General features: G+C 41.8%; 1 protein-coding gene across 1 annotated transcript; it reads right to left on the bottom strand.

Moving 5' to 3' along the window:
- Positions 1 to 59,564: 59,564 nt before the first annotated feature.
- On the bottom strand, positions 59,565 to 112,945 carry LOC135704131 (ankyrin repeat domain-containing protein 12). Its single transcript, XM_065225570.1, has 9 exons — positions 112,743 to 112,945; positions 111,904 to 112,244; positions 111,282 to 111,716; positions 110,325 to 110,637; positions 107,291 to 110,263; positions 92,116 to 92,395; positions 60,668 to 60,788; positions 60,412 to 60,587; positions 59,565 to 60,179 (listed from the first exon to the last, which is right to left on the bottom strand). The coding sequence occupies exons 1-9, from the start codon at positions 112,943 to 112,945 to the stop codon at positions 60,018 to 60,020; spliced, it is 5,004 nt and encodes a 1,667-aa protein (XP_065081642.1). The 3' UTR covers positions 59,565 to 60,017.
- Between the last annotated feature and the right edge of the window lie 31,234 nt (positions 112,946 to 144,179).

Below are 144,179 nucleotides of genomic sequence, written 5' to 3'. Positions count from 1 at the left end.
GTGAGAAAATTTTGAACAACTGTCCACGTGCAAAAATTTTGTGATATCCTGAACAACTTTGCCGACGACAGTTATTTTCTATCTGGTTAAGAACTTGAAATATTTTGTATGCGAGAATTTCACATGTATACTAGCACCATGAAGTGAGAAAATTTTGAACTACTGTCCACCAGCCAAAAGACTTTGACCTCCTGAACAACTTTGTCGTAGACAGTAACTTTTTATCTGATCAGCATCTCGAGATATAGCATATGCGAGAAGTGTACATGTATACTAACGCCACGAGGTGAGAAAATTCTGAACTACTGTTTACCAGCCAAAAATTCTTGACCCCCTAAACAAATTTGCCGAAGACAGCAACTTTCTAGCTGATCAAGATCTTGAGCTATTGAATAAACTAGAAAGGCACATATATACTAGCGCTGCAAAGTGAGAAAATTCTGAACTATTGTTACTCAATAAAAAGATCTTGACTTCCTGAAAAACTTTGCCAAATACATTTACTTTCTATCTGGTAAGGATCTAGAGATATTTTATATGCAAGAGTTTCACCTGTATAGTAGCGCCGCAAAGTGAGAAAACTCTGAACTACTGTCCATCTGCGAAAAAACCTTGACCTTCTGAACAACTATGCTCAAGACAGTACCTTTCTATCTGGTTGGGAACTGGAGATATTTTATATGAGAATTTCACGTGTATAGTATCGTCGCATAGTGAGCAAATTATGAACTATTGAGCACCAAGCAATAGGCTTTGACCTCCTGAAAAACTTTGTGAAAGACAGTAACTTTCTATCTGGTCAGGATCTCGAGATATATCACATACAAGAATTTCACATGTATACTAGCGCTACGTAGTGAGAAAATTCTGAACTACTGTCCACCAGCGAAAAGGCTTTGAGCTCCTGAACAACTTTGACGGGTACAGTAACTTTCTATCTCGTCAGGATCTCGATATATTCCATGTTGTAATCAATGAAGTAAAATCCCACGTAGTATTGTCACAGTTTACGCGGTTTCTATTTACATTTTCCCTATAATCCGCATTTTTTTAGGTGTTTACTGTAATCAAAGTTTAGCTTGTTTAGACCAAAACAAGTTTTTTGAGGAATGCTCGTTGGTTTCAGATCGATTGGTAACTCAGCAACTAAATGGCAATGGAAAACTCATGTGTGTTGTACAAAGTATAACAGCGCGAGTAACGGAGGGTTAAGAATGTCAATGAATATAGCTGTATAAAATGGGCTAGGTGTTATAGAAAGAGTTCTATTTTTATCTCACCTCGTCTCACCTCAGTCTCACGTGGTTTTCAGCGCTAATGTCCCACAAGTGGACATAACGGTCTCTCGATCCGTTCTTCTCGTTTCCCCCGTACTAGTACAAGTATTGATCTCATCAATAGCTTGAGGTTCAATATGCAGAAGAAGTAGACTGTGGTACTACCGGACGAATGGATTCAGATTCATCAACGGTATAATGCACTGCGAGTATACTGTTGATCCAACGTGACGGCGGAGATCTGAATAATTCCATTAACATTTTTTTCTAAAATGATTTGATTACTTTTTTTCACACACTAAGCGACCAGAAACCGATAATTACTTATGTAACTACCGATTATAATAACTTCAGGCAAGATGTCGATCTCCTATGGAACGAGAGAAATAATTTATAAATTTTTCAAACATGTCATAGAAAAATCAGCCATTATCCGGACTTAACATAAATTTGAAATAAATTTTAATCAAGTGAATATATATATATATAAAGATTGCTTAAACATTAAATGCTTAAATTTGAATAATTCTTTGATTAGTAATATTTTTGAGAGAATAACTTCAATGAAAGTAGTGCTCTTATTTTATTTATTGAACAATCCAATGCCTACGAGATTGTGCCGAAGGTGTGCCGATGAATGTGCCCAAGCTTTGCAGAATCTACTTTCGTCACACTGTGCTGAGTGACTTACTCCTTGGTCCCCTAACCTTATTCTTGATAACGCATTCGCAAATACTTTCTGTTTGACTGGCTTATAGATGAGTGTTTTTTAAACTCTTTATTTGTTACAAATTCAAATGATGTTACATTTTATTTTAGCAACCTAATCAAGCAAAAACGTGAATTAGTGGACATATTGGTAACTTCTCAACCAAGTAACAATTTTGGTTTTATGAGGGTTCCATAGACCATGATTTAGGATGCTTGTAGAATGCTATAAAACCTCTGTAATGCTTGCAACATAACTTGGGAAACCCGCTCTGTTCTAATCATTAAAGTGATACATTGATTTTCCACATCTCATAATTCACTATCCTTTCGTCTTAAACCGATATGTTTGCTTTTCCACTGTTCTTCCATCAATGCAAAGTACCATTCACCATTCGCTTTGTTTGCCCTCACTTCAACTTCTCAAACACCTTTTCTGCAGGCCATCAGCATCTGTTGCCTGTGTGTCATCATCGCCAAGTCCCCTAGCTCATCCCGGTCGCAACTTATCAGCCAGTTTGCAGCTTCAGAGCTTCTTCTAGCAGCAAAAAAAAAAAATCTCCTCCACTCCAAGTGTCATAAAATTTAAGCAGGCAACAGGAGAGTTGAAAGTACGCTCTGCGCAATATAAATACTCCCACCAAGGACATACTGTAAAAATTAAACAAAGGCACACAATTTAAAGGAAAAACAAATGCCAGGCCGGAGGCTCACGTTGGGCACCCAACGGGGTTCATTTTCATAATTGCACCTTAGAAACTGTGATGACGACGACACTACGGCCGAACTAAACGAGCGAACTCAGTCAGGTGGAAACAAATTAAAGTTTCATGAGCCGGGAAAAATTGTTGCCACTCCCTTCTTTGCCCCCCCCCCCCCCCCCGCGGTGTCTTTTTTGTTTGTCTTGTGTCCTTTAAGTTTGCATTATACTCGGTAGACTGTGCTCGCTTTTCAGGAAAAGATGGGCAGGTAACGAGGACGATTTGAGTCACTCAGAGCTATAAAGGTGCACTGTCTGCAGGGTGAGTCGTTTTTTTTTCGGAAATTGTTTACTTACTTAGTGCTTCTCACGACTGCTTTCTGAATTTAGCTTCCTATGATTCCTGTTTCTTGAGTTTAGTTTCAGACCATCCGATAACGTTTCTTTCTGATTGCGGACTTTTTTGTTCTCGTTCGCATCGACTAGAAAAGGACAAATCCCAGCCAACCGACGAAACATCCGCAGCTTCCCCCCAAACGTCAATTATTGCCATCCCCGGCTCGTTTAGACGACGGGCGACGAAGCTTTCATCTTTTCCGTGCCGACAGTTTTCTGTCCTTGGCTATTGTGTTCGCTTCCCTTCAGACCAATTCAAAGCGCTCTGAGACTGTAGGAGTGTGATGAGGGGGAGGGGGTTTGGAAAAAGTCTATCACATGCTCAAAAACAATTCATTTCATCCTACCAGTCTGACGCTGAAACGACATTAAAGACGGTACCGTGAAGTGGGGGGAAGTTTCATGAAGTTTCACTGATAATGGTGACTATTTTTCAAGTCCGAAAATTGAAAGTGACAGATTGATCTCAACATGATCTTTCAAGTAATCTTTTTAGCAATCTTTAACACTCTGGGAATGTTAATTTTTTGACATAGGACTACGTCTTTCGGGAAGGGTAATGCAATGAAAATTGGTTAGACTTTAAATGCTAATAACTTGGTCAATAATCAATGGATTTTGATGATTTGTGTGTCGATCGATTCACCAGTGTTATAAAATGTGTGTGGTTTGTCACACATTATAATTGTTATATATTTAAATAGTTGATAATGAACTCTAATTTCCCATACATTTTCCTCGACCGCAAGGTGCTTACTCCTAACACAGCCATCAAAAAGTTGATCCCTAACGACACAAGCCGAAGCCGCACAATCATTCAACGATGCAGTCGATCTGATCGGAGCTCGGTCAAAACTGAGTACGTTAGAATAGTGGAAGAGCAGCCGAAATTTTCTTCTGCCAAATCGCTTCCACTATTACTTACTGCCGATATGCTTCCAGACTGTTGAGCAGTACAGTCGACGTTTTTCTCTCGCTCGCTTCGTTCGTTCGATTGCGTTATTGCGTTTAGTTTCGCGTTGAGTAGTGACGCTCTCGCTAATGGGTAAGAAATCGCGCGGTGGTGCGAGTGCTGGCAATCTCAGCGTTGAACCATTACAAGGTGGTTCAGACCATGCTGGACCAAGCACAGGTGGAGTACTTCTCTTACGACCTCGAGGCTGTTAAGCCACTCAAGGTGGTCCTACGAGGACTATACGACATGGACACAATCGTCCTCTTGGAAGAGCTAGTGGCTAATGGACTGAAGCCGGTCCAAATTTACAAGATGGCCGTCAACTACCGTGACCAGCTATACCTGGCCCACCTTGAGAACTCAACAAGTTTGAAAGACACACAGGGCATCCGCGTCCTGTCCATCATCATGGTGAAGTGGGAGCGGTACAAGCCAGTTAGCCGCCGAGTCACCCAATGCTCGAACTGCCTGCTATTCAGGCATGGAACGAAGAATTTCTATATGGTCATCCGCTGCACCAAGTGTGGGAAGCAACACCAAACCGACGCTTGCGACAGACTCGATGAAACCAATTCCATTTGCGCCAACTGCGGTGCTGCTCACAAAGATACAAGCAAGGCTTGCCCGAAGCGCTGCGAGTACATCGAGATCTTGGTGAATTACTTATCGATCCACCAAAACCGTTTTTGGCCCTTTATACAGTGACATCTTGAGGACAATCAGAGGTTATTGGCGTTGACGGCACCGCCGCAAAATCGTCTCTATTAGCAAAGATTGACAGTTTCTTATGGGAATTTTCAGTGGAGTGAAAGGATAGTACGAAGTCCGCCATGTTTCACGCACAGTCTGACGTTTGTTTATGGATTTTACCATTGGAGTAAAGAGCTACAGAGTCGCCGTCAACGCCAATTAAGCTTGATCCAATCAAACAGTGAGGAGCGCCCACTGCTATCGGACTTAGTTTCCGTGCTACAATGAGTGGTAGACAATTATCATACACACATAACATACAGCTTTCCCACGAAGAATCCACCGAGAAAAAGCAGTGGGTAACGCGCTCTTCGGGGGATAGTTTTATTAATTTTATTATGACTCTTGTGCATTCAAATAACCAATTAACGCGTTCTTGAATTCCGCCGTGTAATTGATGAACCTTTCTAGCAAATCTGTTGTCTTCTCCTCCAACTGTAATATCTTATCATCTGTTGCGTTGATACGCTCTTCTTGTTGATTCATCTCAAATCGCTTCAAAATCTCAATTTGAAAATTGTTCTAAAATCTCTTTCCAGCTCCCGGCGTGCCACAACCATACGTATACGGTTCTGATAGTCACCATGAGCACGTTCATCATGTCCCTCGTCTTCCGGAATGAGATGAGGCAGTGCGAATTCGTCGAGGATTTCCATGCCTTCTTCGTAATGAATAGGGCCAGCATTCGGATCAGCTTCGACTTCTGGAATTGAATAATATTTTTTAAATAATGGCAATTTTTACTATAATATTATGTTATTACCTTCGATACATTCTTCGACCAATGAGGATCCATGCCCTTCTGCAAAATAATTAATACATATATATATAGGTATCCAGAAATATAAACGAATTCTTCTACAAGACAGTGCCGCATTATTTCAACAATATCAGTTCTAGGGGAAGCTCAACTTGATTTGAAGTAATATTTGTTGTAAAAATTGCTCAAATTAGTAGTTATTGTAATTTTTAGTATCAATATTAATGAAATTAGCTGTCAAGCGGAAAGCTTCAAAGTAAAAAAACAAAAAACAGTGTAACTTTAACGCATACACTCAATGACATTTCACCGTTGTTGTTTATGTTTTCTGCAGCTTTTTGTTTGTCAATATTTTTGCCAAGATTTTCGTTTTCAATAGGTCTGATCGATTTCGACTTCGGCTTTTCATGATAAAAACGGTACTGGACGTTCCCCCAGCAGCAAAACTCTCCAAGTTGCAGGCTCATGGCGAATCGAGCGTAATACGACCACGGAACCATCACTCTGGGACTCTGCTTACAGGGGTGGCATAGTCAGTCGATTCCCGTTCCATCGGTTCGCAGACGATGAAGAATTCGTGGAAATGAATGACTATTTCCTGGGAACGGAAGTGCGGCCGATTATGTGTACTGAGATCAGCTACCAAACAATGCCGAATTTATAAGAAAAGGAGCGGATTTTGGTGGCGGTGGCGAGCAAGATTATCAAGATTATTATTGCCTCTCGTGTGAAATCCATTTTTGATTAAACTAATGTCAAATGTACACTTAAGGCTCACGCACATTAGATCCGCATCGGACGCGTTGCGGCAAAGTGACAGCTAAATCTATTGTCTAACTGTCAAATTTACGTCAACGCAACGCAAACGGATCTAATGTGGGTGGCCCTTTAAAACCAAAAATAGCCAAAAACAAAAACAAAAAACAACTGTCAGACTAAGTATAAGATTCGCAAATATCACACATATTGGAATATTTAATATTTCCACCATCGGTATTGATGCTGATACTTGGAGCTGTCCTTCCCCTAGTATCAGGTGGTAACTCACGTGCTACATGTCTCGATTCTCACTGACAAAGCCCTTATTGAAATGCAGACTGACAAAATATGATGCGAGCAGACGTGCGTTGCTTTGCTTCGTCAATACACTTTGACAGACAAAGTAGTCGGGCAAATTGTTTGTTACAGGTTGAAATTGTCGCAGACTGATGTATTTCTTCGTTGAGCAACATGTTTTTCCTAATCGCTTCTGTTGTCGTTTTTTTTTTGTGCTGAGTGGAATAAATACCATATCTAACGACGAAAACAGTGGTTGATGTCGATGATCTCTATGAATATGATTGTGCTCTTGATCCCGCCAGCGATTGTGCATATTAACAGATTCGTGAAAAAAGAAACAACTGATCGCTAAGGATTGTAACAGTGGAATGAATACATTTTTATTAATCGTTCTTTACAGGCTGCTTTGATAGGTTTAGGTTTCAACTGGTTGCTGTGATTATTCGTTATCTCAACACTTTCTCAATCCAAACCCTGCCAAAAAGTTTGGTCTTTTATGGAGGAGCCTGTATGAAGTTATATTTATTTTAGTAAAGCGCCCAATTTTAAACTTTTTACCTAGTGGTCGAATTTTCGTAAAATAAGAGGCAGATGAATGATCTATATTATGACCTAAAAATGAGCAAGAAGTAATGTTAATTTTATTTCAAGAAAATAAGGTTTTTCAAGAAAAAGGCATTTTCTATAAATTGCTGTAACTTTTTGTTAACACAACCAAAAATGCTCAATACTGAGCCAATAATTGATAAATGTATGCTGAGTCAGCTGCCAAAAATTCAGAGACGAATCTTTTTAAGTTGTGCTTTTAGAGCCGTTTTTCTAAAATTTAAGTAAGGTAAGGTAAGGTAAATTATGCATTTGGTACGATACTTTAGTTCAAATGCTACCGAACGAAGTCAATAAGAACCTTTAGAGTGACAACCAGTGATGCAAAATATCATGACACTCACTCGACACTCGTCAGCGCATCAACCGACTATCGCTGACAGAACGTTTTGTCACGCAGTGAGAGGTAGAGCCATGGCAAGCAACAATCACCAGTAATGGACGCTGCTCTCAGGCAAAACGTAACACTCGCTGCTGCACAAACACAGTTAGAAAAAAGTACTCAAAATTAAGTTATTTTCACTCATCTCGGCACTATAGTGCAGGAGCCCAAAAGCAGGTAAAGCGGGTCTAAGTAATTTTCATTTACTTGTGTGCAGTTCGTATGGAATTTTCCACTGGCTTTTTAACCAAAAGTATGTAAGTTGTACCCAATAGTAGGTAAATATGATTAAATATACTCAACGTTGGGTTCCCACACTTTACTACCCCTGTTGGGTGGTTTTGCTCCTCCGTTTTTGACAACATTAGTAGGAGAAAAGAAGACAAACTAGTCAAAAGAGGGTAAAAGTGAACTGGCCGATGGGTACTTTTTTTCTTACCGTGGAGACAAAAGTGAAGACTTCTGCAGTACGATGATGAGAAAAAGCGAATCGACAGTAGAAAATGAAAACAATGCCTGCGTATTCCAAGTTCGTCTCGAAACGCGCGACTGTGTTTTTTTCCTTTATTACCGTGATTTTTAGCCGTAGGCTAGTTCATCACGTTATAAATCAGATGGTCAGGCTAGATCCTGCCTCAAAAAAATAGGTTTCAATTTGACATTAACGTGACATATAGCTGGCTCTGATTACCGTACGAATGAGACAGACAACATTTCAAAAACTTAATGTAAATAAGTGAGGATTACATCGGGGCTGTGGTGAGGACGGAGTGCGCGAACAAGGTAGAGCTCCATCGTAGGAGACAGTGCCTCGTCCGGCGGAGAAACCCCGAAGGCAGAAAAAATAGAAAGGTGAGGAAAACACGATCAGTGCTGCCACCGACGGGGGGCTAGATTTGATTATGCAAGAGGGCGTCCTTCAGAAAGGCGATCAGCGCAGCCGTGAGCAGCGTCGAGGGGTCGTAACCAAGCAGATTCCTGACGATCTCCGGGAGTCCGTGTTGTTTGCGTAGCTTCTGGAGCTCCGGGCAGACACACAGCACGTGTTCCACCTAAGCGGGTATGCTGCAAATTGAACAAACCTTGCGGAAAGATGTCCCACCGAAATTACAGGAAATCCTCGCATGGCCGGTCCGGAGTCTTGAGATGATCCGCTGGTCCTTGTACTTTTGGCTGTCCATCAGCTAGGATGACACTTGAATGACGCTGTGTTAACACGAGGATCGGTTGATCTGCCGAAGTGATGGCTGCGGCTTCAGCGGAAAAGACGAAAAACTCCTCCGGTAGACTTTGACTCGTTGCAGTGTTCGGTTCTACCACTCCGAGTCCAACTCCAGCCCACGACCGCGATCCGTCCGCAAAGCGATGAACGTGCCCCGGATAAACCGACTAGAGAAGCTCTGCAACAGAACGTGTCAAAGCTACAGAGTTATCTCTTATCTATTTTGACGACGTTTGATCGCCAACTCTTCTCTCCATGCCAGTGGAGGTCACGGTTTGCTGCAGTACGGAGGGCTCTGTTCCACTCGTTGAGGAGAAAGACCCTTTCTTTCCCGGATGCCGCAGCGAGGGCAGCGGCTTTCGTAGCAATGGCTCCAGCAGATCGATAGCGGAAAGAAAGGATTCCGATTTCCACACATGCGGCGTCAGCAGGCGTGGAAGGGAGAAGGCCGGATACGATGCGTACGTACACAGCTAAAAAAAAAGTAGTGTAAATTTCCGTTACTATGATGCACATAAATGGAGCGTCATATATCATACAAGTTTAGATTATCGATCGTGTAAATTTATGAGACATGTCATGCAAAATTCTATATATTGTATGCAACTGTCCACTTTTGTTTGCAACATTTCTTGCAAGCTGCTAGTTTACGTGAAAAGGAAGTTTACATGTATGAATGTTTGCATGCATGGATTTTTACATGGCCAGTAAAATTCAGAATTTTTTGGTGTGTAGGTATTGTATACCGGAGCGAGGATGTGGTTGAGCTTCTCGGTGTCTAAGCATTTTATCTCGAGGCTGTAGAAAAGTCGACTGTCGATAACAGCCCGAGCGACACGAAGGTGTTCGTGAATTTTCCTATGTTTCGAGGGGTGCATCCATTAACTTGGGACCGAAGACAGTACCAGAGCTGAGCCAAAAAGTTGTGCACGTTTCTTCGGGACCTTGTGATTATTTTTTTTTTCCTCTGTTCGGGACCTAACACTACTGCGACCAGTAAATTGATCTATTGTAGTATATCCCGTGTCCTTAGTTTAGTGCATGCCGTATTACTCCATCACTATTGAGAAATGATGAAGTATTCGATTTTTTTACAGTTGCCACTCTTGCATTTATCGTAAGGATCCGACTCTAATTGAAAGGTCCCGATATTTATACCCTTCGGAGTGTTGAAACACCCTCCAAAGGCGCGCCCCTTTGTCAGTCAAAATTGGATTCCTTAGCAACAAAATTAAACAATGACACCGATAATGACCATGCATCAGAACCCTAGTCTTAACCACTTCAAACTAGGGAACAACAATTAGAAGATTAGGAATCACATAGATGAAAACAACTAACTCATTTTTTTCCTTGTTTCAAGATCATCCTCGGTAGACAAAGCCGACTCTTGTCACTATCAACAAGGCATAAAAAGTAACAAGGACTAAGATGTGTTCCTTGGATTACTGAAAAATCCTGTTCCCTTAGTTTGAAGTAGTCAGGACTAGGAATCGGTGGTAGATCTTACATCCTGTATCGTACCACGAAAAGGTAATCTACCCACGTTACGGGGCTACCTTCTGATCTTAGAGTTACCTCTATGGTACTACCCCCAGAACACGCACTGTTTTCTTGAGCGGAATCGGATGATCTTGGATGGTGACCGGTGGTCCTCGAATCAGATGGCCCGAGTGACAGATATGACACCGTACACTCTTCGGCGCGGAGAGATGGAAACCAACCGAAAGCGCCCACCTTCTGACGGCGGAGACTGCTGCTTGTGCTATGCTCCTGGTCCGCTTAGTCATTCGTCCCCTTACGACGATGAGTATGTCGTCGGCATTAACGATTACGTGCACGTTCTTGGGCAGTCAGCTGAATACCCCGTTGCCACCAAGAATAGCGTTACCGCTATGATGGATCCCAGTGTTGTTTTTCGGAATGGGCACTACCAAGCTTTGTTGCCAGAGGTCCGGATATGAGTCAGTGAGCCATAGATCGTTGCCTCGTCTTTCCGTCAAGGGAGAGCTTTTTTTAACCCGGTATCCAGGGTCGTCCGGCCCGGCAGATTTAACACTACTGCTGCCGAGGACAAACTGAAGCTCCCGGAAGGTAAGAGCTTCGTTGATCTGGGGATCAGGAACATCGGGTGAAATTCGCAAGTCACGAATGCTGCTTGTGGAAGGTTTGACGCGCTGGACGAAATCGCTGTCGTAGCCACTGAAAGCAGACAGGCTGCAAAATATTTTCCTAATTCGTCGCCGATGTCCTTCGGTTCTGAGATCGTGGTGCCATGAGCTTGGATAGTAGGTGGAGTAGACCGCCGCTTGCCACTCAGAGCGTTGATTCGTCGATTCGTCGGATTCGTCGATTGAATCCAGCAAATCCATCCAGCTAAATCGTTTTGCGTCACGGATCACCTGTCTGCACGAGAGATGGCGTTCTCGGTAAAACTTCAGCGCTTCCTCCCTACCAGGGTCGTCTAAGGCGAGACGCTTAAGCCGGCGTAAAGTTTTGCGTCGCGCTTTCACCGCACATTTGGTACTGTTGCAGTTTCGTAGAGTAAATCTAGTAAATCGTAGAGTAAATCTGATGGCAGGGGTCAAGCGTAAGGCCCGACAATTCGGATTTGGAAAAGCGGAAGCCTAACTGAATATTTTTCCTGAATTTTATACTAATTGAACTTGAAAAAGAAATTTAATTTGTTTTTTAAATAAACGATTTCACCGATTTACACGCGTTTTCCCTTGACCAAATTTTGACCGTATCACCCTTTACTTCCGTGAAGCTGGAGATGTCGTTCGGATCGCGTTGCTGAAAGAGAGCGTTGGATTTCTCCCTGAAGGCGTCCCAGTTGGCTTCCTCGTAGCGCCATCTGGGTCTTCGAGTCGTTGGAAGGGCCGCACCTACGGAAAGCTGTATGCGGATCGAGTAATGGTCACTACCGTGCAGGTCGTTACTAACACTCCACTGTGTTCTGGTTGCGATAGTTCGACGGGCAGTGGTAATGTCGATCGCGGTGGTGTGCCGTCCATTAAAAAAGGTGGGAGCGCCGTCGTTCAGCACCACCAGGTCCTCACTCTCGAAGATGTTCGCCAGGGTAGAAACTCTGGGGTCTGGGCGAGGGCTGCCCCAGTCCGTATGGTGCCCATTGAAGTCGCCGACGATGAGCCGCGGTTCTGGAAGTTTGGAAATAGCTGCACTTAAGTCTCCATCTAAGTTGGCTTTCCGTCCGCAGAGTAGGTACGCACAGCCAATAGCTAAGTTAGCGGTGTTCTTGAGGTGAACGTCAACGATTGGTAGGTCGGTTTGGAGGTCAAGAACTTGGTGTGGAATGCTCCTCCGTGCGACTGTGTGAGTTACAAACAAAGCTGACAAAATCAAACGGAACCTGTTGGGCTCATTCTCCAACACACTCACATAAGCAAGCAAAGCAGCAACTGCTTCAAAACGAGCGTCGTGATTGTCGGGAATGACCAGATCGGCGATGGATCACCACTGAAAGCTACATTTTCCAACTACTTTTTACTACTTTGACTATATGTTTTTAGTATTACTTCTACGTGAAGTCAACGATTTACATAGTTGAAGATGCTAATTTCAAATAACAGACTGTAGTAGTAATTTGCAACTATTGTTTACCCCTACCACGATATGTGCTCCTGTCATCGTCGACTTGACGATCTCGAGGGGACACGGGGGGGGGGAGACACCCCTCACCATCCCTCTCCAAAGGGGGAGTTTGGTAAAGAGAGATAAAAAAACCGATTTGTACCTTCCTTAAAAGTTGTCCTAGCTCGCTTGTCTAATATCTATATACAATCTTCACACTGCCGTACTCTAACGGAACTATCAACTCTATGCTTTCATCTACTCCATCTATCGTATAAAAATTACCACTACAGTCTGTTATTTGAAATTAGCATCTTCATACTTTTTACTTCTTTCGTCAACTTGATGGATGGTCATGGAGAGAGCTTCCACGAGCACATTGATAGGAATGTACCAAGCGTTACTACCATCAGCTGTTTAACGATCGTGATTGTGAAAGGCCGCAACTCTAGTGACCACCAGAATGCTATCAATCATCGATATACGGTCTCAACTCGTCGTTTCAGTTCCGAAATTACGGATATTCTGGTGTTCTGGGCAGTTTTTGGAATCATGAAGCCACCATCTTAAATATAATGGTGTCAAAAATCGATCTCCGGCCTATGCACGTCACTTTCATTCCACAGCTACCCATGTTGTAGGGTATTCGATAGTTTATTTAGTCGCCATCTTGGATTTTATAAAATCGAAAACAGTGATGAAACATAAGTGTCGATTCTATTACAATGAACCTACTTCACTCCCTTTTACGGTAGGTACATTTCTTGCAGTTCCGACTGTCTGTTGTCGAGAAGAATAAATAAGTTGAATCGGCTAGGAATTGCCCACCAGGAATTGCTGGAGGGGAGGGTGAAGGGGGGGAAACGGAAAAACTTTCCGCTTCCGCATCGTTTCGTTTTGTTTTGTCGTCGAGGACGAAGAAAAGCGGCCAGTGGGAGAAGAATCGACGGACGCGTCTCGTGATGATTATTGTGACGATGATGATCATGCTAATGACATACTGATACACTTTGGGATTGTCGCAGCAAAGACGACGACGATGAGGACTGTTCTCTTTCCGTCGCTAGAGTGCCATTGCTTGTTGTTTCCTCCTCAGCAGCAGTTTGTCTCTGGGGCTGGGCCTGGTGCTGGGGCTAGATGCCGATGGAATGGATGTGGTTGTTCTTTGAAATGAAGCTACGATTATAAGAGTGATTGTGCAGCGAGAAAATGATGTAGAATACAAGATGAAAATTGAGAAAATTGCCCGCTCATTGGCTTGTGGCTGGTTGGGATTTGGATGAATTTCAATACGATTTGCATTTGTTAGATATCTTGTAGTTTTTCGAAGCAATCATAACCTCCCTTCTTCTCTATTGAAGTTTAATATATTTACAGGACCAACAAATTTCACAAATCTACATTTCTTAGAATATTTTCGAACACTCTTTACCTTTTGGACACTGACTGTAACAAACATCTGTTTTTCAAAAATATACAGTTAAGCTTTCCTGAACATTGCTTTCTCGATTCGATTCTCATAAGAGTTCCTTTCCTGAAATCGGCTTCAAAAATTTTGCTAGGATTTTTTCTACAACTAATTACGACAAAGATTATGTTTCGAAATTTCTTCTTCTATTTAGATACTAACAAACTACTTTGTGCGATTTCTCCGGAAGGCCAGCCTCTGGCATCACAATCTCCAATCACCTCGCGCCCCCTTGCTGCTTTAAGCTGAAAGTAGAAACACAATTTATCAAATGAAAACAAATCTCCCGTTAATTGAACCGAACAACATCAGTGATCCCCCGGTGGCTTGCAGATCGGCAACCAACAGCAGTATAGCAATAACAACAACATCCATCGCTCGCAGGTGCAAACCCCACAGGTGGCAGCTGTTGGATTGTCGGCCGCCCGTGGAACTTTTTGCCGCCTGCTTCAGAAGGGGGGGGGGGGTACGAAGGAGTGGCAGTGCACGGATTCAACTCAAGTGGTCCAATAAGAGCCGCCAACGTTCGCTCACTGTGCATCAACTCGGGATCCCGAGCACGAATCCTTCCTTCATCCCTTCGTCGTATTTCCTGGTTGGTGAGTACATACAATTTGTGACGGATTCGCGCTAATTGGACAGACAGCACGTTTCTAAATGCCGTGTCTGCGTGCCCAGGATGCCGTTTATAGAAAGACGAATGAAGTGATTTCGATAGTGAGCATGCATAAGGGCGTAAGCGCGATGATCGATTCTCTTGGTCGATTTTCTCTTTTGTTAATAACTCGCTAGAATTAACGTTTCTCGGTACGTTTGCTGTTGCTTTTGGTAGCCAATACAACGCTGTTACAACGCTGTATTGAACAAATTCTAGAAAATTGTTTCGCTTAGCTGTAGCAATGCAAAAAGAGAAAATCGATGAAGAGAATCGATCATCACGTATGCGCCCTTATGCATGCTCACTGTCGAGTTTTTCCTGACACCGTTTTTTTTTCTGGATGAGATGTACAAGTAAATTCGATGAAAAAACTAAAGGCATGCATGCCCCTTTGGAAATACAGTACTTGTTCGGTAACTGTTCGTTAACTGCAGTCAAAAATAGACGTCACATTTAGTTTAACATTTTTTTGTCAAAATTGGTGAGAGGCATTCGAATGAAATATTAGTACCCCGTACAGACTATGGCTATCCAGTCTTGAAAACTGTCACTGTAGAAGTCACGAAATGACTGATCATAGCCACCCTTTTTATTTGATCACTCTCGAATCGGATGCTCACTAAAGCACCGTGTCAGTTGCTTTTGACAGTTGACAATGAATGTTGGTCACTCACCGCTCCACTCAATTAGTCGTGCTGTTTCACACTCTTCTTCATAGTTAGTGTCATCTCAGCAGCGATTTTCCTATCAATCAGTATTGTTGACATTGGTTTACTTATCATTGATGATAATCGTGACATTCATTTTCCCTATAGACGAGTGCACGGATGGATTTGAGTTCATTCCCTCGACAAAAAGTGACACAACAGCGGGGCCCTGTTTACTAAAAATTAACATATATGTGTTCATTTTTAGTAAACAGGGCCCCGCTGTTGTGTCACTTTTTGTCGAGTGAGTGAACTCAAATCCATCCGTGCACTCGTCTATAGTAGCCTCCGGTTCTAGCGCACAGTTTTTGTGCCCTTCGGTCAGTGTTGGTGCAACATAAGTGTGTAGAGTGACCACCCCTTGGGCCAAATTTAAAATTTCCGAAGGACAAAGTAAAGCTTGCAACAATTTCAAAAACCTTAGTTACAGCATCGCAACTAGAATGAATGTAAAACAAACCGACTCTATTATTAAGCATAGTTCTAGATAGAGCTGGAATTAGGGCGTAACAGCTTTTGTAAACAATGACTTCTCTCGATGATTTCTAGAAACTCAAGGCTCTTCCAAGCAAATCAATATCACCATCAGGTAGGGGAATTCTACCCCTACCCGATGGTTATGTTGGTTTGCGTGGGCGCGCCTTAAATTTCTATAAATAATCGAGAGAAGTCATTGTTTACAATAGCTGTTAGGCCCTAATTCCAGATCTATCTAGAGTTATGCATCAAAAGTTCACACCATTATGAAGAGCGAAGACATAGAGAAGTCTTGTTTGCAATTTTCAATAATCCTTTTTGATTTTCTTCCGACCATCACTATCATCAACCATTTAAAGTCTGGAACGCGCAAAAATTGGTCAACTTCAAATTGGTGTATTTCTGTTAAAAATGTATTAAAAATCCTAATATGCTGCATTTCGAAGTTGAGTGTATAAACAATGGTTGCTATGATGAGTTTTCACCGTTTGCTCGCCAGTTTTCAAAATGACGTCCAAGCAAGAGGAGCAGCGTGTCAAAATTTTGCTCGCGCAGCAAGAGAATCCGACGTTCTCACACGCCAAGTTGGCAAAATTGCTGAATGTGGCCAAATCGACCGTGACAAACGTCCTAAAAGTGTTCGGGGAGCGTCTGTCGACCGCCAGGAAGCCTGGGACCGGTGGCAATCGTAATCCGGACGTGGCAGCAACGACGAAGAAGGTGGCGGTGAAATATAAGCGGAATCATAACCTCTCTATCCGGGACGTCGCTGGCAAGCTCAATGTCTCCCAAACTACTGTGCAGCGGGCCAAGAAACGAGCCGGGTTGTCGACGTTTAAGAAGGTGAAGGTGGCGAACCGCGATTACAAACAAAACACGTCGGCAAAGCAGCGGTCCCGAAAGCTGTATACGAATCTGCTCCCAAAGTTCGACTGTATCGTCATGGACGACGAAACTTATGTGAAGGCGGATTTCAAGCAGCTTCCGGGACAGGAGTTTTATACCGCATCAGGAAAAGGGAAGGTGGCTGAAATTTTCAAAACAATCAAACTATCGAAGTTCCCGAAAAAATATCCCGTCTGTCATGTCATATGCACGTGTGGTCTAAAAAGCGGTATTAGCATTACTACGGGAATCATCAATCAAGAGATCGGCTGCTACCATTCCTAAAGCAACATTATAGACCTGTGCTGTTCTGGCTGGACTTCACTGTACACAAACATCATCCTCTGATCGAATGAAACCTCAGACCATTCAAAACAAAAGACCGAAATCGCTTTTTCGAATGATAGCTGCAACCGGATGACGGTTGTTTTGAAATCAGATGATTTTCCTCTCGAATACTGGATGAAAGTTATAATGAGAAGGGATAGGGCCTTCAGTTGAAATGCGTAATGCTCTCTGCAGAATGACTGTCATACTAAATGGAAATGGATATGGTATTGGATCAGCCCCATAACGCAAATCATTCAAAACGATGATGTAAATAATTCTATCGAACGTCATTTGCTGATCTGAGCTGACAAACGAGGTGGAAGCATATGCATCGCTATCAGAGCTGTTACGAACAAAGGTAAAGGATGAAAAGCAATGTTTGGCTAATTCGTGGTGGAGGAGGTTTTCTCCACCACGAAATTTTTTTGTATCCATGATGGAATGACTTATTATGGTTATTCAGTATGGAATTATACATAATCAAATTATAAATCTAATTAAAAGCACTTGCATGTCACACTATTCTTAAATGTTTGTCCTCTGAGTGCCGTATGTTTTATAGCTAATTTTCAAACGAAAATCATCCTGTATTTGGATGACAGTCATATGGATGTTAATCATCTGACGACGAATTCAACCATAAAAAAATCATTTGAAATTCGAGTGCATATTGTTAAAGGGCACGAGCAATGCAATAATCATTCGAAGTATTGCGGATGTTTTGGTGCAGTGTTGGAGAGCTGCCACTGTGGGAAAAAGGCAATCAATACGGTATTATAGAAGCAATAGTAGGTCGTGGCGAAGAATTTGCATTTGTCATTCAAAGGCTAATCGTGTCCAAATTTAGTGACGACATTACCAATTCAGAGAAAAATTAGCATTTGGCGTCACATTATCAGCTTTAATAGCATGCTGTGGCTGTCAGTTGTGTCGAATTATTATCCCTGGAAGTAAAACGCAGTAATGAATTAGCCAGAGTTTCCAGCTTTGCTCGAAAAAATCCTAGCGGAAACGTGGAAAGTGGAAAGGATCAGGAGTAGATGAGCCTTGCTTATACATTAGTCTAAAATATTACGACGCTTAAAAAGTGAACATTTCATCAATTCAGTTCAAAGAAACATAGGACAGGATTGTTAAGTTATATACGAAATGCATGGGTGTTCATGAACTCGCAATAGTGTTAAACATATTTTTTGAACATTGAATCTGTCCCTAAGCCATTACCATTACCATGAATCTGTCCCTAAACCAACCACGCGAACTACTCACCGCAGCGCTGGCATCGGCTCACTTTGACGTTTCTAAAAGGGGTAACACATCGTGGCACACTGATCGGCGGGTCATGGCACACGATGACAAGTATGACACAAAATATAATATAAAATGGCATCATTGTTTTGTGTTGCTTGAATCGTTGCTAAGGTTACCTTTTTTGTCAGTGCCATTTTCCAGCGAAATTGTCCCTAATCATAATAAGAGATTGTATAATTGACGAGACGCTCTTTGTCCTTATGCCTTCTGGGGGATGAACCCCTACAGAAAGTCCACACGGCTTTTGAGAGATTTCCATAGTTTCAGGGAAGTCCAAACGAACTAGTCAGAATCACCAAGCCCCACATAATAGGCCAGAACTAGAATTAAGTACTAACTAGATGGCCATAGGATCCGGACCAAGAGTCAATTGTATAGGTAAGGAGCATTGCAGCGATAATGTACGGTGTCAACAACACCCCGGTGCCGAAAGATCCTACCATACCTACTGGTACGATTGATGGTTCACTAATCAGTCAGCCGTACAGCTCATTATATGGACTGAACTCGGATTTGATTGACTGTGGAGGTCTCTCTACGCCCTTTCACAACTATTCGTATCACCGACAGGTAACAGAGCCAGTCTGAACCGCGTTCTTAATGAACGCAATTGGAACGGGCAGCAGTTTCAGGGAGATTAATATGCGATTCTGGCATGACCAAGGATAAAAAATATGAAGGAACAACAAGGAGGAGGTAGTCATCTAACGACTGCAACCAGTATCGAGATTCTGGACCGACATTCGGATAGGGACGAATTTAGTACCTAATCACGACTGCTGACACTGGGAAGTTACTGCAGGTCTATTGCTGCTACTACTATCGCCGGTGGGCATTTTAGGTCGAGTCCTTCCTATTTTTCAGATTGTAGCATTGCCCGAGTAGCATGATGATATTGCAGACAAGATTCATCTTCCACTTGCCGGTTGGGTACTTGGTTTCGGCAAACGTCTACCAGAATGATGCACGGTAGAGAACTGTCTTCTTCTGGATGGACAGCTTCTGCCATGAGTCACCCTTCTTCTTCTCGCGAAGGGGCTAATCTTCGAGTGCCATTTTCTTGAAGCGGATGACCAGCAACCAGCTCCTTGAATATGAGATTGGAATTAAGTTTCACGGCTTTTTTTTCGTCTTAGACTTGAAAATGTAAATACACATTCTCAAAAGTCATCAGTGCAGGGTTGCCAAACTCATCGGCTACTGAGACTAATAGCTTGATTGCCACACTTCGGCACGTTCGGCACAACGCTTGACCTAGCTTTCGAAACAGATAAAGTTCTCGGCACAGATTGGGATGTGCAGAGTTGAACACCCCTTGCGTTTCTGTATATTATGTTTATCTTGCATGCAATATTATTTGCGATTTAGCGAGCAAGCTTGTTTTCCACGAGGAGCCCGAGAGATGTCGTAACTGAGGTCCTATGTTTAAAGATCCGGAGTGATTTGAGATTTGGGCGTAATTGTATTTGTAAACAAACAGGTCAATCGCCGATTCCTCGTGAATTAAAGCTCAATTTTATAAACAAGCTATACGAAATGAAAGAGGAATCATACCTCTACCTAATAGTGTTATTAGTTTTCAAAATTGAGCTTTTATTCGCGATAAATCAGCGACTGACGTGTTTGTTCACAAATACAATTACGCCCAAATCTTAAATCACTCCGGAGATAATATGTTTTCAAGAAGAAAAATATTCAAAGAGAAGATTCGTCTGCTTGTCTGTGATCCTGTGCTTTGGATTTGATTTGCTCGTAGTTCGAATCAAATTAATTGGTTGTAGGTAGATGTAATCCCTGCAGTAGGTTTAATATAATTATGATATTGAACCTTTCACAAATTAATTTGTTTTGAACGGTTGGAAGTTTAAGCTGGAGTGAGGGTTGCTCATTATGCTCCTCTTACCCCTACGTTGTTTGACGAGTGAACGGTGCTTTTTCAAGCAGAAAAAAAAAACTGCTGACGTTGCTTATGGACAGTTGGATGGGTCATCATAATATTTTTTTTACAGAAAAATGTTTTTTTGATGTAGGACTTGGTCGGTAATTTCTATATGGAGGTACACTTTGTGAAAACCGAAAATGGAACATGTAACAAAATTATGAAAGATTTTGAACGTTGATAACTCAGCTGCTCGTGGACCAATTTCAATAATTTTATCACCAATCGATCAGAAATATTTCTGCGCATCGATAGCAATGCTTTTGACTGTTGATTTTTTTTAAACAGGAAACTATTGAAATAGTGGTAAATGTCAAGCATTGTGTTGGAAAGTTTCTCGACTTCCCTGGGCATAGAAGTATGATTGGACTTGCCACACAATTATACCAATGCAAAAATGGTACAGGCATCGAAAGCTCTCAATTAATAACTGTGGAAGTGTATCTAGAACACTAAGTTGAGAGCACGCAATAAACTTATATGCGTTTGCAATAAGCTTGAAATGTGAATAAGAAGAAGAACCAATTACGTACATGCATATGCTGCTTCCCCAACACTGTCATCAGAGAGTCATTAGTAGACGAAACAAGTCAAAGTAGCATCCGCCTCCGATCTTCGGTCGAAAATTTTGCACACTCATCGCCATATTCAGAACCACACGCTCCCAACGACCACACAAAATGATCTCCAGAGTTGAAATCCTGTAATCAAATTTGGAAGCAGGGGTACAAGTGATTTTGACCAATTCTCTTCATCGACTTTCTGTTTCGTTAATAACTCTACGGTAAACAAATTCATTGATACGTTTGTTGCTCTGGATGATAGAAGAGCATAGCAGAAATAGTGCGAAATAGGTTAGTAAAGCGATGGTCATCAAAAGAGAAAATCGATTAACAGAATTGACTTTCACCCCTCTGCTTCTAAGCACCTTAATTCAGTCGTCGTCATAGCAATGAAAAATGGCATTGCACCGCTTTTGGTTTTTGGGTTACATTTGCAATTCTGCTGCTCGACATTTTCGAAAGAGTACCAAAAAATATGAAATTTCAATATTTTCTAGGGATGCCTTAAAGTCCAATATTAGACTAACGATTAATCGTAAATATTTTTCCAGCTATTCGATTAAATATTTATCAAATTTTCAACTTTTGAGCGCGTAATCGACATCCCTTCTACTCGTTTGATTTAGAGCAGTAGAGAAAATAAATACAAGTACTAATTTATCTGAACAGGCATAGAGAAGAGCCATGACGTGAAACAGGATCATACATTGGCCGAAAAAGATGTTAAGCGTCTTTCTGATAGAGACTAAGAATAAATAGCTTGCTGAGAAAAGGAGTTTAACGAGAAAAAACTAAAAAGGGGATGAGCTTTAGCTTGGTGGACACTGATACTCTGTGGCCTTCCTAGACTCCAGTTCAACCCCTGTCCAGCAGCAGACGGGCTGAGACTCTTGCGAACCGAATAATATGGTATTGTCCGTTCCGATTCGCTGATCCAGCTGCCTACACGTCATCATCATCTTTCAAAGGCTTTAAGCCTGTACTATCATCGGCCCTTTGCTGAGCCATTAAGATTTGCCAAAAGTGTTAAATTTCTCAACATTTCCCAACTAAAATTCATATCAAAAGGTTATTTTCAGGGCAATCATAGTCATACTAAAGAGTTTAAACAGAGAGAACCACGCTCAAATTGCTATTCCTACACAAAACACAAGCTTCTGCTGCAGTAAACAAATAAGTTGTGTTATATAAGACCACGTAGTCCTTCGTCACCATTGTAACCCTTGTAGTTTTTGGTTACGTTTAGGGTCTAGTATTTATTTATTTATTTATATGACTGAACATCAACAGGCGTTATTTGCCCCAATGATGTAACATAAACTAAACATGAAAAGTACTAAATCAAAACATCAATAAGTACATAGATAGTCATCTCGTAAAAAAAAGGAACATTGCTAAACAAACTATACTGATCTAGAAAAAAAACGAACTAAACCTCCGGCGAAGCAGCTGGCGAGTCAGGTCAAAATACACAGTGCGGAGACCCTATTGAAGAGTCTCTGTAAACCACCGATTGCACCGAACATGCTATAATTAGTTTGCTGTATGAGCAGGCGCAGCATTGAATTATTCTGTAGGGCTTGGTGTTGAACATTGATGTCAATTTGCTCAAGGAGGACAGGGCAATCGGTGCGTCCTTGCAAAATATCCGCAATTAGTAATGCCCTTGCTGTATCTCTTCGGACCGACAGGCGCTCCAGATGGATCAGTTGCAAACGACTTTCGTAGCTAGGCAATCGGAAGGCATCCGTCCACAGCAGTTTACGTAGCGCATATCTCAGGAACCGGCGCTGAACAGCTCTTTCGACACCATTGATGTAGTGAGGGGACTCCTCACTAGACAACCGAGCAGTATTCTAATATGAAGCGAGACAAGGAGCAGTACCACGATTTAAGGCAGTAGATATCCGTGAAGTCTTTGGCAATCCTGAAGATAAACCCTAGAATTCTGGAAGCTTTGTCGACGGCGTGCGAGATGTGCTGCTTGAAAGAGAGTTTTGTATCCAGAATCACGCCTAGGTCCTTAGTTTGGCTGACGCGCTCAATTTCAGTGCGTAACAAAACATACTTGAACATAATAGTCTCTTTCTTGCGTGAAAAAGAGATAACCGAGCATATGGACGGGTTAACCTCCATACGATTCAGAATACACCAATCAGCAAAAGCATTCAGCTGACGTTGAAGGAAGCAACAGTCTTCAATTGAGTGAATTCGGAGGTAGAGTTTAAGGTCATCTGAGTAAGATAATCGTGGTCCCTCAGTTACCAGATTCACGTCGTTGAAATAAATCAGGAAAATCAGCGGTCCCAGGTGACTACCCTGGGGTATGCTGGATGTGGCAGCGAACGTACGGGGTACCAATGACAACAGTAATCGGCGAGGTACTACTGAAACCATTGCAAAAGGCAGCTGTGGATACCAAGCCTGTCCAGTTTAGCGATTGATATGCGGTGATTCAATTTATCGAAGGCAGCAGATAAGTCAGTATAAATGACATCCGTCTGAGCACGATCCGACATACTGTTAGAGATGTAGGAAGTAAGGCACAGCAAGTTAGTGGCAGTGGAGTGACCAGCCATGAAACCATGCTGGTCGATACTAATATACGGCTTACAGTGAGCGAGTAACGGTTCCATAACAACGAGTTCGAACAATTTAGCAACAGCGCTAAGCGAAGTAATGCCACGGTAGTTGCCAACGTCCTGTTTGTTGCCCTTTTTATGTACTGGAAACATGTGCGCTAGCTTCCAACAGGATGGGAAAACTCCGACGTCCACAGACCGTTGAAAAACGTGCAGCAGTGGAGACAACAAACTGTCCAAGTGCGTTTTGAGGAACGCCGATGGAATTCCGTCAGGACCCGGATTGTACGACGACTTGAGTTTCGAGGAAGCCCTGAAAAACATCTCGGGATTGATGTCAATTCTGCTCATGGTTTGGCCAGAGAGTGGTATGTAACTGGCAGCAAGTCGGGCATGGTCGTCACTCAGTCTCTCGTCCGTGAAGACACTAGCAAATTTTTCAGAGAACAGCTGACAGATATCTTGCGTAGATGAGGCCACGTTACCATTATGTGTCATAGACGACGGCAGACCAGCTTCATGACGTTGTTCGTTGACAAACTTCCAAAACTGCTTGGAACGTGACTTAAGCTTTCTCTGCAATCCACGTCGATACTGAAGAAAGCACCGTTTCGCAACTCGTTTGTATGCGTGATTGATCCTGACATAGTCACGTTGAAGGGATAGTGTGCGGTGCTTGGTGAACTTCCTAAGAGCGGCTCTCTTTCTGGATTTCAGTCGACGAAATTCGCTCGTATGCCATGGTGGATGGGTCGTATGATGATGAATCTTTTTCGGAACGTGTCTGTCAATTATATATGCCAAGACATTGGAAATAGTTTGAGCGGCGGACTCAATGTCAACGGTGTCCAATAAGTCGTCCCAATCTAAATTGGAGAGTAACTCGGCGATACTACCATGGTCGGCGTTGCGAAAATCGTAGGAAACGGTGGCAGGTGAAATATTAAAATCATGCATCAGCTTAGTACTTAAAGTCACCAGTAGCGGCGGGTGGTGACGATCCAGTCTCACCAGAGGAGTGGGCGCCTCGCATAAGAAAGGGTCCCAAACAACTGTGCAAAATTTGGGGACGTTTGGTTGTAATCTGACGTTCCGCATTGCGTTTCAAAGTTGTATGGAAATAAGTATGAGAAAACCTACTTTTTGCATATTTATTCCTAGGGAACACACTTTTGCTTGAACCATTCATCTTATCATGTAAAAGTATAGCCCAGAAAGAGCCTAACAACTCTGCCCAGAGATAAACGGTGCTAGAACGACTCTAAAAAACGTTATAGTTGTTCAAAGATCAATGTTTCGAATTAAATTCCAAAAACACTTTTCCTGCCAACACTGCCGGTGTACCAATGAAAGTCTGAAATAATTTTGAAGTTGATTATTCTTTCGCTTTGGTATGTTCAGGTGAATATGATATTTCAAGCTGTGATACGATAGCTCTGATATTAGGCAAACAAAACTCACCACCTATAATTCTCACCAAACTGTGGTGAGTTTGGGCTTCACGTTTTTTGCTGAACACCCAAATACGAACCGAAACTTATAGCAAATTCGTTCATTATTCAGCTCCAACCTGGATCGGGTATCAAGATTGGGTCTGCTTGTTTTCTGACAAACGTCAGTTTGATCGTTTGTTTTTAAAACCCCAGCTCAGGTTGAGGTTCACACTGACAAAAAGTTCGGTTTCGCATTGGGTTGGAACTGGTTCCAACCCCGATAATAAACGAATTCGCTATTAGATCACTGCTGACAGCAGGTGTCTTCCAACTGTGAAGAGTAAAGAGAGATAGCAAATTATGCTTTCTCCTTCTTAGAAAACGGTGTGCAACGGAATAATGTTTGTGTTGAGTGAATTCGTATAGCTTCAGTTTTACATGTTGTGATGCCATTTGACTTGAAACTCCTGCTCTCGTAGCTTCCTCCACACTAATCGAGTCAGTACGGTTTTACCGAGTTTTTGAATTGCGGAACTGTTCGGTAAAAGTTTAAAAATCTGTGGAAAATTTATTAATGAGAAAATTTGTTCTGAACTTGTACATACTAAGTTCTGCTAACCCCATTTAATGATAGAAAATAAAATTGATCGATTTCATTGATTCCTTACGGATAACGGTCATTTGAATTTTTACCGACTTTTTCAGCAATTCAAAAACCCAGTAAAAAAATACTGACTCCTGTAAAAAAATCTTAGTGTGTCCGCTGGCGCTGTCTGGTTACTTTTGCTGATTTAGTATCTCCCTGTCTCCTTTTATCTTACTTTCTTTCATATGCATTCACAAATGCTTCACGATTATTGAAAAAAAAAACAGTGATGAGCACTGTGGAAGAACACTTAACAACTCATTATTTTTAATGAATTTAATACGCTGTACAAAATACAATATAACCATGCTAACATGATTTCAATACAGCCTATCAACGGGTGTTTGCTTTGAGCGAAACTCTCCAGCAGACGGTCATAGACGGACCAGTTTACCACCATTTGAAATCTCTCAGAGTTTTAGATGCATTTGACCTTGTCTGCACCTATCTGCATCAATGAAAGATACACAAGTCCAAAGTATGAAGAAAATTGAAGAGAATTTATCGATAACTCATCGTATTCAAATGTTGCAGGTATAGTATGTTCTATAAAGTTGTGTATTTTAGTTGGACAAACAACTTTGTAGAACATAGTGAAGACCTACACGCAGGCAAAAGAACGTAAGAATTCCATAAGAAACACTTATGAATTTTAACCATAAGAAATAGGTGTGCATTTCATTGGTTCGCCTTATGAAAAATAATGTTGACAAAAAATAATAAATCGGAGCAGACTGAAACCGGAAAATGGACGTTGAGGTTAGTGGGCCCGTGTGTTGACCACTCGTCTGTCAACGCTTGGGAAAAAGAAATGGTTAAAGGCGTATAAGAGCTACCTCATGTTACCCGAAAATCATTCATAGGTCACGCTTATGAAACTCATATATGTCGTTCATAAGTCGAGCCTTATGAAATTCTTAGGTCAATTTTCTTCAGTGTAAAATAAAAGAAAATATGTATTTTAGAAAAAAAATGTTTTTGAGGGTCAGTCCACAAGCAACACTCTCTATCTCTATTTAGGTAAAGTATACGACTTGTTGTTATTGAGATCGCAGTAGGCCGCGCTCGAAAACTGACGTGTTTTTCTTTTGCTGCGTATTTTTCGTAAGCGAATAAACACATTTTGGCTTTACATTTGTTAATTTGTGTACTGAAATATAGTTGCAAGTGTTCATAAAGTTATCATTTAGTGATATATCGTGCTTTGCCTGTGTTTGGTGTCGATTTTCATTGCCTCCCGGAAGCCCGGTTCTCCGAATTCGGATGCTACACTTTCGGCGTGTAGTTGTATTGAGATATAGGTCCGGTTGTTGAATAAGCCCGGGCACGTGTTGATAATGTATCCATCGCGAGTTTTGGTGGTGTGGCCGACGTTGCCGTGAATCAGCAAGTTTTCCGCTTGCACTGGTTAGTTGTATCATAGAGGTAACTTTAAGACCAGAATGTCCCGAAGAAACGAGCTCAACTTTTTGGCTCAGCTCTGGTACTATCTTCGGTCCCAAGCTAATCGATGCACCCCTCGAAACATAGGAAAATCCACGAACCCCTCATTTTATCTGTCAAATTTTCATAGTGAATCAAAACAAACATTGTGTAGTACTAGAATTTGGACTAGAATTGGGTACGTTAATCGATTTGCTTGGGACCAATAGGCTAGTCAAGTAGTGAGCCAATTTAAAATCGTTAGTTTCGTTCGGTTGGTACAACGGTACTGCTTGGTGCGTCTGTCGATGGTATTAGACCATTTTCGATACAGAAATCTGTATTGCAGATTTTTTAAATAATATACAGATTCATACAGTTTCCTGCAAAAATTTACAGATTTATACAGATTTTTAAAGCTGAAAAATCAGAAAATATGGGTGACCATCATGGACGCACACAGAAATCACCCTTCAAATCGAAATCCCACGAGGAAACGGCACGTTCCTACCTGGGCTCGCTAAGCATAAAAAAAAAATCGACCTCGGCTCGACAATGAACCAACCTCAACGGGCTGGGACGAACCTGAGCGGCAAAGTTTACCTCCGTCGAGTGACGCCTTCTTACCTCGAGAGTGTTAGTCGAAATAAATTACGCAAGGAAATGCCAACGGTTCCCTCTAGGGCGTCACTCCGTGCTTCAGAATCCGAAATCGCAATTGAATGTTCCCCAGCAAATCATCACAAGTAAATGTCGACCTGAATGAAACGTTAACGAATTGATCCCCACCTACCCCCCGCTGTCCCTCCTCGGCAACAGTTGTGGGCGATGTAAATTTCTTTCTTCGTCAAGAGAAAAATCTCATTTCGCTTTCACACAACAACGCCTCAAGGAATTCCCGCAACTTTTCGCCGTTTTGGGAAATAATTTAAAATCACTTGACCGAGGCGAGGCCCCCCCCCCCCACATTTTTTTTTCTCGGGATATAATCTGACAACGAATTGGTTGCTCCTTCCCAGACTAATGCGATCGTCATTAAAATTATTCTGCTCGAATTTATTCGCAAGAACCTCACGCCATCATCAATTATACCGCTGACTGACCGACCGACTGACTGACTGACTGACTGACTGAGGAGGGTTGCTCATTTCCACTAAACTTTTTCTCCCATTTTCCATCGCTTTTAATGATGATTTTACTTCTGTTTGACTACCAAGGTCACCGCGAGAGAGAAAAAAAATGATCACGATAAAAGCAGCAAGTTGTTTTATATTTCGAACGGGGAAATCGCCGCGAAACAAAAGCGCAGAGTGGGCAAAATTGTGGGAAGAAAATTTGCAATGATTTTTCGCTTTAATCCAATTAGGGGTGCTTCCTATTTTTGTCCCCCGCCGCCGAAGGAAACTGCGCATAAAAAAGGATGATAACGAGCGACGACTATAGGGCAATGAAGAAGAAGAAGAGTAGGAGGAGAGGATTGCTCCATGTTTTTAGTTCATTTCGGTTGGGGATGGTCTGCAGAAACCGCCATGGCGCGACGGTAAGGATGGGCGGCGGTTCCACTTCCTGTCGCCAATTTGGCTTTGCGTGAATGAGCATGTCGTTGCTGTTCGTTCCGGAACAGGGTTGAGAGAGGCAGAACAAAAAAAAAAAAAGAAAACAAAAATCGTCGGTGGAAAAGGAGGATGAAAAATTGCATAAATATGAACTCCGCGAGCCGGAATTGCCGGAGGCGACCACCATTCCAACGGTGAGGACGCGCACCGGATTGCAGAGAGTGGAATTTGCACGCGCTATGCACTAGACTGGAACGCCGTTTGCTTACTCAATGATGAATTTGAAAAATGAGTTTCTTTTTTTTTGTTGGAAGTTATTCAAAAAGAAGCATATTTTCAGTGGTGCTATAGATGGGTTACAATTTGAGTAAGATGGGGCAAAAGTTCGAGCCCAGCTGAAAAACTAAATATTTCAAAACTCCAACCATTAGGAATCAAATTAATACCATACACGGGATCGCTCAATCAAGGTTTGCAACTTTATATCAAAGACTATCACTTTCAATTTTATGAATTTTCAATAACTTTCTTCCAACGGTTTTTTGCAGCAATTTTTGGTCATCATATCAACTAACAGCTGATATAGAAGAAGGTGCATTTTGACGGCTACACTGTACCAAAACCACATCCTCTGTTCGAACGAAACATCAGACCATACAAATCGAAATCGCTTTTTCGAATGATAGCTGCAACCGGATGACGGTTGTTTTGTAATCATATGATGCTGGATGCAGGATGCAGGATGAACATTGATACATCAAGCAAATGGACCTCAGTTGAAATAAGTAAGAATGTAAGAATGATTGTCACCCCAAATTGAAATGCATATGGTATTGTTCAACCTCATAACGCAAATCACCCAAAACGAAAATGTAAATAATTCTATCCAACGTCATTTGCTGATCCGAGCTGTCAGACGAGGTGGACTGATTGAATGCTTTAAAACCTTGATAAAACTGGCAATGTTACTTGGGATGGAACGCACACTTTTCACACTAAATTGCATGACGTAATTTCTGATTAGCCTCGGTCCCTTTCAAATTGTATCATTATTTGCGTACGGCCGTTATATTTGAAATGACATTTCGCATTCATCTATATTGGTGGGGTGGTGGCCAATTTTCATTCGAATAATCGATTAATCGATTAACGAACCGAAAAGTAAAATATTTGTAATCGGTTCTATCATGCCGATATACGCATCAACTTCTCCAGCGAATCATCACCCACCGTTTCAATCATGTGCTGCACTCTAATTGTTAAAAAAAATGACAGCACAGCGAACAAAAAATTATCGATTAGTTGTTAATCGAGTAATTGTTTCGATAAAAAAGAGCGCACAATTTAATCTCTACCTAGGAGTCAGCAAAACCACAAAATAACCTTGCATACGGGGGGTATTCATTGGATAAAAGGGACCGTGAAAGAGGACACTAAAATAGAAAGTTTTTCTTCCGACTGTTTCATCTTAGTATTCTTCTTTGGTAATACCGTCCCTTTACTAACTAACACATTAGGCCCCACGAGTCAACCTACCAATGCTGATACAAATCATTTCTTCTACACTCAACTAAGCTGAAAATGACAACCTTAACAGATAGGGGTGTGTGAATTCATGCAGAACATGCAGGGGTGAGTGAAATAGCTTGGGACTGCTTGGGACCGTTGTTTTGGTACTGAGTGAGCCAAAAATAATAATGATTTTCTTCGGGACCCAGTGGTCTTAGAGTTACCTCTATGGATCAACTACCTACGTGAATTTGAATTTTGACATAACAACATTCCTTTGATCAACACGCTATTTATTATTATTATTATTTAGCTTTATTTAGGAGAACATGCTATTTCAAAACTACCCAACTTTGGGTAGAATCCACCCAGATCGGTCAAAACTGAACCTACCCAAAAATGGGTAAACTGTGTTGGGAGTTGCAAGTCAATGTCGTTTATTTGTCAACTTGTCACTCCCAACACAGTTTACCCATTTTTGGGTAGGTTCAGTTTTGACCGATCTGGGTGGATTGTACCCAAATTTGGGTAGTTTGGAAATATCGTAAAAGGTAACCTCTGTGTATCGACGTCCATTTGCTTTTCTCCATTCGTTGCTGGATCTTCATTATCGCCTGTGTTGTTGTCAATATTAATATTTGTCTTCATCTTGGTGGGCATGATTTTGAGGGTCAATTGCATAATGATTATATTCGATGGAAAATTATTACTCCATGCCAAAGGGCAATCAACTCTACACACTGTGCCGAAACACATTGTAGCACACTTATTGGCACGTTAGGGCACACGATGACAAGTATGACACAGAATATAAAACAGCAAAAAAGGTTATCTTCCATTTAATTCCACTTAATTAATTTTGGTATCCATGACAGATACGTATTTCGACTACAATGTGCAGTCTTCATCAGTGTCATTCCCACTAAAGAACTTATCAAAATCTAACCCCCTTAAGTACTCATCCCCTAGGTAATTGATTTTTTTACCTAGGGGATGAGTACTTAAGGGGGTTAGATTTTGATAAGTTCTTTAGTGGGAATGACACTGATGAAGACTGCACATTGTAGTCGAAATACGTATCTGTCATGGATACCAAAATTAATTAAGTGGAATTAAATGGAAGATAACCTTTTTTGCTGTTTTATTTAGCATTCCGCTAACAACCCAATTTCATTACTTCAACAGAATATAATATAAAACGGCATCACTGCTACGTGTTGACATTTTGCCAAGCGTTGCTAAGGTATGCAATTTTGTTTACTCCAATGTGGTAAGTGTTTTTGAAGTTTAATTTTTTTTGCCGATTTCCCAGCGAGATGGTCCCAATCATAATAAAAGATGGCACAATTGACTAGACTCTCCGTGCCCTTTTACCTTTTGGAGGATGAGCCTCTAAAGAAAGTGTACAGGGTATTTGAGGGATGTCCAAGGATTTATGTTTTGAAGGACACACAAACATATTAGTCAGAGTCACCATGCCGCGCAGAATAGGCCTGCTTACGTAATAGTCACAGATGGCCATAGGATCCGGAACGAAAGCAAATTGTATAGGTAAGGAGAATTGCATAATCCAGTTCCGATTGCAGCATTGAGGTATGGGGTCAACAAGAACCCGATTTAGAACGATGCTGTCATTCTGCAGATGCATCTGCTACCGATCCACCAATTGGATTCGAGCCACTGTTGAGTGAGCGTGTGTTTTTTGTTCGGAGACGATTTTCCCGAGAACTAGCTCATCTCCTATTGGGAAGATTTCCCAATCGCGTCCCGAGTGCAAGTACGCATCTTTCTAGTGCACCGCGAGTGAAAGCCGGCTCCGTGGCTGCGAAAATCACTGTGAAAATAGTGTATTGAAAAGGGTGCTGGATCGCCATTGTGGGGAGCAAGGATTCTTTCGCTTCCCGGCTAACCACCAAGGATCCCGAACACCCACCGTCCTCACTGCGGTGGCTCAGCCAGTAGAGCCAGTCTCGCCACCGCAGTTAAGAGCCACCCAAGTAACCAAAAGTTCCGCATTCAACGATTAAAATCACTTTCAAGTTCCGTAAAGTTCAAATAAAGTTCCGACCGAACCTTCAAGTTCCATAAAGTTCAAATAAAGTTCCGACAGAACTTTCAAGTTCCATAAAGTTCAAATAAAGTTCCAACCGAACCATCAAGTTCCATAAAGGTCAAATAAAGTTCCGACCGAACTTTCAAGTTCCATAAAGTTCACATATAGTTCCAACAGAACTTTCAAGTTCCATAAAGTTCAAATAAAGTTCCGACAGAAGTTCCATAAAGTTCAAATAAAGTTCCGACAGAACTTTCAAGTTTCATAAAGTTCAAATAAAGTTCCAACCAAACCTTCCAGTTCCATAAAGTTCAAATAAAGTTCCGACAGAACTTTCAAGTTCCATAAAGTTCAAATAAAGTTCCGACAGAACTTTCAAGTTCCATAAAGTTCAAATAAAGTTCCGACCGAACCTTCAAGTTCCATAAAGTTCAAACAAAGTTCCGACAGAACTTTCAAGTTCCATGAAGTTCAAATAAAGTTCCGACAGAACTTTCAAGCCACATGAAGCAATCCGCACAAGTCTTTATTAGTAACAAAATTTAATGTACGTAAATATTAAATGATCAGTGGCCCGAATAAATCATAATGCTTATATTTATGCAGTGCATCAACATTCTGTTAAAACATAAAAAAAAATAAAAAGTAATTTCCTGGATTCGAACCCGTGTATTCGGCATGCGATCTACTAACGCTAACCACTGCGCCACAAATGTGTTGGAATACCATGCGGGCAAATACCAATTTCAAATTCATCAAGGTATTGTGTTTCGTATGCAAGTCAGTCAGCTGGCACTGAAAACTCCAACAGTAGGCGGGACAACAGCTCGCTTTAATATATTTCAGATGACGCAGCGGTTCGTGCTGGGGCTCTCACGCAGAAGGACTGGGTTTAATTCTTCAAACAGCTCCAAAACTACTAATGCTGATAAATCAATACACATAAATACTTGCCTTTAGAAATAACTTTCATAAAAGTGCGAACTAAACATAGAATTGGTGTAGAGGGCAAAAACCTTTTTTAATTTATTTTCTAAAAGTTCCGTTCAAGTTCCGCCAGAAGCTGCTTAGAATTCTCTTCAATTATGATACCGGAACTTTCAAGTTCTTATAACTACTTAAAAATGAGGCTGCTTAGAATTCTAAAGACCATCACTAACTAAGCTGCTTAAGCCACAAATTGCCTTTTATCAGAACTTTTGGTTACTTGGGCAAGGAGGGACGAAGCAGGCCGAACCCACCTGGGTAGTGCACTGCGGTGACTACCGGGACCATCTACGACGAGTAGTTGGTCCGATGATTCGTCACCATCGTCGCCGGGGGGGGGGGGGGGGTTCCGATAAAAGAGCCTCACTCATCCCCCCGTTAAACGCGAACGCAGCTAAAAGTGAATTTCTTTCTCTTTTTCTATCGGTAACGCCCAAAATCCGATTGTCTTTGGGGGAAGTATTTTGCTCGTAGCCGCCCGCCGGGGTAAATCGGGCCAGCTAGGTAAACCACAACTTACAATTGGAACCACAACTTACAATTTTATGGACTGAACGATCTCGGAGATTTGATGGACTGTGGAGGCTGGTGGATTTATTAGCGTATTTGCAACGTTAAGAGGGATGCTGCTATCACAATTGTGAAGGTAATCAAACCGGAGGTAACGGAGCCAATAAGAATCGCGATATTGATAAACGCAATCGGAACAGCCAGCAGTTTCAAAGGGATCAATATGCAATTCCGGCAAGAGAGGTAGTAATCAAACGTTGGCAACCGGTATCATGATCCTGGACCAGTATTGGGATGCTTCTAGAAATTAATTGATTGAAGATGTGGATAAACGGATAAAAAGTAAGAAGATGAGGGCCACGAGAAAGAAGAAAGACAACACTAGTAATTGTTTTTTTTTTCGTTAATGAACAATCTCAGCGGTTTGGACCTTCTGTTTTTATTAGGGTGTTCGAAAGTTCAAACCCATGGATGCAGTCGTTTGACCCTCTCACCAATAAATGTATATCTCAGTTAGACGAATTCAAAACCTAACAGTGACTGCAGACATTGAGAAGCTACTGAAGGTCTATTGCTGCTTTTACAGCAGCGTTGCCAGATTGTTTTTAAGTTTGTGGGTATCAAAGGAATTAAAAATCGGTATTTATCGGTATTTTAATTATATATTGTTGCCGTTTTTGAAAGCGAAAATTTTAACGATGGTGAAGACTGGGACTTGAGGGGAATTTACTATTTACATTAAACGACAAACAATTTTTTCACTTGAAAAAGACCACAACCGATGGCCGAATTGTCCAGCAGATTACATCGTAGTTGTTGCAGTTTTTAAGACTGAGAAAGCCGTTAATCAAAGAAAAAAATTAGCTTTTGTAGAATGATCGGAAAATTCCGGAAGAAAACTCCAGGAATGTTTGAATTAGCTTCTGAACGGAGCCGAAAAAACATCCAAAGAAAGACGAAAGAAGCTCTCCTGGATGAAAGTTCTAAGAAGAGTTGGAAAAACATCCGGGAAACTGCCAAGGCATGAATCGAGAAACTTGTGGCAAAAAATTAAATAGACTATCAGAAGTAGTCATTTCCAGGGAAAGCCAGAAGAAGCTCGGAAAAATCTTCCAGTAGAAATCGAACAAACTTATGGTCAAACTTCCAGAAGAAGACGAAAGAAATTTCTGGGAGAATTAATTGCACTTACTGGAAAAAACGGAAGAAACTTCCTGGAGACGCTGGCAGAAACTTCCTAAGGTAGATTGGAAGAAAAATCTGAAGAAATTCGGAAGCCAGAGCGCTTACGGAACAGTCGAAAGGAACAAGGACATAATTTCGGAAGAAATAGATTTCTGGGAGATGTTCTAATGATCCAGAAAATTTTCCTGATATTCATAAAACATCCCCGAAGACTCCGCACTTTCCCCGAAGTTTTCCAAACGTACGCTTGAATATTCCATAATTAATCGAAAATCCTTAAAAGTTCTTTTAATTTTCCTGAAATTTAGGGCTGTTTTGGAGTTCTCTGGTCATCCTCGAAGCACTCGGAATTTCCCTGATTATAATAAGACTACCGGAATATATTTAATCATCTTTGAAGGTCTCTGGACTTTCTTGAAGATTACGAATTTTTTTAGTGCTCTAACAATTTTCTTGAATTTTTGTAACATCAGCATTGAAGTTCTCTGTTATTCACGATTTATTTTTTTATTTTTAAAAGTTATCGACACTGCCATAAAAAGCATAGAACTTCCCATAAAATGTTCTCACAATGTTCTAATTTTCATGTAACTTCCATTACGTTTACTAAATTTGCATGAGCCCCTCAGGACAATGCTGAAATTTTCGGAAATTGCCTGAGTTTCTCGGAACTCCTTTATAATTTCAGCAATTTAATTAATTAATTGATCCGTCCTGATGTTGTCTGAGCTTCACTAAAGTTCCTGAAAACTATTGATTTTCCCTGAAGTTCTTTGGACTTGTGAAATTTCCAAGTGGAGTTCGCTGGACTTTTCTGAAATTCCCGGGTTTTCGAATTTTAACAGAAGTGAAACTGTCTTTAATTTATCGAAACTTACACAAAAGTCTGGACTTTTCTGAAGTTTCAGAACTTCTTAAATGTGCCTACAGCTAGTGTGGATCCGCAATAAAAATCTGATAGCATCCTTGAAGTTCAAGAAAAGTTGGAAAAAACTAGCGGGAGAAGATGAAAGAATGATACGAGCGAAGGGTGAAGAAGCTTCCAGGGTAAGGTGGAAGAAAACTCTTGGGAAAGTTGGATGAAACTTCAGGAAGTTAATGTTTAACAAATATTTCTCGATTCCCTAGGAATTACCGGAAGGAGCCATCGACTATTTCTCGATTGATGGGTAGCCAAAAACAGTGAGGAAATGCAAACATTAGTCGAAAGAGATTCAAGCATAAGGCATCTTTAGAGATGATTGTTTAGAATTTTGAAGGCTCAAAAAATATGAGGTATTCAAAAAGATACAAGTCTCTCACAAAAAATTTCTCCGAGTGCGGACAGGCAATAATAATTTTGATCATTAAAAAAACGGTATAAATCTGTATAAAATCTTAAAAATCGGTATTCTGAGGAACCTTATCTGTATATCGGTATCTAGTTTGGAAATCGGTATAAATACCGATAAATCGGTATATCTGGCAACGCTGTTATACAGTACTGGACAAAATAAATCATACGCTCAACCCAAACCAAGGTGACATATAGGTGTTCTAATGTGTCAAATTCATGATTCAGCCATGATGGATTTTTGTATGGGACAGCGACCGAGTTTGTTTACAATTTTCTCTAAAACCGCACTTTTCCTCCCCTGGACCTCCTCGCCTATATAGTGACAAAGCTGTATCACCATTTATATACCCACCATGACCCAAACATTACATCATATTTTTGCTATTTTGCACGCAATTTCAGCAGTATATTCAGAAAAGTTCAAGTATTTCTCGTGGTGCATTCAATTAGCTGAATGAAACTTGTTATAATATTCTGCTATTTTTGTTACAAATTTAAATAAATATATGCTCACTTTTGTACTTGGACAAAATAAATCATACACTCCTAAGATTCTATTTTTTAGCCATCGAATAAACACAAAATCTGAAGATTTGGCATCACGGCGTAATATTTGACAGTTCTTGTTCCGGGAAGCGTGCGCTTCAGGGTGGCCAGACCTACCGATTTATCGGTAGTCCTACCGATTTTTGGGATGCCTACCGATTCACAGATGAAAGGTTCAAAACTACAGATTTTTCACTTTTCCTACAGAGAATCACAGATTTTCAGGTTGTTTTCCATGTGGTGAATTTTCACTTAAACTTTACACGTCGAAAATAAATTATAGTGTTTGAAAATCCCTTTGTTGTTGATCGTTCGATTTATGAGATGGTGTTTGTCAAGATTGATTCCTGATCGGTCAGAAATAGGTCTGCTGGAAAAACAGGTTTATTTGAAATTTTCACATCTGTCAAATTTAAGTGAAAATTCCCCATTGGAACACAGCCTTAGTAATCTTGAAAAATGTTCAAAACCTATGTTTTGTTTTCCGTGTAGTTAGCAGGGGGAGGTGGCTGTCAAATACGAACAATCGTCGCCCATCTCGCATAACTGGTTCCAAACGTAAACAAGTTATAAGAAACCAAGAGCAAATTTTCATTACGTCGAATGTAACAAAGGTAAACAAAGTCGAGCTATCAGTGTCAATCGATGCTCCTACACTTACACTATATTCTGTCCGAATATAGGATCACATCCCATTTTTAAATTTATTTACCAGTCGATTTGCTTTTTGACGTAATCACCTTCCGATCAAAATAGTTTTCGATGTTACTTAAGTCACCCAATTTCTATGGAGATGCCGTTTGCCTAAAGTAACAGCACTGAGAAACCCGTGAAAAGTGTACTTTCTTCGTTTCGCTTTCTCATTATTAAAGTGAATAAATCGAACTGTTTGTTGCTAAGATGATTTCGGTGGTCCTAAAATGATGAATGGGCTGCACGTAAGGAGACGTAATTGATAATTCTCCCGAATATCCTGGTAAATACACTTTGACTTAAGTAACAATAGGGGCCACCAAACGACGTATAATAACTTTTGACTCAAAAACCAGTATTCCTTAGCATGAAAGCTCGCGATTTGCCTTTGTATGATTAAAACCCGGCTAAATATGTTAAACATTGCTATCACTATGAGATTATATGTGTTTAATTGGAAATAGGAATAACTTTTCGGTCATCAAAACAAAACTTTATTTTTCTCGGATCGGTGCGAATGTTACTTACGACGTAATGAAAATTTGCTCTTGAAACCTACAGGGTTTGTTTACGTTTGGAACCAATTTCATACAAGAATGATCAGTACGCTGATTTGACACCACGTCCCCCCAGGTAGTCAGTCAGTTTGATCGTACGCGATGTGTTTTGCAACTCCAATCCAACGTATACGGTAAGAAAGAAGTACCCAAAAGTAAGTTCTTTTCCCTCATCTCGGCACTATGGTTCAAGAACCAAAAAGTAGGTAAAGCGGGTCAAACCTGTGGGGTGGTTTTTCTCCTCCGTTTTTGACAACATTAGAAGGTGGAAAGGAGACAAACTAGTCAAAAGTAGTTAAAAGTGAACTGGCCTTAGGTGTATTTTTTTTTCTTACCGTTTACGAATGAGTTTTTTTTTTTTACGTTTAATCGACTTTCTCTGTTTGATGATATTTTCCGTTTCTCTCTTTTTTGATGTCGTGTTCCGTTCGTCATACTCTCACTTACTTGTTAGTATTTGCATTCGAACCGATGGCTGTAGGACCTATCTTTTTATGGCCATAGGTTCGTATTTTGGGCACACATCAGAAAAGCGATTAAATTGCAATATTCGTGCATTTTGTGGTCGATGAATATGATTTGTACCAACAAACTGAACGCAACTGAACATCTCAAAATTATAAACAACGTGAAATATCCTCAAAAGGGTTTCAAGCTTCGGATAAGCCTTCTTAACGGCCTACAGATAACTACCGATAAAATTTTTGAGAACCTACCGATAATGAAAAAAATAATCTGGCCACCCTGGTGCGCTTCGCACCATTGTGTTTTGTTTGCGTCATTTGAAAAGTGAAAAATGTCAGGGACGCAGATTTCGCTCGATGTTAGAAATTTGGTGATTCGCGATCGTGAAAAAGGAATTTCTTTTCGGAAAATTGCCGAAAAGTCCTCGATCTCAGTTGGAGCTGTTCAGCACATATGGAAAAAGTACGAAACACGAGGAGTTGCGAGGAATTTATCCGGACAAGGACGTCATCGTGCGACAAGTAATCGTGATGACATCAGAATTGTTCGAATGGCCCAGCATAATCCGAAGTATTCGTCGAGGCATACTGTGGAATCAATGGATCTCAATGGAAATCGACGTACTGTTCACCGGCGACTTAATGAGAGCGGTTTGAAAAGCTGTTTGGCATCGAAGCGTCCTTTTATCAACAAGCGGAACCAACGGAAGCGACTGGAATTTGCTAAAAAGTACACTGGAATGACTGTGGACTTCTGGAAACGAGTTCTGTGGACGGATGAGAGTAAATTTGAGTTATTTGGATAGAAAAGGCGATCACGGGTTTGGCGAGGTTCCGGTGACGCTCTTAAGGAACCATACATTCAAAAGACGGTTAAACACGGAGGCGGAAATATCATGGTATGGGGAGCATTTGCGTGGTTCTGGTGTTGAAAGCTTGGCTCATATAAAGGGAATAATGACTGCAGATGTTACTTGTTAAGTGAAAATCTGGAAGTTTCGCTACTGAAAACTGGCATGGAATCCAATTACATTTTCCAATAAGAAAATGACCCAAAGCACACAGCGGAGAAAAAAACGGCATTTTTCAAATCAAATCAAATCAAAACGCTGGAATGGCCTCCCCAATCACCCGATCTCAATCCCATTGAGAATTTGTGGTCTTACTTGGACAACAAAGTGGATAAAGCATCGGTTTCCAACAAAAGCACTTGAAGCAGCGTGGGAGAATATCGATTCAGGATATCTACAAAACCTCGTCGAAAGTATGCCAAGACGGTTGGAAGCAGTGTTGAAAGCAAAGGATGATCATACCAAATACTGAGAGTGTTAAAATGTAAGTTGAAAGTTGAATTAAACAAGAATTTTTAAAAAGAAATCAGGCGTATGATTTATTTTGTCCAACTCGAAATTCTCCTTTTACAACTTATAAATCTTTTCCTTTATTTAACGTCGGTCTCTGTTCCGCAATGTAGTGCCAATCACCGACGGACATCGATTGCCATCCATTGACGGCAACCGAATGTGCAGGAAGGCAGCTTCCACACCTGCGTAGGATATCGCACCCATTCACAACCATACATGGGCCGGGACCAACGGCTTTACTTCCCTTCCGAAGGAAGACGTGACCAGAGATTTTTATGCCTCAGAAAAATCCCACCGACCTCGGCTGGGATTGAACCCAGACCCATTGGGGTGTTAGAAAGCAGTCACGCTTACCACTACACCACCAGCGCCGGCTACAACTTATAAATGATGATTGAGAAATCATACAATACATTGAATATTCTAAACCTGCACAGTTTTAGCGAGAAACAAACAGAAGTATTGCAGCACAAACCATTATTGTATGTTTGAATCTACCTGATATATCGAGCTCCAAAGAAAAATTATATGGGTGCATGATTTATTTTGTCCAGTACAGTACTATCGCCGGTGGGAATTTTAGGTCTTAGCATAGCTCGAGTAGCATGATTATAATGCAGGGGCGCATCTTCCACTTGTCGGTTGGGTCCTCATGATACAGGTTTAGGTGTACAGCTACCACGATATATAACTTTCTTCTCCTGGACGGACAGCTTCTGCCATCAGTCACGCTTCTCCTTCTCGTGGAGGGGCTGAATTTCGAGGTTGGCAATGGTCAGCGTAAACTGACTAACAGTTCCAGCAGTAGCCGACGATCTCGCGCTTGTCATTCTTCTCATTCGTTTGGCATCGCTGAACCAAGAGGATTTAATTTTTAAAAAAAAAAGACTCACATGCGTGCTACTTGATGCTTGTTTTACTTTTAAACAGGACCCTCGTATATACTATGCAATATGCACACAAATAGCTCGTTTAACCATGCGTGAGAACTTGACAATGTAAACAAACAATCTCAAAAGTCATAACTGCAGGGTTGCCATGGGATACTGCGACTGAGAGCTCGATTGTCACACTTCGGCACGTTCGTCACAACGCTGTGCAGAGTTGAGTGCCCCTTGCTTCATGCTGAATCGATGTTAATATATATAGGTGGCACGGCAACAGACCTTGGAGCACGCGCAGAAGACGACAGGCTACCGGCCCCCGATCTTCAAGAAGTTGAGGAGGAGATCGGTTGGCTGAAGAACAACAAAGCAACTGGTGTAGATCAACTACCAAGGGAGCAATTAAAATACGTTGTGTGAAGCCCTGGCTAGAGTGCTCCACTGGGTAATTGCCAAGATTTGGAGGAGGAGATATTACCGGAGGAGTGGATGGAAGGTGTCGTATGCCCAATCTACAAAAAGGGCGACAAGTTGGATTGCTGCAACTAACGCGCGATCACACTGCTGAGCGCCGCCTACAAGGTACTCTCCTAAATTCTATGCCGCCGTCTGTCACCATATGCAAGAGAGTTCGTGGGGGCAATACCAGGCGGGATGCATGGGTGCCCGCGCTACCACGGACCAAATTTTCGCGATTCGGCAGATTCTGCAGAAATGCCGCGAATACAACGTGCCCACACATCATTTGTTCACCGATTTCAAATCCGCATACGACACAATCGATCGAGATCAGCTATGGCAGATTATGCACGAGTACGGACTTCCGGATAAACTGACGCGATTGGTCAAGGCGACGATGGATCGAGTGATGTGCGTTGTTCGAGTATCGGGGACACTCGAGTCCCTTTGAATCTCGAAGGGGGTTACGGCAGGGTGATGGACTTTCGTGTCTGCTGTTCAACATCGCGTAAGAAGGTGTGATCAGAAGAGCTGGGATAGACACGAGTGGCACGATATTTAGGAAGTCCATCCAGCTCCTTGGCTTCGCCGATGACATTGACATTATGGCAAGGAACTTTGAGATGATGGCGTACATCAGACTTAAGGCTGAAGCTAGGTGGATTGGACTTACCATCAACGCATCAAAGACAAAATACAAGAAAAAGGAAGAGGTTCTAGGGAAGACAATGTTAGCCTCCCACCCCGAATTCAGATTGACGATGACGAAATCGAGGTGGTTGATGAGTTCGTGTACTTGGGCTCACTGGTGACCGCCGAAAATGATACCAGCAGAGAAATTCAAAGACGCATTATGGCAGGGAATCGTGCCTACTTTGGACTCCGGAGGACGCTCCGGTCGAATATAATTCACCGCCGCACGAAGTTGACTGTCTACAAGACGCTGATTAGACCGGTGGTCCTTTACGGCCACGAGACCTGGACTATGCTCGTGGAAGACCAACGCGCCCTTGGTGTTTTCGAACGGAAGGTGTTGCGTACCATCTACGGTGGAGTGCAGATGGATGACGGAACGTGGAGGAGGTGAATGAACCACGAATTGCACCAGCTGCTGGGAGAACCATCCATCGTCCATATTGCAAAAAATGGGCGACTATGGTGGGCTGGGCACGTCGTAAGAATGCCGCACGACGACCCAGTGAAAATGGTTCTAGAAAGCGACCCAACAGGAACAAGAAGAAGAGGCGCGCAGCGGCAAGGTGGATCGACCAAGTAGAAGGTGACCTGCGGACCCTTCGCAGACTACGAGGCTGGCGAACTGTGGCCATGGATCGAGTAGAGTGGAGACGACTTCTTCGGACAGCAGAGGACAACAAGGCCTTAGCCTGATTGGCAAGGTAAGTACTATGTTAATATCAAGGTTTTAGACTCTGTCGACAATATTCAAAACAATCATTTTGCCCAAAATGAAATTGCTTATTTTGCTTTTGAGGATCGCTTCTGATTGTGACAGTTTTGAGTTGGATAATCAAGCACTGGTGAATATCAATAAACACGTATTCACTGATGCATAATGAACTCATTACGTGACAGTGAAGATTTTCAGAACAAACGCAATTGGGTTCTTTAGGGGTATTGATGTAATTGCGTATTCGTAATCTGCATTACAAATGGAACTGAAATGCAAAATTTCGTCCATTTTAGAGCACTGGAACTATTTTAAATAAGTGTGACTACATTAGAAAAAATCACCATCTTAGCGCCCCTCGGTGGTACTTTGTATGGGTGTAAGCTGTCAATTTGTTAGTTTTGTGTCAAACAGTGAAGTAATTATTTTACTTTGAGTCTTGATTTAAAAATCGAGTTGGAAGCAAATGGGATCGAAAAAAATATCGTTGTGCTCAGAAAACGAAGCCCTTTCAGATGATGTATAGTAATCGATATATTTTTCAAAACTAAAGAAGCCAATTAATCTGCACTGGGTTCAAGCACTACTCCTTGTGCGCGATGGTAAATGATAAAAACAGACACTTCAACCTACCATTAATGGTTCACGACTCTAGCGACCCGTATCCGGTGGCAGAGTACTCCGGCGTGACAAGGTGAAACGAAAGAATTGAAATATCTTCCCCAGAAAGACACCGTGAAGCAGCATAAAAAAATATGCTCCATTAAAATGCATTGCACTTTTTTTTATGAAAGCAGCGAATCGCTGTTCGGGTGCATATTTGCAGCGAATTACGTGAGAATATCCCAACGGAGGCGCGCTCTATCTTTCATGAGTTTTTAATGCTCGCGAAATACAACTTTATAAATCACTTTCAATGCAAATTCCGCTCCTGGAGAATTTCTATTTTCGACATCTGACATTGAACTTCAATGTCACCGAAATACTGAAATTTACATGCCCACCCGCAAGTTCAACGCTCCGTTTGAATCCAACTGAACCGCGTCGTCGCAGTGGCCTTGAACCCACACGGCATCATCATACACCACAAGCGCCAGCGAGACCGAAAACCACCTTCCAGTTCCGAAGCGACCACCACGGTATCCAACACGTGCCTACCACTAATGTCTGTGTATTGTAAGAATGGGTAGCGATTTGCGTTCCATGTTACATCCCACCAGGCCATCACCGGTAAGCGGATTCTCTCGATTAGGATCAAAAAGCATCCTCATCGGCGCGTAGTTGGCGGTGGCTTCAGATTAATTATGCAAAAGGAACCAATTGTTGGCACCCCATCGCACATCCGTGGAAAGGCAGAAGGATGGGGGCGGTGGGTGGTGTGTGTGTGTGTTTATTATAGCGCTTTTGGATCGCGTTTCCGTCGAAGCCCTCGCATCCTTTCGAGGAGCAAATTTATGCGCATGGAACCTGGTGGGGCCTAGTTTAAAGCTCTGTTTGTTATATGTACTCAGTGGATATTGCAAGGGTGGATGAAATATGAAAAGAGCGAAAAGGGGTTTTTACCTTTTCATTCATGCGGCGAAAGGTAGCAATCAAAAAAGTCTGATGGGGCCTTCTGTACATGAAATAATGAACCGCGCCACCAATATGGGATGTTGTTGTTCACATATACACCTATGGCAGTCATGCAAGCATGCATGACTTTGGGATATTGAGTCAAGGATGGTTCGGGCTCGCCGGGGAAAAAATGGAATGGGATCGCAGAACTGGGTCAAGGCCGTACGGGTGTTGCCGGGAGGACTTAATGACCCCCCACCTTCGTGCGCAGGGGTCATTGGAATACGATTGGTTTCTCGTGGAGGAAGTGAGAATGAGAAGTGAAACCGAAAACAGTTTGGGCAAAGTTGAACTCTTGGCTGCGGGTTCATGGTCAAAGCAATTTGAAGAAGGCGTTTCGGACTGAATCTCAGAGACTACCAACTTGGGTAAATTTTGGTTTATTTAGCAAACAATCCATGATGGCGATTAGCTGATCGAGGTGAATTATTCGAAAGCGAAACGAAGTGAAGGCGGGGTAAAATGATTGATGAGCAGTTAAAGAACTGGTAAATATGATGGAAGTTTCATACTTAATAAGGATTTTAAGCTCGCGATCCATGTTTTCTGTAAGATTCTGTACAGTGAAAATCAAAAGCATGTTCCCATATTATCTTCTTATAGTTACTTACAGAAAGCTGCAGCAACCTACAGCAAAAGGAAGTACGGGAATAGACCTTTTATTTAATTGACGTTCAATAGCATTCAATATCAGTTTTCAAAAATGTGAATCATAGGGTTAGAATGATTGTTGCCCTTAACTTGAAAGTAAGTTTTTCATTGAACGAACCGTCAGACATTTTTTAATATGGTGTGTTGTTTCCAATGTTAGAAATTAATGATTGTTTGTAGAATTACCAGTTCCAACATTTTGGCGCAAATGCATTGAAAAAAAAAATCCATAAAATCTCCCGAAAATACATTTCGTTTAACAATTGAGGGAAGTCAAAATTCATAGAAATATCCCTTAGAAAGTCACTCGAAAGCCATTTAAGGGGTTTATCAATTTCACCAAATAGGGGAAATGGCACTAATGTTGGCCTATGGATCTAAGATTGGACCCATCGCTAAATATCTGCTATTTATCAATTTTATCTAGATGAACGCGTCATTGGGACGGTACTAAGGGATATTTTTGATCGCTATTGAAAATTTAGTCGATTTCAGAATTTATGTATGGGCCCAAATTAGGGACATTTAGGCCGGCATCACATCCATTTCCCCTGTCTGTTCAGCACACAAAAAGAACTCAGCCAATTACCGATATCCTCAATGACCTCAATTTGCAATTAATCAAAGCTAATTTGCTGAAAGATCTTTTACCTCAACCAGTCTTGTAAGTGGTCACCGTAGTCGACATGTTTTCTGTGATAATCGACCGCCTTTGCTTCCGACACTTGCAAAACAAGCAATCAAATTACAGTACCAAACTAAATTGTCATACGACACTGTTGCCGAAGACCGTCACGAATGTATGTATTTTAGTTTTTCTCATAATAAGAGCTGCTGATGTTGTGCTTGTGTGAATTCTGAAAATAGCAAACAACGATGTCCTAGTAATAACATTTCTGATCAGTTTAATTTACACCAAATTGAGGATTTAGAACGAAATCACACATGTCGATGTCATATGATAATTATTTGAAAATTTTCGTTTTGCTCGAATGTTGTTCTACCGTTTGTGTTGTGTAAGAGAGACGACGGTAGAGCATGAGAGTATATAGAGAAGCCCTTACAGCTTATATAGACTGTTCCAGAAAGTATAAGCACACCTTATTTTAACGGTCACTGTTTTGGCTGCGTCCTTTTGTTTGCTCATTTCTGAATGACATAGCATCAAAAAAGTGCTCAGTTTGTGTATCCTGTCAAAATGCGTGGTCTTACTCCGGAACAACGAAAAAGTATCGTGCACAAATGGTGCACTGTGAGCGGAAATTAGAAGATCAAAAAGAAATGATTGGAGGCATACATTGAAAATACTCCAATTGCTGCTAGATTTCAGAAAGTTCTTTCAAAAGATTATTCTAATGGTCTAGGCACTCTTAAGGGGGTAGTCCACTATGAAAATTTCAAAAAATCTTTTTTTTTTGGCTTAAAAATACTTTGGAATGTCTACTTTGACATAGACTCAACCGCAAGTCCGCAAGTGACATCGTTCCAAAGTTATAGGCCTATTAGTGGACTCGTGTCCAGACGCTCCAAGCGCGCCCAGGTGAGCGCTCGGAGTACCCGCCCGTTACCGGCGAAACGGCGTGTCTTAGTAGTTCCAACAACTGCGCGATTATCTCTTAACGATGTTTTCAAAATTGGCGGGCGCTGTATTTTAGAAACGACTCATTCGATTTAAACGGCGATTGAATTTTCGAGTTAAGTACCTTTTTTCTAGTCTTGTACGTAGCCGATTTTCAAAAGAATCAAAAATGGATTTTGGAGCAAGCTTTTATCTCCAATTTTAGGGTACAAAACGTTCCGCTCCGCGACGACTCAGACGGGAGGTCTCCTGGGGAACCTGGTGCAGCGGCTACAGGATACATCCAATCGCGCAAAAAAAATCTCAATTAAAGAGGACATTTCAATTGACAAAACCATGCATTCTTTTTTTGAATTGATCGTTATTTACCTTCAAAAAAAAAATTCGTGAAAATGACCTATTTTCCATGCCGCCAGAGTGGACTACCCCCTTAAAATAGAAGACGACACGTTTACTGGATCAGTGGAGGAAACGTTAGAGATAATGATGAAAACACACTTTCCATGTTCAACTTCTAACATATATGAAGACCAAAATATATGTGCAGCAAAAACTGTCTCTGAAAAATACCAGGACTTATGTTTAGGAAACAATGAACGAGTTGACTGGATCAGAGAAAGCCAGGAAAGATGCTCAAAATCTGGTCAAAATAATTTTTACAGAGAAACGAGTTGAATGGGGGATTGATTCTTTTGAACCTTTCAAATCACCAGGTAGGGACGGACTTTTTCCAGTACTACTCCAGAAAGGGAAAGAAACATTGACACCTATTCTTACAGACATCACAAGTAACATTGCAAGTTTTATCAAGGTTTTAAAGCGTTCTACAAGTCCAATTCATGATCTACAGAACCCTCATAAAACCAAAATTGTTACTTGGGATGTTTAGAGCAAGCTTAACATTAAGCTATATTCCAAAAAACTGGCGTCAAGTTAAGGTTATATTTATTCCGAAGGCTAGCAAAAAGGATAAAACGTCTCGTAATTCTTCAGGCCGATTATGAAGATAATGGAGAAAATAATAGATGAGTATAGAAAGTCAAAGTACTTGGTTACAATTCCTTTTAATAAATATCAGTTTGCACATCAAACTGGTAAATCAATCGTAACAACTCTTCATACGCTGGTTACAAAACTAGAAAAATCTTTTGAATCAAAAGAAATTTCCCTAGCAGCGTTCATTGATATTGAAGGAGCATTTGATAATGCATCTTATCACTCAATGAAAAACGCTATGATAAAACATGAGTTCGATAAAAGCATAGTTAATTGGATTAACGAAATGCTTAGCAAAAGAGAAATCTCAGCGAACCTTGGAAGCCCATCCATAACAGTGAGAGCTGTAAAAGGGTGTCTTCAAGGAGGCGTTCTTTCATATCTACTGTGGTATTTAATAGTTGATGATCTTCTCAAAAACTTAGAAGCCCAGGGCTTCGAGATTATTGGCTTCGCAGATTATATAGTCATATTAGTGCGTGGAAAATATAACTATATCATTTCAAGTAGAATGCAAATTGCTTTAACTTATGTTTCATCGTGGTGCACTAGCAAAGGATTGAATATTAATCCATCTAAAACAACTATTGTACCATTCACACGAAGAAAAAAAATGTCCATAAACAGTATTAAACTGAAAGGAATAATTTTAGAACTTTCAAACACAATCAAGTATCTGGGAGTTACTCTTGACTGCATCTTGGAATTCGCATCTAGAGCAAGTCATTAGTAAGGCAAAAAATGCTCTTTGAATAACTAAAAAAAAATTTTGGTAAGAAATGGGGACTAAAACCTAAAAAGATCCACTGGATTTATTTGACGATTGTAAGATCCAAAATAATCTGTGCATCATTGGTTTGGTGGCCTAAAACAAATGAAAAATCAGCTCAGAAGAAGCTGGGGAGGCTGCAAAGACTCGCCACTTTCTCAATAACTGGTGCAATGAGTAGCACACCAAGTATGGCACTAGATGCTCTACTTTATCTGCTTCCGTTGCATCAATTTATTCAATTAGAAGCCGAAAGGAGTGCATTAAGTATCCGACAGTCACAGTCCTTCCTTGAAGGTGATCTTAGAGGACATATGAGCATCCTAAAAATGTTCAATATTGATTCTATTGTGTTACAAAATGAGGATTGGATGAAGAAAAAATATCACTTCGATCGTCTTTACAATGTAGCAGATGCGGATCGCGATTTGTGGGACAATGTGGAACCAAACATTCGTCCAGGATCAGTTGTCTTTTATACAGACGACTCTGGATTGGATAATCGTGTAGGGGTAACAGGTCCAGGAACAAATATCTCAATATCTATGGGCTACTGGCCTACCGAGCTCCAAGCAATTCTCGAATGTTCTAAAATTTGCTTGCGTAGAAATTATAGAAATTCGAATATCTGCATTATGTCTGATAGCCAAGCAGCACTAAATGCTTTGAAATCAGCAACATGTAATTCTAAACTTGTATGGAAATATGCAATGTCACTCCAAAAATTGGCCTGCCAAAACCAAGTGAACCTATTTTGGGTTCCTGGTCACTGTGGAATTCAATGGAATGAGAAAGCCGACACACTAGCTAAGCTTGGATCATCTCAACAATTTGTATGACCAGAACCATTATGTGGAGTTTCTGCTTGCTCTCTTAGAATGGAGTTCAATAAATGGGAAAAAATGAAAGTGGAGACCAATTGGCACTACACTCTCATTGCTAGGCAGTCGAAACGGTTTATTAATCCGCGCATTTCAATGACTAGCAAAATTCTTGAACTATCAAAAAAGATCTTAGTATGTACACTGGCTTAAAAACAGGGCACTATCCATGTAAATATCATTTAAAGTTAATAAGAAAACTTCAAGAGGATATGTTTCGTTTCTGTGGCATAGAAAAAGAAGACTTTGAACACCTGCTATGCTCTTGTACAGCAATCTTCAATAAGAGGCGTATTTTTCTGGATAACGGGCTGACAGAACACTTTGATATTTGGAATTCAGTTCCCAGCCAAGTAGTGCAATTCGATCGAAATGTAGTACTTGACAGGGAAAATGCTTTCGGTCAGTCTATGTCAGTCGTAAAATGGTGATACGACATGCTGATAAAGCAATTAATAATTAAGCAAAACGGGGAATATATCACAATAGATCTAAGTACTGGTCGCAGTGATCAAAATACCCAACACGAAACCCTGGACCTCAACTCAACAACTGGTGACCATCAGGATCACATACATTGGCATAGCAACGTATACAATTAAATCAGCCATTCAGAACTCAAGATTGAACCAAAGGGTAATCAACTCTGCACACTGTGCCGAAACACAGCATGGCACACTATTCGGCACTTTAGGACAAACGTTGACAAGTAGGATATAATCAACATCATATTTAACGGCATCACTGTCAAGAGTTGACGTTTTGCCAATCGTTGCTAAGGTTGACTTCTTTATTTACTTCATTGGGCTTCACATTGGGTTCGGATTCCAAGGAAAAATGCTGTGAGTATTGCCTGCACTTGTCTGCACCATGTAACTAAGTTTATCTCATCATATTCGTAGCGAAAATCACGCTAGCTTCACGCCAACAGAGTTATTTCACACCATGGTCGGTCGAGAGCAGTCTTGTAAGCGGTCACGGTAGTCGACACATTTTCTGTGATAATTCACTGCCTTTGCCTCCGACATTTGCAAATCAAGTCATCATAGTACAGTACCAACCTAAAATTTCGTATGACAGGCTCTGTCATACGACACTTTCGCCGAAGACCGTCACAAATGTATTTATTTTAGTTTTTCTCATAATAAGAGCTGCTGATGGTGTGCTTGTGTGAATTCTGAAACTAGCAAGCAATGATGTCCTAGTAATAATATTTCTGATCAGAAATGGTTTGATTTACACCAAATTGAGGACTTACAACGAAATCACACATGTCGTATGATAGCTATTTTAATAATTTTCGTTTAGCTCGAATGTTATTCTACCGCTCGTGTTGTGTGAGAGAGACGACGGTAGAGCATGAGTGTTCGAATACAAACAGACTGTTGCACACGACAACGAAGTGAGTGTAGTAAAAAACGTCAACTGTTTCAACCCCTGGTCGAGAGGGCCAAAATGAGTTCCCTCCAGCAAAGGTTAGTCAAATGCCTGTAAGATCGTCCAACGGTACGGTGCGAAATGCAATCGGTGAACTGAATGGATCATTCGAACGACGACAACATTTGTGCCAGCTGCGGAGGATTTTTGTTTTGTTTTAAAAGGTTGTTATGCTGAAAAAACGATAAAGAAAAAAAAAACTACAAGAGACAGCCCCATGGGGTTGTACGCAATGGTGACGTAGGACTACGTGGTCTTATATAATAATTCTTATTTGATAACTGCAGCAGAAGCTTGTGTTTTGTGTAGGAATAGGAATTTGAGCAGGGTTCTCTCGGTTTATACTCTTTAGTATGATACGTTTGAAATAGATGGCCCACAGCAACTCACGAAGAGCTACTGATTCCAATCAATAGCGGAGTGGCTTCTTCCTCCTTCTATGGATGCTCATGTGGACTTCCGCTCGCTGCTTGCAGGCAGCCTTTCGTTGTGTACTGGAGAACACCACCACTCACCACGCGGTGATTGAATAAACACTGTTTGGTGAGACCGGATGGAATTCAACTTTGAAATCTGTGTTAGGGAAATCGCAACAGTTGCACAGTCGTGCATTTTTCAATAGTGACATTTTGAAAAATAATAAAGTCTTAAATTTAACAGATGCGTAGGAACATTTCTGATCGATTGGTGATAAAATTATTGAAATTGGTCGAGGGGCAGCTGAGTTATCAACGTTCAAAATATTTCATAATTTTGTTACATGTTGCATTTTCGGTTTTCACAAAGTGTACACCCATATAGAAATCACAGACGTAGTCCTACGCCAAAAAAAAAACACATAATAGGGGGTGTGGGTGATGGGTTTTGTATTTCGGCCAGGTTTGAATCCCGGTCTTGCCAAGGGTCTTCCGGGATGAACATTTTATCGTTTACTCCTACGTGTTTTCTTAAGCTGGGTTAGACTAGGCAAGTCAAATGATCAACTCAGTTGAATTCAATTGGCTTGAAAAGTTGAGCCTGGTTCAACTAATTTCAATTCAAGTGAGTTGATCAAGTCACTTGAATGGCATGGTTTGCACCTTCAATTCGCGTTCAAGTCAGTTGATTTTGGTATTGTCAGTCATTTTGGTATGGACTTCGATGGGAAATCCACAGGACATTATGGGGATGTCCATACAAGTCCCATTGGGGGATGTCGTTACGTGTTAACCCCAAATATTCCATATGGTCTGAACGATTGCCTTAGCGAAACACCCCATCATCAACGATCTAATCTGCACTCTTCTGTTGCACTAGTTCGTCTCTTAAGGACCCGGTTCCATGGGTGGCCTACCAATCAATCAATTATAAGGCCTTGCTCAATCTCGAAAGTGCATGACGCATGACGACACTAAGTAATTTGCTGTTCGGCCAGATCCCATGGGCGTGCAGATGAACAACAACAACCACAGGGTACAGTTGAACTGCAGATACGAAGTTTATCTCGATCGTGCACCATTTCCAAGGTATGACAGCTATGAAGTGATTTGATAGTTTTCACTGGTGGCCATTGGTTTTGATTGGTGGTACCTTGTGGAAGGTATCACATCTGCAAAGGATCGTGAAATTGATATGCTTGAACGTATGTTATTGGGTGATGGTAAGAGACTTTATAATCTGCGATACGATAGGTTTGGGTGATGTCTTCGAGGTTGCGTAGTTCTGAGTTGATCAGAACTGTTTCGAGGATGTTGTTTCTAGGGTGGGAGTGAACTTTCGTCCGTTCGAGTTCTGCGTTTGATTTTGTCGGGTAGTATTTTACTGGCAGCTGGTGAAAATTTCGTCCACCGTCCGTTTCTTGTGGATCCGCTGCCCAATCCGCTCTCTTTCTAATGAGAATGAAGCTTAATATTTGCCATGAACATGGTCATGAATTATAGAAATTGAAAATGTAATCACAACCACAACTTCATGGTTGCCAAACTCATGGGATGTGTCACCTTGATTTATACACTTCGGCGCTAGTGTTTTAGGACTAAAAAGGCCATGTAAACAAATTGTCAGCATTTACCAGCATGAGATTACAGGAACAACTGAAATTCTTGCTAGATGGTTAAGCAGGCTGAGTTGGTGAACTAGCCCATTAAAAATTCTTAGCGTGTTTACAGTTTGCTTCCTGTCAGTTGCCAATCTGGTACACGGTCAATGAGAACGTCCCAAATTTGAGTTTAGTTTACTCATAATCGCAAAAAGTGCAGGAGCTCAGTGATGAGTAAATTTGTCCCATGTTTTCCTGTGGAAAACCTAACAAATCTGCCGGAAAATGAAGAAAATTGAAAAAAAAAATTACTCAGTCTAGGAGTAGGGGTAGAAATCTTTTCTTTTCTCATATTCGGGATATTTTTCCTGGAAAATCATTATGCAAACTTACTCATAACTGAGTTCCTGCACTTTATGCAATTTATGAGTAAACTAAACTCAAATTTGGGTCGTTCTCATTGGTCATGAATGTAAAGACGGATGGCTGATATAATCTGCCTTTTTCTTTATTTGTTTGATTCGCCTTTATGCTAATAGTACATTCAGACTATAGCTGATATCACGTAATATAGGCTATCTTGATATCATAAGAACGGGGGGTAGTCAAGGGGAGCTGTAAGGGTAGGCGTGTAAGAATGCATACGAGAAAGCTAATACAGTTTGCCACACCTTTTGTATTTATTTATTTTATTTCTGCATCAACAGACTCGTGGACCCAATGATGGTTAGTTTACACTACTGACTGTCATGTACATTATAAAATTAGTAAAATCAAGGGGTAGTTCACTCCGCGCACCAATCTTGGGTTAATAATTTTATCAGAGTGCCGCAAGTGTGCCGCAGATGTGCCGATTATTGAGGAAGCTGCGCTTTTTTTGTAAAATACGAATATTATGGTATATTTGGCAACCCGGTATTTCTGACAGCTTAAATGTTTTGGTTTGTATCCACAATGGCCCCGAAAGTGTCGAATATCGTGCTCGATAAGGATTCTTTCTACCGACGAAAATAAAACTACTATTTTACATAATTCTAATTTAAACCGAAATATTACTTCAAATTTACATACGTCGCATCGGTGGTAAGTTGTTACCCTTCACCGCCATCAAAGCATATCCATCGTTGCCCCAGTAGTTGAACCAGGAGTTCTTGATTAGCCAGTAATCTTCTCCTTTGACTTTTCCGTATCCAACCGACACCTTTGCATGGTCCAATCCATCCAAATTCTTCATGCATTCCGGTTCGTAGTACACTCCATTTGCGTTGTATTTGAAAGACTTGTGACCGGAATCGACATCCCTCGGAAGCCTACGTTTCGAATTTAAATGTGAACCGAGAAGTGAATTGCTGGTCTGAATTCCTCTAGTATATACAGTTAGAGTATTTTTTTTCTGAAATACTCAGTCAAATAGCACGAAATGTTGTGAACAACTTCAATGACAGCTGTCCAGCAGTGCTCTCATTTTTTTAATAAACTATCCAATGCCTACGACATTGTGCCTAAGGTGTGCCGATGGATCCAAGCTGTGATGAATCAACTTTCGGCACACTGTGCTGAGTGACTTACCCCTTGAGAAAAATCTAAAAACTACTCGTTACGATTTGTTCTCCAAGAAAATAGAGCGGTCAATTTTCGTCGCAGTAGCTCACGTGACAAGTGAAATTCAAACACAGATGCAACTCGGTTGAATAATCTTTGAAGACCGATGATAGCGCTATGCAAGCCGTACTTAGTTCTAATAAGTGGCAATTGAAGCATCTGGTTGTTTCTCAAGGACCTAGGCTGCACAATGATGTTAATTTGTTCCAATAAAGCTGGGCAATCAACTCGATTCTGCAGAACATCAGTGACAAACATAACTCTTAGAGTGTCGCGACGAGGTTCTAGGTGCATTAATGAACAACGTTCCTCATAGGGGGCAGATTAAAGGGACTACGCCACGGTAAACGCCAAAGTGCGTAGCGAATGAATCTGCGTTGATCTGACTCGATTCGCTCAACTCCATTATAATAAAAAGATTTCCAAACAGCTGCACCATATTCTGATGTAGATCGTACTAGGGAACAGTATAACGATTTAAGGCAGTACACGTCAGTGAAATCCTTAGCTGTCCGAATGAAACCAAAATCCCCAAATGAGCTGTTTGAACTGTCAGTGTGGAATCCAAGATAATACCCAGATCCTTCACGTGACTTACTCATCCAATTGAATTACCCAGGAGTGTGTAATTGAACATTAAGGACTCGTTTTTTGCGAGAGAAGGTGATTATCGAGCACTTGTTAGGTTTTACTGTCCTGCGGTTCAAGTAACACCAGTCACTGAATCCATCAATCTGATGTTGTAGCAACATAGCGTCAGCATACGTTTGAATCTTGAGAAAAATCTTAAGATCATCAGCGAATGACAAACGAGGTGTCTCTAGCACAAAGTTCACATCGTTGAAATAAATTAAAAAATATATTGGCCCAAGGTGACTTCCTTCAGGAATACCTAAAGTTGCTGGGAAAGCGATCGAATTGCAATCCTCAATAGATACACTGAGTTGGCGATTGATAAGATACGACTGGAACTAAGATAGTAGACATCCATTAATCCCTAGCCGTTCCAATTTAGCGAAGGTGATAGTGTGATTGATCTTGTCAAAATGGGGATGTCGCTCAACTAGGCTTCTCGTAACGTACGAGGTGAAGCACGAGGTGAAGCATAACAGGTTAGTAGTCGTTGATCCGTGTTGGTCTTCATGGAGATACTGTTTACAGTGCGATAACAGTGGCTCCATTACAACTAATTCGAAGAGTTTTGAGATAGCGCACAGCGAGGTGATTCCACGGTAGTTGTCTACATCCTTCCTATCCCCTTTCTTACGAACTGGGTACATTTGTGCGTTCTTCCAGCAGATCGGGAAGATTCCAGTGCGAAAAGACAATCCGAAGATATGACTCAGAGACTTCAGTAAACACGATAAGTGTTCCTTCAGGAAAACGGACGGTATTTCGTCTAGTCCGGGATTGTGAGATGATTTCAACTTGGGTGCTACCGATGAGATGAGAGCTTTATCGACCGGGATTTCGTTCAGTACGTGATTGTAGACGGGTACATAGCAACTTGTTGGGACGATATACTCTCGTTGGCAAACACGCTGGAAAATTTGTTTGCGAAGAGCTGGCAAATTTCTTCAAGGCTAGATGCAACGTTAACTCCTAACTTCATGGTAGAAGGGAGACTGGACTCTTTACGCTGATAATTCACGTACTTCAAAAAACTCCGTGGATTGGACTTGAATTCACGCTGCAGGTTCTGCTGGTAGTGGGAGAAACTCTCCAGTGTTGCCTTTTTGTACACCAAGTTTAGCCTCACGTAATAGTCTCGAAGTGATCTAGTGCGGTATCTCGTCAACCGTCTTAAAGCAGCGCTCTTGATGGATTTCATCTTACGAAGACTTTTCGTTTGCCACGGATGACTATATCGATGCACCGGTTTTGGCACATGCCTATCGATAACATATGACAGAGCATTATCAAAATACCGTGCGGCGATTTCCACGTCGGTGCTATCGAGCACAGCTTTCCAATCGATGCTTAATTTGTGATTTTGTGATCAGCTCTGCGGAAATTGTAGGTCACAGTAGAGAGACTAACTGTGGATTCTATGATGAGACGTCCCTCCAAGGTAATCACTAAAGCAGAGTGATGAGCGGTATCCTTAACCAGTGGAACTGGTGCAGCAGATAATGGAGGGGCACAGTCACGTTCACTGATAAAGCAAAGATCCAGCGTCGGGTTGTTTTCGTTTACGACGTTGTTGATTTGCAGTAGCGTGTCTAGTTCAGTAGCTCCAGCGTGCAGAACCGAATGTTCTAGGTCAGGATGGAGAAAACCGCTATAGAACGGGCGCCATGCAACTCCCGAAAGATTGAAATCTCCGAGAATAGTCACTTCATCTACTGCAGAACGGTAATAACCGAATGCGCATGGGAACGTATGAGCGCATAATCGTGGGCACGATCGGGAGGGCACACATGTTACTAAACTTATGAATTCATAATACGCTTAAATTATAATGCCACGAATGATTTTAGTCACCTTTCTCCCCGGTATCAACCAGGGGAATAGATTTTAAATTGGCTCACACTGGACTAGCCTATCGGCCCCACGTACATCGATGAACGTACCCCATTCTAGTCGGAATTCTAGGACTGTGTAAAGACTGACACGCTAACACGCTAACACGCCTCAAGTGTTGCGAATCGAAAATCTTTGACAGTGGTTTGTTTACACTTCTATAGAGAACAACTGGTGCAAGTTCGAACAAAGTAGTCGATCACGTTCAGAAATAACGTCAAATGGAACTCGAAAGAAGAAAAACTATGGTGCACAAACAACTGGAAAATCCCGAGTGTTCCGGTTACAAGTTGGCTAAAGTGCTGAAGATGCCGAAAACAACAGTTTGTCCAGTGCTCAAAACCGACATGGAAGCCCTGAGTGTGGAAAGGAATCAGCTGACCTAAGAAAAACTGGAACCAGGGATCGTCAGCTGCGCAGCAAGGTGTTGAGGTGCATTAAAGTCAACCCCGGTCTTTCGATCCGAGATGTGATCAGAAGGTACAACGCCAACTTTCAAACGGCGCGGAACATCCTTGCCAGGGAAGGATACAAGTCGCACAAAGCCAGTTAACATCCGAACCGGCACATGAAGCAAAATTCCGTGGCCAAAAAGCGTGCAAGGCTCTTGTACGACCGTGTTTTGATGAAACACAAGGGCTGCACTTTGATCGATGACGAAACATACGTCAAACTCGAATTTAAGCAGCTTTCCGGTCGAAAGCTTTACATCGCGACTGGACGTGGGGATGTGCCGGGAAGATTCGAGCTCGTGTGTACCGACACGTGAAGAAGGCCATGATTTGGCAAGCGATTTGCAATTGTGGCCTGAAAACGGAACCATTCGTAACATCCTCGCCGATGACATCCCAAGTTTACATCGAAGAATGCCTGAAAAAGCGCCATCCCTAGTTTGCATCGAAGAATGCCGTTCATCCACAAGCATAGGGGCAAAGTCATCTTTTAGCCCGATTTGGCCAGCTGTCACTACTTCAAGGTGGTTCTGGAGTGGTATGCTGCCAACAAGATCGATGAATCCTCCGAATTGCCCGGAATTTCGACCAATCGAAAAATGCTAGGCAATTTCAAAGCAGCGACTTCGACGAAGTGGCGGGGCAGTCAAGGACATCCAGCAAATGCGGGCAAAATGGAAGAAATGCGCTGATTCCGTGTCCGTTTCCACTGTGCGGGTGCTGATGGGCTCCATCAAGAGGAAGTATTTTTTTTTTTTTTTTTCTTTATTATAGAGATTTTTAGCCTGAGGCTAGTTCATCTCTTAAGAGGAAGTATTGAGATTTCGTTCAAACTGGATAAATGTAACCATCTAATGCTGTTACTTTGAAATTTTAATAAAAGTACTGTGAAGCATTCATTAATGGACTTTTCAAACTTATTTAATCACGAACTATAGGTCTTTTTGTGCGTACCAATTTACTTTTAGTCAGCCTTTATGTTTGTTTTGATTCGGTGTGAGAGTTTGACAGATACAATGAGGGGTTCGTGGATTTTCCTATGTTTCGAGGGGTGCATCGATTAGCTTGGGACCGAAAAGAGTACCAGAGCTGAACCAAAATGTTGAGCACGTTTCTTCGGGACTGTTGCGTCTATTCAGAAGCATATGGGAATTCGGGAAGTGGACCATATTACTTATTTATAATATTTGACGTTAATTAAATAAAATTGAAAATTATACTGTAAAATTGAGGGGGCGACTCTATCTAAGATGGAGGAATTTTTTTTGCTTTGCTGTTGTGAGATGCACTGCCGCTTAATAGATAGAAACACGATTCATTATAATTTTGAAGATTTCCTGCAAAAAGGTGGAGAGCGATGAGAGTAGATAGGTTTAGATACAAGAGATGAATAAAGATTTTTCGTTGATTGATTCGCTAGTGTGAGATTTTTCGACCATTTACAATCGAGATTTAGAAGTGTCGCACCCCTTGGGTAAAATCTTCTTTTTTGATATGAGCAACTCGTCAAAGCAATCACTGGAGTCCGAGGGGGTTGACTCTATCTACGATGCAATAAAGACTTTGCTTTGTTGTGGTTAGCTGAGCGCACGCTGAGTAGATCGCTTTTGAAGAATTACAGCAAAAAGTGATACACGATGCAAGTAGGGTTAAATATCCCATTTCCAGCCTATTAGGCACAACCCGCACTTAATATTTCTTAATCTAGCGCAGTTTAGCACCAAACGGAATGTTATTATTACTGATGGCTTCCAAATTTAGTTACCTTTCTGTACGTATGGTAAGATTTGATAAAGAGAAACCAATCGTTGAGATATTGACCAAACTCTAACACTGCTTCTTGATGCCAAAGGATGAAGATAAAAATTGATTTGGTCGGAGCGCTTCTTTTGTGTTTGTGAATAATGGGTGCAAACCTTCATATCACGCGTTCTTATTGACTTCGCTCGGTAGCTAAAGTATCGTACCAAACGCATAATTGACTTGTTAACTCTGAAATCATGGAAGTTTTCTGATCGATAGGCCCAAAATGGGCGATTAGGCCGAAGTAGTTCTCTACCCTAGATGCGAGAAATTAAATTTGAATTATTTTTTGTAGAAATTATTTTGAAATATATCCATGCGCTTATGGGAATTTCGGTCACTGTGTAGCAGTGCACAGTTGGCAAAAATTAGCCAAATCGTGACTAAATTGAATATTTTGACTGGGTAATAGTTTCAGCCAGCAGCTTTTCTTTTGCCTGTCGAGGTATAGGGCCGGAATCAACCCGAGTTCCCCAGCCGAGATATTCAATTTAGCCACGTTTTGGATTAACGTTGCCCACTGTGCAGTGTATTGAAGAATTCCATGTATACTGCAAAATATCGCATAATTTATATTATAGAGGATTTCAGCCCAAAGGCTAGGGCACGACAATCTCTATCAAGATTTCACTTCAATTGTATCACAATAAAATGTATACGAGGCAACTCGCGAGGCAGAATCAACAACTTCACCCGTCCCCATCGGACCAATTTGAACCCAAAATTCCGCACCGATAATCTATAACAATTTTATTTCAGTCGTTGAATGATAAAATGGTATGCAATTTAAAAATTTAGATGATACAATGATCAATGAGCCAATGATTCAAAACTTAAGTCATATTTGTTAGATAGAAGGACATGGACAAATGACAACACATTTCCACCGTTTTGAGATCATCTAGTTCCTCCGGCAAGTTGACCGGGATCGCTAAACATTACTGTATATGTCTGTATATTTCCATATTTACACAAGAAAGTTTGCCAAACAAAACAAAAATCGCAACTTGATTCCATCTCTCACCTAAAATTACAATCACTGTCGATTTACCTACACTTGCACAAACGATTTACGAGACCGACGACAAAATCCGGTCCAACATTCAGTTGTCCTACTGTTTCCAATTCCCAATAGCTAGGATTCAAATTTTGACCAATACACCTACAGTTGGAATAACTCTTTACGAGATAATTTCTACGATAAATTGTTAGAAGACGACAAATTCCAAAATACAAAAAACAAAATTTCAAGGCAATTGTTTGGAACAATTCTGGCAGTGTAGTTTGTAACGTTCCGTGCTACAACGAGGGCGAAGGCCCGGAGCTGGACTCGAGATTGGAGTCCTCCTCTACAACAGCTGGAAGGGGGTCTGCGTGGGACTGCTGCTGTTGATGTTGTTGTTGCTGCTGCTGTGGATGCTGGGCATCACTAGTGGGTTCTGATTGCTGTTGCTGCTGTTGGCCAATGGAAGCGGACTGCTGCTGCTGAGGCTGACCTTCCGCGGACTTCCCTGTAGTGGTGGGAGATAACAACACATGGTCAGTACCGCCCGAATCACTCGCATTCGCATTCGGATCGGGCGGGTCGGTTTTAATTCTACTAGTACTACTATGGTTAGGAATATTTTCGCTATCGTTAGGATTAAGGGTAAAGGTTACATAGTATCGCTTATTGCTATCGAGCTTTTCGGATGGCAGTGTAATGATCTGTTTGTTGCTACCGTGGGTCAACTCGAGGGCTACCTTGCTGTTGCTGCCGCCGCCGGCCGATGGGGCCAAGTAGCTGCTACTCCCGGGACAGCTCCGGTCGGTCGGGTTGGTGAGGATTTTCGGCAGGAAAAAGCTCCCAACCCCACTGGAGGACGATTTGTACTGGCCAAATCCGAGCTTCGGTATCGTGTGATGGTTCATCATGGGGACTGCGGTTTGGGAAGGGGAAACGGTGTGTTTGATTAGTTGTGTGTATTTTTGTGGGGAGGGGGTGGGGGAGGGTACTTACTGTAGGCTGCACAGGGGATTCCCGTGTATGCGTGGGTTGCGTGAAGGCAGCGATGAGTCTTGGTGGTGCAGTTCAGGGCTCGCTCGTATCGGCTTACGTCCGGACTCTGGCGACGCTCGGCCTGGATATCGATTTTTATTTAAAGGTTAATGTAGGAAAGCAAAATACAGAACAAATTTGGATTAGTGAACTGATTAATACAGAGGGTAAATGCGTTATAGCTAAGTACAATAAGAGCAGTTACTGGTCCATAAGTTTGTTTCCGAGGTGAGTCTGTCTTTCGAGGTGGAATGAAAATCGTTTGAAGAATAATGTTAACGATTTCTGAGTTTTACTTCAATGGTTAACAAATGGCTAATCAAAGATGAAATAACTATAGACTAATCTACATAAGTTTGCAGGTTAGGCAAAGCAAATTTCTACAGCCTACAATCTACACATAATTTAATAGTTTGACATACTGAATGTGCACATTTGGTACACGCTATTTTGAGGCTACTCATTTTTGAGTCGATAATCACTCAGTCCACCCAAAAGGGAAGTTAACCAAAAAATGAGTAAACATGCTTTTAGTCAAATTTTAGTAAACGTGCCAATTGCGGAAATTAGGTAAGGTTTACTCAGATGATGACATTTGCGAACTGAGGAAACTTTACCCTGACAATTCTGTATTTATCTGCTGATAGCTTTGCATCCAGGCACTACTTCACTTCAAAAAGGAATATGGCTAGATTTACCCATCGGAGCACAACCGAACTCATTTTTTGACAACCCCATACAGTATGCAAAAATGACTTCGATCCACCCACTCACTGAGTAGCCTCAAAATAGCGTGTAAGATTATTAAAATCTACAGTTTGCATGGCATTCTAGATTGTGCAAAAATGCCCAAGAAGCTTTAAAAGGCGAAGCCTTTCCAAAGCATATCCACCGCATAAAATTCAATCCACCTTTTAGTTCTATCCACATCTCCCGCGATTATGCTCAGACAAGGAGTTGTTTATCTAATTAACACCTTGTAATTTCATTACCGTGGTTTCTCCACCACCGCACTATCCATACGATTTTTTACCGTTGCTCTTGCATATTTTTTCGCCCCCTACATTAAGACCCCCATTCGAAGCTGCTGGGACTATGCACGGTGCATGAGAAGACACCAGCCCTGCTGCAGTAATACCGCGGCATGCTACCATTCGAGTGGAAGCCATTTTGCCGGCTCCACATGCACTGGTGGAAATTGGAGCTTCATTTTGTCTGGCTCATATTTTCACGGGCGACTTTATCGGACGGTGGTGGTAGTGGGGTGGAGAATTCGAACAATTTCAATTGGAAATATTTTCCCTCAATTCATGATCCAATTTATCAGTGCTCTGCTCTGCTGAAAGAGGCAAAACGGCTGCCCCTCAGTCCAGTCATTTTCGCCTAGTTTTCCCCCAGAGAGCCACCGGGCGGTCTCGTTCTTTGCTTTTAGCGTGGGAATTTTTTCTACACAGCCAGTATTTTTTTCTCGCCCGGCTCTCATCATCACTTGGGAAAGTTTTTTTTTTGCCCCTTTCACCCGGAGTGTAGAGGAACACTAGGGAAATTTAGTGTAATGGAATCGCTGCTGGTGTAGCTGACTCGGTGTGCGAATGTGTGTTCTCCTGCTGGACCTGTTCTCAGACGCGCTTCACTAAATTAAAATTTGCTCCGTTCATGCATACAAACTAGGTGAATCGTTTTACATAAATTTGCACGTCCAATTTCGGGCTGATGTTCCTCTTTTGCCGGCGTGCTCGGGCTGTGGAGGCACTTTACTACACTTTATGCCAACAGGTCCTGGCGAAATCCGAGAGATCAACTCCTCACGGAAAGAATTTTTGGCTCGTGAAAGTGGATTTTCTGCCACGCTGCTTTGAACTCACTTTGGGCTGCGCCTGGCTGAATACTGAAGAGGGCATTTCCTCTGAGGGTAATTAGAGCGTACTAATCAAACTTTTCCAGCTTGATGTGACTTGACAAGGTTGTATGATGTGATGCGACTTTCCGAGGAAAACATCTTTGTGGCCATTGGGAGATTGGAAACGGTTTCACGTTAACAAGAGTACGTACTCACTTGTGAAAGGCTTTGTGGCCTGTATGGTATGGTGTGAGCTTCGAAATCAGATTGTGCCAATGATGGTGATACGGAAAATGGCAGCTCACTGGAGTGTGGAAAATCTTTTAAAAATGTAATAGAGTGCGGTCTGGTTGCAAGATTGGCGATATTCGGGCTGGATCCTGATCGGAAATCATGGATGAGACTTTCAAGACCCTTCGATTGAACGATCGTCATGCGTAATGGTTTGTTAAGATGTTAGGAAGTCGGTGGCATAAAGGCGACTGTTTTTGTTTAGCATTTTGTAAAGTAGAATTCGAGGGGGGAAGACGGCTTTCTTTGAGTACCTCTTTTACTCAGAGTTGCTCAGAGCTACTCTGGTTTGCTCTGGGATCTGATCCAATTTGTAACGAAAAAGAATTAGTAGGGCATATAGTTTTGGAATCTGACCATGCAAATGTCAGTTCGATAAAGAAACGAAAACAATGAATGAAGAAAATAAATGGATGCAATATTTAAATAAGGAAATGATCTTGATTTCTACCAGTTCATTGAAGTTTTGCCTATTTTCTTAAATCACTCTGATAATGGCTTTCTGCAGGGCACTTTTCCCTTTGCAATGGTAATGAAAAAGACTAAGATCTTGCTACCGTAGTACTGGGCATCCAGATGCTTAGAGCAAGCGAATGGATATTCCCTTCAGACTATCAGCTCCGACATGTACTTAAGGATGCATCCTGTGAGGGTCTCGGTTGTTAGAACCAAGGTTGCAAAGACTCATTTCAGCTAAAATAATGTTTTTCGGAATAATAAAACCAAAAGATGGTATGGTGGCATGTTTTACTTGTAACTTACAAGAAGAGGTTACAAAGTATGCGTTGGAAACATAAAACCTGTAAATTTTGCTTTCTATGAGTCACAATCAGCGATTTGCTGATCGCTGAGTGAGTGAGTGAGTGAGTGAGTGAGTTTGTGAAAAATCGCTGATTGTGACTCTCATGAAGTGAAATAAACAGGTTTAATATGTCAAACACATTCTTTGCAACCTCTTCTTGTATCCTACCAATTCAAAATTTGATCATGGCATATAATTATTTCATAATTTAGAAAAACATTGTTTTAGCTGAAATGAGTCTTTGCAACCTTGGTTAGAACAGGAAAATACATATATATATATATATTAGACTGATGCAAAATTTGAAATTTTGGCTACGTACAAACTCTTCCGCCAAACCCCCACTGACGGCCCCTAGCCCCATTTATTTTGAATCAAAACAGCAAAGCGTTTTGTTTGTTATTGAGATCGAAAAGGATCAGTTTCCAATTTTTTCTGTTCGCTTTCAACTGTGCAATTTTATCTTTCAATGCTAACGTAGCCTGGAAGATATTGCGTCCAGTATTTGAAGTATTTGAACGGAGTACAAGTCGCTGTTTAAGGACACGCTAGAGAATTTAATTTTCATAATTGACTAGACTAAAGGGCGAACACGAAATTATTGCGACACATTCAACAGGGCATAACTTTTTTACCATTGGGTAAAAATCAACCAAATTTGGCACACTTTCTCATTGATGTGTATTGTGTACATGCTGTCAAACTCGAAGTCGTGTTTTTCGATTCAACGAAAATGGAGGTGAACCAACGCGAGTTGAGAGAACAAATTCTTTCCAAACACCTGGAATTTCCTGACCTGTCGCACCGGCAGTTGGGAAAAATGTTGAACATTCACCATTTAACCGTCTCCAGAGTGTTGAAGCGGTTTCAGGAGCGGTTGACGTTGGACCACGGCAAAGGAGCTGGAAGAAAACCGGGACCGGAGAACAAAAAGACGGAGGGAAAGGTGAAGCGGATGATTAAAGCAAATCCCAACGTCTAAAGCCGTGATTTGGCTAAAAAGATCGGCATGTCGCAGAGCTACGTCCAGAATGCAAAGAAGAGAGCTGGACTACATACATACAAGGTACAGAACTTCCCAAACCGCGATGAGCGGCAACAATCGACGGCTAAAACTCGGGCACGGAAGCTCTACGAGAAGATGCTGACAAAATAGGGCTGCTGTGTGATGGACGACGAAACGTATATAAAAGCTGATTTTAAGCAAATTCCGGGGTTGGAGTTTTTCACCGGCAAGAGCAAGTTCGATGTGGACGACAAATTTAAGAAAAAGAAAATGTCGAAGTTCGCCTCCAAATATCTCATTTGGCAGGCCATCTGCTCTTGCGGACTGAGGAGTGAGCCTTTCGTGACAAAGGGCACAGTAAATGGCGAGATCTATAAATCTGAGTGCCTCGAGAAGCGCCTTTTGCCGTTCTTGCAGCAGCACGACGAAGCTCCGCTATTTTGGCCAGATTTGGCATCATGCCACTATTCTAAAAGTGTCCTGGAGTGGTATGAGGCCAATTCTGTCCATTTTGTTCCAAAGGACATGATTCCGCCAAACTGTCCGGAGCTGCGCCCGGTGGAGCAGTACTGGGCAATAATGAAGCGGGAACTTCGGAAGAGCAAGAAGACAGTCAAAGACGAGAAGGACATGTTAAGAAAATGAAAAAAAAAACTGAGAAACTGGTACCGGATGACACTGTAAAGACTTTGATGGAGGGCATCAAGCGAAAATGCGTTCAATTTTACACTCAAGGCTCCATCGATTAACTTTTCTTTTGATTTTTGAAGTAAATATATGTATAAAACTACCCTAAAATTTTGGTTTGATTCTAAACATTATAAGAAAATTGGCATGACATTTTCGGTGTCGCAATAATTTCGTGTTCACCCTTTAATTGGCCTGTATGAACGTGCGGTGTCCCCCGCACCTCGTTTCTTCACCAACACGATCACTCCATCGATGAACTGACTCGGTAAATTTGACCTGATAGCTTCGTTCAAAATCAGGTTCAGTTGAATGTACGCAGATAAAACTCTTTCGGCAGCCGATCAGAGCCTGGTGATTTTCTGGATGCGCTTATGCAGATGGCAGGAAGTATTTCAGCCGTTGTTACCTCATTCATGCAGTCTTCGTTAACGGCATCCTGCTCGGGGATGACTCTCTCGCACTGAAAGGGCTCATCTTCTTCTTCTTCGTCCACATGACCGCGTGCGTATAGATCGGTAAAGAATTGGACCTGAAGATATGATCCTGTATCGCAGCAGAATCACCGATGATCTCGTCTCTCTCGTTTCGCAGTTGCTCGATGGTGGTCCTTCGGCGCCTTCTCTCGCCTAGCTGGTAGGGTAGGTCGACAACGGCTCACCAGCTTCACCGTTCGTCTGCACAAACATTTCGGAGAAGCGTCGTTGATTTGAAAGCATTTCGGCTTTTACCCGGTTGATAGTGGTGAGCATGGCACGGTTGTTTTGGTAGCCATCGTACGCATGCCGTAGTAGATCTTGGAGCCGTTGCTGTTCACGATAGAATTCGTCGAATGCTATTTTTGACTCCCAACAGAAGGACTTTATTTTAAGCTTTGCGCACGACAGCCACCATTCCATCCACGACGAATAATTTCGGCGTTGACGAGTCCAATATTGCCACCGTATTTGAAACTCGTCTATATTTTCTGTTGTCAAGAGTTGGGGACGGATAGCCCAGAAACCACGACCATGTGCTCTGTCGGAAGGCAATTTCTCACGGTGACGGCTTTGTGGTCCGAGAAGCAGCACGCATGGACAGCTGTTGATCTCAGCTGTTCTCGGAGATCGGCGCTTACATATAGCCGATCAAGTCTTGACGAGGAGTTGTGTGTGATGTAAGTGTATTCCATCTCTCGGGGACGGAGCTGCTGCCACACGTCCTGCAGATGTAGCTGCTGAACGGTAGCTTGAAGAGCGGGACTCGAGTTGTGCCCCGTCGCATCGCATTGTCGAATCAAATCGCATTGTCGAATCGAAGTCGCCTCCAAGGATGTTGTGATCGGTGCGATGACGAAGATAATACGCGATTGTGTTGTTAAAAAACCGCTCTCGTTCGGAACGAAGCACGGAACCCGATGGGACATACACATTACAAAACGTAGTGTTGTGAACACGAAGGGCGAGCAATCTCCCGTCCAAGCTCTTCTCTACGTGGGAGAATTTAATGTGTTCTTTTAGAGCAATTGTCGTTCCTCTTGTCACATGGTCGACATTGCAGACAACGAGCCGGGTAAGGCAAGCTGTTCATTTTCAACCTCCTGTCGAAACACAACGTCTAGCTCCATTGTGCGAACGAACGTACAAAGGGCATTTGGCTTGGTTTGGTTGGTGATGGTGTTTACATTTACTCCGATATTTCAGCTAACGTACTCCATTATTGATGTATTTCTTCATCGGAAACTCTGATGTGTTCGTGCTCCGAGGTGATATCTAGACTAACATTTGAAAAGGTCGTTACTCCAAAATGTAAACAAACCAGAGAACAGTTCACAAGCTAAGAAAAAGTAGAAGAAAATATCATTTCAAATCATCAGAAACGTTTCTTCTTACATGGCGTATTTCCAACTTTCAACTCTATAATGTATCTGGTTGTTACGCCTTGCACCAGAAGTACGAATTATATTGTTTTTATATGCCAAACGTACTTATTCGGTAGTATCTAGTCACGCCCGATTTATTTGAAATGCATCCGATTGATATTTCACGTGTAAACAACGAACAAAAAGAAGACCAAAAAAAATCTCCGGGCGTAATTCCACTCTGACAAAATTTGCGAACGAAGAACCAAGGCGGAACAACAAACAAAAAATCCCGAGGGTGTATTTCCACACGGCGAATGAGAACGACTAAAATTTGAGTTTAGTTCACTCATAATCGCCAAAAGTGCAGGAACTCAGCGATGAGTAAATTTTCCTCATGTTTTCCCAGGTTTTTCCAGGATTTTCCAGGGGAAAATTCCTGAATTTGAGACAAGTAAATATTGGATTCACTCAGTCTATTGGTACTACTCCGAGACTGAATAAAGTTTCGTCAATTTCCTCATTTTCCGGCAGATTTTTTAGGTTTTTCCACAGGAAATCATGAGACAAATTTTACTCATCGCTGAGTTCCTGCACTTTTGGCGATTATGAGTGAACTAAATTCAAATTTGAGTCGTTCTCATTCACCGTGCACGACTTATCACCAGTGTTGGCAGTTCAAAGGATGGAAGATCCAGGGGGTAACAACATGTAAGAAATTATCAGGGCGTATGGTTTTATTCTCAATTTCACGACAAAGAAATTTTTTTTTTTGAGTTTATAGTAATGCATGATGATTAGACTTATGCGAAATTTGACTTTTTCGCTCCACAGTGCTTACATGGTTTCAAATCGGGTCCTGATTAGCCTCCAAAAGTAACAACTCATTTGGTTAGAAACAGACTTCGCACAAACCATTTGAAATTTACATGTAAATTACTATGGGGAATCTCAACTTTTTGTTCATTGCCTTCTAGTCTTTTTTCCATATTTAGCTGCGAAACAGTTCGATAGCAATTCTTACAGAAAATTTTCTCAGCTACAATTTTGCTGAAAATCGTTTCTTAGTAAAACGAGACAGAAAAAAGTTATTAATTATTTAAGAGATTGGTAAACTTATGACATGATCAAGCAGCTGCTGTGTAGGCAACACTGTATTTTGCAGTGTGACATAGTAGCCATGATTTCTGTGTCCTATTCAACGCCCCAGAAACACCTATGTTGCCTGCTGAGCAGTTGATGGAGCATGATCATAAGACATCAGCGCATTGAACCATAGATAACTTTCGATCCTTGCATTTAATCAAAAAATGGTATTCAGCAAAGTTGTAGCTGAGAAAATTTCCTACAAGAACAATTGAAAGTTTTTGAAGCAGACCGATATGGTGAATTATTAGATAGACATGAACAAAAATCTTGGTTTTACCATAGTAATTCCCATACAAACTTCAAATGGTTTGTGCCATCTCAGTTTCTCACCAAATGGGTTCAAATTTTGAGAGGTTAGTCAGGATCCGATTTGGAATCGATTAAGTATTGTGGAGCAAAAATTTCAAATTTTGCATCACTCTAATGATGATAGAAAATGGTTGAGCCTTCTGAGGTCTTTCGATTGAACGAACGTCTTTCGAAATGGTTTGTTAAGATGTTAGGGACTCGGTGGCCTAAAGGCGACTGTTTTTGTTTACTGACTGAGTTTGTCTTAGTACATGACTCGCAACTTATCAACCATTGAAAGGACATAATCAAAACGATGGTCACATTGCTCCAGAATGGCCAGCGAATTTTCATTTTGAAACAGAATACAGAAAAAAAAAAGTTGAATATTACACCCAAAGTTGATTGGTCATTCCACTTGTTGTGTAATATTACCATAGAGGTTATTCTAAGATCAGTAGGTCCCGAAAAAACGTGCTCAACTTATTGGCTCAGCTCTGGTACTCTCTTCGGTCCCAAGCTAATCGATGCACCCCTCGAAACATAGGAAAATCCACGAACCCCTCATTTTATCTGTCAAACTTGCATAGCGAATCAAAACAAACATAGTGTAGTACTATAATTTCGCCGAGAATGGGGTACGTTAACCCGTAAAGTACCAGGACGAACGAATTTTTTTCAACAAACTCGTTCTCAGCAATGCCTCATCCGATTTTCATAAACTTTGATTTTTATTCAAGGGGAATAGTTGAACTAACTTTTTTCGTAGGTACCACCCCCTTAGAACCCTCCTCGTTCTTGGTAGATGTAAATATGTCTGTGTTTTTGTACTTGTTTAACCAGTTTGACCCTGAGTACTGCGGAGTAAATCGATTTCATTTTGCAAGCCAATGGAAAACTGCTTGAAAATTTGTTCAAGTTTATAATTGTCTTGTTCTTTCTCAGTTGATAACCGCCAAAAGCTCTGAGCCAGTAGTGCTCGAGCCCCCATGACTCTATCAAAGTCTGTTTTCATACATGTTTCGACAAAGTATGTTTTACGGTAATTGAAAACTCAGCTGAGTCATAAAAACTTTTATACTTCATAATTGAGCCTGTTGGTTTTTGTTTTTGAGCTTACAATTAAGAATGTGTTATGAAAAAGTATGAAATTTTTTTATGAGATTGCAATGCATGACGAGAGGTAAGAACAGTAACTGAATTTGTTGCATCTGAATGTTTGGCTCCCGTTTGACAGTTCTGACTGGCTCCCAAGTGACAAGCACATTGAGTGAGTCCGCAGTAGGGTAAACGCTCCTATAGTTGCGGTACGTTAGAAGCGTTAGGTTCCTATAGTTGTGTATGGAGACTCCATACACAACTATAGGAACCTAACGCTTCTAACGTACCGCAACTATAGGAGCGTTTCCCCTACCCAGGTTTGACCAAATGATTTTAATTTTCATGCAAATCGGTTGTCTGGTGCAGCAAATGATATCCGATAGATGAAATATGATTAGCAAGACTGAATGTACCGTATGCGTGATAATGTTTGCACCATTAAGCAATGTCAAAATTTAAAAAAAATCCCCAAAAATTTCGTTTTTGATTTTTTTTTATTTATTCAAAGGGAGGATGTTTTTCAGAGTCTTAAACTATGTTAATCATCGATCGAGTTTCCACTTGCTGAAATTACGGCCTCCACATACTTCCGGAATGCACGGCAGGTTCTAATAATGTAGTCTAGATCTATTTCTCTCCAGGTACGGGTCAATGTTTGTCTAAGGCTTGCTGTACTCGGGTGGCGTTTAGAACAGGCCTTGGCCTTCATGACGTGCCATATTGAGTAATCCAGCGGATTAAGATCGGGGCTGGATAGCGGCCACATATCCTTCGCTCAGAACGGAAGATGTTCCTGCAACCACTTCTAAGTGCGGTTCGAGGTGTGTCACGGAGCCCCATCTTGTTGAAATACAACATTTGGCTTTGATCCACGGAAGAACATACTTACTTAAAATCCCGATGTAGACCTCCGTGTTGACCTTGTCGCCTTCTGGAATGAACACCGGGTCCATTTTTTTGCCATCGGAAGCCACTGATTCAAACACCATAACGCTAGCAGGATGCTTGGTCAGATACACGTTCTGGTGCTCGTCGGCCACGTCTTTTACCGGAAGGGAACTAATATACCGGTCGGTTCTGGAATTTTATACGGGATCGACGGTAAACATGCTCTCGTCGGTGAACAGGATTACCGGATTTTTTCGCTTAAGGAAGTTCTTGAATCGTTCGACTCGTAGCTCTCGGATAAGGTTGGTAATCATGTGAGTTTTTTTTTTCGTGCCCTCGACTTCGCCCCGCAATCTTCCTTTACGATCTTCAGTGCCGTAAAGTCACTGATCCCATGTTCCTTTGCCATTTTCCTTATTGAACGCACTGGATTTACCCGAATCTTCCTTTTGATAGCAGCGATAACCCTCGGAACCCGAGCTGACCTCGGACGACCTGTGGCCACCTTCGCGGATAGTTGTCCTTTCTTTTCTCGGTCTAAAACCCTTTTGACGGTCCACCGGGACACTCCCACGGCGATTGAAATGTATTTTTGCGACATTTGCGACATTTGCGCGTGGGACAAATCACGAATACGCTGTCACTTCGTCATGGTGCAACTGTCAAACTAAGTAAATCATTTTCTTTTATACACAGCCTACTACGGTATGAGCTAGGGTAACCAACTGATTTTGGACCCCTAGAGGAAGTGAGATCACGTTTATGTCAAAATAATATTATTTGTTTATTATTATTATGCAATTTACATGCGGTTGTGTTCCAAAGCTACTCATCTTGGATGTAAAATGTCACTAGATGTTTTATTTATTGATATATACTCGAAAAATAATTCTTTTCACGTCATGATATTCACATATTTTTGACCCTTCCACTTGATTTTGGACAGTGTCCATAATATATTTTGGACACATTGAATGGGAACGAATATGCTTTGGACATGCTGAAGTTCTTTCAACCTATGAGCCTAAAATAAATTACGACGGTCACTTCTTCCTATCTCGCATTTGTTAGGTCCGTCTAGGTGGGAAAATTTTCAAAGAAGGTGCCGTAAAACGGGGTGAAATTGATCAGCGGGGTGAATTTGATCGCTGAGTATACCCAATATTGTACTTATGCATAATATTTTTACAATGTATACAAAGATACATTCGTACGCTTAGTAACGAAAAACATGTTACACATGAAAAAATATCACGAGAAATTTCAGCGATCAATTTTGCCCCGCTGATCAATTACACCCCGTTGCTGCCAATCGATCTGAAACCAACTTGTATTCCTCAAAAAAAACTTGTTTTGAACTAAAAAAGCTAAACTTTGATTACAATTAACCCCCAAAATGCGGATAATAGAGAAAATGTAAATGGAAACCGCGTAAACGGTGTCCATACTACGTGGGATTGACTCAATTGGTTACAACATGGAATATCTCGAGATCCTGACCAGATAGAAAGTTACTGTCTTCGGCAAAGTTGTTCAGGAGGTCAAAGCCTATTTCTTAGTGTACAATAGTTTAGTTCAGAATTATCTCACTTCGTGGTGCTAGTATACATGTGAAATTCTCGTGTATAAAATATCTCAACATCCTGACCAGATAGAAAGTAAATGCCTTCAGCAAAGTTGTTCAGGAAGTCAAGCTCTTTTCGTTGGTGGAGTAGTTCAGAAATTTCACACTACGAGGCGCTAGTATATACGTGTAATTCTCGCATATACAATAGTTCGAGTTCTTGACCAGCTAGAAAGTTACTGTATTGGGCAAACTTGTTCAGGGGGTCAAGACTTTTCGACTGGTAGACAGTAGTTCAGAACTTTTTCACCATGTCACAGTGGGACGAATTCAAAAAAAGTGGGACATGGCTATTTGCGACGAAACTATTGAGTATAGCTTCTTGTTGGCTTCTAGAATGTTTCTTTATTTTTTAAGTACTTTATTTAAGTAGTGAAAATTTTTGGTTAAGGAGGGTATACACTCAGATAAAAAAAATAACTTATTATGTCTTGTTAAATTTGATGAACAACTATGAAAGCATTGAAGATGAAGTTTTTTTTTAAGAAACTTTGTCCGAGGTGTAAACTTTCTATCTCTCAATTGGACGAAGTTATAGGGTGAAAATGGACTACAAACGGTAGTACCCCCTTAAAAAAAGTTTTTTCACCATAACTTTTTTCATTGAATTTTGGAAGTTGTAGGTGCTTAGAAAATGCACATTTTTGCAGAAGACAGTAAATCATTATCTCTTTGTTGAAAGGATTTACGCCTGTATTTACAATTTTTTTACGCTATTTTTAAAGGGGTGTACATTGCAGGTTAGCAGGTATTAGCAGCTAATGACAATGTCATTTTATTCAGCAACTTATACCCTACTGTTTCATATACAATTCATAGGGGGATCCAACAGGATGCTTAATAATTTTTTTAAAAATGTGCCTCAATGTTTTGTAACGTTTTGCTGTTTTCATGAAGATTTTTCCAAGTATGTACAGTACATACATGAAGACAACAAACGTGTTCCTTACTGTTAATTATGACAAAAGAAATCATTATGGTGAACATTTGCACTAGCTATCAAAAGTAAACGGCAATTAAGCAGGTGATAAACCATTTATTCAAACTCTTTTGATTCTTGTTTGGTTACAATTTTTATTACAGTTGATCGTTCTCCTCCCAATCTTCATCGCTGGATGAACATGGCATCTCGTTATTTAAAATACTCGGTTCTTTCAAAAACTTCAATGCATCTCCTCTGAATGGAATGCTTTTCCTTCTTGGAATCTTTCGCATTGATGAAATCAATGGGTCTGAAGACACCATCAGTCGGCTTAAAATGTCTTGATTTGTGGCTACACTGTTGAATACAAAAACAAAACATAAAGCATAACTATGATTAGAAAATATAAAAAGCAAATCTGTACCGTGAACATTTCCTTGCCCGATTTTCTCGAAAGTTTTTGATGTCCGTATTTCGGCATTCTTGAGGTTCTTCTGATAGAGTACCAACAGGAAGAATAGAAGCTCTTATAATTGCCGTTTAGTATTGATAGCTAGTGAAAATGTTCACCATAATGATATCTTTTGTCATAATTAACGGTAAACAACACGTTTTTTTTCTTCATGTATGTACATACTTGGAAAAATCTTCATGAAAACAGCAAAACGTTACAAAACATTGGGGTACATTTTTTGAAAATTTATTAAGCATCCCCTTGGATCCCCCTATGAATTGTATATGAAACAGTAGGGTATAAGTTGCTGAATGAAATGACGTTGTCATTACTTGCTAATACCTGCTAACCTGCAAGGTACACCCCCTTAAAAATAGTGTAAAAAAATTGTAAAAACTGGCCTTAATCCTTTTAAAAAGAGATAACGATTTACTGTCTTCTGCAAAAATGTGCATTTTCTAAGCACCTACAACTTTGTAGAATATTTAAAAATCGAAAAAATTTAAAGAAAAAAGTTATGGTGAAAAAACGTTTTTTAAGGGGGTACTACCGTTTGAAGTCCATTTTCACCCTATAACTTCGTCCACTTGAGAGATAGAAAGTTTACTCCTTGGACAAAGTTTCTTAAAAAGTCTTCATCTTCAATGTTTTCATAGGTGTTCATCAAATTTAACAAGACATAAAAAAGTTATTTTTTTTATCTGAGTGTATACCCTCCTTAACCAAAAATTTTCACTTCTTAAATAAAGTACTTAAAAATAAAGAAACATTCTACAAGACAACAAAAAGCTATACTCAATAGTTTCGTCGCAAATAGCCATGTCCCACTTTTTTTGAATTCGTCCCACTGTGCATGTGGCGTTTGTATACATATACACTTCTCGCATATGATATATCTCGAGATCCTGACCAAATAGAAAGTTACTGTCTTTTTAAAAGTTGTTCAGGAGGTCAAAGCCTATTGCTTGGTGTAGAATAGTTCAGAATTTTCTCACTATGTAGTTCTAGTATACACGTTAAGTTCTCTCATATAAAATATCTAGAGAGCATGACAAGATAGAATGTTACTGTCTTGGGCAAAGTTGTTCAGGGGATCAAGGCCTTTTGGCTAGTGGACGGTAGTTCAGAATATTTCACTTCATGGTACTAGTATATACGTGCAATTCTCGCATATGATATATCTCAAGACCTGCTCAAAATGTACTGTAATCGACAAAGTTGTCCAGGAGATCAAACCCTATTGTTGGTGGAAAGTACATAATTTTCTCACTAGGTGACGTTGAAAGACACGTGAAATCCTTGCATATAAAATATCTCTGAATGACCCGCATACTAGTGCCACGTAAAGGGAAAATTCTGAATTACTGTACACCAACGAAAAGATCCTAACATCCTGAACAACTTTGCCGAAGACAGTAACTTTCTGTCTGGTCAGGATCTAGAGATGTTTTATATGCGAGAATTCCTCATGTATACTAGCGTTGCAAAGTGAGAAAACTCTGAACTTAAGTCCACCAACAAAAAGGCCTTGACTTCCTGAACAACTTTGCCGAAGACAGTAACTTTTTATATGATCAGGATTTCGAGATATTTTATATGAGAATTTCACGTATATACTAGCACCATATAGTGAAAAAATTCTGAACTATAGGCTTTGAACTCCTGAACAACTTTTTCGAAGACAGTAACTTTCTATCTGGTCAGGATTTCGAGATATATCACATGCGAGAACTTCACATGTATACTAGCGCTATGTAGTGAGTAAATTTTGAATTACTGTCCACCAGCAAAAAGGTTATGATCTCTAGAACTACTTTGGCAAAGACAGTAGCTTTCTATCTGGTCAGGATCTCGAGATATTTCATGTTGTAACCAATTAAGTCAGAACCCTCGTAGTATGGACACCATTTACGCGGTTTCCATTTACATTTTCTCTATTATCCGCATATTTTGGGGGTTAACTGTAAAAATATTTAGCTTGTTTAGTTAAAAGCAAGTTTTTTGAGGAATACTCGTTGATTTCAGATCGATTGGTAGCTCGGCTGCAAAATGGAAATAGAAAACTCACACTGTTGTACAAAGTACAACGCGTGAGTACTCGTGTTACAAAAGTTGGCGCGAGTAACGGAGGAAATATAATATAACATAAGGAAACAACTGATCATACCATAAAAAAAATAATCATTCAGAAGTAAATCTTAATACGGAGACCTGACTCTATGCCTGCAGTCCATATTATTTTTTGTATGGGCTGTTCATAAACTACGTAGACGGTTTTTGAGAGATTTCAACCCCCCCCCCCTTCCGTAGAAGACAGTCTCAAACACAAAATTAAAAAAATTGTATGGACCGTAGACATCTGCCAAGCGCTCCCACCCCCCTAAAGGGTCTACGTAGTCGTTCGCCGGAATTCACATCGGAACCGACCATCTCAAATCATCTTCATTCACTTGATTCTACCTATTTGACATGATTTGACATGCCACAAGATACTTTTGCCTGAGATATTACAATGTCCTACAGAACCGATTTCTGGGACTCCCGGAACCGATAATATCGTAGTTATACGTTATGGAAATATCTACATTCAGTCTTACGAATCATATTTCAATCAAATTTCCAATCGATTAGAATCAAAATCCATCCACTATTGACAGAGTATTAAGTGGTCAAAACCTAACCACTTTTCGCAACGCGGTCGATTTTAGTTTTTTTGAAATTGCACCCCCAATATGTTGCTGAAGTACGTCAAAAAATTGCTCCGAAAAAAATATCATGTTGACCTACCCTAGTATTCAGCGCATATGAGTGCAAAGTAATCTGAATGGGTGCCATTTATTTATTTTATTTTGGAGCGCTGCTTTTATAAGAGGTGCGAATGTAGATCGATATTTCTGCGCCCAGTACGGGAAACGCTCCGATAGTTGCGGTACGTTAGAAGCGTTAGGTTCCTATAGTTGTGCATGGAAACTCAATACACAACTATAGGAACCTAATGCTTCTAACGTTCCGTAACTATAGGAGCTTTTACCCTATATATTTATTAAAAATAATATTAATAATATGTGTCTGGTCGTCGGCATCAGCAGCAGTAGCAGGGTGGCCAGACCTACCGATTTATCGGTAGTTCTACCGATTTTTTGGATGCCTACCGATTCACAGACGAAAGGTTAAAAACTACCGATTTTTCAATTTTCCTACCTAGAATCACAGATTTTTAGTAATCTTGAAAAATGTTCAATACCTATGTTTTGTTTTCCGTGTTTCGACACGTTTAAAGCAGAGAACTGAAGGACATTATAAAGCTGGGTTTACACAGGGCAAGTCAATTTATCAAGTTAGTTGAATTCAACTGACTTGAACGCGAATTGAACGTGTAAACCATGCCATTCAACTGACTTGATCAACTCACTTGAATTGAAAAAAGTTGAACCAGGCTCAACTTTTCAAGAGAATTGAATTCAACTGAGTTGATCAATTGACTTGCCTAGTCTAAACCTAGCTTAATTGTTCTGAAGCAGAGCTCACCCCCCTGCTCACAAAGATTTAAAGTTTTGGGAAAGCCTTCTTAAGACGGCCTACCGATAACTACTGATAAAAGTTTTGAGAAGCTACCGATAATGCAAAAAATAATCTGGCCACCCTGAGCAGTAGCATCAGCAGTGCTTTCGGCACGTGGCGTTGAACATTATTCTCCAGTACATAACGAAAGGATGCCCGCAAGCAGTAAGCTGCAGCCCACATGAGCGTCCATTCATCGAAGAAGGAAGAAGAAGCCGCACCGCTAATGATCGGATTCAGTAGCTCTTCGTGAGTCACTGTGGGCCATCTATGCCAAGCGCGTCACCCTCATTCCAAACAACATACAGCTCACCAACCTCATCTGTGTTTAACACCCTAATAACAACAATCAATACGAAACTAACGATTTTAAATTGGCTCACTACTTGACTAGCCTATTGGTCCCAAGCAAACGATTAACGTACCCCATTCTAGTCGAAATTCTAGTGCTACACAATGTTTGTTTTGATTCGCTATGAAAGTTTGACAGGTAACATGAGGGGTTATTGGTTTTTCCTATGTTTTGAGAGGTGAATCGATTAGCTTGGGACCGAAGAGAGTACCAGAGCTGAGCCAAAAAGTTTAGCACGTTATTTCGGGACCTTCTAGTCTTAGAGTTACCTCTATGCTAATAACACGACAAAACTGTCCTTTTCGGACCATCATAAATTTGAAAAACAGTATTTTTGGACATTTGTCAAGGTCATCAAACGGATGTCAGTTCTCATATCAAGATAGAGCTTTGCCTCGTAACGTGGGTAGATCACCTTTTCGTGGTATCTACCACCGATTCCTAGTCTTGACTACTTCAAACTAGGGGAACAGGATTTTTCAGTAATCAAAGGAACACATCTTAGTCCTTGTTACATTTTATGCCTTGTTGATAGTGATAAGTCCTCGGGTTGCCTGGCCCGAGGATGATCTTGAAACAAGGAAAAAATGAGTTAGTTAGTCTTCACCTATGTGATTCCTAATCTTCTATTCGTTGTACCCTAGTTTGAAGTGGTTAAGACTAGCGTTCTGGTGTCATTGTTTGTTCTTGTTGATAAGGAATCCAGTTTTGACTGACAAAGGGGCGCGCCTTTGGAGGGTGTTCCAACACTCCGAAGAGAATAAATAGCGGGACCTTTCAATTGGAATCGCTTCCTTGCGATGAAGGCAAGAATGACAACTGTATGAAAAACCGAATAGTGATGGAGTAATACGACATACACTAAACTAAGGACACGGGATATACTACAATAGATCAAATTACTGGTCGCAGTAGTTTTATGTCCCGAACAGAAAAAAAATATAGAGCTTGAATGAGGGTGTAACAGCTTTTGTAAACAATGACTTCTTTCGATGATGTATTGAAAGTCAAGACTCGCCCACGCAAATCAACATCACCATCAGGTAGGGTAGGACTTCATTTAATTTTGGTTTGTGTGGGCGTGCCTTGAATTCCTACAAATCATCGAGAGAAGTCATTGTTTACAAAAGCTGCTACACCCTAATTCCAGCTCTATCTAGAGATGTTTAAATCTAACATACCATGAACTGAAAGGCAACATTGAGGGTGCGATTTCAAAAACCAAAGTCGGTCACGGCATGAAAGTGGTCTGATTTTGATTCAGAGATGATGGATTTTATTTTTTAATATTCCACTGGATAGGATTTTTTTCTAGGAATCTGTTAAAATTAAGACATTATCAATTTTAAAAATGTCACTGTTTAAAATTGCACGAACGTGCAACTGTTGCTATGATAATCAAAATAATCACCGATTGACTGCGAAAAGCGATTTCCCTAACACAGATTTCAAACTTGAATTCCATCCGGTCTCACCAAACGGTGTTTATTCAATCACCGCATTGTAAGTGATGATGTTCTCCAATACACAACGAAAGGCTGCCTGCAATCAGCAAGCTTTAGCCCACGTGATCATCCATAGAAGGAGGAAGAAGCCACAACGCTCTTGATCGGAATCAGTAGCTCTTCGTGAGTCGCTGTGGGCCATATTTGTCAAGCGCGTCATACTAAAAAGTATAAACTGAGAGAACCCCGCTCAAATTCCTATTCCTACACAAAACACAAGTTCCTGCTGCAGTTAACAAATTAGATTTATTATATAAGACCACGTAGTCCTATGTCACCATTGCATACAACGCCAAAGGGCTGTCCCTTGTAGTTTATTTATTCAGTGCTAGGTATTGAAATCTGTAATAGCGAAATCAGTTTTTTTTTTACGTAGGACTACGTCTGTGATTTCTATATAAGGGTACTTTTTGTGAAAACCAAAAATGGAGCATGTAACGAAATTATGAAAGATTTTGAACGTTAATTACTCAGCTGTCCCTGGAACAATTTCAATAATTGTATTACTAATCGATCAGAATCGATTTCTACGCATCGATAACGCTTTCGACTGTTAATTTTTAACAAGAAACTTTTGAAAAAGTGGTAAATGCCAAGCATTGTCCAAAAGCATCGAAATAACTAACAAATCCACCAATTACACACTAAGATTATTTTTACCAAAAGCCGTGAAATTTTACCGAAATCTCAACAGCTGAACGCTCGGTAAACAGTTCGGCGATTTTTCACAGATTTTGTGATTTTTTCTGAAACTTCTGTCTGTCCTTCTAGTCTTAGAGTTACCTCTATGGTACAATCCCATAGGGCTGTCCTTTGTAGTTTTTCACCACAGAAACGCCCCATTTTCTCAAGCAAAATGATGGAAGTGCGTTTACAAAACGCAGGAAATCTTTAAAAAATCAATATTTAGTATTTTTTAGCAAGATAAAAGGTGTACCGAGAATTTATTGGAGGGATTTATTGAAAAAATGTCGATTACGAATGTTCACTATAGATAGGTTAACAATTATTTTCTACATATAAAAAAATGTCTATTTTTCTGATTTGAAAGACACTTGGTCCAAGCAAACTACGGTAAATACAATTTTAATGCATGCAACTACACGTTCTCCTTCAAGATATTCATCTAATCATTCAGCAAGATGTAGTACTACAACCATGCAACACTAAAACGGGAGTGCTTACAAATGTACGTGTGTGTGTGTGTAGTGAAAACAAAAAAAAAAGTTTGTGACAAACTACTAACAATCGCCGTGCCAGGCGCAAATGAAAAATGCTTTTCGTCATAAAATATATGATACCTCATCTGTCATGCATACCTCTTGCTGACAACGAAACAGAACAACAGGCGAGACAACACGATACGACAACAGCGACAGCACGCGCGCATAGTAAATGATGATGACGATGATCGGTGGTGGTGGTAGTTGATGGATATTTTTGGTACATATTTATGTAGTCGCAGAAATAGAAGATGTGATATTCGCAAAATGGCGTAACAGAGAGAAATGTTGAATGACGCGTAGGTTAAAATATTAGCAATGATGAGATGGCAAGATCGTGGCGACACGACGACGAAAAAAAGAAACGAGACGGAAGAAAGAAATAGAAATGATTGTGTGAAATTTTTGGATAGAAAGTTCGATGAATGAAGAATCAGTTTTGTGATAGGTCATTGTCATAATTCATTCGCATTTTTATACAACTAATTTTGAATAGACTTATCGGCGAGGATTGCCTACTCATCAATGTGAACCAAGCGGGTTGGAAATCTTTCAATTTGCTTAGCCTAATCAATCAGCCATCTGTCCTCGTTTCGATGGGAAAAATTGCTCCAAAGGACATTGTTGCAAGCTCACGAGTGGATTTCCCGAGTGCAACAGTTTAATTAATCTTGCAGCACAAATGTCACGTCAGGCATTCGTCATTAAAAGCTGTCGTCGGTTGTGACCCATGGCGGTTGCTAGCTACTAACTGACTGACTGGTACGATGCATTGGATTGGGTCGTTTCAGTACCGAGATAAATTTTGCACAATAAAACAATCCTTGCTGGAGGGACGGAGGCAACTAGACAACTTCTAGTAAATTACTGGCAGTATAAATTGAGTAATCACGATCGCACTCTGGGACCTTTTTTGTCGGGTCGGTGGTAGTAAAAGTTGGAAGCGACGATTCAACCTCCCTGAAAACTGATTGGAACGTTTCATGTGCGGACTTTGACGTGAGTTCGAATTCAGATGGACGCCGTGTTGTTGGGGTTGATTAAAGTTTGATTGTTTTATTGATTTCAACTGAAAATTGGATTTTAATTAGAGAACCGGGTGTTTGATGGAAAGTGACCGAGTCAATTATTGACAGTCATAGAATTATCGTTAAAATGAGTATCGTGCCAGGAAGCGACACTTTATTGTAAGGTTACGATTTTCGATAAAATTGGATCTATTGGCCAACAGAATTACCGAAGTCATTTCAAAGAACTTTGGACGACTATCGTGGGAAACTGCGCTCAAAAGACTTGTTTACGAGTTTGCTTCGCTTGGGAGTTATTAATATTGTCCCACTTTATTACATTGTTGGTTCACTTTGTACTGTCTATAACGATGGCATATTTAAACTCATCGTTGATTGATTTCCTTCCCAAACGTAACTGTTGAAAGATTAGGGGTTAAACAATTTAAAGTACATATTCTTGAACAGTTCTCATCCAAGTTCCTCAGGAACATTCAAGTCTGAAGGCCCAAACGCTATGTGGGCGGAAGCGGAACGGAAACGGCAAGTTTGACAGTTAGTCACAAATGACGTCAATATGCCCAACCGAAGTCGATTTGATTATAACTAGTTTTCAATCCGACAAGGAGACTTGCTCAGATTGGGCTTTTCCGCTTCCGCTGCTGTTCCGCTTCCGCTATCATTGTGCTGGGCCCTTGAGAGTTAAGATTTTTCTTCCAGATTCCCGGAAAAATAAAACGTTTTCTGAGTTGGCGAACCATCTTAGTGACTTCGTTACTAATTATAGCTTGAAATTGTTGCTATGGACCAGAAACTCAAAATAGTGGGACACATTCCAGGAACATTCACATACTTAAGCTTAGTATGCAATCATGAAGTTACCGGCAAATATCTCGACAGGGGATTCATTTAAATTGTCATGTTTTTGGAGCTGTACATTTTTTCTTATGCTGGATTTTTGAGAAAAATTATGAATCGTGGAATCTTGAGACTCCAACACCTGAATCCTACCTATCGATCCATCAACTCATGGAGCGGGGACCAACGGCTTTACTTCCCGTGATCAGAGATGTAATGCCTTAGAAAATCCCGGTGGCGCCAACTGGGATTGCACCCAGGTCTTTTGATGTGAGATGCCGCTTAATTTTCCAATTTGAAGTAGGTATAAGTTAAAAAAAACAAGAAATCTTGTCAAGCCCATATTTGTTTTCAAAATCTCAAAATAATTGATAAAATGGGCACCTTAAAGAGATTAAGGTTGAAACAACATCAATTGTTGTTTAAGGTGAAGAAATATAAATTAGGAGTCCAGCTATTAGACCAAATGGCCATTAGGCTTAACGGTCATAAAACCGATAGACCATTAGACCGAATGGTCATTAGACCATTGACTATTAGACCGAATGGCTTCCAGCTTACCCAGACATAAATACATTTTGACAAGCTGCCTTACACAATTGAGGGCTGGTAGTGAGTATTTGATACAATAGTAGTGACTTTAGTGACTAACATTACGAAAATAGTGACCAAATAGTGACTTTAAAACCGGAGGTGGACTCCAGGAATACTGAAACAACTGGCTCAGTGGGGACTCTCCGGGAACATCATGCATTTCCTACGGAATTACCTTATGAAAAGAACCTTCCAAGTGACAATTGATAATCACCGCTCGAGGATAGCCACCGAGGAAACTGGGGTACCACAAGGGTCAGTCCTTGCCGTGACCCTATTTTTAGTGGCCATGAACAGCATCTTTGACCAGTTACCAAAAGGAATTTAATGTATGCGTGATAATGTTTGCCCCATTGAAAAATGTCAAAATTAAAAAAATTCTCAAAACTTTCGTTTTCGAGTTTTTTTTTTTATTTATTTAAAATGTGTATGTTTCTCAGAGTCTTTAACTATGTTAATCATCGATCGAGTTTCCACATGCTGCAATTACGGTCTCCACACGCTTCCGGAATGCACGGCAGGTTCTAATAATGTAGTCCGGATCCATGTCTCTCCAGGTACGGGTCAATGTTTGTCTGAGGCTTGCTGTACTCGGGTGGCGTTTAGAACAGGCCTTGGCCTTCATGCCACGCCATATTGAGTAATCCAGCGGATTAAGATCGGAGCTGGATGGCGGCCACATATCCTTCGCCCAGAACGGAAGATGTTCCTGCAACCACTTCTGAGTGCGGTTCGAGGTGTGGTACGGAGCCCCATCTTGTTGAAATACAACATTTGGCTTCGGACCGTACTGTTCTTTGATCCACGGAAGAACATACTTATTTAAAATCCCAATGTAGACCTCCGTGTTGACCTTGTCGCCTTCTGGAATGAACACCGGATGCATTTTTTTAGCCATCGGAAGCTACCAATCCAAACACCATAACGCTAGCAGGATGCTTGGTCAGATACACGTTCTTGTGCTCGTCGGCCACGTCTTTTACCGGAAGAACACTAATATACCGGTCGGTTCTAGAATTTGATACGGCATCGACGGTAAACATGCTCTCGTCGGTGAACAGGATTACCGGATTTTTTCGCTTAAGAAAGTTCAATATTTTCTTGCATCGTTCGACTCGTAGCTCCCGGATGCGGTTGGTAATCATGTGAGTTTTTTTCCGTGCCCTCGACTTCGCCCCGCAATCTTCCGATCTTCAGTGCCGTAAAGTCACTGATCCCGTGTTCCTTTGCCATTTTCCTTATTGAACGCACTGAATTCACCCGGATCTTCCTTTTGATAGTAGTGATAACCCTCGGAACCCGAGCTGACCTCGGACGACCTGTGGCCACCTTCGCGGATAGTTGTCCTTTTTTTTCTCGGTCTAAAACCCTTTTGACGGTCCACCGGGACACTCCCACGGCGATTGAAATGTCTTTTTGCGACATTTGCGCGTGGGACAAATCACGAATACGCTGCCACTTCGTCATGGTGCAACTGTCAAACTAAGTAAATCATTTTCTTTTATACACAGCCTACTATGGTATGAGCTCAGTGGCGTCGCGTAACCTCACTTTTTACCTGTTCAACAACTTTGAAAACGTTATTTAGGGTCATGATTACATTCAAATCAGTTTCAAAAGGCATAGGGTCTTCTAGTTTCACTGATTTGTATCCATTGGAACCAATATTGTTTTGTTTGTTTACGTTTTGAGAGTTGTTGAACAGGTAGATTGAGGTTAGGGTGACGCCACTGTATGAGCTATAGGTTACGTGCATGCAATGAAAACCAAGGCATTGAAACGGAAACCTTATTTGTACGATACTTACTTACCAATCAGGCTAAGGCCTTGTTGTCCTCTGCTGTCCGAAGAAGTCGTCTCCACTCTACTCGATCCATGGCCATAGTTCGCCAGCCTCGTAGTCTGCGAAGGGTCCGCAGGTCACCTTCTACTTGGTCGATCCACCTTGCCCGCTGCGCGCCTCTTCTTCTTGTTCCTGTTGGGTCGCTTTCTAGAACAATTTTCACTGGGACGTCGTGCGGCATTCTTACGACGTGCCCAGCCCACCGTAGTCGCCCATTTTTTGCAATGTGGACGATGGATGGTTCTCCCAGCAGCTGGTGCAATTCGTGGTTCATTCGCCTCCTCCACGTTCCGTCATCTATCTGCACTCCACCGTAGATGGTACGCAACACCTTCCGTTCGAAAACACCGTTCGCGTTGGTCCTCCACGAGCATAGACCAGGTCTCGTGGCCGTAAAGGACCACCGGTCTAATCAGCGTCTTGTAGACAGTCAACTTCGTGCGGCGGCGAATTTTATTCGACCGGAGCGTCCTCCGGAGTCCAAAGTAGGCACGATTCCCTGCCATACTGCGTCTTTGAATTTCTCTGCTGGTATCATTTTCGGCAGTCAGTTAAAATACACAAACTCATCGACCACCTCAATTTCGTCACCGTCAATCTGAACTCGGGGTGGGAGGCTAACATTGTCTTCCCTAGAATCTCTTCCTTTCATGTAATTTGTCTTTGATGCGTTGATGGCAAGTCCAATCCGCCTAGCTTCAGCCTTGAGTCTGATGTACGTTTCCGCCATCGTCTCAAAGTTCCGTGCCATGATGTCAATGTCATCGGCGAAGCCAAGAAGCTGGATGGACTTCCTGAAGATCGTGCTACTCGTGTCTATCCCAGCTCTTCTGATCACACCTTCTAACGCGATGTTGAACAGCAGACACGAAAGTCCATCACCCTGCCGTAACCCCCTTCGAGATTCAAAGGGACTCGAGAGTGTCTCCGATACTCGAACAACGCACATCACTCGATCCATCGTCGCCTTGACCAATCGCGTCAGTTTATCCGGAAATCCGTACTCGTGCATAATCTGCCATAGCTGATCTCGATCGATTGTGTCGTATGCGGATTTGAAATCGATGAACAAATGATGTGTGGGCACGTTGTATTCGCGGCATTTCTGCAGAACCTGCCGAATCGCGAAAATTTGGTCCGTGGTAGCGCGGGCACCCATGAATCCCGCCTGGTATTGCCCCACGAACTCTCTTGCATATGGTGACAGACGGCGGCATAGAATTTATGAGAGTACCTTGTAGGCGGCGCTCAGCAGTGTGATCGTGCGGTAGTTGCAGCAATCCAACTTGTCGCCCTTTTTGTAGATTGTTCATACGACACCTTCCATCCACTCCTCCGGTAATATCTCCTCCTCCCAAATCTTGGCAATTACCCAGTGCAGCGCTCTAGCCAGTGCTTCAACACCGTATTTCAATAGCTCACTTGGTAGTTGATCTACACCAGTTGCTTTGTTGTTCTTCAGCCGACCGATCTCCTCCTCAACTTCTTGAAGATCAGGGGCCGGTAGCCTGTCGTCTTCTGCGCGTGCTCTAAGGTCTGTTGCCGTGCCACCTTCGTTTTCTGCTGCTTCACCGTTGAGGTGCTCGTCATAGTACTGCTGCCACCTCTCAATCACCTCACACTCGTTCGCGAGAAGGCTACCGTCCAAGTCCTTGCACATATCGGCTTGCGGCACGTAGCCTTTGCGCGAACTATTTAGCTTCTCGTAGAATTTCCGTGTGTCGTTTACGCGGTACAGATTTTCCATCGCCTCGCGATCTCGGTCTTCCTGCTGACGCTTCTTCCTTCGGAAAACCGAGTTTTGTCTGTTCCGCGCTTGTCTGTATCGCTCCACATTCAATCTCGTGCGGTGTTGCAGCATTCTCGCCCGTGCTGCATTCTTCTCCTCTACTAACAGTTTGCATTCGCCGTCAAACCAGTCATTTCTTCGGTCCGGTATTGCAGTACCTAGTGCCGCTGCAGCAGTACTACCTATGGCGGAACGGATGTCCCTCCAGCCATCTTCAAGAGAAGCTGCGCCAAGCTGCTCTTCCGTGGGTAGTGCAACTTCCAGCTGCTTCGCGTAGTCCTGGGCAACTCCGGTGTCCCGTAGTTGCTCAATGTTGGGTCGTGGCGTTCGACTTCGACGTGTGTTATGCACCGTCGAGAGTTTTGAGCGCATGCATACTGCAACTAGGTAGTGGTCCTAATCTATGTTCGCACTGCGGTACGTGCGGACGTTGATAATGTCGGAGAAGAATTTCCCGTCGATTAGAACGTGATCGATTTGGTTTTCTGTGTGTTGGTCAGGTGATCTCCAGGTGGCTTTGTGGACATACTTGCGGGGGAAAAAGGTACTTCGAACTACCATACCCCGGGAGGCTGCAAAGTTCACGCATCGTTGGCCGTTGTCGTTCGATGCGGCATGCAGGCTGTTTGGCCCGATTGCCGGTCTATACATTGCCTCTCGTCCTACCTGAGCGTTCATGTCGCCGATGACGATCTTGACGTCCCGTTGCGAACAGCCGTCGTACACCTGCTCCAGCTGCGCATAGAACGCTTCTTTCTCGTCGTCGGGTCTCCCTTCGTGTGGGTAGTGCACGTTGATGATGCTGTAGTTGAAGAAACGGCCCTTAATCCTCAACTTGAACATCCTCGCGTTGATCGGTTGCCAACCAATCACGCGTTGGCGCATCTTACCCAGCACTACAAAGCAGGTTCCCAGCTCGTTGGTGGTGCCACAGCTCTGGTAGAAAGTAGCCGCTCGATGCCCGCTTTTCCATACCTTTTGTTTCGTCCAGCAAAGTTCCTGCAGTGCTACGACTTCGAAGTTGCGTGGTTGAAGTTCATCATAGATTAACCTATCGCAACCCGGGAAGCCGAGCGATTTGCAGTTCCATGTTCCGAGTTTCCAATCATAGTCCTTATTTCGTCGCGTAGGTCTGTGCCGATTGTTCCGATCCGTATTTCTTTCTTCGGTATTTGCAACTTTGTTTTTTTTTCAGGGCGGCTTGTTGGGCCTGCCCCAACCCCCTGTCTCGCCGGGGGACCATCATGCACAGCTCTGTTTAGAGTCCCACGCTAGCACTAGGACGGTGATCAGCCGCTCCTAACATGGAGAACAGACGCCGTTTTGAGCCGCACCTCCATGGTGAGCAGACGCTCAGGTTTGGTGAAGCATTTTCTCTATCACCGTACTATGGTTACCACGCCAGTGTTCGCGTCGCACCTCTTCACTTTACTATTGCCGGACTGGCAACATTGCCCAGGCTACGCCAACCAGCTGTGTCCATGTTTCAGCTGGTAGTCTTTTGTTATCATATGACTCGAGGAGGCGTGAAGTAGGAACTTGTGAGGACCAGGGCTAGGTATTCCGCTCCTTCCAGGTTGTCAACTCACCATTTTGTACGATGGTGCAAACATTATCACGCATACGGTATATCCTGGTGTACGCGGATGACATCGTCTTAGTAGTGATCACCTTCCAGTAACTTTTGAAATATCCCAAGAAATAATTTGTAATCCGAACAGCTCTACTTTCAATTACCATAGAGCTGATTGGGAGCAATATCGAACATTTATGGAATATAACTTCGATCCAAACATTCCTTTGCAAACCAAAGATGAAATTAATTATGCTCTTAAATCTCTGACTACTTCTGTAGTTGAAACAAGAGCTGCCTCAGTATCAAAATGCGAGGTTAAATTCGATTCGATTATAATAGACGATGATCTTCAGCTCTTGATCCGTCTGAAAAATGTCCGTAGGAGACAATATCGAAGAACACGCGATCCTGCCATGAAAGTTATCTGGCGGGATTTGCAAAAACAAATTTAAAGGCGATTCTCTGCCCTGAGGAACAAAACTTTTGAAAATAATGCTTCTAAATTAGACCCGAGTTCCAAACCCTTCTGGAAACTCACAAATATTTTGAAAAAACCTCAAAAGCCAATTCCAGCGCTTAAAGAAGGTGGTAACATTTTGATCACAAATTTGGAAAAAGCTCAGAAACTTGCTAAGCAATTCGAGAGTTCCCATAATTTCAGTTTGGGTCTTACTAGTCCTATTGAGAATCAGGTTGCTCGGGATTTTCTGAATATTTTCTCTCGGGAAAATATGTTTGATGATTCCTGGGGGACTGATTTGGACGAAGTAAGGTCTATAACGAAAAAGTTTCAAAATATGAAAGCTCCAGGTGATGATGGAATTTTCTATATCCTCATCAAAAACTCCCAGAGAGTACTTCGACTTTCTTGGTAAAATTATTTAACAGATGTTTCCATTTGGCATACTTTCCTGATAAATGGAAAAATGCAAAAGTTGTTCCAATTTTGAAGCCGGATAAAAATCCAGCTGAAGCTTCTAGCTACCGTCCAATAAGTTTGCCTTCTTCAATAAGTAAACTTTTTGAAAAGATAATTTTAAATAGAATGATGCCTCACATCAATACGAACTCAATTTTTGCAGATGAGCAGTTTGGATTTCGCCATGGGCATTAAACTACCCATCAATTCTTAAGAGTTACCAATTTAATTCGTTCAAACAAATCTGAAGGCCATTCAACTGGAGTTGCTCTTCTAGACATAGAAAAAGCAGTCGACAGTGTTTGGCATGAAGGTTTGATTGCTAAATTGAAAAAGTTTAATTTTCCACTTTATATTATGAAGTTAGTTCAAAATTATATAACTGACAGAGCTCTGCAGGTAAATTATCAAGTTTCCAAATCGAATCGACTACCTGTTAGAGCAGGAGTTCCTCAGGGTAGCATTCTTGGGCCTATATTGTATTTCACTTCGGACCTCCCTGATTTGCCTCAGGGTTGCCACAAATCTTTGTTCGCCGATGACACAGGCATTTCTGCTAAAGGAAGAAGTCTTCGTGTTATTTGCAGCAGACTTCAGAAAAGTTTAGATATTTTCTCTTCTTATTTACAAAAATGGAAGATTTCTCCCAACGCTTCCAAAACTCAACTTATAATATTTCCACACAAGCCTAGAGCTTCGTTTTTGAAACCTAGTAGTAGTCACATAGTCACTATGAACGGAGTTCCAATTTCCTGGTCAAACCAAGTGAAATATCTTGGATTAATACTTGACCAAAAATTAACTTTTAAAGATCACATTGAGGGCATTCAAGCCAAATGTAACAAATATATTAAATGTTTGTATCCTCTTATTAGCAGGAAATCCAAACTTTGCCTGACGAATAAACTTCTAATATTTAAACAAGTTTTTAGACCGGCCATGCTTTACGCTGTGCCAATATGGTCTTGTTGTTGCACTACCAGGAAAAAAGCACTTCAAAGGATTCAGAACAAAGTTCTGAAGATGGTTTTGAAGTTGCCTCCCTGGTACAGTACTACTGAGGTACATAGAATTTCGAATGTTGAGACTTTAGAACAAATGTCCAACAAAATAATTAATAATTTCAGGCAAAAATCGTTGCAATCCTCAATTGCGCAAATTTTAAACCATGCAAACATGTCAAGTTTCCAGGCCATACCTGAAATTTGTGGCTTTGAATTATTCAAATTATCCAGAATTATTTTCAATTATCTTTCATTTTTTATTCTGATTCTTGAAATCGGCGCCATGATTCAAAAGAAATTAATTTTTGAAAAAAAAATCGATTTTTTTGATCACCCTGACATGGAAATGGTCACCCTAATGACAAAGTAAAAAAAAAAATACGGGTCTATTATTTCGCGATAAAAAAGAAAACAAGCAATTTTTACGAAATTCTGAGAATCACTATATCGTTTTACTATGGAAGGGCTGATTTGAATAATTCAAGTCACATGTTTCGGGAATGGCTTGGAAACTCGACATGTTTGAATGGTTTAAACTTTCGTTCCAAAACCTGAAAAATATTTCTATGCTCCAGATTTGCTTTTCTTGTACCAGATGTTAAGTCTCTTCCCTGTCCCAGAAGTTGATGAAATATAGAAAAAGCTCGAAGTTTTAAATGATAAAAATAGAACTATCGAGATTTGTTAGAGGTTTGAAAATATGCAAAATTTGTTGTGAGGGTATGAAGATAGTCTCAACCAGGCATGGAAAATAATTTGCATTCATTTCGTGCATTCATTTACATTCGTTTGCCTCTAACTGTTTTGCATCAACAGCATTCCGCAAAATGATGTATAGAGCTTTTGAACGTTTTGTTATTAGCTACAACTTTTGTCAAAAAGTCAAATCCGTATCTCTGATGCATGACGAACCAGAGCGAACAGAAGCTACTACTGTTTTTCAGTGAATGTATTTTACATTCACTGAAAAACAGCAACAAGTTCTGCCCGCTCTAGTTCGTGATGCATAAGAGATACAGATTTAAAATATGAGCAAAAGTTGTAGCTAATAACAAAACCTCTTTACATTATTTTGCGGAATGCTGTTGATGAAAACAGTTAGAGGCAAATGAATGTAAATGATTTTCCATGCCTGGTCACAACTTGTGACTCACAAGTCTAAAATGTTCCAAATGTTGCATGTTCATTGTTTTGCGGCCACTTTTGATTTTGACGTCCGAATTTCCTACAAACCCCGTAAATTTGGTTCATTGAAGGTGACGAACCGACCATGACTCTTGCCATAGTTTTAAGCAAGGTTGCAAAGACTCATTTCAGCTAAAATAATGTTTTTCGGAATAATAAAACCAAAAGATGGTATGATGGCATGTTTTACTTGTAACTTACAAGAAGAGGTTACAAAGTATGCGTTGGAAACACAAAACCTGTAAATTTTGCTTTCTATGAGTCACAATCAGCGATTTGCTGATCGCTGAGTGAGTGAGTGAGTGAGTGAGTGAGTGAGTGAGTGAGTTTGTGAAAAATTGCTGATTGTGACTCTCATGAAGTGAAATAAACAGGTTTAATATGTCAAACACATTCTTTGCAACCTCTTCTTGTATCCTACCAATTCAAAATTTGATCATGACATCTAATTATTTCATAATTTAGAAAAACATTGTTTTAGCTGAAATGAGTCTTTGCAACCTTGGTTTTAAGTAGTGCACTGCCACTATTCGCATAACAGTCCCATGTAGATAGGAAATCAATAGGACATGGGACTGTAATGCGAATAACTGCAGTGCAGTAATTATTCATTAAATCAAAGAACGAAACGGTCTCTTCTAATAAAATTGACGTCTAAGACAAAGCTGATAGAAAATATTTGGAATCATCACATTCTAAAAACGTCATTTCACAATCAATAGTAATAATAAGATTTACAGAACCGTTGTTCACATTGATGAGTACGTCAACAGCAACAAAACAATTGATCATTTCCCCCCGAAGCATCAAACTCACCCAAATAAATTCAATGTATTCATTTGGGTTCGCAACCGCTTTAATCCCCACCCTCCATCCAAGCAAAAGCAATCCAGCAGGTTTTATATCTTCATCCATCGAGCGACGACAAACAGCTAAACATAGTAACAGACCACATAAAACAACACAAAACACCCATCCAGCCACGGAGGGCAAAGGGCACCCAACGGCAACGCTACAATGCAAGACAGGATCGTAAACTGACACATTCAATTACAGAGCTCGATTGTTTCGCACCCCCCCATCTCGTCCATCCGTACTCACCTCGTCGTACACCTCGGAGATGTTCTGGAAGTTGTACGTCTCGCGCTTCTGCAGGCTCTTCAGCGTATCGTACAGGAAGAGCTCGAAGTTCTTGAACGAGTACTCCGAGTAGGGATAGCGCCGCAGCGTCGAGCCCGTCTCGTAGCCCAGCTCGATCGTCGATTTGTGGTAGTCGTCGATGGCCCGCTTCACCAGGCCGCTCTCGTTCACCTTGGTCGAGCGGATCTGCAGGCTTTTCAGCTCGAGTAGGTGTTGGAAAATTTTTCTTTCCATGTAATATCTGGAAGAGGTTCCGGGAAGTTGGTGGGGGTTTCGGGTTTTTCGTGTTGTTGTAGTTGCAAGTTTTCGGGAACAGGGGGAAGCGGGTTGCCGGAGGGTTCAAAGAAATCAGAGGGAATTACAAAGATGCAATTTTGTGATGGTTCGGTGTGGGGGGGGGGGGATGAGACGGGACGAGAGCAAATGAATTGAGTTTGAATTGAGGAGACGAAAATGGGAAAAACTGATAATCGTTACAGCTGAGCAATAGTTACAAACACACACATACGGAATGCTGACTCTGAGCGAAAATTGTTGAAATTCAGATCTGCGAATGAGATCGATCGGGATGTGATGGGATGTGATATGTCTCCTGATGCAATGCCAATTTCATCAAGCGAGAACGAGGCGAGGTGATGCGGGATGAGATGTGCGAGATTGCTGTGTTTCTCGTCCGGCATTCGGTTTGGAGTTGGGAGGTATAATCGGAGGATGGTTGGAGCTGGTTTCAAATTCTACACAAATGGGATGTTTGCTTCTTTTGCCTTTCGACACACGTAATTCCAATATTTTGAACGTTTTTCATCGCTTAATTTTAGCTAGTTACTGCTTCTTCTTCCTCTACGGGCACAAAGGTTTTCTGCTTTTTGGCAGGAGTCTACTACACACTAGTTCTACTATGCTACCACTTCCTACTATAGGTACTACAAACGGTGGGATGGTTGGCCACTGGCGTAGCTGGGTTTTGATGCTGAGGGGGCTGTCATTTCCCTTTGAGAAGTTGCTATGGTATTGGTTATTATACTTGTTGAATAACTTTGCTGATTATTTCTATACGACTTATTAGCAAAAGTTAATGTAACAGTTCAATTTCATCTCACGTTTAGGGATTTTTCAAATTCTCAATTATCAATCTTATTAATTGGATAAGTGTACCAGTTTTTGGGACTAGTGGTTCTCTAATCGGCCGTATCTTAATTTTCCCATATTTTCATTCTTTACTAAATTTATTTTGATTCAAAGTTAGAACATATATAATGCCATAAATGCCACGCAAATAAAATTATGAACATAAATTTTAAATTTGATTTAGCACTAGGACCAAAAACTGGAGTGTTAGTGCCAAAATGAAACTTTCCAGGTAATTAATAAAATGGCTTAATATTGCCAATATGATGAATATTTTTGATGTATCCAAGTATCCGTAGGTGCTGGACGTGTGGCTGGACCACCACCTCAGCTTTAACTCTTCGAGCACCAAACCAAAATCACATTTGCACTATATCTTATAATATCGTTGGTAATATAAACGGATTTCTGATGTTTTTATATTGTTGGAAATGATATTAGTTCTCCTTTCATATCATTTATTTGGTCATGTTAAATGGTGGTTGGTACAATTGTTAGTTAATTTTTTTATTTAATTTTTTTTTTCAAGTTAGTGGCAAGTAATTTAAGCAAATTTAAAGGGGGAAAGCTAGCTCATCGATTCTTCCGGTTCGCCTCCTAGAATCGTGCTATAAGGTACCAGGCGATAACCAGGGTAGTTGATCGATAGCTCGATGACGTCATTTCGTTGGCGTCTGCAATGAGAAATTCTCATAGCAGGCGTTGACGATGGGACGTTGTCGAGTTGCTGAATAGCAACTATCGTGGTAACTCACCGATTACCTGTCGATCTGCCAAATTTGGAAAGACGTCTGCATTGAATTGTCTCATATAATAATATTCCGCCCACTATATCACAAGAAATTGCGAGTAACTGAGTGGAATGGAGATAAGTTAAGCATTGGGTACAGGACCAAGTCTCCCCTGTGTGGTGCCAAGTTGCCATAAGGCACGGAATGAGACTATTGCATGGCTGGGTAGTCAAAGTCTTCCATTCGTTAGTCATTTCAGGTGGATTAGAACAGGTTTAGGTGGGCGTTGGCCAGATTTGGATTTTTCAGATGTAATCCTGGATAGGACCCTGTAATTAAACGTCGCGTGAAAGTAGAACTTAATGAAGGCCTAAGTACTTTTTCGTAGTTTTTAGTTTTCGGATTTGAAAGATCGTCGGTTACAGTGGCCTGCTTACTGTGCAGAAAAACGCGGTCCCAGGTCCTTACATATCAAAGAGATTTATGGTAAAATCGCTTGTGTATCGTGTATTTTGCGAAACTCGTTGTTGTCGTTGGTTCCGGGTTTGAATGGATACACAAATTTGAGCAACGGTATTATGTGATATGAGGGGCTCGGTGGCCTTAGAGCAACCGTTTTTGCTTACTGAGCAGAAAATCATGAGTCTAATCTCAGGCCTATCCACATTCAAGATTCGTCAATCGTTTTATTTGTTAATATGACTACATGGTAATAACAGCAACTCGGTGATTAAAAAGGTGCTCGTCTGCCTAGTGGCAAACGTTTTTGCTTACTGAGCAGAAGACCGTGGGTTTAGTCCCAAGCTCCTTTGCGTTATATGATCGTTAGGACATCAATTCAGCTTATCGTTTACCAAAACGAACCCTGCTGCAAACCCAACCCTCTTATCCAACATCCCAGTGATTCCTCGTGGAAGTGCAGAGGTGTTCTCGGCTTCCATCAAAGCGAGTGTCATGTCAACACAATCCTTCCCATTCCTTTCTTGACCTGTGTTCGGGCGCGGCCGGCGCTGGTATTGCCTAATTTAAAATCACCAATTTTTACACATAGAGGATTGCTAGTCTCAAGCATCGTCTATTGGTTCTCTGTGTAATTACAGCTGATCTGGCAGTAACAGAGTAGCAACCGTGGGCGGTCAATCAAGCTCAAGCTCAAGCTCAAGTAATTTAAGCAAATTTAAACTGAATAATTTCTCCGTACATATTTTCCCCTGAAAATTTATTTCCATATCTAGAATAATGCTGCATAGTAGATTGATGTAAAATTTGGCATTTTCGCTCCACAGTGCTCAAGCAGTTCCAAATCGGGTCTACATTAGCCTCTCAAGGTTTGAACTGATTTGGTAAGAAACTGACTGGGCACAAACCGTTTGAAGTTTATATGAAAATTACTATGGAGAAACCAAACTTTTTCTTCGTAGTCTTCTATCCTTCTTTCATATTGCACCGTTAAAATTATTTATAGCTACTCTTATGGAAAATTTTCTCAGCAGTTAAAATGGGTTTCAACAAAGTTGCAGTTGTGCAAATTTACAGCTGTCGATTTTTACAGCAGAGTAATGGGGTTAATTATTAAATAGATATGAATACAAAATTTGGTTTTTCAATAGTATTTTCCATATAAACTTCAAATGGATTGTGCCAAGTCAGTTTCTTACTAAATGATTTCAAATTTTGGAAGGCTAATCAGGAACCAAATTGGAACCGTTCGAACACTGTGGAGCGAAAATTTCAAATTTTGCATCAGTCTACTGCATAGTCGAATTTAAAATCGCACTACTGAAAGAGTACTGATCTCTGGGAAATTTTGTTATAACATAATAATATGGATTTTACGGAGCGATGGCAAACGCAGGTAACATATTCTTTAAAAGTTAAATAGAATCCAAAATACATCATTTTGAAAAAAAGTGTCGAGGTCATTTTCAGTTCGGTGCTCGAAGAGTTAACTATCAGTCAGCTAACAAAGACGAACTACTGAACAAAACTCAGCCTTTTCCGAACCCTCGCACAGAGGGACGAAATCAAAAAAAGTGTGACATGGTCATTTGCGACGAAACTATTGAGTGTAGCATTTTGATGTCTTCTAGAATGTTACTTCAATCAGAGTTGCGACCTATCACAATCACCATCATCAAACAGCTGATGGTAATAACGCTTTGTACATTCCTATCAATGTGCTCGTCGAAGCTCTCTCCATGACCATCCATCAAGTTGACCAAAGAAGTAAAAAGCAACTGGTGAATGCCGTCTTATGTTGTGATCCATCACCGATCTGGTCATTCGTGACAATCACGACACTCGTTTTGAAGCAGTTGCTGCTTTGCTTGCATATGTGAGTGTGTTGGTGAGTGAGCCCAACAGCTTCCGTTTCATGTTGCCTGCTTTGTTTGTAACTCAGACACTCGCGCCTGCCGAGACGAACTTGGAATGCGAAGGCATTGTTTTCATTTTCTACTGTCGTTTCGCTTTTTCTCATGATCGTACTGCAGAAGTTTTTACTGATTTCGTTGTGTTTTTCATTATCAGCAGCGAGTGTAACGATTTGCTTGTGAGCAGCGACCATTATTGGTGATTGTTGTTTGCCATGGCTCTAACTCTCACTGCGTGACAAAACGATCTGTCAGCGATAGTCGGTTGATGCGAAGACGAGAGTCACGTGAGTGTCATGATATTTTGCATCACTGACTTCAATTGTACTTTATTTGAGTGGTGAATTTTTTCGATTAAGGGTGATGTACACTAATATGAAGAAAAAACACTTTTTATGTATTATTAAAATTGATGAACATTTACAAAAACATTGAAGATATAGTCATTTTAAGAAACTTTGTCGAAGACGACAATTTTCTATCGCTCAAGTGAACGAATTTTTAAGGTGAAAATAGAGTACAAATGGTAGGACCCCCTTAAAAACCTTTTTTGACGTAGGATTACGTCTTTCGGCAACATATTGGGGGTGCAATTTCAAAAAACCATAATCGACCGCATTACGAAAAGTGGTCAGGTTTTGACCATATATAACTCTGTCAATAGCGAATGGATTTTTATTCTAAACAAGCCAATCGATTGGAAATTTTTCTACGAACCTGATAAAATGAACACATTATTAATTTTCAATAGGTTACTATTGAAAATTACACAAATGTCCAACTGTTGCAATGGTGATCAAAATTATCACCGATTGCCTGCAAAAAGCGCTTTCCATAACACAGATTTCAGAATCGAATTTCATCCGGTCTCACGGTACTTATTAAATCCCCGTGTGTGGCGATGTCCGGTCAGTCGTCATCAGCAGCAGCAGCAGCAGGGCTTTCGGCGCGCTTCGTTGAACATTGATCTCCAGTACACAACGAAAGGCTGCCCGCAAGCAGCGAGATGCAGCCCACATGAGCGTCCATTCACCGAAGAAAGAGGAAGAAGCCGCACCGCTACTGATCGGATTCAGTTGCTCGTTGTGAGTCGCTGTGGGCCATGTATGCCAAGCGCGTCACCCACGCTCCAAACAGCATGCAGGTCGCCAGCCTTAACTGTGTTGAACACTCTAAATAGCTCAGCATTACTCAACCATCACGAGAAAAAACAGTCCTTTTCAGGAGCACCATAGATTAGTTAAAGAGTAATTTCTGGACATTTGTCAAAGTCATCAATCGGATGTTAGTTCCCATAAGTTAACATATCATGTGCAATTTCAAAAACCAAAATCGTTCGTGGCATGAAAATGGTCTGATTTTAATCCAGAGATAATGGATTTTAATTCATAATACGCCAATCGATAGGAAATTTTTCTATGCATCTGTTAACATTAAGACTTTATCATTTTTCCAAATTCCACGAATGTGCAACTGTTGCTATGATAATTAAAATTTTCACCGATTGCCTGCAAAAAGCGCTTTCCCTAACACAGATTTCAAAATTGTATTCCATCCGGTCTCATCGAACGGTGTTTACTCAATCACCACGTGTGGTGTGGTGAGTGGTGGTGTTCTACAGTACACAACGAAAGACTGCCCGCAAGCAGCGAGCTGCAGCCCACATTAGCGTCCATTCACCGAAGAATGAGGAAAAAGCTATCATCTCTAAGATCATCGAGGAAAAAATTCCACAGCATTGTTCTAAAATTAATGGCTTTCAAGGAAGGGACAGAGGGAATCTCGTTAATCCATTCATGCGCGTCACTAATTAGATGACGAGGCATTTGGCTACCTTAAGAGAGTCATAGTTACTCCCGCCGTTTACCCGCGCTTGCTTGAATTTCTTCACGTTGACATTCAGAGCACTGGGCAGAAATCACATTGTGTCAACACCTGTTGAGGCCATCACAATGCTTTGTTTTAATTAGACAGTCGGATTCCCTCAGCCGTGCCAGTTCTGAATTGACTGTTTGGTGATGACTGCAGCGCCCGCGGGACACATACCCACACACGGGAGCCCGCGAAGGCCCCGCGCGCAAGCGTGCACCCACGGAGGAACGCATTGAGGCAAACCCCCACCGCGAAGCGGGAGCATAGCTCGAGTCATCCCAGTCTTCAGAGCCAATCCTTATCCCGAAGTTACGGATCTAATTTGCCGACTTCCCTTACCTACATTAATCTATCGACTAGAGACTCTAAACCTTGGAGATCTGCTGCGGATTCGGTACAAGCTGTTGAGAGTTTGCGTGCCTCAGTTTTCGATTTTCAAGGTCCAAGAAGAGAATATTGACACAGCAATTTAATACCATGCTCTACCAGCCTGTCCAACCATATCTCTCTATGAAAGACTTCCATGGCTAGTGTGACTGTAAAACAGAAAAGAAAACTCTTCCGATATCTTTTGTTGGCTTCTCGAAGAAAAGGATTCATGTTGCCATGGTTACAAAGGCGCTACCGTTGCCGGTATGCAAACGCCAATGCAAACGTATACTCAACAGGCTCCGGAATTGTAACCGGATTCCCTTTCGCTCATTCAATATATACGAGGATGTTGCATCAACGTCGGTTGTGTCGTTGTATCTGGTTAAATGCTTAATATATATCAGGTTTCCCATAGAGCTTAGGATTGGCTAACTCGTGTTCAACTGCTGTTGACACGAAACCCTCCTCCACTTCAGTCATCCAAGATCTCATTCGAATATTTGCTACTACCACCAAGATCTGTGCTAGTGGCGGTTCCATGTCGGCTTACGCCAGGCACTTCAACGCACACCACTAGACTCATCGAAGAACTCGTCGGTCTTTTTCAGGACCACAAATGACTGATAAAAGAGTGAACTAAAGAGTTCAAGTAAGAGCTTGTCTCCAAGACATATCGTCCAGGATTGGCATGTACTACATGATCACCGACATAGCACCTCAAAAGCAGAACTTTTAAATTGCTTCCGAATTTCAACCTATCGAACCTTTTCACTTCACGCGTTAAGCAAACAATTTAATATTTACTATACTTTTGCTGTGACATCAAACTACCTTTCGTAACTCTACGTCAAATCTACGGTCGTGTCTTGGATACAACCTCGTACTTTTTTTACCATGACTTACTTGTTTGAATTTTCTATTTTTTTTTTTTTTATTTTGTGAAAAGTTGCAGGTGCTTGAAAAATGCACATTTTTGCTGAAGAAAATAAATCGCTATCTCTTTGTTTTTAGGATTTGCGCCCGTTTAACATTTTTAACGCTATCTTTGAGGAGGTGTAACCTGCAAGTTAGCAGGTATTGGCAGCTAATTCCAACGATATTTTGTTCATCAACTTATACCCTACTGTAACATATACAATTCATAGGGGGATCCAAAGGGGTGCATAATGAATTTTCTAATAAAGTACCTCAATGTTTTGTTACGGTTTGCTGTTTCATGACCATTTTTCCATGAATTTACATTAGCTACTTTATTAGAAAATTCATTAGGCATCCTTCCCAAGTAACAATTTTGGTTTTATGACCATGATTTAGACTTGTAGAATGCTATAAAACCACGATAAAACTTGCAATGTTACTTGGGTTGAATCTCCCTTTGAATTGTATATGTAACAGTAGGGTGAATTTAGCTGCTAACACCTGCTAACCTGCAAGATATACCCCTTAAAGATAGTGTTAGAATTAAAACACAAAATTATCGAGAATCAAAACACTCCCACGTAAACTAACATTGCCATTCGATAAAGGAAATTTCCTCTATCAGATGATGGTATTAGGTTGCTTGGATGTGCATTGATTCTGGAGACATTTGCGTTTAAAGCCATTGTTTACGTTTGGTTGTTCCGCCTATTTCAATGGTTGGTCTAGAAGTGGGCAGGAGCTCACGGTCTCCCAGTATTGGTGAGTTCTTTGCCGATAATCTCCACGAAAAGTTCACTATTTTGCCATACAGAAATTCAAAACAAAAAAAATTATGGACGTATTTGGACAGTTTTTGACCTGTTTCATAATTTCATGTGCTGGAAACAAATACCGTGCCAAACTGATTTCCTACGCAATTAATCAACATTTTATGTGAATTTCGCTAATAAACACGAGGAGCATTTCTTATAGCAAAACTTGCCATAACAAAATGGGTATAGTTAATTTTAGTAAACAAACTAAAACTTCTTCGTTGTGCGTCACCTTTGATGCAGAGACGTTGATAGAGACGCGCAAAGAAAATTTCTGTCAAGAAACAGCAGCACGGTTTTTGAGAGATCTTTTGGCAATGTCACTGGCAACCATGTTTCTTCGAATGGCTTTAAATGACTTTCATACAGTACCGCAATGCTGTTGAGAAAGTTTGGACGTTCGACCGGAACTGAATAAAAACTAAAGTGCGCTATTAGACACTGCCAGGTTCACACAAGATTGTGTCGAAAATATAATTTCTTTGCTTAGGTTTAAGCGAGGGTTTAATAAAAAAAGACCAACAGATCGACAGTTCAAGAATAACTTTAAACTGCTATCAGTTTCCCAATTCATGTCAGAAATTCCTAACACATGAATCAAGCAAATTGCACGAACTTTACACAAAGACATCATATCAAGAAGACTGGCAACTTTGTCAGAATCCAAGCGACAGATACAATAGCGCTGCGCTTGAGTGAAGGTGGAAGCAACGCATAGAATTTTAGCAAATACACAAACCTTTCTTCTGAGGTTGTAATCTTTGCTATCAAATTCGTTCGAAGCATTTACCTTTAAGCGGGAGATGACTCGATTGTACCTGTCTCATAGCATTCGTATGCGAAAATGGAAGAGTTGCCAGTCTTCTTGATTTGTTGTCTTCGCTTTACAGTAGCTCCAAGAAACTCAACAAATTTCCGAAAACTTCTGCATAGTTCCAAGAGCATCAATAAATTATCAGTACATCAAGAGAATGCAAAAACAGTTTTCGAGTGGCTGGTAAACGGTACTTCGTGTATTTGCAGGTATAAAATAGACCCCACTAGCGGTCCTTAGCCTCTTGTCCAGTAACTCCTATCCCTACCTCCCCGCGGTGCCGGCTGGGGTACGAGTTTCCATAGGGAAGATCGGGTAGCCAACCCCGGTGGGACCTTGGTCGTATGCTGACGGGGAAGGGGGGGAACAATCGGGATAGACCCAAGCTACGTAAACGGACTAACGATTGTAAACTCGGAACATTGAACTGAAGGTCTCTCAATTTCTTGGGAAGTACCCGCATTCTTTCCGATTTATTGAGGGTCCGCAAGTTCGACATCGCAGCGCTGCAGGAGGTTTGCCGGATGCAGAAATACACATGAACTGGGTACAGCTTTCATCGTAATGGACGAAATGCACAAGTTCTTGATTGGGTGGTGGCCAATCGATAGCAGAATGTGCAAGTTGAGGATCAAAGACCGTTTCTTCAATGTCTGTATAATCAACGTGCACAGCCCTCACTTAGCAAGTTCCGATGACGATAAAGACGCTTTTTACGCGCAGCTGCCCAAGCCATGACGTCTTCTGCGCTCACCAGCTAACGAACGCCAACGGCCTTAGACTTATCGATTTCACCGCCTCTAACAACATGGCCATACGTAGTACCTACTTCCAGCATAGCGTCCCATATCGGTACAGCTGGAGATCACCGCAGCAGACAGAATTGCAAATCGACCACGTTTTTATCGACGGAAGGCACTTCTCGGACATTATCGACGTCAGGACCTATCGCGGCGCAAATATCGATTCGGACCACTACCTTCTAATGGTCAAGGTGCGCCAAAAACTTTCTGTTGCCAACAACATTCGGTACCGACGCCCACCACGGTCCAATCTGGAGTGACTGAAGCTGCCCGAAGTCGCAACTGAGTACGTGCAATGCCTCGACGCTGGAGCAACGTGAAAGCAGCCATTAACAGCGCTGCTGAAGGCACCGTTGGGTTCGTGGAGCGGAATCGACGGAACGATCGGTTCGACGAAGAGTGTTTGGCGGTTTTGGACGTGAAGAACGCAGCGCGAGCGGCGATGCTGCAGCAAGGAACCCGTCATAATGTGGAGCGATATAAACAGACGCGAAGACAGCAAAACCATCTTTTCCGGGATAAGAAGTGCTGTCTGGAAGAGCTGGAATGCAGCTGTACCGTTCTCAAGAAACACGCAAGTTCTACAAGAAAATCAACGCATCCCGCCAAGGCTTTGTGCCGTGAGCCGAAATGTGCCGGAATAAGGAAGGGGGAATCTTACCCAAGTAACAATTTTGGTTTTATAAGGGTTCTGTAGACCATGATTTGGGCTTGTAGAATGCTATAAAACCGCGATAAAACCTGCAACGTTATTTGGGTAACGGACGAACGTGAGTTGATTGAAAGGTGGAAGCAGCACTACGATGAACATCTGAACGGCGCAGAAGTGGAGGACCAAGGCGGCAGGAGGAATGGCTTCGTCTGTACAGCGGATGAGGAGCACATGCCAGCTCCCACGATAGGTGAAGTTAAGGATGCTATCCGACAGCTGGGAAAGATGGTATCGCAGCGGAACTTATCAAAATGGGCCCGGATAAGTTGGCCACTTGTCTGACTGATAGTCAGGATCTGGGATTCAGAACAGCTACCGGAGCAGTGGAAAGAGGGAGTAATATGCCCAGTACATAAAAAAGGTGACAAACTAGAATGTGAGAACTATCGAGCGATCACTATTCTTAACGCGGCTCACAAAGTGCTTTCCCATATCATCTTTCGCCGTTTATCGCCGCTAGCAAGCAGATTTGTGGGAAGTTATCAAGCCAGTTTTGTGGACGGGCGATCGACAAGGGACCAAATCTTTACGTTGCGGCAGATCCTTTAAAAGTGACGTGAATATCAAGTCCCTACGCACCACCTATACATCGATTTCAAGGCCGCTTATGATACTATTGACCGTGAAGAGCTATGGAAGATTATGGACGAGAATGGTTTTCCCGGGAAGCTGACCAGACTGGTCAGGGTGCGTTATCGGACTGCGCTAGAAGGTGTTATGAAACGTGCGGGCTTTAACATGCGGGGCACGATCTTCAATAAGTCCAGCCAGTTCATCTGCTTCAGAAGAACGTTTCAGGCCGTGGCGGAGCAGTACACCAGACTGAAACGTGAAGCAGAGAAGGTTGGATTAAAGGTGAAGACGTCGAAGACAAAGTATCTGTTAGCTGGAGGAACCGAGCCGGATAGGGCTCGCATAGGCAGAAGCGTGACAATCGACGGAGATGAGTTCGAGGTGGTGGATGAATTTGTGTACCTCGGATCATTGATGACGCCGGATAACAACTGCAGCAGAGAAATTCGTCGGCGTATTATTGCCGGAAGTCGTGCTTACTACGGACTCCACAAGACCCTGAGGTCGGATAAACTTCACCTCCGCACTAAATGTACAATGTACAATGCACTGGTAGTTCTCTACGGGCACGAGACGTGGACGTTGCTTGAAGAGGACCTAAAAGCACTGGGTGTTTTCGTACGACGAGTGCTTAGGACCATCTTTGGCGGGGTATGTGAGAACGGTGTATGGAGGCGAAGGATGAACTATGAGCTTGCGCCACTGATCCAGAAAGTTGCGAAAGCTGGACGGGTACGATGGGCGGGACACGTTTTAAGAATGCCGGACAACAATCCCGCAAAAATGGTGTTTGCCTCGAATCCGGCCGGTACAAGACGAAGAGGAGCACAGCGAGCAAGGTGGTTAGACCAAGTGGAGCAGGATCTTGGAAGTGTGGGACGGCCAATAAATTGGAGACAAGCAGCCACGGACCGAGTGAATTGGCGTAACATTGCGATGCAGGTGCAGTCCTGAGGGATGTCGGACCAGGATAAGTAAGTTAGTAAGTAAAAACAGTTTTACAAAATTTCGTAAACTTCAGAGCAATTTCCAAAACTTTAGAAAACTGCAAGACTTCAGCAAAGATAAAATTATGTCATGACTGTCCTAAGCTTTTAATTTTGTCGAGCCTTTTAACGGAATCCCTTTATGAATAGCTTTTTGAGTGTGTTGATTTATTTCGGTTTTAATTCCGTTATAATTGCTTATCTTTTGACAGATACGCATATTTTGTCTACTACTTGCAGACTTTATCAGTGCTAAGTACTCAACACAACTGAATAATGCATCTTTTATCTTAGTATATAAGTCGTAGTCGTTGATTTTTCAGTGGTGTTGACTACTTGACATTGATTAAGTCTGCAAATAGTAGACGAAATACGCGTATCTGTCGAAAGATAAGCAATTATAACGGCATAATAACGAAAATAAATCAACACACTCAAAAATCTCTTCATGACAGTCCTATTAGTTTCATACAGATGCAAAAACTTTTAAGAAGCTCCGAGACCTTCAGGGTAGTTCAGACAACTTCTAAGAAGTTTAGAGTAATTAAGGGCGAATTTTTATTAACTTTAGAGAAGTTTAGAATACATTGGGGAAGATCAGACAACTTTAAAGCAATTACATTAATTTCAAGAAGTTCCGAGGAACTACGGAGAATCCCGATAGTTTCAGTGATATTCCCAAAAGAAGAAAACTTCATAAATGAGGAAAATTTCATAAATTCCAGGATGATTACCAGACAAGTTTCAAAAACTTCAGGCAAGTCCAGAGAAGTTCAGGGAAGTTAAGAGACTTTGAAGAAAAAAGTGTGGAAAGGAAAGTCCGGATCGTTAGGATAATTACAACAACTTCAGAGAAGCTTAGATTTTTGAAAGAACTTCAGTGACAACCCTGGATCTGCGAAAATTATTTGGATTAATAAATCCAGGAAAATTAATCTGGGACAAGTGCTGATACTTTCAGGGAAGTCCAAAGAACTATCAAGAAGCTAAGAAAACTTCAGAAAATAATAAGGGACTTCACAAGAGTCCAGAGAATTTAAAAGTATTGGAACGATAATTCTAGAAAAATTACGGGAGCTACAGTGAATCATTCCAGAAAAATAATGGTGTCATCAGAGAAAATTTAAGAATATTAGTAAAATCGTGGCAACTTCAGAGAAGTTCCGAGAACATCTGGTACATTTTGGGAACTTCAGGAAAATCCAAAGAAGTTCAAAAAAGTTTTGAGATTTTAAGGAAAATTCCGTTAGAATACTTCAGGGAAGATCAAAGAATTTCAAGACAGTTACAGTATCCTCAATAAAAATTGCCGCAACTTTCAAAAAGTTCGGTGGAATTCAGGGAGGTCTAGAGAATTTCTGAGACGTTCAGAGAACTTCAAGAAAGTTGGAAGAATTTCAGAAATTCTGAAAACCTTAAAATCTTTACCAGTGTTGGCAAAATCATCAATCAAATGATATTTTTCCGCGCTCATACACTCTCAATATCACACGTGATATTGGAACAAAATATCATGCTTGATATTGATTTTACAAGCTCCTTTGATATTGAGAGCTGACTCGACACAAAAATGATTCCGTTGCACATGTTAGAAAGAGAAAGTATAGTTTGCTATCTCTTTTTACTCTTCACCGATGGCCGACACGAAAGGACTGCTGCCAGCCGTTATGGATGCTTCGGTTGCGTTCGGGTGTAAAGCAAAAATCGTTAAACTCAATCTCACCACAATTTGGTGAGATTTGCAGCTGGTGAGTTTTGTAAGCTTGATATTCTGAGCTGCGATATCACAGCTTGCAAAATCAACCACAGTTGTTTGCTTGTTAATTTTTGTCTATAAAAATCAAGCGTGATCTTGGGCATTGGTGAGATTTGATTTTTTGATATTTTTCCAACACTGATTTCGAGAATTTTAGGAAAATTACGGGATCTTTAAGTAGTATCAATGAACATATGAAAGATTTTAGGAACTCTAGGAACTTCCAATAACTTTAGGAAAATTCTCACTTGTGATTTGAAATCCTGTGAACTGACTTGATAACTTATGCACCATCAACCCCCTCCCCCCTCAACCTTTTCCCGTCAGCTACGCCACTGTACATTTTGCTTGCCTTGCCCGAAAAGCGGAACAGGGCACGGTGTAACAGTTTAGGAAAAATTTCTGCGTGTTTCACATTTTTCATGCCAAATTGTTTTTCTACTTCCATTCCCTACTTATTCATCTACGACGTACGGAATGGATCTGGTCTACTTCACCGTAACGGCACACAAACACACACACACACCCTCACGGACTAAAACTGCTGCTACTCAGGTTCCTACTACATTGATTGGGATGCCAATACTCACACAAGGCTGCTACAAATACTGGGACGTTCACCGTGACGTGACCCTAACCAGGCTTGACCTGCTCATCGTGCGAAAGATGCTTCATATCTTGAGAATCCTTATTTTCCTAACAATTGCTTTAATTTTGTTTAGCACGACCAACCTGGCCCTAGCGGCTTATCTATGCTAAAAGTGTTCTACTGACGACTTCTAGTTTATAAAGGGTAGTCAATCCATTTCCTTGCTGTGGTGAAATTATTTTCAATTTCCCTCGAAGGAACGCTACACAGCGGGAACTCGGAAGGAAGATTTACTTTCAGTTTATCGGAAAGGGGGAAACTCGGTGCTGTTGTTTGGTTGGTTGGTTTCGGGATGGGAAGAAAGTATGGTTCGATCAAGCGTGGAAAATGGTTCGTAAATTTTGCTGTTTGAGGAACGGAATGTATGGAAGCTGACAGGATGATAGTCTGTTTTCTGTTCAATGTTTATCTGAAACAATAACACGGGTGGTTCCACTTCAGAGTTTTGGTAGAGCTTTTTTTTTTACTTTGTTGCGATTTGTTGGATTCGTTAGCAGAGTGAGAGGGAGGAACGTAAAATCTACAGGGCGGGGGGAGCTAACTGAAAGTGAGGTTAGATTTGAGCTTATACAAAGTTCAAAGTGCCTTCGAATATCTACGCACACACAAACAGGGAAATTCCCAAACGAACCTACCTTCGAATGTTCCGCTGGATCGATTGCTGTACGGTCGTCATGTTGACCGCATTCTTGTCGCCTGGCTTGCGACCCTCCTCCGGCCTGGAACTGACTGGCCGCTCTTCAACCATCGTAAACGCAGGCCTCTTGGACGAAACCGCCATACTTGTTGGCCTGTCGAACACCGTCGATTTGCTCCGTATTGACTGCGGACTTGGTTCGAACCCAGAGTCCTGATCCTTGCTGTTTTGCGCTTCTTCGTCTGCTTTGTCTTCCTTTGATTTCTTTTTCTTGAGCTTTCGTTTCTTCTTTTCCTCGCCCTCTTCTCCTTCCGCAAGGCTCACGTAGAACCCCCTTGTCGAATCGACCTTCTCCTGATCTACCGCAGCTGCCGCTGCCAACGGTACGACAGCGTCCTCTTCCGTTCTAACTTCCTCTTCTTCGACGTGCTCCACCATGGACTCGGCTGACCTCCTCAGCTTTGGCCGTTCTCTATCAAAACTGACCTTCTTCGGAGATTCTTCCTTGGGATCTGGTGGCGGTGATGGAGGCGGTGGTGGTGGTGGAGCTGTTGGTTCCTCAGTGGGAAGTTCTTGATCCCCACTCGGTTCGGGCTTTGGCGGTTCTTCGGGTTCTGGCGGCTGCTGATCAGGCTGATCCTCACTCGATTTCGAAGGCGATTCCTCAACTTCCGAGCTCTTCTCTTCCGTTGGCGTCTCTTCTACAGCTGGAGGCTCTGGTTCTGGTTCAGGAACTGGCTCCGGTTCCGGTTCCGGTGGTTCAGGTTCTGGTTCTACGACTGGAGGTTCCTGTGGTACAACTGCTTCCTCATCTGCTGGTACCGGTGCGGGTTCAGACTCCGGTACTTTTACCGGAGGTTCGGAAAGCTGCTCTTCTTCTGGTTTGGGTGGATCTTCAACTACGGGGGGCTCTTCAACAACGGGTTCTAGCTCTGGTACAACGCTTGGTTCTGGTTCTGGTTCAGGAGGAGGTGGCGGTGGTGGTGATGGCGGCGGCGCTGGCGCTGCCATCACAGGAGTTGCCTCTTCAACTTTCTCTTTCGGTTTCAATTTCAGCTTTGGCATCTCCTTCTCCGACGAATCCGACTTGGATTTGCTGGATCGGCTGCTGCTACTGTCTTTGCTTGACTTGAGCTTTGGCCTTTCCTTTTTTGGAGCCGGTACCACCTCCTCCTTTACCTCTAAAGGGACCGCCGATGGAACTTCCTGCAGGGTCTCATGTTTTACTTCCACTATCGTCTCCGGTCCCAGCCCTTTACCTTTCCCTTTGGCCTTCCCCTTCTCCGCAGACTCGGTCTCACTAAACCCCTCATAATCCGACTTAGTCTTCTGATCGATTGTATACGTTGCATCCGTCGCAGCTCCATCATCTTCCGTCGATTTTACCATCTCCGGTACTGGTACTGGATGCACCTGAGCTTCCGTCACCACCTTCTCCCCTTGTTGCTTGTCCTTTGCTTCCTCTTCGCTTGGCGAATCTGTCTTCTTTCCTTTTACATGTGCTTTCCCCTTCTTGCCGGTTCCCTTCGCTTTCTTCAGCTTTTTCCCATTGGAATCCGCAGACGACTTGCCATCACTCTTCACATCCGATTCTTTCCTAATATTGAACTCAGCTTTCGGCGGTGTTTTCGGCAGTGATTCTTCATCCAACATTCCCATCATTCCTGTAGGGACGGACAGTAGCTGTCCACCCTTACCAGTCAGCCTTGAAGTACTAGGACGCCTATCGCCGTCGGGCGAATCGTTCTCCGATGATCCACTCTGAACCTGCTTCAGCACAATTCTTCCCATCCGTTCACCCGACTTCCTCGGCTTTCCAGATTCTCGCTTCTCGGCATACATGAATTCGTACTCTTTTAGTTCTTTTGGCTCCTTTTCCCGATCTCGGTCCCGCTCCCGATGGGAGCGATCTTTCGATCGGGCCGACTTTGATGATGAACATTTCGTGTAGCATTTGTGTTTCCGTTTAGTATGCTTACAGCACTCATCTGAAGACGTATCGCTGGTGGAAGCCGATGAGGAGCTGCTACTCCTGTGGTGATGTCTGTGATGGTGATGCTGGGCGCGGTTCAACTCGACGTTACTCCGAGATCGACTGATGTCTGCCGCTCCCTCTCTGTACAGGAACACGGAGTCGCTGCAGCTGCTCGTTCGACGACCCCGATGGCTCCCTTTTCGTTTATGTCGACTCTTGCGGTGCGATCGGTCTTCCTGACTTTCCGACTCCGAGTTTGAATTCAAATAAACTATGTAGCGTTTGGATGTTTTCAAATCTATCAACTCTTCCTTTTCGGTAAGCTTCAGTGGTTCAACCTTGTCAATATCTGGCAGAATCTTCTGCTGTCGGCTGGAGAGGCGCAATTTATTCGCTGGAAGACCTCCTTGCATCTGCAGAAATTTTGCCGCCGATCGAAAGCCTTTGGCCAGAGCATAGTCCAGTGGTGTCATGGGAGCACTTTTCGAAGATGGCCTGTACAGATGGTTCATCTCCGCACCGGATTCCAGCAATAGCTTGCACATGTCTACGTTATCGTGCCCTGCGGCAATATGTAGCAGCGTCCTTCCATCATTGCTTGGCGTGTTGATGTGCTTTGGTTTCAGCTGCAACAGCCACTGAACCAGCTGCCTGCGGCCAGAGCTGGCCGCATCGTGAACCGGGAAGTCACCCTTGGCATTTCTCAACCACAGATTCCCCTTTTTGATGTGCAGAATCTTAACCGTTTCCATCTGTCCTTTAGCACAGCCACAATGGGCCGGGGTACGGCCTTTCCTATCCTGTCGATTTGGATCGGCATCCAACTTGATCAGCAGGGAGGTTGCATCCGCATGCCCAAGCGTCACTGAATAATGCAGTGCTGTGCACCCGTTGGAATCGATCTGATCTGTGTGCGCTCCACACAGGTTAATCAGTGTGTCTATACACTCCGTGTGACCTCGAGAGGCTGCACAGTGGAGAGCCGTGAGTCCATCCCTGAAATGATAATAAGGTACCAGTCAGTAATTAGATTAAAAACGATCGCAAAAGTACATACTTATCTGCACTCTCGACCTGAGCACCGGCTTTGATCAAAGCCAGGACAGCCTTAGCAGAGCCAGCCGAGGCAGCCCACAGCAGTGGCTGGCGACCATCTTTGTCCTCTACTTCGACCGAAGTATCCTGATGGACCAGCAGTGTGTTGAGGATTTCCAGGGCCAGTTTGGCCGAGGCGCGGGCCGTCTTGCCCTCGTAGTTGGCACCGCACATCTGGGCCGCATAGTGCAGCGGACTGCCGCCGTTGATGTCCGGGGTGGATACGTCGGCGCCGGCAGACAGCACCGATCGGAGGGCTTCCACTTCGCCGCATACTGGAAGACAGGTCGCAGGAGAAGAATAGATAAGGCCAAAAAAAGAGCATTGGTTATTTATCGATCTAATAGGGAGTGCGTGCTGCTTGGGGTTGATTACTGGTTGGCTTGGACAGCGAGGGGTTACTCGATGGTTAGTTTGTTGATTTATCTGGACCTTTGAATTCAAAAATAGCCCTTCCAAACATGCACAGGCAGAGATTTGTATGATGACAAGAAAAATCTGCTCTGCTTCCAAAAATCCTGTTTTGTTGACGTAGGACTACGTCTTTCTTTACTATACCGGGAGTCACATTATGAAATCGAAAATGAGGCATGTAACGAAAGTGGGGGCAGGTTTCAATCGCATATTTCTCAAAACAATTAATGGGAAATATGTCATGCAATATGTCATTCGACGGAGAATTTATCCACTAATTTTTTAGTGTATAGTACAAATTGTGAAAATGTTAAACAAATCAGAAATTTAACTATTCAAACAGGAATATTTAACGAACTAACTGTAAGCAGAGCGTGAAAAAGAAACAACTGATCGCTAAGGATTGTAACAGTGCAATTAATCAAATTTTTATTAATCGTTCTTAACAGGCTACTTTGATAAGTTTAGGATTCAGCGGGTTGCTGTGATTGTTCGTTATCTCAACAATCCTCCTCGAACTGCACAGGTAGCACACCAGCCGATGTTCGATGTTTTGATATCTTGAGTTTGTTCAATGGTTTGGTGAGCATGTCCGCAACCATATGCTCCGTTGGACAGTAGATCACGGACAGCATGCCTTGTTGAACAAGATCCTTGGTGAACTGGAACCTGGTGTCAACGTGTTTGAACCGGCGTTCCAGTTTCTCCGACTGCAACTGTCGGATGGCACTCTGGTTGTCCTCGAGTAACAGGATTTGAGTTTCCGGCTCGTGGAAATCCTTCATCAGCTTTTGAATCCAGAGAAATTCTTGACATGCCTCTGTAGCAGCAATAAACTCAGATAGGGCAACGCAGGTTTGCTTCCTTGCCACCCAACTGATCGCACCTCCACCGAACATAATCAGAAAACCACTATTGGATTTACGGTCCCGATGATCGCCTGCCCAATATGCATCCGAGTAAGCCTTCAGGTTAACATTCTTGCCGCCCAAATGCAATCGAAAATGCTTTGTCGCTGGAGATACCGCATAGTGCGCTTTGTCCAATCTGCTACATTCGGGGCACTAACCTTTCGCCCAAGTAACCAAACGCTGATCGTTACATCTGGCCACCAACCAACCACCAACCAAACTGGAGTACGAAGTATTGTTTGGTAGCTTGCTGGACTCCTCCTCCTTTGCTTGAAGATAGCCGGGGTCCATCGGGATAAGTAATGGCTTTGCCGTTTGGAGTCCGAATCGCGACGCCAGCCGCTGGATGGATGATGCACTGTTGGTTGAGCAGAAACTTTGCATCATTTTCCCGCTCCACCTGTATGCCCAGGTACTGCCGCCCATCGCCAAGAGAAATGGTTTTGAACTTTCTCGAGAATGCTTTCAGGATCGCTTCATATTCCGCCTCGGTCTCATACACGATGAGCATATCGTCGACGTTCAGAAGGATGAACGCTTGCTTCTCACCCTTGGTACTCACATATAGGCACGCATTAGCAGTTGATTGTAGAAATCCCAGCTTCTTGAATCAATCGTCAATCGTCTGTTTCCAAATTCGACCGGATTGCTTCAGACCGTAGAAGCTTTTCTTCAAACGACAAACTTCTGCGGGATTCCCAGTCTCGCATCCTTTCGGTTGACGCATGTATACGGCCTCGGTAAGCGTCCCATACAGCCGTCTTGACATCGACGTGTTTCACTAGAACTTCACGACGGGACGCAATGGTTAGCAAAGAACGAAATGTTACCTGTTTTGCTACCGGAGCGAACACCTGGTCGTAGTCAGTGCCAAACTTCTGACTAAAACCGTGTTCGTCCAATTTCCCCTTTACCGCTATTTGCAGCCAACCTCCTTTCGTCCATCTGGAAGGGCCTCAACTGTCCATGTCGAGTTATCTTGAAGGGACTGGATCTCTTCTTCCATCGCAGCTATCCACGATTCGCTCTCTTGTCCGCTTACTGCTTCTTCATACGTCCTCGGTTCAGTAGCTGCTGCCATGTTGCTTCCTTCATGGTACCGCTGTGGGGCGACACCTTTGTTGGACCGCTCTGATCTTCGTACAATGGTTTCGCAAGGATCGAAGTCCGTGTCGGTTACGTCCGACCTTCCATCGTCATTTTCTTCGTCAATCTCTGGATCGTTTGGATCCGGAACTTCTTGATTTGCTTCAGCCATAGGAGGTAACGGCTGTAGAATTTCCTCGTACGACTCCTCCTCCAGATTAGAAACATCGATACCGGGTTGGACCAACTCCTCCTCAAATAAACGGACGTCTCAACTAATGATCAGCTTGTTAGTGGTCATATCAATGAATCTGTAGGCCTTGTGGTTACTGGAATAGCTGATGAACGTCATTTACTTCGACTTATCCTGGAGTTTGCTTTGTTTTTCCTTCGGCACATAGACAAATGCTCTGCTCCCAAACACTTTCAGATGTGAAACGTTCGGTTTACGTCCCCACCAAAGCTCGTATGGTGTGATCTCCACAGCACGAGAAGATAGGTGGTTCTGTAGGTACACGGCCGTAGCGGTTGCTTCAGCCCAAAATCGTACATACATCCTGGCGTCCATTAGCATGCACCGACACATTTCAATGATGTATCGATTTCGTCTCTCCGCCACTCTGTTCTGCTGTGGCGAATATCTGGCAGTAAACTCGGGGTGGATTCCATGCTTGCAGAAGAACTTCAGCAGTACTTCGCTCGAATACTCCCCTCCCCGATCAGACCTGATGCGCTTGGGGTACTTCCCGAACTCGGATTTCGAGGGTGTCTCCAGTGGACCATACCCGTCCGAGTGGATGAGATCCAATGGTGCGGAGGTCTTCTTCTCGGAGGTCTTGGGGAAGGGAGTTCGAGCCTGCTTTCCTTTCACTCAGCATGTGCAACCTTCACGTATTCCGCAATCTGCAACTTTCATACCAGTAACAAGCTTCTTTTTCAGCAGAACATCCAACGCATCAGCTTCCCGGTGTTCAAACCGTCTGCGCCAGGTGTGCTGGCAATCTCGCTTGTGAGCAATAGTTTTTAGTTTTAAGATGTCAATTGTTATACTGACATGCAGGTTTAGATAACCTGTTTAAAATACTGAATTGCCAAGGCAGGAACAATGTAAACACAAATTAATGCTGGGAAGCTACTGTAATAGTAGCTGGAACACCTAAGTTAAAATGAAATGTAATTTAATTTAAACAGACAATAACAAATAACCCAAGAGCGTTAAAGTGGGGTACCCGCGATCTCTGCTATATGCAGTCGATTTATGTGTTTCTGCAAATGTCTAGTATAAGAATTTAATTCGTTTGTCTTTTGTATCTCTTTATTAGTTTTTGTTTGTCTTGTCTCCCGTCTCGATGTGTCTCATCGTTGCCCACTGGTAGGGCTGGAAAGCACCTCAGAGCGTTAGCAAAGCAACTTTGTACATGCATCTCACAACACTCGACAAAGAGTGTGTGGTTCTCCCATCTACTTCGCGCACTCTTTTCCAACTAATCTGTGATAAAGCGAACCACACAATGAGCGGTACACTCCGTACGACTGCATGCATAGGAGATAAAGAAGGGCATGACAAAGAAGAATTTTGTCTTTTTGCTGTGTTTCCCATTTGCAACCCTACACTGAGTGGCGCTCTTTGCGTCGGAGCCGTGGGAGCGATGGCTACACATTGAGCTTTCGTTATTTCTTGGTGTGTGTGCTTTGTGCTTGCTTGATTCTCACTTTGTATATTTCAGAAAATCAGTACATTGCGCGCATTCAGTGATCAGATGACAGCCCTGCCCACTTGTCACCATAGCCGGTCGAGCTCCAGACGAATCTAGAACCACACTGCCGTTCATACTGGCGAAATCGCTCTGATGAGGCAACGAAACCCTACCCCCCAAGCCCCGATCAGAAAGGGCATAACAAAATTATAACAACTGGAGTTATTTATTTAACAAACAAAAATGTAACAGAACGCGTTATAAACATTGGCTGGTTCGTTGTGAAAATAACAAAAATCATAACAAAAATTCGTCTAGTGGTAACAAAATTATAACAGATCTTGATATGTTATTATTATATTATTATATATGTTATTACAAAATTAGATATAATACATCGCATTAAAACTATATATACAACAACTGTTGTTATAAATAAGTTATAAAATTTGCCATATGTTTGGCAATGGTTTTCATTTATTTTTCACTTTTTTTTTGAATCTATGTCAGATAATTAATTGGAATTCATCAACTGTAGGTCATTTAAATTAATTAAGATTCATTTTCTGGCGTTCTTTCCATAATATGCCAGAATTCGTTTCATTATGTGTGGTGCTTCATCAGCCATAGACAAGGGGTGAGACAGGTTTACTCTGAGTTGCTTTTTTGCAGCGAGTAACTCGCGAGTAGCTCAATGAACCTCAATATTCTTCTCTGCAAACTCCGTTTACTCTTTTTAAGCATATACGTCTAATATTAGACGTCAGTTTTGTTAGTAAATAAAGTAATCCCAAGTGTACTCTGAGCCTTTCGCCTTGTGCCGGTGCCTGCTTACTACCAATAACAACCTACACTTCGAACCAGCTTACAGCGATCCCAACATCTTAGATTTCTCCAGTCGTAACAGCAGTTCTATTGGAAAAGGCATCACCAGTCAATGTGGTAATAACTAACTCCGATCCCCTTTCGACTAACATTCCCGTTGGCACCATGGCAAACATAGAGTATAGTGAGTAATATATCAACCATGGCCCCTCTAACGGCACCCACCGCCACAGTTTCCGGCATAGAAAATATCTCCCAGTGGGGTAACAACCGATTAAAACCCAATTCCAGCTCCAAAGGCAACGCTACAAACCATTACCCCGTGGAATGTTCAGCCAAAGCATCAGTGCAGCCGCTGCCACTGCCGAAGCTGAAGAGGAGGATGACGATGAAGAAGCTGCTGATTCCGGAGTGCGATCCTCGTTTGAACTTCAAATCCATTAACGATCTACCGGATGAAACCGAAGTGAAAATCCGTCAGGAAGACGAAGCACAAATCTAGCTGACAGATTCTCTTCGTCGACTTTCTCCTGGAGACTTCGGTCGACGGCCGCAGCAAAATCTCAGTGATGTATAGCAAAAACGGGACCCAATCACGACCATCCAGAAAGCCCAGTAAAAGCACCAAAAGCGAGGATGGATGTCCCCCGTCAGCAAAACGGCGCCGTGGTAATTCAGAGCTCGGTTTACAGTTCCATCTAACGGCAGTTTGTCAAGCGATAGGACGAGATTGCTTTGACGAGTATCGATTTTGAATATTTGGTCAGGCAAATGACAGCGATCTTGCTCACTGAGCAATGTAAGTTACTCGAGGTGCCTCAATAGCAACTCTGAAATTGCTCATGATTAGGAGCTGTCTTACCCCTTGGCCATAGATTTTGCAGCAGCTGGTTTGTTTGCGGAGTTCCAACAACCGATCTGAGAGAATAAAAAGGTTGTTGCACGAATGAATGGCTTGGTTGCCGTCGTTCGTGGTCTTCCACATGGATTGTTAGAGGATCTTCCATCAAATCATGAGATTCCTATGGTGATGGAATTTCATTCATCATCTGGTTCATAAGCAGTAGGCGGCCAATCTATTTCGGATCGCGGTCGGTAGAGTTTTCTGATGACGAATCAGAAAAATAGGAAGATTTTATACAAGCAAAATTCTTCGAAGGATACGATGAACGATGTTCCAGATCGGTACTTATTATCTCGGGTAGACAAGACTGAGAACATCCTATCTTTTTTCAGGAGCCTTCAAGTCACGATCAATCCGCAAAATTTCATGACAACATTCGTGTCAGGTCCTTGGAGTAGTGAAATTTTATTGAAATGTGTTTGGTACGGTTTCTGAACTTTTCGGAGTCCAGCATCTTCAAACAGCTTTGGTTGTCTTCGAATAATATTGCTTCTGTTTTCTCCCCTAGGTACTTCAATAGTCTCTGCAGCCAAACCGCTTCTTGGAATGCTTCGGAAAGAGCCACGAATTCCGCCTCTGCTGTAGATAGTGAAACGCAGGATTGCTTTCGGCATGCCCATGCAATGGTTCCTGCGCAGTATTTGAATACATATCCACTATTGGACTTCCTGTCGTCGCGACATTCTGCCCAATCGGCATCAGCGTAACCCACCAGACCAGATGAATCACCACTGCTACTCAGTCGAAGCTTCAGATCAATCGTCCCCTTCAGGTAGTGAACCATTCGCTTCAACTCGTTCCAGTCACGTTGGGTTGGGTAACTCACCTTACGACTCAAGATTGAGATTGCCGTTGCGATGTCAAGTCTGCTGTTGACTGCGATGTACAACAGCTGCCCAACTACCTTTTGATATTCTTGATTATTTGGGAGCTGGCCATCGTTATCTTCCGTCTTGATGCACCCAGGATCAATTGGCACGGTTGACACTTTCGCATCCTGTAGGCCAACAGAACAGATGACGTCTTCAATGTATTTCCGCTGGTTGATAAGAAAATCTCCAGCATAATCTCGATCGACTTCGATTCCGAGGTAAAACTTGACATCACCGAGGCAGCTGATCTGGAAATTTCTTGCAAGCGTTCGCTTCAATGCGTCGATCATGCGTTCATCTTCGCTCGCTACGATGAGATCATTCACATACATGAGAACATAGCACTAATTGCTACCAGCTCGCTTTCTGTACAGGCAGGGATCTGCGTCACATCGCTCAAAACCATCCGCTTCCATCACCTCATGCAGTCGCTGGTTCCAAGAACGACCCGCTTGCTTGAGCCCGTACAAACTTTTCTTTAAATGGCATACCTTGTTTTCCATACCGCTGACGACATACCCGGGAGGCTGCTTCATGTAGATCTCCTCCTCAAGGTTGCCGTTGAGGAACGCCGTTTTTACGTCGAATTGCTTGACGATCATCTTCTTCTTGGCTGCCACAGACATGGTGCGGAACGTAACGTGTCGAACGACTGGCGCAAAAACTTCATCGTAGTCCGTCCCAAAACGTTGAGTGTAGCCCTGGGCTACCAGCCTGCCTTTGTACCGAACTACATTGCCATTTTCGTCTCGCTTCTGTTTATACACCCACTTGCATCCAATGGCGCGGCTACCCGCCCGCAGGTCAACTATATCCCACACGTCGTTTTCTTCGATGGATGCTAGCTCTTTCTTCATAGCCGTGCACCACTTGGCGCTGTTTGGACTGGATAACGCTTGCTTCAACGATTTTGGCTCCTCCTGAACTGAAGTTTCTGCTGTACAAGCATACCGCTCTGGAACAGCTCCGAGATTTGCTCTTGTTGATCTTCGAGGTGGATCGATATCTACACTGGACATGCTCCCGTCCACACGTACGGCATCGGACTGCACTTCGATTTCACGGAGAGTTTTTTCGTCCGGTTGTTCATCTGGATCATCCCAGACATCGTCGTCATCCGATTCAGTTGATCTTGACTCACTCATTAGGTCCACTCGTTCGAAACAGATGGATGGTACAACCAGACTTTCTCCCACCGAACTTGGCATGGGCCCGCAAGAAGTAAGAAATTTAACATCACGGCTAACAGTCACCTTTCCATTCGTCTCGTCCACCAGGCGGTATGCTTTCGATACTTCACTGCATCCGACGAACCTGAGCTTGACAGCCTTCCGATCCAGCTTACCTCGCTTTTCATTTGGTACATGGCAGTACGCTTCCACACCAAACCGCTGAATGTGTCCGAGATTGGGCTTCTTCCTGAACCACCGCTCATATGGTGTGCCACTGATCGACCGTGATGGCAGCCTGTTCTGCATGTAGTTTGCAGTTACCACTGCTTCTCCCCAGAAACGCTTGTCCAGATGTCCGTCAATGAGCATGCACCTGGCCATTTCGACAAGGTAACGATTCTTTCGTTCTGCTACCCCATTTTGCTGTGGGGTGTATGGTGCCGTGAGCTGACCGATGATACCGTTTTGCTTCAGGTGCATTGAATGCCTTGCCAGTAAACTCACCACCCCTGTCCGAGCGGAGAATTTTGAGCTTCCCTCCAAACTGCGTCTTGACTAGCTCAACATATTCCTTCAGTTTCTGGAGCGCTTCAGACTTCTTCCGTAGCAAATAAACGACCGTGTACTTGCTGTAGTCGTCGATTGTGATGAAATATCGTCTTCCGCCCAGAGTCGCCGTCCTCATTGGTCCACAGATATCAGTGTGAACCAAATCCATCACCGCCGATGACACACTTTCTGACGTCTTCGGAAACGATGTCCTGTGCATTTTACTGTCAATGCACACTTCACATGCATCGTCTGTGCCACGCATGCACGCAGTCATCGTTCGTCATCACCATGGATACGTTTTCGGTTGATTGACGAATTATGAACAAGTTACCAACGGACTCCGCCACAGCACATATCTTTTCACCTTTCATGATTCTCGCTCCAGTTACGTCGAATGTGACGACGAATCCTTTCTGCAATTAATTAATTAATTTATCTTTATTAGGGAGGCTTTCAGCCTTGGGCTGGTTCGCCTCCATCCTTTCTGCACCAGCCGCTTCACGAATAGCAAACTTGACTTCATTTCAGGAACATACAAAGCGCTTTCTATTGGAACTTCACGTAGTCGACCAGAACCATCTAGCACATTTATTCGCCCAGCACCTCAGCCTTTCGAACGTACCTTCGTCCCGTTGGTGACCCAAACGTCCTCAGTAGTTGCATCATCCAAATCCTCGAAGAAGTTCCGGTAATTTGCAATGTGGCAGGTTGCACCGGAATCCAAAATCCATTGGTATTCCGCTTGACTATTGCATCCAGTGAGAAACGCTTAGCTATCATCATCATCATCTTGCTGCGATACGTGGTTGGATTTCTGTTGCTTGGATACTGCCTTCCGGTGCTTGGATACAGCTCCGTTTCCTTTCTTCGCCTTCCATACTCTGAACTTTTCGCAATTTGCCTTCTGGTGACCTAACTTTTTTGCAGAAGAAGCACCGGTCTTTTTCGGCCTTTGAACTTGCATAGAGAACAGCTTCAGGATTATCGCTATCATCGTTGCGCTGCTTCTTTTTCTGCCATTCATCGATGAGCTTGCCCTTCACCATATCCAGGGTCAAATCATTCTCTGGTCGAGCTTCAAGGGCGGTTTCCAACGTCTCGTACTCCTCCGGCAGACTGCTGAACAAAATCGCGACCAACCATTGGTCGTCAAGGATCATTTCCGGCTGTAAATTGTTGAGCTTCTCGAACAATTCCGACAACTTCGATACGTGCGCTTCCATATCTCCATGTTTTTCCAGGCGTTGACTACAAATTTTCCGCATCACAGAGACCTTCGTCGTTAACGTTTTCTTGACATGGAATTTTTCTAGAGCTTTCCACGCCTCCGCCGCCTATTTGGCCTTCCTTATGTGGATTAATTGGTTATCCTCCACGGCCAATCCAATCGATGCCAGCGCTTGATCATCCTTGGTCTTCCACGCACTTGTAACCGCTTCTGGCCTTGCGTCCGCTATGGTCGTCCAATTTCCTTCCTTGGTCAGCAACAGCTTCATCCGGAAACTCCAGTTATCGTAATTGGATCCATTGAGCCTTGAAAACGACATCAGCTTGTCCGCCATCTCGTTACGAATTCAAATTCTATCTTCACCAGTTCCGATTGCACTGCCTGGGCCCATAACCTATCGACAGAAGTGGGAACAATCGGACTGGACTCGAAATGCTATTCGAACTACAATTGAAAGGAACGTCTTTATTTGTCAGTAGTATAATTTGAACTGAAGAAAATGAAGTTATGCTCTAAAAGCAAGGTATACTGCGTTGTATATACAGTCAGGAATCCTTATTGCCGGGGTAACGGGGGCGTGAATAAGGAACCGCGAATAAGGATACCCACAGCTTATGGGATTTTCACTAATGGGGGCTGTAGTGGATTATCTCATTTGTTTCAATACATAAAGCTATACTGTCTTCGACAAAGTTTCTGTACTGGGTTAGACCAACAAGCCTGTGCTATTGGATTCGGGTTAAATTGAGAACTACGCCGCTAGAGGCGCTTCACTTTTATGTTACTTATGACGGGCGCTATAGTATATGGATCATATTTCCAACATAGAATATTTCGTGATCCTGGCCATATAGAAAGTTACTGTCTTCAGCAAAGTTGTTCAGGTGACAAAGTCCTTTCGGATGGTGGCCATATTAGTTCAGAACTCTCTCACGACGCAGCGCTAGTGTGCATGTGCAATTCCTATATAAACTGTATCTCGAGAGCCTGGCCATATAGAAAGTTGCTGTTTTCAGCAAAGTTGTGCAGGTGAGCAAGTACTTTCGGATGATGTTCATATTAGTTCAGAACACGCTCACTACGTGGCGCTAGTGTGCAAGTGAATTTCCTGTATAAGCTGTATCTCGAGAACCTGGCCATATAGAAGGTTACTGTCTTCAGCAAAGTTGTGCAGGTGATCCAGTCCTTTTGGATGGTGGCCATATTAGTTCAGAACTCTCTCACTACGCAGCGCTAGTGTGCACATGAACTTCCTTAATATGTTATGACTCCAAAGCTTGTCCATATAAGATGTTGCTGTGCAATGTGAGATCAGGAACCGGAAAATGGATGACGTGTAGAGGCCGGAAATCGATGTCAGATGCCATTTTGGAATCCAAGATGGCGGCCATCGGTTCAAGAAAAACTGTCAAATACCGTACAATATGGATATTTTTGGAAAGGGGATGACGTGTAGAGGCCGGAAATCGATGCCAGACGTCATTTTGGAATCCAAGATGGCGGCCATCGGGTCAAGAAAAACTGTCAAATACCCTATAATACGGGTATTTCCGGAAAAGGAACGACGTGTAGAGGCCGGAAATCGATGTCAGACGCCATTTTGGAATCCAATATGGTTGCCATCGGTTCAAGAAAAACTGTCAAATACCCTACAACATGGGTATTTTCGAATAGGAGATGACATGTAGAGACCGAAAATCGATTTCAGATGCCATTTTGTAATCCAAGATGGCGGCCATCGGGTCAAGAAAAATTGTCAAATACTCTACAATATGAGTATTTCCGGAAAGAAAACGACGTGTAGAGGCTGAAAATCGATGCCAGATGCCATTTTGAAATTCAGGATGACGGCCATTGGTTCAATAAAAACTGTCAAATACCTAACAATATGGGTATTTCCGGACGTGTGGAGGCCGGAAACCGATGCCAGACGCCATTTAAAAAAACCAAGATGGCGGCCATCGGTTTTAAGAAAAACTGTCAAATATCCTACAATGTAAGAATTTCCGAAAAGGGACGACGTGTAAAGGTCAGATATACATTCCAGACGCTATTTTGGAATCCAATATGGCGGCAACATGTTTTCCATAAATAAGGCTTACCAAGCATATTGCGTATAATTTATTGTGTATAGCGTATCACTGAGCAAGATTGCGACGTAACGTGGAAAATTCCTCAAAACAATAAAATGCTTTGATTTGTTTTGTTTTTTCTATCGTAAGCTACAGATTTATTCCACATTTTATTTTCTCTTTCGATAACAAAGAACCAACCAGCGCTGTCATGTTTTATGCATTCTAGTCACTCTCGTTCTTCCACACCGTGAGATGGGTCTCGACTTCCCTTAGCAAATCTTGCATTTTTGCACTCCGTTCAACATTGCTGTCCAATGTGCAGAAACTTTCGACCTCGGAGAGTTGATTTAGTTTTAACTCGATTTCTGCCGCACCAGGTGGTGGATGAAAATATCAACCATATTCACTGTAGAGGGGTCCAGGAATAAATCTGTAGTTTACGATAGAAAAAAAATAAAACAAAACAATTAAAAGCGTTTTATTATTTTGAGGAATTTTCCACGTTATGTTGCGATCTTGCTCAGTGATACGCTATACACAATAAATTATACGCAATATTCTTGGTAAGCCTTATATATGGAAAACATGTTTTTTTAACTAGTTCGTTTATTTGGAAGGCTCAATCACGTTAGCTTTACGGAGCCGATAGTTCATTGTTCTTTGTTTGTAACAACATTCACTTAATTCTATGTCTAGTAGGAGTTGGGCCGAATACTCGCGTTGTCACCAGTATGAACGATAATGCGGTTCTAGTTTCGTCTGGAGTTCGATCGGCTATGGTCGTTTTCTTTCCGGAAATACTCATATTGTAGAGTATTTGACAGTTTTTCTTGACCCGATGGCCACCATCTTGGATCCCGAAATGTCGTCTGGCATCTATTTCCGGCCTCTACACGTCGTCTCCTTCCAAAAATATCCATATTGTAGGGTATTTGACAGTTTTTCTTGAACCTATGGTCGCCATCTTGGATTACAAAATGGCATCTGACATCTATTTCCAGTCTCTACACGTCATCTCCTATCCGAAAAAACCCATGTTGTTGGGTATTTGACAGTTTTTCTTGAAACGATGGTCGCCATCTTGGATTCCAAAATGGCGTCTGGCATCGATTTCCGGCCTCTACACGTCGTTCCCTCTCTGGAAATACCCGTATTATGGGGTATTTGACAGTTTTTCTTGACCCTATGGCCGCCATCTTGGATTCCAAAATAGCGTCTGGAATTTATATCTGGCCTCTACACGTCGTCCATTATCGGAAATTCCCACATTGTAGTGTATTTGACAGTTTTTCTTAAACTGATGGCCGCTATCTTGGATTCCAAAATGGCATCTTGCGTCAATTTCCGGCCTTTACACGTCGTTCCCTCTCTGGAAATATCCGTATTATAGGGTATTTGACAGTTTTTCTTGACCCTATGGCCGCCATCTTGGATTCCAAAATGACGTCTGGCATCGATTTCCGGCCTCTACACGTCGTCCCCTTTCCAAAAATATCCATATTGTAGGGTATTTGACAGTTTTTCTTGAACCGATGGCCGCCATCTTGGATTCCAAAATGGCATCTGACATCGATTTCCGGCTTCTACACGTCATCCCTTTTCCGGTTCCTGTTCTCACATTGCACAGCAACATCTTATATGGACAAGCTTTGGACATATTAAGGAAGTTCATGTGTACACTAGCGCCGCGTAGTGTGAGGGTTCTGAAATAATATGACGATCATCCGAAAGGACTTAGTCATCTGAACAACTTTACTAAAGACAGTAACCTTCTATATGGCCAGGTTCTCGAGATACAGCTTATACAGGAAATTTACTTGCTCACTAGCGCCGCGTAGTGAGCGTGTTCTGAACTAATATGACCATCATCCGAAAGGACTTGATCACCTGCACAACTTTGCTGAAGACAGTAACCTTCTATATGGCCAGGTTCTCGAGATACATCTTATACAGGAAATTCACTTGCACACTAGCGCCGCGTAGTGAGCGTGTTCTGAACTAATATGAACATCATCCGAAAGTACTTGCTCACCTGCACAACTTTGCTGAAAACAGCAACTTTTTATATGACCAGGCTCTCGAGATACAGTTTATATAGGAATTGCACATGCACACTAGCGCTGCGTAGTGAGAGAGTTCTGAACTAATATGGCCACCATCCAAAAGGACTTGATCACCTGCACAACTTTGGTGAAAACAGCAACTTTCTATATGGCCAGGCTCTTGAGATACAGTTTATATAGGAATTGCACATGCACACTAGCGCTGCGTAGTGAGAGAGTTCTGAACTAATATGGCCACCATCCGAAAGGACTTTGTCACCTGAACAACTTTGCTGAAGACAGTAACTTTCTATATGGCCAGGATCACGAAATATTCTATGTTGGAAATATGATCCATATACTATAGCGCCCGTCATAAGTAACATAAAAGTGAAGCGCCTCTAGCGGCGTAGTTCTCAATTTAACCCGAATCCAATAGCACAGGCTTGTTGGTCTAACCCAGTACAGCAACTTTGTCGAAGACAGTATAGCTTTATGTATTGAAACAAATGAGATAATCCACTACAGCCCCCATTAGTGAAAATCCCATAAGCTGTGGGTATCCTTATTCGCGGATAGCCCGGCAATAAGGATCCGGCAATAAGAGATACCGGCAATAAGGAATCCGGCAATAAGGATTCCTGACTGTATTGCTTCATTTCAGTTGCACGCATCCCCATGACAATTTAAAGCACCCTCGCATCCAATGCAATCCCATTAGGAATCCAATATATTTGGTTTTATCCTTACTCTATTTTCATCAAGACGACAAACTTAATAAAACTCTCTTCAATTACATTATTTTTACAGGCAAGGACGGTAAAATAAAAATCATGAATTTCATGCATTTTTCCCGGAAATCGTTTTTCTCAAAAATGCATGAATTTTAATCATTTTTGAGGATTTCTTGAAAATGGATTTCTTTAATTTTATTGTTTAAAATTAAATAAAAAGACATAGAAGACAACTATGGCATGTTGCATCAAGCGATGATCAGACCGGTGGGAGGATAGAACAAAAAAAATCCCATTTGGCTGCAGAGGCAAAATTGTCACTGTTGTTTGCCGCTAACAATGATAATAATAATATAGCTGGCTTCTTTGTCTTTTGATTTTCACAGTAAGCAATAAGTTTTCGATTCCCTGCTAATATTCTGATAAATAAACACGGGATATCAAGGTGAACCTTCAAGACACAACCTACCTGAATTGATTCCAATTTACAAATGGCGGCTTAATTGTTTCATGCGAAGACAGTTTTTTTTTCACTCATTTATGCATGAAAATTAAGCACTTTCCTTCCAAAACGGTTTTCTCTGAAAGTGTTTAAATTTCATGCATTTTTTTATATAAACTTCAGGCATTTTAGACGTGTTCGAACAGTTCATAAAAAATGCATGAATTTTATTCATAAGTGAGTTTTCTCGTATTTCCGTGTAGACGGTGTTTCGCAAAAACCCATTAATGGGTATAAAAACACCCATTTCCGCTAAAAGTGCCCCTCCTCATTTAATGGATAAACTATGGTTTACTCATTAATGGGTAAAAGGGGGATCTGTCATTAAATGGGTGTTTTTTACCCATCTTCTTAAATTATGTTTTTCGTAAAATGGGTAAAAAAATACCCATATTTCTGTGCTGGAGGATGCTGGTGCTGGGTTATTTGTCCTCGTTGATATAAAAAACTTTCTAATATTTACATTGAAAATAAATGCAGGTGTAGCGAGAAAAAAATATTACAAAAGATATTATAATACAATATTGGATAAAACTGTATAGACTTATCCGTAAGTCTCTCCAATGTTTCGGAATCTAACCTTTTCCGGAGATTGTCCATTTTTGCTAAATAAAAAAGCGGACAGAAACTGTTTGCATTCCCAATGGTCGGTGACGGAATGAGACGATAAAATTTCCAAGTGTTTTTTCACCCATTAGTGGGTAAAAAATATACCCATTATGCAATCGTGAACTGATTCTTTAAATGGGTTTTTTTTTCACCCATTTAAGATTTTCAAATTCCCCCATTTTTTGACAGCTGCATACATGGTTTGAAAATGGGTATTTTTTACCCATAAATGGGTTTTCACGAAACACCGTGTATGACTTTTCTATGTGTCAATTTGACAATTTCTGTTGTCACGACCAACATGTGTGTGACGGAACGTATTCTGCGTTGCTAGCAATGTGCGGACATTCTGCGAACACGATCCGATTCTTAATTCGATTATCGTAGTAAAATAGACTAACTGCTGAGATCACCTAGAATGACATTGGAAAATATTAATGTGGGCCATCCAACCATTGGCAACGAGCATAGAATATGGAATCTGTATTGCGCAAGTAGGTAATGCCAAGCCTTGGTACAAAATTTTTTAACCAAATGTGTCGATGTTTTTTGACGTAGAACTACGTCTTTGTCGACTATACTGGGGTGCAAATAAAAAAAATATGTGTGGTGAAGGAGTGTTAGGTTTTGAACGCTTGTAACTTTGTCATTTATAGATGAAATTAAAATCCAAATACGCCAATCGATAGGATATTACATTACAAACCTGTTGAAATAAATATTTTTCCAATTTTTCTGTAATTAAACTTTTGAAAATGTACAAATGATAATGTTATCGCTGATTTCATGAAATAAGCCTTTTTCCCAAACCCAGTCATCATAAACGAATACCACTTGGTTGCACATCATTCTGCTTGAACCTGAAAAGATATAAATCAGCGCTGCTCTCATGCCACTGCTCATTAACGCTTCGAACGGCGTGGCGTTTGGTCCTGCAGCAAGCAGGACCAAATCAGCGGCTTAAGGTGGATCACGGCGTGAGGAAAAGCAATAATGTAAACCCCCTCCGCCCTTCACAACGATCTCTCGGCCCCCCCTCAAAAACCTCTCCTACCCCCCCCCCCCCACCATCAAACCTCTCCTACCCTTCTCTCCACCATCAAACCCTTCCTACCCCCCCCGCCCCTCAACAATAACCCGAAAGCGAGACAGACTTTGACGATCCCTTTTTCCCGGGAAATAAATTTTAAACAAACCACAATCATTAGTAAAACCAAGTTTTACCAAATTTGAACAAAAAATTGCATTGAAGACATGTTTGATGACATTCAGTTGGTGAATTACACACAACTGACGGTAAAACATATCTGGTGCCTCTATATATGCAATTATATTAAAATCCAAAGTCCATCCTATTTTACATATTCTGCACAAAAGAAACTTTCTGCTCCGCCCCATTCATAAAAAACTGCGGGAAATCCTATCAGGTTCTGAACCGGAAAAAATATAAAAGAGCGCTGCTGTCATGCTTTTGCTCATCATCATTCTCTGCTTGAACGTCAAGCAGTACAGTTCGGTCTTTGCTCGCTCTGTCGAGTTGTTCTAAAGTTTCTAGTTTGTTCCAAAAATTCGCAGTTTAATCGCGTCGTCAGTAGTGTCGGTCGCTTCGTGTGATGGGAAGACAGCGCTCCCGGAGCAGGCTCCGAGAGAAAACGGAGAAGAAGAACAGCGGTGAGGGTAGCTTGAGTGTACCTATTTCGAATAGGTACGCTACTCTTCCCACCGATGTAGGGAATCCCACCTCAGCCACGGTGAAACGGTCTAAGAAGAGGAAGAAAAATCAAGGCCAGTCCGATGGTGCGAGTTGACGGGACGATGCCACCGCGACGAACGTCAGCGTCATTGGTGATTTCGGCGACGCCGTCGATGACGAAACTGCTGCCAGCCCGAGTGCAGCAAAAATGAAGCTTCCTCCACTGGTGGTGAAGCAAGTCCCACTCAACACGCTGATTGGCGATCTTTCATCGCTGGGCGTTGCAGCTGAGTTTAAGCTCGGCAGGATCGGCACCAAGGTGATGCTCCGAACAAAAGCGGAGTACGAAGTGGCCGTGAAATATCTGAAGGATACCAAGGCGGAATTCTTCACGCACGACATCCCCGGTGAGAAGCCCTTCAAGGTCGTCATCAGGGGTCTACCAAACTTCGACCCCAAGATGGTCAAAGCCGAAATCAACCGGTACAAGCTAGCCCCAATCGCTGTCTTCCGAATGACAAGGAGAGATGAAAACGTGAAGACGTACCCGGATTGTCTTTTCCTGGTGCACTTCCAGAAAGGGACGGTGACGCTCAATGTGCTACAAGCCATCCGATCGATCTACTCCATCATCGTACGGTGGGAGCCATACCGTGGCGGTCATCGTGACGTAACGCAGTGTCAGAGGTGCCTCAATTTTGGACACGGTACCCGCAACTGCAACATCAAGCCACGCTGCAGCAACTGCGCTCAAGAACACCCCACTTCCAACTGCCCTGCGGATAGAGCCGTGGCGATAAAATGCGCTAACTGTGGTGGTGCACATCAAGGTTCCGACAGACAGTGCTCCAAACGCGAGGACTTCAAACGCATCCGAAAGCTGGCGTCAAGCAACAATCAACCAGGACGAAAGAAGGACAAAACCCCAGCATTCAGGACGGAGGATTTTCCGCCTCTTCGTGCTCCCCAGCAAAGGCAAGCGAATTCGCGGGTGCAACCCGCCACCCCTCAAAAAGCTTCCGATGATTCTGCTGGTCAAAGCTCTCCATCCCCCCCTGGATTCTGGAGACAACCAACAGCGCAAAACAACAACCCCGATCTGTTCTCAGCGGATGAACTGATGGAAATTTTCGTCAACATGTCCGGTGCTCTTCGTAAGTGCCGCAATAAGCCCGAACAGATCCAAGTGCTCGGTAAGTTCATCATCCAGTATGGCGTCTAAAACGCTAACTATCGTCACCTGGAATGCTTGCTCCGTAAGAGCAAAAAAGATTGAGCTTGCCGACTTCCTCCGCAAGCACAGCATCGACGTGGGCCTTCTAACCGAGACCCATCTAAAGTCCGGCGACAGCTTCTGGTTGCCTGACCACAACATTATCCGGCTTGATCGCACCAGCTCCAGGGGGGGTGGTGTTGCGGTCGTCGTCAAGAAAGGAATAAAATACCACACTCTGTCTCATATCCGCACCTCTATCATCGAGGCCCTTGGTGTGGAGGTGGAGTCGTCGACTGGATACGTCCAGTTCATCGCCGTCTACTGCCCTCGACAGTGTGCCGCCAGCAGTGGACTAGCGGCTAAATTCAAGAAGGACCTGTCCACCATCACCCGTACTGGTTCCCGCTTCGTAGTTGGAGGAAATCTGAATGCTCGCCATGAGGCCTGGCGGAACTACCAGCAGAACCAGAACGGTCGTCTCCTGTTCGACCACTCACAGCAAGGGCTGTACTCCGTTTGGTTTTCGGATGAACCAACATTCATCTCACCGGCGGGCAACCCATCGACGCTAGACCTGTTCCTGACAAATATCGGCTTGTCCAAGCCAGTAGTCTTGAACGAACTCAGCTCCGACCACCAACCGGTGGTGGCTGAACTGGGCTGCAACGTGGCTCCTGCTTCAAGCCTGCGCAAGGACTAGCATCGCGTTAACTGGGCCCAGTTTGGACGCGTGGTAGACAGGCACATCATCGACAACCCGCCGCTTGACACCGTGGAGGACATCGATCGAGCGTTGGAGGGACTACACCAAGCCATAACCGTGGCTGACGAGGCGTGCGTCCGACGAGTTCCTGTGAGGGGTAAGTTTATTGCCATCGATTCCCACACCCAACTTTTGATTCGCCTGAGAAATGTTCGTAGACGCCAGTTTCAGAGGACTGGAGATCTGGGCAAAAAACGTGAAATGGCTGATCTGAACAGACAGATTGCTTCCAGAATGGACTCACTCCGAAATGAAAGTTTCAGGCGTGTTGTCCAGAATCACGCTTACCACTACACCACCGGCGCCGCTAAATGTGTCGATGTCCCAATATTACGTGTGCACATGCCAAGCCTTGGTAAAATCAATATTACGTGTGCGAAGTCAGTTTTTGTGCATAAGTAACGATTACTTATTGGTTTATTTGAGTTTAAGTAATGATTACTCATCATTGAATTATGAAATATATTGTGTAATATGTAATTCCAATGAATTGCAATACTTTTACATAACTTTTTTAGTTATTACTGAGCACAATACTAGGAAAAATAAATATCGGTTTTGTCCATAAGTAACGATTACTTATCAGTTTATTTATGTTTAAAAGTAATGGAATTTCCCATTTGCACTAATGTGAGCCCCTAATTAACATTCCGAAAAATCGAACACCTGTGGTGTTATATTCGGTGAAATCCGGGTCAATTATTGTCAATACTACTTCTAGAAGTAGTATTTCAACTTTTCGGGGGTTCAGAGCGTTCATTTTGATCAGACATTTTCGTCCACAATCTTGTTTCCAGATAAGGGCGAGTTTGAAAGTACTTGTTGTGTTGTGGATAAAGCACATTGCGCCCGGGGCGGCTTTGTGGCTCAGTAATAAATTGTACTAAACGCAATCTCGACCGTAAAGCCAAACGGATGTTTTTGAGGGTATGGAGATTGAAAACACCGTCATTTCTTATTTACTTTGTAATTGTAATTCATAACAACATAATTTTTCATAATTTTATTTTTTGCTAAGTTTAAGAATTTTGTAAATCCTGCTGCTCCAAGATCATTTAAAGTTTTCCATTTTCCAGAACCAAGTCAATTTTTTTGTCGGACATGTCGAAAGCTTTCAAAGTCCTCGAATTTGGAAAAAAAAATCAGACATACAGAATGATTGGATGCCTTCAAAGGCCACTATTGCTATTGGCTAAATGGGTCGAATTGCGAATATGTATCTCCTAATTTACAAAAATGACACTTAGGGAAAAAATTCGAGATCTCGAAACATTTTCAATTTTACGACCTAACAAGCAGTTTTAAGATTTTGGGACCTTTTTGTGTACTATCTGGGAGACCTTGGTAACCAGAATAACTTTCGCGAATACACCAACTTGTGTATCAGATTTTCATAAATACTTTTATATTACATGAGAATGTTAAGCGAATATTGGCAGTACAGTGAAGCTATTCAAGCTGAATTTAACAAAAAAGTATTTTTTTTTCCTATGCAAATGTCACCACACGATAGCGGTGTAAATAAATCATGATGATGGATATCTTTTCTTATGAAGATGGAAATTTGATACACAAGTTAGTGGTAGAAAGAAATTTTGTTTTCGGGCATTCATTGAGGTGCGTTACGTGACGTGTACTCTGTAATCTTCATGACTCTTTCCAGAGTTAGCCAAGAGTTGGTCAACACAACGTGCTAATTAGACTGCTCTACCTCCTAATGATGCCAGCATTCGAAATGAAGCCCAATTTTGAATTCCGTTGAGTGTGCATAATTAACGGCAATTTCACAGCCATATGGCATGGCATGCAATAGGAAAACTGCTTTGGTTGCTTGAGTGGGCGAACTGGTTGCAGCATTCTCATTCATAATAAGGGGGACTAAGGGTAAACTAACAAAAACGGGGGAAAAAATATGCTCTCTATATAGATGTTGGATATGTTGCTATCGCGGAGAAAATTTGCCAGCATACAGAGAGTTAAAATTAGGAAAAATAAAGATATTAATCTTTAAGTGCCCGGTATCCAAAAATAAAATTGCTGTCATATAATAACTTCACTACAAAATTTCTTGATATGACTACAAATGTGGTGGAAATTAAATAACAAATAACATTTGGGATAACAATTATTGGGCTTCCGCCGTGACCGGATGAGGAAAAAATGTATTAGGTTACTTATCTACAACTGAATTAGTATGTATTGATCTTTCGGATTCTGGCCTGGCAGTCTTCTTAAACTAGCAGTCCATACATCCGCTGCACCTAAAATAAATATAGCATTCAATCTAATTATGAGAATTAACACCTTATCACCAACCAAGATATATGAGCAGAAAAATACAAACGATCACCTATATCCAGACGGCAGAGCGATAAACAACAACAGACACCACAGATAACAGAACATGCAGGTGAATACCATACATAGGGTAATTAGTCAATTGTTGCACTGCTAAGCACAGTTATTTGGCTTTTTTGAGAGATTGAAATCAGATTTAAAGTGGAAATTCTCCAAGAAACCACCGGCGCCGGTGGTGTAGTGGCAAGCGTGACTGCCATCAATGGCTGGCAATCGATATCCATCGGTGATTGGCACTGGATTGCGGAACAGAGACCGACGCTAAATAAAGGAATGAAGATACTTTGTATCTAATTATTGCACACCAATAAAACATGGCTAATTGTATCTTGAAATGCATAATAATTGAGTGTTAGATGATTAAACGTATGTTTTCTGTATGTTTACTTACGATATCAGCTATTTTATTGATTTAATTGATGCGGTCAATAATCGAAGCAAAATATACGCAGCAGCTGTTTTATATGACACGTTGCATACCTTCGGGCGTTATCGCCATAGACAATAAACCAGGACCAAGACGCAAGATGGTGCGTTTTGCACCATCCTACCCTAGCATCGTAACGAAATATGATAGAGACCTAAAATTTCCTGACTTTTCCTAACATTCCGAAACAAAAAAATTGCAGTCAAAAAAACGTTTCAGTGACCTCTAGAGTGGCGCTACAAAAAAGTGACACACTGTGCATAATGGTCTAAAACACCCAAAATGCAACACCCTCTCAAAAATAAATTTTTGAGCCGATTCTCGATCTATTCGCCTCAACAGAAAGATAAATGTTCCTTTAATGGTACTCTGCCCAGGGTTTCTCCAATTTGACCATTTAGGTTACCTGTCACCGGATTCCATAGGGCACAAAACGTCACTCATGTACTGGTACCGTCCGACGGCTCAAAAGTAAATAGACATTATGCCATGGACCAAAATGTGGATCAGGCCCCATCTGGATTCCTGAAACCGGTACCGGTAAAGGCCCAAAAAAGATACTTCCAAAACCTCAGTCTGATGGCTCAAAATTTATGATTTTTCATCAATAAGTAAATAGACATCATGACATAGACCGAAATGAGGATCTTAGCACATCTAGATACTCGGAGACTTGAAGTGAACTAAATTAAAAATCATTAGACATCCCGTTGTGCGAATCGCCATTTTTATTTTGATTACATGGACTGGCTCAACTCCAAGTAATTTTGTCAATCCTCAATTATCCTCATGACCTCCAACCTCATGATCAATCTTTGATCTGATCCACGAATTCACCGCTGGGCAGACCTTTCAAGACAACTTTGAACAGACGTTCAGTTTTGATGTAGTAAGTGAAAAATTTATATTGCTTCTCAGTAAGATACTTGAGAAGACGTTTAAATCCGTTCAAGGTTTCAGCCAATACACGTCGTTCGCCCCGCCGGCCAATTTGAAGTGAAAATTTGAATTTAACGAAGTTCAAAAGTAGAAATCGTAAGCGGTAATCACAATAGGGGTAAATTTTCCATCCTAATATTTAGCCGGTAATGCTTTGAAATTTTTTGCCTAGATGATGGATCTCTCACAAGTTTTGCAATCCATGCTCTTAGCGTTAGCGTTAGCGTTGTTATGATATACTTCGTAGATTGGATACTAGCGACACTCACGTCTCTTCTGAAATTCTCAGTTAGACTACTTTCAGGAATAATGCTCGGGAGTAATCAATGGTTCCAATCTAATCAAGAGTAACAGAAGCATGACTGTCGCTATTCCCGGCCACGCCCATCTTTACCATAACTAGGGATAGGGAAGGAAATGTTGATGTAGTACTTACTTAACGAGAGGCCACCGACTTAGCGACACCCTCATAAGTGCTACGGAGTTGGAGGGTTGGGAAGGGTATTCGGTTAGGATTCACCTCAAGTTGGCGATGCAACCAAAAGTATGTATTGTTTATTTGTTGTTTATTTAATCTCTTGATAGCCGGCTATCGAAAGAACATATTCATTTTGTTTAGTGATCATGAATTTTAAGAGTCATGGCGGAGAGCTTGGGATTAAACCCATGATTTTCTGCTCAGTAAGCAAACACGATCCCTCCAGAGCATCTCAGAACCATAACGCCTCGCGACAATACAGGGCTACGTTTTCGCTTGATATGCAAATAGTTTCCGCGGTTAATATTCAATATCAAATATACAAATGATGGTGGCGATTTATTGTGCTGTGGAAGAGCTTGGGGTTAAATCTATGATTATCTGCTCAGTAAGCAAAATCGATCCCTCCAGGGTCATCGAGCATCTCATAATCCACAGCGCTTTGCGTCAAAGTACGAATATATGGATGAACTATCTATTATTGAATAACTATTATTTACGATAATTACATGAAAGAAATGAAATATAAACTACAAACAAAACGTGACTACTAAAATCACAAAAAGATATTCTCACAAATATATTTCACGCAACCAGGAATTTTAAAACCATTAGACGCTATAATGATACTCTGCACATGTTAGACACAAGAAGAGGCCAAAAAGCAAGCGTCCGACACACAAAACCCGCCAAATCCACTTGCAGTCACAATCAAGAATCGCGAGCGCTCACGAATCATAAAACCGCCGACTGCGGCACTCTGAAATCGAAATTGACAGACTCTATGCGTCAAACACCCGCCCTCCAATATCCTCCCATATCCAACAACACAAATCTCCATTACAACATCTAACGAATTCAAAACTCCGAAAATCACTCATCTATAGCAAGTGAGTGGAAGCAACCCTGCATGCAACCATTCTTCATGATACACTTTTTCTGCCTATATTTCTATTGGGCCTGTGGACATCCGTTAGCTTCGAAACTTCTAACCAAACTGGGAAAATTTTCAGATCACAAAAAAAAACTTGAAAAAAAAACTTTCAAAGGTAATTACAAGTAAAATAAATATAGATAATTTTACGCAAAAACGAGCAACTAATATTAAATCTCTTGCGAATTAACTGTAACAAAAATAATATGCTTAAATAAAATAAAATATTAATAAAATTATATGCAAACTTTACTAGAAGATCTTTACTATATTGGTGAGAAGTTTCTAATAAGCCCTCCCAGTTCTTCTGTATACAGAACAAATCTGATACTACAATCAGAATTGCTCAGTCTGCATGAAGCAGCCGATTTCATCAAGGAATTTTTATTAACAACCAAGAATTAATCGTTTGAAGCATTAAGAAGGTTATCATCGTTGCAAATATAAAGAAATTAAACATAACCCTTTGCTTCAGTACCGTCAACCTCCATGTCCATGGGGAGGGGGTATGCAATTTCAGCCTCAGCGTGCTCAACAAAAACTCTTCTGACCCACCATGATCACAGATAAAGGGAACTTTAAAGTACAAAAACATCACTGAAGACATCAAACGTCTAAAACCAGAAACAAAAGCACTTGGATGACTCTCTTGCCGTTCCTACTCGATATCAACGTGTGAAAATTGTGGGCTCGACAAATTACAGCATGAACGTGGCTCTTCGAAAAGATGTCCAATACAAAATTGAGGAAAACTGATAGATGGTATCGAAACAAGTAAACAAATAAACTGGAACGAACTCACCAAATGAACGATGGTTTGCACGTGAAGCCAATACTTGAAAGACTGTTGCATCTCTTAATTCTAGCTAAACATTTCATAACATTTCTGCGGATCTTCAAAGAAGCTCTTGCACCTGCTTCCAATCAGAATCATCGATTATGATAAACGAAAACACTTTGGAATGCATTTCCAACCGATCACTTTAACTTTCTTGCACTAAAATTAGAAAACGCCAAGAAAAAATAAATCCGTAAATTTGACACTCGGAAATTTTTCGCGTCCGTCAGTTTTGCAATCCATGCTCTTGTGCCCAAATTCTCCACTTTTGAAACATCTTAGCATTTGAAACATCTTAGCGCGGGACCCTACATTTATTTATTTTTTCGCACATAACAAACATTTATACGTGTCAAAATCGATAATTACAACACTAAACTTGTGGTAAGTGATGCGTGGGCTTTCAAACATATTGACAACTGCTACATTTTTTATTGCGATGCCTTTATTTTGACTTTTTAAGAAGTTAATGAAGACATCGGAGGAAAACTGATCGCTCATGCCAACTATTTTCAATCTTGGCACCGAAGTGGGAACAACAGCACTATCGTTTTCACCCATATTGCTTTAAATACCATTCTTCACATTAGCTCCTGTTGCATACTCAACAATAATAGAGTCATCTTTACCATTCCTAACATTGATTTGGTGTGTTTTTGGATCCAAATGTATTTTCAAAAACTTACGAGTTTCTTCGCAAACTTGTTTGGACACTTTCGGTTTAATCATAATGACCGGACGAGACTTACAACTATCCGGCTTGTTACTGTTACTAATATGTTTACTTGTACTTGTACTAGCATGACTAGGTCTTTTCACAACATCTGCAAAGAAGATTTTTCGTAGATTGATCGCCAGTGTGAGATTTTTCGAGCATCTAGAATAGCGATTTAGATGTGACGTCCCCCTCGCCTTCTTCTTCTACTTCTTCGCATTTCAAGCTTATTGCATATCGCATATTAGCTTATTGCGTGCTCTCAACTTAGAGTTCTAGATGCACTTCCACAGTTATTAATTGAGAGCTTTCGATGCCTGTACCATTTTTGCATGGGTATAATTGTGTGACAAGTCCAATCATACTTCTATGCCCAGGGAAGTCGAGAAATTTTCCAACCCGAAAAATTCCTAGACCGGACCGGGAATTGAACCCAGCCACCTGCAGCATGGTCTTGCTTTGTAGCTGCGCCTTTGCCGACTGAGCTAAGGGAGTTCCCCTCGCCTACCTATACAAATAAACGGTGACTTTGCATGCAACACTACAGAGAAACAAATAAAAATGAACAAAATCAGAAATATACAATGCCACAGCTTACTAAAGAATCCCAATAGTGTGCCGGGCGAATAAAAAAAAAGAAATTTAAACAAGAACCAGCTACAGTAGCAACTGTTCCTCTACTTAAAGGGTGTCCATGATGAAATTGCCACACACAAAATTGATTCGCAAAATTCGAGTTTTCATCCGATTTCCATCAAATTTTCAGGGATTGAGAAATAACTATTAAACTTCATTTTACCATTTTACTCGTATTTTATTTACAGTCCATACGCAAATGCCCGCACCTTGGCCTTAACCCCGGCCATAAGATTCTGCACAACCTGTGAATCAACCGTTTTTTGCATGTAAACCCATACTTTCTTCAGTTCCTCGACTGTCTTCACTACCTTAGGTCGTTTAAGAAGGTGCTGCTTCATAATCGCCCAGTACTTCTCGATGGGGCTGAGCTCCGGAGTGTTGGGAGGGTTGAACATTTTCGGCACGAAATTGACCTTATTGTCCGCATACCACTTCAGCACGTCCTTGGAGTAGTGGCATGAGGCCAAATCCGGCCAGAAGATTGTTGGGACGTTGTGGGCCTTCAGGAGAGGAAGCAGCCGCTTCTGGAGGCACTCTTTTATGTACACCTGTCCGTTCATCGTGTCCTGGGTCACGAAAAGTGCACTCCGCTTCCCGCACGTGCAGATGGCTTGCACTCCGCTTCCCGCAGTCGGCCTTCACATATGTTTCGTCGTCCATGATGCAGCATTCAACTTTCGTCAGCATGTTGAGGTACAACTTCCTGGCACGGATTTTGGCGGACTTGTTCTGCTTCTCGTCGCGATTAGGGGCCTTTTGTACCTTGAACGTTCGAAGCCCAGCCTTAGTTTTGGCCTTCTGGACAAAACTTCGGCTTAGGTGCAGCTTCTTAAAGGGTGATACGGTCAAAATTTGGTCAATATCAACTTGACGTATTTCTTCCAATTTTGCATTTAAAAAACCTGAACACCCCTCATTTTGAAGGTGTGTGTGTGTAGAATGTTGCTCCTATTTTGATTTTGGAATTCACTCTTCAGTTGTCAAAATGCCGTCCAAGCAAGAAGAGCAGCGTATCAAAATTTTGCTCGCGCATCGCGAAAATCCGAGCTACTCGCACGCAATGTTGGCAAAATCGCTAAAAGTTGCCAAATCAACCGTTACAAATGTAATTAAAGTGTTTGGGGAACGTTTGTCGACAGCCAGGAAGTCTGGATCGGGGGAAATCGAAAACCGGAAGCCGCTGAGACGACAAAGAGAGTTGCCGGTAGTTTCAAGCGAAACCCTAACCTCTCACTCCGAGATGCCGCAAATAAGCTGGGTGTATCGTCTACAACCGTGCATCGAGCCAAAAAACGAGCCGGACTATCGACTTACAAGAAGGTAGTGACTCCAAATCGCGATGATAAACAAAATACGACGGCCAAAGCGCGATCCCAGAGGCTGTACACGACGATGCTGACGAAGTTTGACTGCGTGGTAATGGACGACGAAACCTACGTCAAAGCCGACTACAAGCAGCTTCATGGACAGGAGTTTTATACGGCAAGAGGAAGGGGAAAGGTAGCAGATGTTTTCAAGCACATGAAACTGTCAAAGTTCGCAAAGAAATATCTGGTTTGGCAAGCCATCTGTACCTGTGGCTTGAAAAGCAGCATTTTCATAGCTTCCGGGACTGTCAACCAAGAAATTTACGTGAAAGAGTGTTTGAATAAACGTCTGCTGCCTTTCCTGAAGAAACACGGTTGTTCCGTACTGTTTTGGCCGGATTTGGCATCTTGCCATTACGGTAAAAAGGCCATGGAGTGGTACGCCGCCAACAACGTGCAGGTGGTTCCCAAGGACAAGAACCCTCCCAACACGCCAGAGCTCCGCCCAATTGAGAAATACTGGGCTATTGTCAAGCGGAACCTAAAGAAGACCAAAAAACTGCTAAGGGCGAGCAGCAGTTCAAGGCAAACTGGCTTTCTGCGGCGAAGAAGGTGGACAAGGTGGCTGTACAAAATCTGATGGCAGGGGTTAAGCGTAAGGCCTGGCAATTCGGATTTGGAAAAGCGGAAGCCTAACTGAATATTTTTCCTGAATTTTATACTAATTGAACTTGAAAAAGAAATTTAATTTGATTTTTTAAATAAACGATTTCACCGATTTACACGCGTTTTCCCTTGACCAAATTTTGACCGTATCACCCTTTAGCCACATCCCTAACGGAGGCGTTCGGATTTCGGTTGAAGGCCCCAACTACGCGGTTGTGATTTTTGGTGTTGTACGGAATACTTTTTCCTTCACTTCCTCGAACCGCTTAATCACTCGCGACACCGTGGAATTCGCGGTTCCCAACGTTTTAGCGATGGAACGATGCGAGAGATCCTTGTTCTCGTGATGAATGCGCAAGATTTTATCACGCACGAGCTGTTCTTTCGACTCCATGTAAATAATGCACTATAAACTAAATCCACCCAAATTTTCATTAAATTCTACCCAACGGTTAAAAAGTTAGAGCAATTTCATAGTGTGGCAATTTCATCGTGGACACCCTTTATTTACTTATAGGAGTCCTGAGCGCACCACTCGCATCCATATTTAACCTCTCGTTAAATTCAGGAATCTTCCCTGATGGCTAGAAGAATTTGAAAGACTTTTGCAGTCGGTAATCAACTATTGAGGTCGGAGATGAACCAGCCTACGGCTGAAAATCTCCTGAGTAAAGAAAAAAAAAAACAATTGAGGCATTGCGGCTTTGTGCGCAGTTTCAAAACTGTCTGAGCTGAGCGCATTGTATTAATTTATACACAATAGTTCCAGTTAAGTTATCTAAAAAAACATGGATTTTAAGCAGAAGACATCCACTGTATCAAATCTCGTGCAATACACGTTTCTTATAACTAGCGAGCTTGAAAAAGACAAACAAGTAGATGCTATCAACACGGATCTCTTGAGGGGCGTAGGAGGTGTAGTGATAAGCGTGATTACCTCTCACCCCAGCAGGCCTGGGTTCAATCCCAGTCGGCGCCGCCGGGATTTTCTGAGGCATAACATCTCTGATCACGCCTTCCTTCGGGAGGGAAGTAATGCCGTTGGTCCCCGGTTCATGAGTTGATGGGTCGATAGGTAGGGTCCAGGTGTGGGATCTGCCTTCCTGACGTCGGTAGCATTGGTGCTCAGCACGGAAAACAAGATCGACGGAAAACAAATTAAAGGAAAAACACGGATCTCTCTTCGGCGTTTGATAAAATCAACCACAAGATTGCTGTTGCCAAATTAGAGCGACTTGGCGTTCATGATTCATTAATTGGCTTCGTTGTTACCTCACCGGTCGTCAAATCTCAGTGAAAATAGGTGAGCATATTTTTCAGTCGTTTCCGGATTCTTCTGGTGAACCCCATGGTAGTCATCTTTTCACTTTTCCATCCAGTGTCTGAAGCCATTTTATGCGGATGATTAAAAACTGTATTGAGTATTAGTAATTTGGTATGATAGGTGAAATCAAGAGCAAATTTTCATTATGTCGAAAGTAACATTTGCACCGATCCGAGAAAAATAAAGTTTTGTTTTGATGACCAAAAAGTTATTCCTATTTCCAATTCAACACATATTAAGCAGGGTTCATGCTTTCATGCTAAAAAATACTGGTGTTTTAATCAAAAGTTATTATACGTCGTTTGGTGGCCCCCTAATGTTACTTAATTCAAAGTATATTTACCAGGATATTCGGAAGAATTATCAATTACATTTAATTGCGGATAGGACCACCGAAATCATCTTATTAACAAACAGTTCGATTTATTCACTTTAATAATGAGGAACCGAAACGACGAACGTACACTTTACACGGGTTTCTCTGCGCTGTTACTTAAGACAAATGGCATCTTCATAGAAATCGGGTGACTTAAGCAACATCGGAAAATATTTTGATCGGAAGGTGATTGCTTCAAAAAGCAATTTGGCTGGTAAATAAAGTTGAAAATGGGATGTAATCCTATATTCGGACAGTATATAGTGTAATAGCAAGAGCATCGATTGACACTGATAGCTCGACTTTGTTTACCTTTGTTATTTTCGACGTATGAAAATTTGCTCTTGAAATGTTGGTTGCGGCAATACCTTAACCTATTATCGTCGGAGAGGTAAACAAAGGCCTAGAGCTCTCAAATTTGGCCAAAATATGCTCTGAAACACAATGTATCCACATGGCAAACTTGAACTCTCAAGGACGTTGTTTACCCCCTGACGATAATAGAATAAGGTATTACCGAAGCCGTCATTTACCCTACCTTATTTTGGTATGATGTATTAAACTTTGTTTTGCAATAAGTCAATTTTCGAAATATTTTGTAAAATACCAAATAAATACGAAAATAACAAAACTATTTCGTTCAGTTTTGAGACAATAGCACCTAAAATAGTAATTGGATTAGTATTAAAAGATCTGTAATAACAAATTATGGTATTATGGCATCAAGAAATGGGTTTGTTATCCGTCCCGAGCAGGAACCGATAGCAAAAAAATATCTTAATGTGGTAGATACCAGATTTCGGTATGCTTGTGGTATAAAACCTTGTTTTAATATTATTTAGTTATCGAAACATTTTGTAAAATATCAAATGAATACCAAAATAACAAAATGTTATCTTTCAGTTTTTCTAAAAGCGTTATTGAATTCGTATAAGAAGACCTTCAAAATAACAAGCTATGGTATTCTGGTATCTAAAAAAGCGTTTGGGAGTCACCTCTAGAACGATTGACAGTATGTTGCAATAACATAGGCGTTGCTAGTGAAGGGTTCCACCACAATGTGCACAATTGATGACTTCCATGCTTCCCGTGCTAGCCTTAAGTATTTATTCTATAATTATAGTTGGTTGGAAATGCTATCTAAGCTTTAGTGTGATAATTTATTAGCTAGAGAAAGTTCTGAAGAGAGTGGGTTGATAGTTCCGCTAGAAAACGGCAGTGTGAAAATGGAACAGAAGTTGAAATAGAGCGAATTAATGCGACAATACTAATCCAACGCACACTCCTTCACATAGCTCATACATTGATGGATGAGGGGATTTGAGCTATGTCCTAAAATTCACAGGCAAAAGAGTGTGTTGATTTGCTCATATATTGTCTTCGGCTGTGGAATAGTTCTAGCGACGTTTCATCACTACCTTAAGGCGGGAGTAACCGTCAATGATGCTGACAATGGTACAGCACGCAACAATCACCCTACTGCTTCCTCTCTGAAATGACTACGTTGGTCATGACGAGAGGAGCAACACAATAGTTGAGTAATCGACTGGAAATGCTTTCGACAACGTGGGGTTTTAGGTAGTGGTGAAACGTCACTAGAACTAATGCACAGCAACAGACAGTATATGAGCAAGTCAAACGCGCACTCTTTTGCCTGTAGATTTGAAGAATTACTTCAAGTCGCAAGTACGGTAGTTTCTCTGCTCTCCTCCATCCAATTGAACTAAGTTTATGTGATTAGGGTCAACCATAAGCTAGTCACCTACATCAAAAATCAGGTCAATTGGGTTGGAAAACAGCCGAGAAATTTCGGTGGGTCGACGCTACCCCTAATCCCGCTATTCGGGGGATTCCTGTATTTTTAGAACTCACTCAAAACCTGCAGGTATTTATCAACCGTTGCTTGCGGCACATAATTTGTGCCGGGTGACCTCACAACTGTATGGTGAAATGCGTAGCTGAGAAGCCGAAATCAACAAAAATCCGAAAACGGAAGTGGTGGTAGGTCAGCTACCCGAAATCTGCAACCAAACGCTGGATTTAAACCCGACAGGACGGGAAGATCAAGGGGTTCTTGTAGATGGCCATCAGTAAACTATTCATTAACAAATCTGGATAGAGCTAGAATAAGAGCGTAACAGCTTTTGTAAACAATGACTTCTCTCGATGATTTCTAGGAATTCAAGGCACGCCCACGCAAACCAACATTACCGTCGGGTAGGGGAAGTCTTACCCTACCTGATTGTGATGTTGATTTGCGTGGGCGAGCCTTAACTTTCAAGACCCCATAGAAAGAAGTCATTGTTTACAAAAGCTGTTACGCCGTAATTCCAGTTCTATCTTGAAATATAAAGATTTTTCAACCAGTATTTATCGCCCTACGTTGTGATCTAGTTTACGAACGGTGAAAATCGGCTAATATGAAAATACATTATAGGTAGTATGAATAAAACGAATAGGTACACTTTGAATTGATTCATTTCCTCCGAGAGGCATCGTCTGCTCGAAAGTAATACTTAAACTTAAGTGAATTTAAAATAAATACACTGACCTTACATTATGGATCAGCTAAAAAAAATTATGGATCAATGAGTCTAGAGTGTTAATTAAATGGACGTGATCAATAAAATTTTGAAGGGTCAGTGAACACAGAATATTTTCACTTATAGCTATAAAACAATTAATGTTCCATCATAATCTCTATAAAGGGGAAATGGGTCTAATGTTGGGCCCATTGCTAAAAATCTGCTATTTATGTGGTTGAGCCTGGCGCCGATAATGCGGTCCAACAAATGGTTATACTAAACAAATGTGAATCAAATTGACACATAAAAAAGACTTTTCAAGTGACCTATTGTAGGTTGTTATTTGAAATCACATTTCAAATTGTTCTCACACTCCCAAAATTTAAAGAAATTGTTAAAAATCAATTTTGGGTAAGCGACCACATACTATAATGAATAACTCAATAATTTTTCAACCAATTCGATTATTGAGAAACGATGAAGTATTCGGTTTTGATACAATTGTCATTCTTGCCTTTATCGCAAGGAATCAATTCTAATTAATTAATTAATTTAGCTTTATTTAGGAGGCTTTCAGCCTTAGGCTGGTTCGCCTCCGACACTTCAATTCTAATTGAAAGGTCCCGCTATTTATAAGAGTAAGAGCACCCTCCAAAAGCGCGCCCCTTTATCAGTCAAAATTGGATTCCTTAGCAACAAAATTAAGCAATGAGTCAACCTAGGGAACAACGAATTGAAGATGAAGAATCACATAGATGAAGACTAACCCATTTTACCCTTGTTTAAAGATTATCCTTGGTTTACAAATCCTAGTCTTTTCACTATCAACAAGGCATACGACTAAGATGTGTTCCTTTTATTACTGAAAAATCCTGTTCCCCTAGTTTGAAGTAGTCAGGACTAGGAATCGGTGGTAGATCTTACATCCCGTAACGTACCACGAAAAGGTGATTCACCCACGCTACGCGGCTTGCAAACGTTACAAACAAAACACAA

This window comes from Ochlerotatus camptorhynchus, unplaced genomic scaffold (genome assembly GCF_037179485.1).
Source record: "Ochlerotatus camptorhynchus isolate MF236.1 unplaced genomic scaffold, CSIRO-AGI_Acam_v1.1 ptg000231l, whole genome shotgun sequence".
Taxonomy (NCBI): Eukaryota; Metazoa; Arthropoda; class Insecta; order Diptera; family Culicidae; genus Ochlerotatus; species Ochlerotatus camptorhynchus.
This window is presented reverse-complemented; position numbering and strand designations above follow the sequence as displayed.

Bases quoted from the DNA above. Each gene is read 5' to 3' on its own strand.
- LOC135704131 (XM_065225570.1), bottom strand. From the start codon at position 112,945: ATGGCTGAAGCAAATCAAGAAGTTCCGGATCCAAACGATCCAGAGATT. The intron at 92,396-107,290 runs GTAGGTTCGTTT...AACCTCTTCCAG, and splicing joins ATCCAGCGGAACATTCGAAG to ATATTACATGGAAAGAAAAA. The intron at 60,180-60,411 runs GTAGCCCTCGAG...CCACCACTACAG, and splicing joins GCGGCGGCAGCAACAGCAAG to GGAAGTCCGCGGAAGGTCAG.